Source organism: Rhinolophus sinicus, chromosome 17, assembly GCF_057876585.1.
Source record: "Rhinolophus sinicus isolate RSI-liver-muscle chromosome 17, RSI-T2T, whole genome shotgun sequence".
NCBI classification, from domain to species: domain Eukaryota; kingdom Metazoa; phylum Chordata; class Mammalia; order Chiroptera; family Rhinolophidae; genus Rhinolophus; species Rhinolophus sinicus.
The window spans coordinates 45374950-45519128 of NC_142517.1; the positions used below are offsets into that span (position 1 = coordinate 45374950).

At 35.4% G+C, this 144179-nt stretch overlaps 2 protein-coding genes across 2 annotated transcripts; one reads left to right on the forward strand and one right to left on the reverse strand.

Moving 5' to 3' along the window:
* The first annotated feature begins 69461 nt into the window (after positions 1-69461).
* Positions 69462-78711, forward strand: TTC14 (tetratricopeptide repeat domain 14). The gene is made up of 12 exons (XM_088794518.1): positions 69462-69774; positions 70268-70392; positions 70494-70693; positions 71640-71724; positions 71897-72026; positions 72336-72491; positions 72867-72938; positions 73325-73444; positions 73549-73671; positions 75720-75837; positions 76754-76863; positions 77642-78711. The coding sequence occupies exons 1-12, from the start codon at positions 69614-69616 to the stop codon at positions 78561-78563; spliced, it is 2322 nt and encodes a 773-aa protein (XP_088650644.1). The 5' UTR covers positions 69462-69613; the 3' UTR covers positions 78564-78711.
* Positions 78712-81364: 2653 nt separating this feature from the next.
* Positions 81365-120507, reverse strand: CCDC39 (coiled-coil domain 39 molecular ruler complex subunit). The gene is made up of 20 exons (XM_019737347.3): positions 120295-120507; positions 114680-114799; positions 113339-113485; positions 112074-112232; positions 111010-111102; positions 110787-110915; positions 104763-104954; positions 102062-102165; positions 101058-101190; positions 98372-98566; positions 97316-97480; positions 94281-94418; positions 92386-92594; positions 90743-90866; positions 86082-86241; positions 85558-85664; positions 84701-84841; positions 84405-84584; positions 84181-84266; positions 81365-82555 (listed from the first exon to the last, which is right to left on the reverse strand). The coding sequence occupies exons 1-20, from the start codon at positions 120382-120384 to the stop codon at positions 82399-82401; spliced, it is 2829 nt and encodes a 942-aa protein (XP_019592906.2). The 5' UTR covers positions 120385-120507; the 3' UTR covers positions 81365-82398.
* Positions 120508-144179: the final 23672 nt, after the last annotated feature.

Sequence of the window (144179 nt, forward strand, 5' to 3'; positions counted from 1 at the left end):
GTGTTTTATATATGTATATATATGCATGTATGTGTGTATATATATAAATATATAAAGACTTGGTTATGTTTTTTTAAATGTGTTATTTCTTTATAGTTAGACTTCTCTGGCCTCAATTCCCTTGTCTTTGTGAATAATAATGTCTCCCTATAGAGTTATGGAGAAAATTAGAGGTATTTATAAGAAAAGGTTTTTCTGATCAAAATTGAAAATGCTGCCCAAGTATAGATGTTAATTCTACTTTATAACTGTGGTACCTATGAGGTACAATATGAGGATCTTACAGAGAGCCAGCAAATTTATTAAATAATTTTCAAAAACGAGAAATGAAAAAAAGTTAGAGATTAGAATTATTTTTGCCTGATAAAGTACACTGTATACACAGATGAAGGATTTTTATGCATAATGTGTTGGAATAAGACTTTTAAGTGCCAACTGATAAGCCTCCTCTCTCCTCTACTCCCCTGTATGTGGCCCTGCCCATTCATGCAGAGATACACAATACCACAGGAATGATTTAGGATAAGGAATTTTCAGAAATCAGGTTGTTACTTCCAAAAACCCACAACAGAGCTAATAGGCTTGAAAGGCAAAGTTTTCCGTTGTAAGAGGTAGACTCTAAGGAGAAAGAAAAGTGTTTTGTGAGCACCGAAGGACAAATGCTTTGTGGTCTCTGCACATAGATTGTACACCACTAACCATAGAATGTGGAATGACGAATGATAATGTAGAAGCCTAGTTTTTATACACATGTGAAAACATGCTTTTTAAAAAAATACTTTGGACTAAAAAGAAAGGAAGCTACAAATAAAAAGAGAAGAAAAGAACCTGGACTCAGATGAGAGCACCATTTACATCACCCACTCAACCCTGGGCTGAACTTAAATTCCTTTATGAAAGAAGGAAAGAGAAAGGAAAAAGAAAAGACCCTTGTTTGACAATGTATTTATCCAAAAAAAAAAAAAAAATGTGTGAGACAAAATTCACAAGTGTCTATATTGACCTCTCAGTGACTAGATTCATTCTCCAACAATTGCAGGAATGCAGGCTCAAGAGTTAAATGTGATTATAAATACATAAATTTCCTTTTTGCACCAACTCTGTAACTATGAAATTTCTACCCACTACAATAACATGATGACCTTACTCTCCATCTCCACTGAGACAGAACAAGAAGAGAAAAATTTATGCTGAATTTCTAATTATTTCTTATTTTTAATTATCTATGCTCTTCTAATATAAAAACTTTTGAGTTGACTGTATTGACAATTTCTTTGCTATTTTATTTCATGAAAAATATTCGTATAGGCAGAATTTCCTGAAGACTGAAATATGTACAGCGGGAGATAAGCAAAAAAAAAAAAAAAAAAGTGGTACTTAAACGTACATTCTTATCTTAATATATAATGAAAAAAACATTACTTGGTTATACAATTTTAAAAAGAAGGAGAAAGCATGTTTCGGTAGAATAAAATTGAACTAGAATTTAAGAAGGCTAGATTACTGTGCCAACGCCACAACTGTGTGGTTGTAACATCTTGTGCAGGTCAGTCTTTCTGGTCTTCAGTTTATTCGTCTTTAACCAGGGAGATTGAATTATGTGATCCTTATACTTCTAATCCTAAAATTCTATTATTTGGATAATAGTCTTCAAAGCATTTTATAGGTATCAATTTATTTCAGTATTACCACACTCAAAAAAAGTATAGAATAAACATCTTCCATGTGCCAAACAATGATCTGGGTGCATCAATGAACAATACAAATGAAGATTCTTGTCTTCATGGGGCTTACACTTTAGCTCACATCCTGTGAGGTAAATATTATTTCCATTTTACATTGGAAGTTTAAGGTCAGATGTAGGCAATTGCCTACATACTTAGTAGGAAGCAGACTTAGGTTTCAGGCTCAAGGCTTCTGATTCACAGGTTGTGCTCTTTCCACACTATACCCATTGTAAGGGACATAAATCCACAAGGAAACAAGTTGGAGAAAAACAGAAGCAGTTGCTAGCTGAGATGGTTATTAGATATATAATGCTATCATATGCTCTTATTTGGGGTCTTTGATGATGCTAATCATTTTTTTAAAGAAATGAAAACCCTGATGGCACTAAATAAGGAATAGGTCTTATGAAACAGATGGCTTAGCAGATGGTAGATTGCTCCTTTTCTTCTTGGCACCTCCTGCTGAAAGAATGTTATACACAGAATAGTTAGGTATGTTTGACTTCTTGGGTCTTAACTAGAAGTTGAGATGGAACAGATGCTGCTTCCTTATCCTGAGCTCAACAAATTCACAAGTACAATCTGCAGCATTTCCTTTTCTGCCACTCTTCTCACATTGTGTCCAATTTAATGGACTCTAATTAAAATATTCTACATTGAAACATGGCCCAAAATGAGTCAGGTATTTCAGGGAAAGTAAACCACAGAAATTATTAGAAGCCCCCAATTTCTCCCATTAATATGCATGGCAATCATAACCTTTGGGCAAGTCAATATTGCATTAAATACATCTTCCAACCAACAAAATGTATTAGGCAACAACAATGTGCAGGCCATTGGGATAGGTTCTGTGGGAGATATAAGGATGATGAGATGTGATCTTGGTCTTCAAGAATTTCACAGTATAATGGGGGGCTTAAATACACGCACAAATAATTATAACGCAAGGCACAGTGTGGTAACTGGTATAACAGTGGGTCAAACTAAGAGTGGAAATTGAGAGGAAGGAGATCTCACTTTCTCTTGGCTGGATTGGGATGTGCTGGGCATGGTAGAGTTAGGATGAAAGCACTTGCTAAGGTCAGACTTTGCAGGATGATGAAGATTTCTGCAACCAGAAATAATAGGGAGGACTTTCCAGATCACGTGCTCAAATGTGGAGGTGGGAATGTTTACCGAAAAATTCCCACCTTCGACTAGAACATATAAAATACCAGAGGTGCCAAAAAATGTAAACACATTTTAAGCGATGTTATCTACGTATTATTATTCGAAGTTGAATTAAATTAGAGTAGCAATGTGCAGTATGACATTTGCTCAAAAGATGGCATTAATCAAATGAATGCTAGCATCACCCTGTGACAGACAAGATAGTCAAAGAAAGTGGCGGAACCATGGTTGTCACTTGAGGAGCGCAAGACCATTTTGAAGTGGTATTTGAAATTCGAGAACATTGTGTAAGTACAGCGACAATGGAGGTGTGAGTATGCAACAGAACCTGCAACACACCTAACAATTGCATGCATTCACGATAAGTTTGAGATACATGGTACTGTGGGAGGAGATTGAAACGGCATGCTCAGCAATACAAGTGGACACTTGGTGAGTGTTCCTGAAGCAGTAGTTTGCCGTCATCAGAAGTGTCTAGATGCTGACGGTAACCACTTTGAGTGCCTCTTGTAATTGCAGAAGTCAAACGTGACTTGTATTTATCTTTTGTTATCGGTATATATTGAGTATTACAAAATTTAACACAGATTTTTCCTTTCTTAAAATATGTATACATTTTTTTGGCATCCTCTGTATATGAAGAAACTGGATTGTAATGACCTTGCAAATCAAGGCAAGCTGTCTGAGCTCAGATCAGGTTGTAATAGGGAATTACTGAAGGATTTTGTCCGATAAGATGACATGATCCATGCTTTGTTTAAGCAAGATTAGTTTCTCGAGAGTTGGGTTGGATTACATGGGAGAAAAACAGAAGGCAGTGAGACCAATTAGAAGGTTCTTGTTATAGTCCAGGGAAGAGCTAATGAGAGCCTGAAGTAGATCTGGCACTTGTTAGAGAAAGAAGGCAATGAACAGGAGAGATGTTGAAGCGGCATTCACTATTATTTCCCCATTAGAGGGGAAAGCCTGTACCTTTTGTAATAACTGCAAACTAAGACTTGATCAAAGTTGCTAGGAACATTAAGTAACTAAATCACTAAGATAGGAGCCCTCTGGTTGATTTTTCTTTCCCTAATTTCATAAACTGTTAAATAATTTTATATTTATATAGAGAGGAACATCCTAAACCCTCTTTACATGATGAACCCAAATGATTTGAGGGTCTCTTGAGCACTGAATTATTGTTTAAGCAAAGCCTAAATGGTAAAAACCTAACATAGAATTCAAAATTAAGTTTCTTTAATATACATCATATTATGTATTGTCAGGTGCCCTCTGATTCTTCATTGTGATTATATATGAACATGCAGTGTCATAAAATGTAGGTGTTATTAAATATTAATTGACTTTCCTCTAACCAATCTTCTCTCTGATAGAATTAATACAAATATTTTTAAAACAAACTGAATTTTTTATGGTATGTGTCATCCAAGGGTTCTTTTAAAAGAAAATCTCTATCTTTTTAGAACTAAATAACTAAAATCAAATACATAAATAAAAATTGTGCATGGAATGATATGGAATGGAATTCAACATGGGAAATAATTCTTTCTTCTGGGTTCAGATACACCACCATGGAATCGATACAGGCTAAGCTTCCCTGGGCCAGACAGGGAGATGGGGAGTGGTCTGCCATTGCCTAGATCCTATGGAAGGGTTAAATCAGGCCCATGTACTACTAAGTCTTGCTTCAGTCCATCCCCAAAATTCCAGTCCACCACAAAGAAGAGACGACTTTTATAACCCTGAACTTCAACCACCAGAAATAATGTTATGTCATACCCCAGGTTTTAGACAAATACAATTATTCACTCTTCTTGGGACAACTCATAAACTCCCCACAAATCCTTCTTATATCTTCACTGATGCAAGTAATCTTTCCCAACTCTAAGCCCCTATGGCACTATATCTGAGCTATATTTTTAGGTTTCCATTTTGTAGCTTTTTAATATTATTTTAAGCATAGGTTATCTCCCCTAAAAAACCATAAGTTTCCTGAGGGCAAAGTCAAAGTCTTATTTTCACAGCCTCATAGATTTCTAGCACTGGGTCTTTTCCACAGAAATCACATAAGAGGAGCTGGGGAAGAAATGTCTAAGCCTTTACTTTGCAAAGAACACTTCATTGGTCCCCCAAAAAAAATAAATAAATAAAATAAAATAAAATAAAATAAAATAAAATAAAATAAAATAAAATAAAATAAAATAAATAAAAAATTAAGAAGGTTCTTTAACACATACCAACCTTATTATGTAAAACTGAATGAAATCTGCATCTCAGTGTCAATTACCATCACTCAGATCTATCTCAGGCTTTATCAACAATCTCAAATAAAATCAAAATTGGTATTAATGTTATTCTTCCTTACCTCATTTTTCCTCTCCCCTAGGCCTTGATTATAATTTTTAGAATGAATAACACAATACAATCTAAGTATTTTCTTTTTCTCAAATTGAAGTTTTGTTTTTAGATGATTTTGTTTTTCCTTTTATGGCTTGTCTTTCCCTGCCTTTATATAACCTTTCCTTTTTACAAAGATCTCTGCCCTCATGGGAAGTAATCATTATATTTTTAACCATAAATGGAAAATAAATGTTAGTGTATTACATTGTGGACCTTCTGCTCAAATTGCTATTTCTCAAGAATTGGATTCTCACTGTATTTTCATAGTGGCTGTTGTGGAAATCCCAGCACAATGCTATAGATGGCTTCCATCTAAACCATTTAAAATGTTTGTGTAACACTTTATAGTTAGGGTCTTGAGCCTAGAGTAGTTGCACTGAAATTGCCAGATGGCGTGAGTGATAGAGGCGCTACCACCATTTAGTTTCCTATAGACTCTGACCCATGGCCTTTCATTTGTTTGCCAGTTCCTCTCTGACTCTTGCCTTTGGCCACACTGGGGATTAATAACAAAGAACAGCCTAAACCCTCTTTATATTATAATTTAGTGTGCACAGGTGACATGTTGAAACAATAAACTGAACTTTAGAAATACAAAAAAAAATTGAGTCTGGCTAAGACAAGGGGTTACCCAATCCAGCATGTTTTTCTTCACTGCTCATTACATCACTGAGAAAATATTCAAAGTATTGGAAATATCTGTCAAAGCTTGAATTACTTGTAGTTTCCATCTTTCAACTCAAACAGCTATGGAGGCTTTATCCAGGTCCACTGGACCATTAGCTGAAGTTTCAAATTGTTGGTAGTATTCATACATGACCTTATAATTTCTATGGGACCATTCTCTACATTGATAGAATGTTTAAACTATGTATTCATTTGTTCCCAAAACATTCTCATGAAAGGCATCAGAGAAGGCATCGTTCTCATTTTAAAGTTAAAGAAATGAAGAAACAAAGCATTAAATAACTCACAACAGTTCCTACCATAGGTAAGTAACAACAGTGCTGAACAGGTAGGCAGGGCTATTCTCACTTACTGATTTACCTTTTTTTTAACTTGAATACATTAAGATGGTTTTACCTTCATTCGTGGTTCACACTTTTCACCACGCTAAAAAGTATAGTAGTGCATAATATGTATAATTATTAAGAACATAGTCTGCGAAACTAGACTACCTAAGTTCAAATCCTAGCCCTATTTACTGGCTCTCTGGGCTTAGACAACTGACTTACATTTCCATGCCTCAGGTGCCCTCCTGTCAAAGTCCCTAAACAATGTGTGACATATAGTATGCTTATTTTTCTCTAACAGAGCTAGCCTTATCATGAGGCAACTCAATTAAATATCAGTGACATTGTACGTTATGTAATTTGGTAACTTTCTGCTCCTTAAAGAATTTCTAGCCAATTGTCAGAAAATCGAATTTCCCATTATTGGGGAGGTGAAGAGGACTTATGTCTTTGATAATGTTAGCCATGGCTATGTAGCCCAGGTATCATCTGACTTCACACTGCCTTTGAGGGGTAAATAAAATTAGAAAGACTCCTTCACCCCAAGTTCTATGTGAAGTCCAATGATTTCTGCTAATTCTCACTGAAAACTCCAAATCTCTGATTTGTACGAGTATGTCTCAGTTCCTGCAGCTATTTTCTTCTTTCTCCTCTATACAAACCCAAATTTGGGACTCAGCCGAATTTCCTTGGTTACTCCTTCTCCAAACTACTCACTCAAGGTCTGTTTCTGTGGCCGTCCTGAATGAGGGTTTGGGTTTATAGTGGTGGGTTCAATATGTTACTGTGTTCAGTGCACCCAGTCCCCTGGTGGTGTGTACTAAGGGGATTTACATAGAGCAATACAAGCAATTTCAACTGGATTATGAGTCATGTATTCTTGGACATTCTTAACCACTCCAAAGCTGGGATTTCTCACTTCCTTCAGAGCCTGTGGCCTCCTGCCACGTGATTCTTCAGCCTTCTCCCCTAAAACAGACACCATTACCTGACTCCTCCTCTTCCTCTTTTTTTTTTTTCTCACCTACACCCAGCAATCCCTATCCACGTCTTACTCAGGCTTTTCCTGGGCTCATCACATTCCACCTAAAAAGATGTTTATAAAGGTATTTTTCTAAATAAAGCAGTTCTGTTCACAACAAGAATTCTGATATCAGTTAACAAAATATTATTTTCTCTCTGTTACGTTTATATGTTTTTATCACCACAAAAATGTAGATTCAAGTATATACTTAATTTAATCTGTTTCACAAATATTTATTGAGCTTGGGGAAGGGAATTTCAGAAAATTCAGAGGATTCAACTATGGATCCTGCCCTGAAGAGATTTAGCTCTTTTTAGCTACTACAAATAGAAGGTCAAAGGGATAAATGATGTAAGAAAACTCAAGATGAGGTGCTATGAGCATTTAGATTTAGATGAACCTTATTTGAAAAGGCCCAGGGAAATGTTTTCAAGAGTTGCTAATTCCATGTTCAATTTTGAAATGGCCAGTTAAGCAGACAGACTATCTAGCAATACAATGGAGAGTACTAAAGGTCTTTTTGAGAAATTTTACAAATTGTTATAACTTTGAACTTTACATTCAGAGTAATATCAGATGGTTTGTAAAGAATTGAAGTTTTTGGGAGAGATCCAAGATGGCGGAGTAAATAAACACTGTGCCAGCTTCCTTCCATGAGCACATTAAAATTACAACTAAATTATAGAACAATCAACCTGGAGGACCATCTGAAGTTTAGCTGAACACAAGTTTTTTAAGTAAAGATATAAAGAAGCCATGTTGAAACTGGTAGGAGGAGCACAGACACGAAATGGGCTAACCTCAAACCTCCACGTGATGGTTGTGAATCAGTAGGAATATCTCAGCTGTGGAGGTACCCCCTGGAGGTACCTGAAGTGCTGGTGCTGGGAAGAGGAGCCCCACAACATCTTGCTGTAAAAACAGTGGGGTTTCCAACCAGCCAGGTGAGACAGAAGGGTGGGGGAAATCCAGATATCCTCTTAAGAGGCCTGCACACAAACTCACTCACTTGCAGGCACTCACCCTGGGCTCCAACAGAGAGACAGTGATGCGGGGGCATCAGAGGCATATGGGAAACTGACTGAGGTATGTGGTTTTGAGGCTCAGCACTGGCACCAAACCAACATCTACATTAACCTGGGGAACACAACTCTTCACACTCTAGTAACTCCGTAAGCTCCTGCCTCATGCAACTTGCATACTGCACAAGGCTTTACCTGCAACTGAAACTTACAGAAGCCAGCAGGTGGCAGCAGGCCCGGGGGTATCCTGGATTTATGTGGAGCTACCCCAGGTCCAGTACTGGGGGCAGATGTCCTCAGTTTGCAGCGTGGCCTCTCCCCTGTGTCTCCAGGTTTAACACAGGCAGCAAACAACTGCAGATAGCTTTGTAGCTCCTACCAGGTAGACTCAAGCCAGTCACAGGTAATGGGTAGCCTAGGCTTGCACCAGAACTCCTCCCAAGGAGCCCTAGAGCCAACATAATTGTAGGTTGGCTTCAGATCACAGCACAGCACCGTTAATTAGCTCCTCAAGTGGCACAAACAATGGTTATAAGGATGCTCAAGGAACTTAGTGAGAATATCAACAGAGAGATAGCAAGCATTAAAAAAAACATAGAAACCATAAAAAAGAACCAGTCAGACATGAAGAATACAATAACTAAAATGCAGAATACACTAGAAGGAATCACCAGCAGACTAGATGAAGCAGAGGATCAAATCAGCAATTAGGAGCACAAGGTATCAGAAAACACCCAATAGGAACAGCAGAAAGAAAAAGAATCCCCCAAAATGAGGACAGTTTAAGAGACCTCTGGGAAAATATCAAGCAAACAATATTCACATCATAGGGGTACCAGAAGGAGAAAAGAGAAAGCAAGGGATTGAGAACTTATTTGAAGAAATGATGACTGAAAACTTTGCTAACTGGCAAAGGAAATCGACATACAAGTCCAAGAAAAGACAAAGTCCCAAACAAGATGAACCCAAATAGTCCCACACCAAGAAACATTATAATTAAAATAGCAAAGGTTAAAGACAAAGAGAGAATCCTAAAAGCAGCAAGAGAAAGGCAACTAATAACTTACAAGGGAGCTCCCATGAGATTATCAGCTGATATCTCAACAGAAACTTTGCAGGCCAGAGAGACTGGCGCAAAATATTCAACATGATGAAAAACAAGGACCTACAACCAAGACTATTCTACCCAGCAAGGCTATCATTTATAATCAAAGGACAGATAAAGAGCTTTCCCAACAAGCAAAAGCTAAAGAAGTTCATCAATGCCAAACTAGTATTACAAAGAATGTTACAGGGACTTCTTTAAGATGGAAAAAAAATCAAAATTATGAATAATAAAATGGCAATAACTACATATCTATCAACAATTACTTTCAATGTAAATGGATTAAATGCTGCAATCAAAAGACATAGGAGGGATGAATGGATAATAAAACAAAACCCTTACTTACATATGCTGCCTACAAGAAACTCACTTCAGATTGAAAGACACACACAGACACAAATAAAGGGATGGAAAAAGATATTTCATGAAAATGGAAATGAAACAAATAAAAAGCTGGGATTGCAATACTTATAGCAGACAAAATAGACATAAACCAAAGAAGACAAACAAGAGAAAAAGAAGGACCCAGTAATCCCACTTCTGGGTATTTATCCAAAGAAACCCAAAATGCTGCCTTGAAGGGATGTGTGCATCCATATGTTCACTACAGTATTATTTGCAATGGCCAAATATGAGGCAGCCTTAATGTCTGTCAGTGGAAGAATGGATAAAGAGGAGGTGGTACATACTTGTATATATACAATGGACTATTGCTTGGCCATGGAAGGGAATGGGCTCTTGTCATCTGTGGCAGCATGAATGGACCTGGAGGGTATTGTGCCGAGTGGAGTATGTCAGACAGAGAAAGACAGATGCAATATGATTTCGCTTATATGTGGAATCTAACAAACAAAATAAACAAACAAAACAGAGACAAACTCATAGATACAGAAAATATTTTGGTGGTTGCCAAGTGGAAGGGGATTGGAGGTATGGGTGAAAAAAGGGGAAGCGATTAAGACGTACAAATTTTTTATTACAAAGTAGTTATGGGGATGTAGGGTATAGCATAAGGAATTATAGTCAATAATATTGTAATAACTATGTATGGTATCAGATGGGTACTAGATTTGTTTCATGATAGATGGGAGACAGGATTGGGGGGCCGAGTGAAAAAGGTGAAGGGATTAAGAAGTGCAAAGTGGTAGTTACAAAATAGTCAAGGGGATGTAAAATAAAGCATAGGGAATATAGTCAATAATATGGTAATAACTATGCATAGTGCCAGGTGGGTACTAAATTAGTCAGGGGGATCATTTCTTAAATTATGTAAATGTCTAACCACTATGTTGTAGACCTGAAATTAATATAAAATAATATTGATTGCCAACTGTAATGGAAAATTTTAAAAAGGGGGGGGAGGAAGGTGAAGGGGAATAAGAGGTCCAAATTTCCAGGTATAAAACAAATAAGTCATGGAGATGTAATATACAGCATGGGTAATATAGTCAATAATATTGTGATAGTTGATAGTTTTATAGTATCAGATGGTTGCTGGACTTACCATGGTGATCACTTCTTTAGGCATATAAATTTTGAATAACTATAGTATAACCCTGAAAGTAATATAACATTGTATGTTAGCTATATTGTTAATTGAAAAAAATCTTTAAAAAGAACTGTTTTGCCCTCTACAAACTCCATGTAATTCCTGGTTCACTCTAAACATATAACTAAGGCAAAATAATGATGCCTATTTAGGCAAAATATGTATATTATCTAGAAAGACAAATATACATGCTAGAAAGTTGTTAACTTATAAAAGTTATTAAATACAAAAATATATGATTAAGTTTTATATTTGATTAGATAATTTTAATTTTTTTCATCATTTTGGTAGAAGGATGATCTAAATGAAATGAATGATTCTGCTAAATTTGGAGGATAGCAGCAGGAGAAAAATAACTCTCTCATAATCAACTTAAAGTAGAGAACAATGGCCTTGGATTATAGGGCAGAAAAGATGAAGCCATGTGAACCACTAGTAAAGCAAATTAGGTATTTATAATCTTCTGACTATTGAAGTAATAACATATCTAAATGGGTTACCTACCTAACTTGGTATCACTAATGGTAACAGTTCTATACAGATGTCAAAATGAAGATAATGGATTCATTTAGATATTAGATTCATTTTTTCCCATATTATTGGCTATTGGATTTTATATTCTTTTATATATAGAAAATTTCAAAAATAAAGATATTTTCAAGGTAAACTTTTCACTAATAAGAACCGGCATCTCTGCTACTATTACAATTCTATCTGGTGGTAAACTAGCACAAAAGCTTTCAACATTAAATAAACGTTTATTAAGTGCCCACTCTGTGGCCGCACTGTGCTAGGTGTTGGTTGGACTTTTAGGAACCAGATGATTCCCACCCTCTTCGAGCTCATTTTCCAGTAAACGAGAGACCTACTTTTATACTCAGCAATCCCATTTCTTTTCTTTTTTTTTAATGACTATAAATATTAGGAATTTTTTTTCTTTTATTGAACTAAAATCTGTCTCTTTAAAATTTTTATCCAAGTTCTGCCTTCTGGAATCATGAAAAATAAATTGAATCTGTCATAAACCTTATCTTACAGGCAGAAGAGGCCTTTGAAAGATTACTTCATCAAAGTCACTAAAAAGAAATGTTAATAGGACAGGACCAAATATAGGATCCTGCAGTCTACCATTAGTAAAACCTTCTTAGTTAACATCATTTTCCACAGACTGAAAAAATTTTTTACATAAACATGTTCAGCAGTAATTTAAAAATATATACTGAAAAATGTAACCGTAAAAAACAGGTTAAGAAAGATGGCATATTCATTTCACACAATATTATGAAAACATTGTATTTGTATTTAACTAATGTTTATACAAGAGTGTGTAAAAATATAGGGGCCTGCAAAGAGTAGAATATTAAGTGGGAGAAGAATTCTAGAGCAACCAAATAGCTGCATATTTAACACATGAGTTTATCTCCATTCCCTCACAAAATCCCACATCAATGCCAGTAATTTTTAGAATCCTAAAACCTAAAGGACAAAGAATATGAAAAATAAGAAGACAGCAGACAAGAGAATCAAAAATAAAATTTTGACTTCGAAAAATAACAAATTTAACAGAACAAATATATACATATATATACTCACATATGTATATATACGTATATACACATATACGTGTATATACGTTTATATACATATACATATATATGGCTGAATATGGTAAAGGAGCCAAAACATTAGTTGATTTATAATGTATACTTTCAGAAAGACTCAAACATTGGAAATAAGTACTAAAGTGGGACTAAAAACAGAAGGATTAGTTGGAATCTATACATATATGTGTACAAACATACTTACTTTTATTATCTTTTATTTAAAAAGAGGGAAACATAAGCCAAAAAAGATTAAAAAAAAAAAAAAAAAAAGACAGAGAGAGAGAAATATTCATCCCTTCAAAATTCTGAAGGAAAAGTATTCCCTACCTACATTTCTATGCCTGGAGACTATTAATCAAGAAAGAAGGTATATAATTTTCATTATAAGCCTTGAAGAACCATTTGACCAAATATTTTTAAAACAAATAATATTTGCATAATTTTTGGATTTAATAAAAACTAATAAATCAAAACTGACTTCTAAACACATTACATAGAAGTCTCAAAAATAATGGCAAGAAATATACACAAATGTCAGTGAAGTTTGTATTTAGATTATTTGTTTCGTTATACTTTTCTGGGTGATTCAGACTTTCTTTGATGAACATATACTACTAATATAATGAAAAAAATGTAAATAAAAAGGAACCAAGTTGAGCATAACTTGATCTTTGAGTCCCTGATGTTTCCTAATGTTTAACATGTTATTTCTATGTACACAAAAATCTACTCTTCAATTTCTCTCCCAGAATTCTTCTAGAAGTTGTTAAATTCATTATTCTATTAGAAGATGCATTCCACCCACCCATATCTAACACACACACCACACACGCCTCCTCACTCCCCCCCACACACACACCTTACATGATTGAAATGGATATTATCCATCTCTGCATCCTTTCCATCCCTATTCTGCAGGGCCCTTCAAAATCACCAATAATTGGCCTGTGACTACAACCACAGTTCTTTCTCACCCTGGGATTCAGTTTAAGACTAAACATTTGAACTTAAAACAACTCAATGCTCTCTTATTTATCTTTTCATAGCAGCCTGGAATTTACACTGTATTTTTCACTTGGAAGATTCACCTGTTTACTGGAAGAGGTAAAAAATAGATGGATACTCAAGTATTTTCATCATGATTATTTAAATTTCTGAGATTTGAATTTTTTGCTTCAAATTTAGTTTAGATTATTGGAAAAAAGTCTGTTTATGAAGAGGGAAATTATCATTTTAAAAATATTCATCTTACCAAAGATCTTAAAATATCAAATACATCTCTATACTCTCTTTCATATGTTCTCCATTATTTCTCCTTCTATCACTAGTGTCTGAACCCACTCTTATCAGCACTCCTCTGGATCACTGAAATGACATTGAAATTGGTCTCCTGGGTATCAAGAGTTCCCTCTCCAAACCATTGTCTGGATTTGGAACCATGCCCCAAATGGCTTTGTGCTTTCCTGCCTAATGTGTCTCCCTAATGATGCTCAAATTGTCCTGATGCTTGGAAACCTCTTCCCACTTCCATATCTGTTACTCAAAGTACTGGATCATTTCTCATGCTCCAGGTCAAATTCCAATTCCATGAACCATAACCAACTTAAACCACTTGGAATTAGTCTCACTCTTTAGCTATTTTCCCTATAAAACATCTTTGTACTCCTATTATTGCTCCTATCTCCATCTGTTTCAAGTTACAGATCATCATCGAGTCACCCAAAACATCTAATACAGGATTTTAGTCACAGTAGAGACACAATAAATGTTGAATTAAATTTTAGCTCAAGTCAAAGTTGGATCAAGTCAAAAGTATCTGATAATAACAAAAGTAAGACCTACATGAAGACTGCCTGCCTTGCAGCCATTGCAACTCCCATATTTTCATAACTTTTTAAAAAAAACTTATTTATCTCACAGGCATTTGGCAATTATTTACATTTCAAGATCCTACTTATTACCTTATCACTTAGTTTAGAGAGATGTTAGTTCATATGGATAATTTATCTTATTTTCTTTGGCTCATTTTAGCTTCATATGGCAAATCCATTTTTCTGATATCTAGATGAAAGAAAATTAGTCTGTCAACTGAGGTGAATAATGCCTTACATAAAGGACAAGTCAACGCCTGGATAGCTGTAAAATCCATTGTTGCCCTCCATTTCCTCACAGAACATTTCAGGGAAATGAATGGAAATTAGCTCAAAGGGCTCCAACACTTTAATCACATTTTTGACATTTAATAAAAACATGTAAATAGGGGAACAAGCCATACTTTGAATTTCAGAGTATTTCTGTAAAACTGACCAGGACTCTATACCAAAAATAGTGAACAAAAAACAAGTTTAGAACCAAGAATGCCGATATAAATTCCATAATCCAACTTTTTAAAGTTGGCCTTCCTAAACCTCCAGTGGAAAGGCCGTTTTCACTTTATGAATTGCTACAAAGATGCAATATTTAAATGTCACAGAATTAGCCTACTAAAAATTTTGCACGTAAGCATATAGTTTTACATAAAATTTTAATAAGAAGTTTTCTGTAAGTGTTTAATTCAACTTAGATGTAGCTAAACTACATTCTTTCACTTCATTAAATACGAAACTATAATGTTTATAGTATTCTCCAAATAATTGGGATAAAATATGTTCAGACTGTCCTCAATTCATTAATTAATATATTATGTATCAGTCAGTGTTCCCTAGAGAAACAGAATCAAGATTATACACACACACACACACAAACACACACACACAGTGGGATTTATTTTAAGGAATTGACCCATGATTGCGGGAATGGCAAGTCTGAAATCTATAGGGCAAGCTGGCCAGCTGGAGACTCAGAAAAAATTTCAAGTTACAGGATTGAGTCTGAAATTTGCAGGGCAGGCCAGCAGGCTAGAAACTCAAGCAGGATTTCTATCTTAAGTAGAATTCTTTCTTCAAAAAGCCTCTGATTTTGCTCTTAAGACCTTCAGCTGATTGAATGAACACTGCCATATTATGAAGCTAACCTGTTTTACAGAATCAATTGATTACAAACGTTAATCACATTACTAAATACCTTCACAGCATCATCTAGACTACTATTTGACCAACCCCTGGGGACCACAGCCTAGCCAAAGTTGACACATAAAGTTCACCACCACACATTCAGTCAGTAAATATTTACCGAACACTTCCTAGGGGCCTAGTACTACTCCAGACATAGACTTTCCCCTCAAGGCCATCACATTATCAGTGTAAGGCAAACAAGTAAATCAGCAATTCCATGCCTATGGGAAGTGCTATGCTAAGGAGTTAAGGAGGCTAGATCGAGGGCATCAAATTCAGCCAGTGATTTTGACAACCATTAGAAGAAAGGTAATGATTGGACCAAAATTTTGAAAGACGAGGAAGAGTTACTGAACTAGGCAGGAGAAAGAGGGGGGACAAAAATCATATGCAAAAGTAATCAGCATGACAAAAGGATGCTTGTGCATTTGTCTAGAGCAAAGGACGCATGTGCCACCGAGGCACAAAAAACTGAGCTGAATAAGTAGTCAGATGCCAGAACATAAGCCATGTTATCTGAACCGTATCCTGAAAGCTATGAGAAGTCATCAAAAAGGGGTTCTACAATCAAATCAGCTTGTCAGAAAGATAACCTTGACTGCAGGGCTAAGATGGGCCAATGTTGGGAGAGTGGGGGTAAAGAGGGGCTTAAAACACAAAGGCTAGTTTGGAAAGTAGAGACAAGTAGCTAAGAAATTGTGAAGATCTGTGGCAGTAGAATGAGAAGGAGCAGAGAGATTAGAAGATTTTAGGAAGTAGAATAAAAAAGATTTAGTAACTAACTGATACGGGCTGAGAGAGATGGAGTCATATGTGATGGCTTCAGGTTTGGGGTTTGGGTAAATGTGAGCGTGATGGTGCCATATCAAAACTCCTGGTTAAAGACGTAAACTATGACAAGAAGGTAGAATAAGGTAAAAGGAGAAAATAAAGTGAAGAATATTCCAACAGCTACTATCACCTCTTTCTACCTCAAGAGCAGATGGTGAAAATAATTTCATAGATTTCTCCCTAATCCTCTAAATTTCCTTCTACATGGCTAAACCATGCTTCGTGCAGAACAAATCAGTTGCTTAATAACTAAAGTAAAACTTTTGGGTGTGTTTGATATTTAAGAATTTACTTGCAAAAGAAATTACGCTGCTAAAATTATTTTTGCCTCCTCAGAAAAATGTACAAAACACTCCAAAATTCTGAATGGATTAGGTGATAAATAGGGCACTAGTTAGTTTCCTGTCCAAAACTTGGAAACAAAATTTCCCTCTGATAATTAAATAATAAAAATAACACATAGTGAAATACATCAGAAATATGTAGAATCTCTAAGAAACAGATTGCTAACTGTAATAGCAAATCTAAACAATGCATTCATTTAAAATTAGAGCAGAAATAAGTTACCATAGGTAGGGGCCATCTAAGCAGCTCTCAAGAAGGACTCCCAGTGAGTACTAACACCTAGGCTTCCTGGCATGTATGTTCCTGCTACTGAGATGCATAAATAAAGCTATTACAATTTGATGCAATTAAATTTCAAACTGAAACTCCTTGTCCTTTCATTACACACACTTATGCTAGGTCACATGCTTAAAATTTGGCTTCTGAAGTAGATATTTATTTTCAGTTTGTCCCATACCAATTTCTTCTGAACAGAACTCCACATTCCGTAAACTCTTCTTCTTCAGGGAACTTCTCCTTCTCTTATGTCAGCAATGTAACAAATACCTGCCATGTTCTCAAAAACTCAGCCCCTAGGTACAGTAGAAAGCAATGAAAGACAGAGCCAAGGAATGGACAGAAACATAGTCCTGATGACACCATTGAGCCCTCGGGCCAAACCATACCTGAAAGCCAGCCATGCTTTTCAGTTACATGAAGCATTAAATTCCATATTTTGCTTATGCCAGTCTGAGTTTCATTTCCTGGAACATGCAAGCTAAAGTTCTGATACTACGCATTATTACACAATGTATAGAGGCTACATCCCATCTCTATGTTACCCATGAACTTGAAGCTCTATTTACAGTGAGTTGGCTCTTGTCTTATAAAAAATTAACTGAAATACCAAAACCACAATACCTACATAGGACTCCAGTTATTGCTATAAAGTCTGACCTTCAAGTCCATTAAAGTCTATAAACAGCCAACTAAAAAGAACACATCTTCTTAAATTATAGTCTTTGTTTTTAAATTGCAAAGTAGAAAAAGAGTAAGTTTTTATCATTTTCATTTGCCAAGTTAGAGAAAATGAGGGTGACTTATTTTTTAATCTTAATTCCTATAGGACTACTGAAGTTTAGCTCACATAAAATATTGCTATTACAAATTCTTGAAGTTGACTATCAGCTTATCAATCTGAAACCAAGATGGCTGAAAAATCTCACTGTGCAATTATGCAGAGTAGCGAGGAGATCATAAATGTGGCCCTCAAAATACTTTTCAGGCAATTAGAAATGCAAACACTTCTGAAAGTCAAGAACACTGCAGCTCCCTCCATAGGAGATTCCTTTTTTTTTTTTTTTTTTTTTTAGTTTAAGAAAATACTCCAATGTCTCATTACTGAGTTACTAAAGTATTCATAAATGCAAGTCAGAGACAGGGTAGATGATCTCCGAAAGTGGAATAAAATAAACTTAATGAAATTTAGCTCAATTCTGCATTAAAATGTGCTTATGAAGGCACAGCTCAAAAATAAATTATGTATAAAATTGAGTCATGTTACTGCTTTGATGTCAAAACCAAGATGTCTCACAGGGTTCACATGTAGAGAATTGTTAGTAAATACAGTAAAAGAATATAAGCTTCATTATTTTTGACAATGATTACATTTTAAAGAATATCATAATTTTTATGAAAAGTTTTGTCCAATGGCAATGACTTGCTTTCCCTTTTCCTACTTTAGTTTGACAACTTAAATCAATGACTACATAAATTTGATTATTTGAGGTCACATGTCATGATTTCAAATCAATATTCTGTAAACCTTGGGAAAAAGAAAGCATCTACTTATACCCCTACACAATCGTGCACATAATAAAAAATTATAATAAATAATGAGGTCATCCTCAAATTTTACACTATGTCCTAGCCAACCTCATTAAAGTATGGGCAGAAGGAATTTGGAGAAGAGTCTCTAACAGAAATAATGTGCCTGTATAACTTTCCTTAGCCAAGGTGTCAGGGGACAGCATTTTAAGAGCATCATAACAGATCATCAAGCAAAGATGATGGAAAAGTGTATTCTACACAGCAAAGCCACATAAAGAAATAGTTAATAATAACCAGTTACCATTGATTAAAGATTTTCTCTACACTAAATACACTTTATCTGTATTAGGTTATTTATTCCTCAAAAATCCTGAATGGTCGTCTAAGCTTGCACACCAAGTGTCCCTCTTCTCCATAGAAACCATTGACTGCACAATTAAAACGTGTGCCTTGGAAAAATGACTATATATTACATGGCATCAACTTTTCAGGAGGCTCACAAGTAGTTAGACCATAAATGAATGCCAATGTTGATAATACTGATAACATCTCTCATCTCACAAACCACTTCCATCTGAAATGACACTAGTATTCCAATAGCTCATCATTTCTACAGGACTGCCTCAGTTCTCTTTCAATACGATGAGGAAGAGAAAGAAAAACGTGATAATTTTAGCTCTAAGTAGTGTCCTCTCTCTCTTACATAGGTGTACATATATGTATATAAATGTGTGTACAGCTACATATCACAGATAATATTCAATAATAACCAGTGCCAAATTAGCTAATTTGCTATGTTATCGGGGAAACACGACCAATGCCAATCAGGATAGCTCCCTCTTAAAGCAAGAATCCTTTTATTTTATGGTATCATTTTTCTTCATTGGCCTTGTAAATTAAAATGGTTTTGTCTCAAGAGCAGTGGGAGGGACCTTAAGTTTTTAGTCATCATTTAAGGAGGTAAACAATGAAATAGTAAAATAAGTATTATCAGTTGAACCCTTCTTTCCAAATAATCCTATGTAGAGACCTTGTTGATATGGGATTGGACCAGAACCCCATCCACCTGGCCTCCCTTCAATTCCTAGAGCAACTACTAGGGAAACTTCAGAGAGCTGCTAGAAATGAGTGATGAAGCCACACCAAACTGGGAGAGCAAAGCCCCGAGTCAGAGACTGTACAACTGCAGCCCTGTGGGCCATATCTGCCCTGCAAGTGTTTTATTTGACTCACACTGGGTTTTTGTTTTGTTTTGTTTTGTTTTCCTTTTTGTTTTTATTGCTATTGTCAGCACTTTAAAATTGAAATTTTTTACATAAAATTTCTGGATTCTCAACTTTTGTTTAAAAATCAGATGATCTGGCTATACTGAGGCTGCATTTCTACATGTGGATAACCAGCTAGATCTGTGTGGCAGTGACTCTTTCACCTATGTCGTTTGCCACATTTCCTATCACCCCCTTTCATGTTATAATTTATAACCCTAAATTATGATTCCTATCTGGCCCTTGTAAAAGTTGACTTTGTGACCACTGACGAAACAACTAATAAAAGTTAGGCTACCAACAAGCTGACTAATCTTAAACAAGTTGTTAAATTTCCTAGGGACTCACTGTCTCCACTTGACATTGAAAAGGGAGTATAAGGCGCACGGCATCTTTGTCTCTAAGAGCCCTCTAACAGCCTAACATTTAGAATGATCTCTTGTTAGAAAGGGACTGCCTACGATAGCTTCTATTATTAGTGTAATCTTGTCTTGATTGTCATTAAACTAAATTAAAAATAGTTTTCTTAGGACATTTACTCACAAAAAGAATCCACTAATTTAGGAGCAAAGAAATAGACTTCAATCTTAAAGCCCTTGGGAGGGCTTATCCATGTCAGGCTTGATCTGGAAAATTTTGACTGGCTGAGCAGTCTCTCTGAACACCTGGGGACTGCTGACTTCAATTAGATCACAGCCAGTATTGTCCATTGTCTGTTTTAAGCCTAATAAAGAAAAGGGAACAGTAGGGGTTTATTCCTTCTTCAATTAAATCTTCCACACATCTTCAATTAATCTTCCTGATTTAGAAAGTGATTTTATCCAGGATTTACCCAAACATTCTTTGCTATAATTACTCTACACTATCTAATGTGGATTTGTTTTCAATCTACTATTTCAAAAAAGTAAGTCACTTAAAAAGCACTTAGTAATTTTCTTGCTAGTATCGGGCACTTTAGATCACATTCTCAAAAGTATATTGTGTATTTGCTGGATTAGACTAGAACAAGTGTATACATAACCAATATCTTCTGGGATCATCAAACAAACAATGTAAGGTTTTCCAGGAAACCAAATACTGAATAAGCAAACTGATAAGAGTATTAATTGTTCTATGTTCACTTGTCATTATAGAAGGTCCTTTTTATTTCTACAAGTGAGAAGGGTTTAAGGCATTGCTACTCATAAAGTGTAGTTCACAGAACCAGCAGCATCAGCATTCCCTGGAAACTTTTTAGAAAAGCAGAATCTCGGGCGGGCGCCACCACAGCCCTGCTGCTTAGGACCCACAGTTTAGCAAGACCCTCAGGTAATTTACACATAGGTTACAGTTTGGAAAGTACTTGTCTGGGCACAATGGAAGAGTAATGGGTAGGCCTGGGTTCTAACACTGATTCTGCCACTTATTGGCCATACTTAACTTTTCTTCAGTTCCTTCATCTGTAAGGAGAGACTAAATATTAATTACCTCAAGGAATTTTCCTTTATTTTATTTACTTATTTCACCTGAAGATCCTGGCACAGAGTGAGTCCTCAATAAACATTTGCAAAATCTAGCTACTTGAAAAACAGGTAGAATTATTTTGTAACCCCCTATAAAAATTCTCACACCACTTTGAAGTTAAAACTCAAATGTATTTTTACAATTTTTTTTTTACCAGGAGCTGATTCTGTTCATTTTGATTAGATGTGGAATTACTTTCTTTGTTATGTCTTCTCAGAACCTCAAATGGAGATTAAAAGAGAACTGGTTTCCTTCCTCTTGCCTCTGTCTTCTCCCAACTCATCTTTCTCTAAACACAGATGAAGGGAAGAGCCCTAAAGAGAAAAAAACTGAAGGAACACTTTTTCAGGACCTCCAAATGAATGTAATGAAATTAAACCCCTGAAAGCCCACATTCAGCCCCAGAGGGACCATGTTATTAAATGGTTACATGACAAGATGGCAACAAGAAGCAAACTTAGCCACAGCACAGATGAAGTATAGGGGTAAAAGCCTTGATCTGTTCAGAGAGAGATGGTGACAAGATAACCAGGGAGCAGGAGTTTGCTAAACTAAATGAGGAAAATCAAAACAGACAACAGGAATAAATGTAACAATGATACCATAAAGGACACCTTTGAGCTAAAATATGGGATACGCGCGATCAACAGCCCCAGGCAGCACCTGACATGAGACCCTTTGACTAACCTGGGACTTCTTGAACTATGGACCAAACCTACCAACTGTAAAAGAGCTTATCATATTCGTACTAAGAAAGAAATTGCTCTTCTAATTTGGTTAAAAATAGGTTTTTCTACAAACTGTGAGCTTAACCTAATTGATAAGATTTAACATCTTATGTTATAAAATAGTTAAACTTAAATGACTCCCTAGTTACCATGTGCTTAATGCTTTTACCCAATGTCATTAGATTAACAGTCCCCACTTGCCAAATCACAGACCTTGCATCCTTTTCTGGTATCTTTTGGATATTTTAAAGCAGATGGGGAATATCTCACGTCGAATTTGCACAGCTTCCTATCTCTGCTGCCCTTATGCTCTCGTTCTTAACATTCCTCTTAGCTAATTCTGCTTGGCAAGGAATCCACACGGTGTAATAACTTGACATCCTTTGAGGTGTCTCTTTTCTCAACTTCTGGTGCCAGGCACACCGTCCTACCTGCCTCCAAGTTCCAGTCATAAACAACACCTGAAAGTCTATTCTAGTCACCAATACGTTATATTAAACCAATCTTGACCTCCAGTCCTCACCTAGATTGAAACGATTTCCACTTTTTCATGTCTTCACACATGAAGGCAGAGGGAATACCACAGCAGAAATGCATGGGCACATAGTGATAAAGTGCTTTCAACTTGACCATAGAGCCATCTCTTTTCCGGGGTCATAAGCACCCACAACAGTCTGGGCAGGAATAAATTTTAGTCTCACATCTGTATCCTACACTTCATTCTCCCTTCCCATTGTGGCAGATACCTTCACTTGTTGCGATGATTTTTTTTCTCTCAGGAGCCCTCTTATCTCTTCTCTCTCTGGTTTTGTTCAATAACTCCTTATAGCCACTTTCTAGTCTTCACACATGTCACAAATGTCAGTAAGAGTCTGACCCTGGGTCTCAGTCAAATTGGGTAAAGAGTTGGAAATACAGGGAAGAGTGAGAGGAAAAGGTTTCATATCTCCATGTACTCAGTCCTGATTTTACTAGCCCACATTTTAAAACTAATTAGTAGAAATATTAGAGATATAACTTTATATTAAAATCGTCCTGATCAGCATTTTATATGCAAATATTTCCTCAAATATTGAGAGCGCTTTTCTCAAAGTCTGAGATAAATCTCAATGTCATTTGGAAAAAAAAGTGAAGGTAGAATATGAGCCCAATAAACACAGTGTCAGGGCCCAGAGCAGGCTACCCCCAAATATCTCGTAATGGCATATTGATTATTTTGAATTGAAATTACTTAAGAAACTGCCAGTGCTAGAATACACTGACTTTTCTTCCTTTCTCTCTCTTTCTATCTCTAGCTCTATCTCTATATCGCTGTGCCTGTGTGTCCCCCTGAAAGCAGGGGATAAATCTCCCCTGCGAAAGGCACCCTCCCTGTATCTGGAGACACGGTTATCACTAGAGTTAAGAAATCCAGTGCCAAAGAGCCTGTATAAGCAAATCTTGTTGCCTCTTTATTAATTTACTACCCAAGCCCAAACTTTATTTAGATTCCTCACTAATGAATATCCAAACCTTGCTTGGATTCCTTGCTAATGAGCACTAACTTCTTTCTTGTCCTGTCAATTCTTCACAAATTTATTCTTTGTCTAGAAAGTATAAAACACTGGCTGGTTCATTTCTCTGAGCATCATTTATGATTCTCTTGTGAAGACATATTAAATTTTCTTTTCTCCTGTTAATCCGGTCTTAGGTTAATTTTATAACTTGTTCAGCCATAAGAATTTTAAAAGGGTGGAGGGGATTCTACCCCTTCCCAACAATAGACTTCAAAGTTCACACAGACCATTAAATATGCTTGCAAATTAACATGCTAAATTAAAAATACAATCATTAGTCTTTAATTTTCAATAGTATACACTTAAAAACTGAAAGAATCTTGGAATATACAAGGCCAAGTACTTCATTTTAGAAACAGGAACTCAGAGAGGTAAAATGAATTCAAAAGTCACCAGGCTTGCAGCCGCTATGGAAGGCAGTGTGGAGATTCCTCAAAAAATTACGAATAGAATTACCATATGACCCAGCAATCTGTCTCCTGAGTATCTACCCAAAAAATCTGAAAACATTTATCCATAAAGACAAGTGTGCTCCAATGTTTGTTGCAGCTTTCTTTATGGTGGCCAAGACATGGAAACAACCAAAATGTCCTTCGATAGATGAATGGATAAAGAAGTTGTGGTATATATACACAATGGAATACTATTCGGCGGTAAGAAAAGATGAAATAGGACCATTTGTGACAACATGGATGGATCTTGAGATTATAATGCTAAGCAAAATAAGTCAGACAAGAAAAGTAGAGAACCATATGATTTCACTGATATGTGGTATACAAACCAAAAACAACAAAAGAACAAGACAAGCAAATGAGAAACAAAAACTCATACAGACAATAGTTTAGTGGTTACCAGAGGGTAAGAGGAGAGGGGGGTGGGAGATGAGGGTAAAGAGGATCAAATATATGGTGATGGAAGGAGAACTGACTCAGCGTGATGAACACAATTTGATTTATAGAGGATGTAATACAGAACTGTATACCTGAAATTTATGTAACTTTACTAACAATTGTCAGCCCAATAAACTTTAATTTAAAAAAAAAAAAAGTCACCAGGCTTGACTCAAACTGAAACCTCCTGATTCTTAGTTTGGTTCTCTTTCCTTTATATCCATTACCTTGTAAGGCTAGCCTGTGGGGTTAAAGTATTTTGCCACAATAGCCTATTCATTCAGTCAGCAGGTATTTATTGAGCTTCTACTATGTTCTGGGTGATGTACAAAAAAGGATGAGTAGAAATCTAAGTTGAAGCCTCAGGTCTTCCAAAACCTGAGGTGTGTTCTTATGCAAGTGGTATGTATATATGCCTAAACCTCAGCAGCCTCATCCTAAAATGAGTGCAATAGTTAAATCATCTATAAGGTATCTTTCAGTTCTCAACTTCTGTAATTCAATTTTGCAGCTATACAAATGTTAAACAAAAACCCTCATGAATGAAGATTTAAAGTTTCATAGATACTTCATCTGAAACCAAATATAAGATATTCACTTGGCAGATTTAGGTCATTTGGTAATATCTGATGAGTATTTTTTTAAATAAAAGAAAAGACTATGATAAATTATCACCTGTCACTATGTCCAAACAAATCAAACTACTAATAACTTTAAAAAAATAGATTTAATGTATATCTTACATTTTCAATAGAATGTATTTTAGAATCTGTCAAGATAAAATGATTTCAGTCATGCCTCTCTTTTTAAAAAAGCTGTTTGATAGCTCTAAACATTTAGAATTAAGACCCTAAGTGCATTTTATGTAGAATTACTAATGAACATAATAAATTAAATTTGGCACCCAGCTGAATTAGATTGATTTAATAGATAATATCTAAGCCCAACCTAGGCTGGTGAGGGAGATAGATTTTGATGAGCATTTCAATATTTCAAGAAATGCCAGAGGTTTAGGTTTTTAAAATAATCCTAAATATGCTTTAATATCAATTCCTATAAACAAAATGACTGGCCATTTTATTTATTACAGTAAAGGAAGAGACTATGTTTAACTCTAGTTTTTTCTTATAAATCTACAATTATGGATCACTGTTAACCAAACCTTTTCTTGTTACAAATGAGAAAAACAAGTAGTAGGGAGGTGGATGTCTTTCAGAAATTCACACAGTAGAACCAGAGCTAACTCTGTGGCCGTCAATTCTATTCCACCACACTGTCATCCACTTCTAAGTTTTTTCTCTTTTTAACTTAATTGAAGAAAAATTGAAATGCAACACACCACTTAAAGCATATAATTTGATCAGTTTTGACAAATGTATATACTCATAAAACCATCACCACAAATGACATTGTCCATCATCCCAAAAGGTTTCCTCAACCCCTTTGTATCCCATCCCTCCCTCGACCTCCATCCCCAGATGATCACTCATTTGTTTTCAGTCACTGTAAATTAATTTGTTATCTTCCAGAATTTTGTATCAATGAAATCACACAGTATATGGTACTCTTTTGGACCTGGATTATCTCACTTGGCATAATTTTGAGATTGATCTATGTTATTGCACGTATCAATGTTCATTCCCATTTTATTGCCACACTGTATGGATATACCACATATTTATCCATTCACCCACTAATGAACATTTAGGTTATTTTCAGTTTGGGGCTATTACAAACAAATAAAGCTGCCATAAATATGTATACAAGTTTTCTTGCAAGCAAATGCTCTTGTTTCTTTTCAGTAAACTTCTACAGGCAGAATGGCTGGGTCATTCAGTAAGCATATGTTTAACTTGAGAAATATCTGTCAGTTTTCCAAAGTAGTGGGACCATTTCACATTCCCACCAGAATGACAGTTCTAGTTTCTCAATAAATTTGCCAACATTTGGTATGGTCAGTTTTTGTGTGTGTGTGTGTGTGTGTGTGTGTGTGTGTGTGTGTGTTTTGTTTGTCTATTTGTTTGTTATTGCTTTTGTTTAATTTTAACCACTCTAAGGTTATACCATCTCTATTGTTATTATTTTAACTCCTTGGATTTTCTTGACACAACTCGTGCTATTCTGCAAATTGGGGAAAAAGAATGACACACAAAATGACGTGATATGTGACTGAAAGACAAGGATAAAGGTATTTTTTTAAGTTATTTTAAAAATAATTTTTATTAAATTTATTAGGGTGACATTGGTTGGTAAAATTATATAAGTTTGAAGTATACAATTCTATAATACATCATCTATATATCACATTGTGTGCTCACCACCCAGGGTCAGTTCTCCTTTCATCACCATATATTTGACCCCCTTACACTCTTCTACCACCCCCTCCTTCCTTACCCTCTAGTAATCACTAAACTGTTGTTTGAGTCTATGAGTTTTTGTTTGTTTGTTTGTCTTGTTCATTTGTTGCTTTCAGTTTTATATCCCACATATGAGTGAAATCATATGGTTCTCGACTTTTTCTATCTGATTTATTTTGCTTAGCATGATAATCTCAAGATCCATACATGTTGTCGCAAATGGCAGCATTTCATCTTTTCTTATGGCGGAATAATATTCCATTGCATATGTATACCACATCTTCTTTATCCAATCATTTATCGAAGAAGAGGCAATACATCCTAACTTATTTTATGAGTTACCATGATACCAAAACCTGGTATGGATAACACAAAAAATGGAAACTACAAACCAAAATGTCTGATGAATACAGATTGGGAATGAAGAAGTCAAATTGTTGCTTTTTGTGGATTCTTTTATATAGAAAACTATTATTCTTTTATATAGATTCTTTTATGTAGAAAATAAAAACTATTCTTTTATATAGAAAACTATAAAGACTCCACACATACAAAAAAAACTATTAGAAATAATAAACAAATATAGTCAAGTTGTAGGATACAAAATCAATGTACAAAAATCCATTGTATTCCTACATACTAACAATGAAATTTCATAAAAAGAAATTATTTTTACTACAATGGTACATACCTAAAGTCGGTATTCATCAACAATTAAAAATTGACTTAACTGACAGAAAAAGCAGAGAACCATATGATTTCACTGATATGTGGTATGTAAAACTCAAAACAACAAAAGAACAAGACAAACAAATGAAAAAACAAAACCTCAGAGACATAGACACTAGTTTAGTGGATACCAAAGGGTTAGGGGGGAGGGAGGTGGTAGATGAGGGTAAGGGTGATCAAATATATGGTGATGGAAAGAGAATTGACTCTGGGTGGTGAACACACAATGTGATATATAGATGATATATTACAGAATTGTACACCTGAAATCTATATAACTTTACTAACAATCGTCACTCCAATAGACTTTAGTTAAAAAAAATTTAAAAAATTGACTTACAATATACACTACTTAAATATTCTGTCTTTTTAAAAGCATTATTTTTAAATTGACTTTTCTTTAACCTTTTTAACTTCTTTTCCTAAATAGAATCAAGTGGTTGAAAACGCAACCACCCAAGGGACAAGAGTAGATCATATAAAACAAAATAATTCAAGAAATAAAATAACAGCTATTTATTGTACACCAAATTGGCAAAAGTTTTTGAAATGAGAATGTCTAGGATTGGCAAGGGTGAGTGGGGTAAATCCAATTAGTCCTGGCACAGACTTTTTAGGAAATAATTTGGCCATTTACAGTAAGAGCCTTAAGTGTGTTCATACCATTTAACTTCTGGAAATTTTAAAACTCTAAATAAATAATCAGAGCTATGGACACATATTTATCTTCAAGGATTTCAGCATTATGCATGATTCTAGGAAATTGGAAATAACCTAATTATCCAAAAGTAGAGAAATGGCTAAATCAATTATGGTTCAGACATGTGACATTATGCTGCCAATAAAAACCATGGATTTGAAGATTAACCACATGAATAAGTGCTACTCATACAATGTTTAGAGGATGGGACAAAAAGATTGCCACAATTTTATAAAGAAAAACAATGTACATTAAAATGAAAGAAGGAAATATACCAAAAGTTTAATAGTGGTACCTGTCCTTGAAGAGTTCACACTTGAGTTGGTAGATATATTGAATTAGTAGTTGTGTTACTTAGATCTATTTAGGAAAATTCAAGTATGCAAGTAATATATGATATATGAGGTCTGACAATGAAGTTTGCAAATTTTGTTGCAACGATGTTGCTAATCTTTTTTGATATCAGAGGGATTATGCATTATGAATTTGTACCAACTGGACAAATAGTTAACCAAGTTTACTATTTGGAAGTGCTGAAAAGGCTGCATGAAAAAGTTAGATGACCAACAATTCATTGCTCTTGCATCACAACAATGCACCAGCTCATGCAGCACTGTCTGTGAGGGAGTTTTTAGCCAATAAATAAATAACTTTATTGGAACACCCTCACTCACCTGATCTGGCCCCAATGACTTCTTTACCTGAAGATAAAGGAAATATTGAAAGGACATTTTGATGACATTCAGGACATCAAGGGTAATACGACGACAGCTTTGATGGTCACTCCAGAAAAAGAGTCCTGAAATTTCTCTGAAGGGTGGACTAGGCGCTGGCATCAGTGCATAGCTTCCCAAGGGGAGTACTTCAAAGGTGACCATAGTGATATTCAGCAATGAGGGATGTAGCACTTTTTCTAGGATGAGTTCACAAACTTAATTGGCAGACCTCATACAAGTAATATATAGAAGCACGAAGGCTTGTAAACTATCTCCATAAGGGAATATCCTTTGAACTGAATCTGGAGGAATAAGTAGCTTTCTAGATGGGAAACTAGTAAAAAGGCATTCTTTGAGGGAGAAATAATGTATGCAAAGCCCCTGAGTTGTTTGTATCCCTGTTATCTAGTTCAAGGGTTAAATGTCAATTAATGTTTGTTGAATACATTAAAGAATGAATTATAGAAAAACAGTTTTGCTCTCTCTGACTGTTCTTTGTCTCTATATTTCAGTCATTAAAGTCTACTATTACAACATAATGATACATTACAAATTTCCAAAGTAATAAATTTCGTATCAGTTATGTACATCTTAGAATGTTTCTTGCTAAAATCATCTTGGAATTTCTTAATTTCATCAGTAATTGATCATAAATTTATTAAATTTTTACTGTAAAATGAGCTAATTCTGGAACACCAAAGGGCTAATCACCATCTCTTAAGAGTATTAATTCTTTTTCTTGCTGAGTATCTTAAGAAACAGCTGACATTTCGACCAATAGCCCTTTATCTATTCACCAACTATGAATCAAAAGAATGACTATGATTCATTTCAGACACCTTTTCTTATGTAAATAACTTGCTCAAGTTCATAACTGGCAGTGTTGGGGTTTGAACTTATATCTCGCTCTGTTTTCTTTCTATTACACCACAAGAACTACTTAAAAACATTTGAAGATTGAAGGGATATAAAAAACTTTAGAGTGCCTAACAATGCACAAATCAATACTAGGTTAAAGTAAATATGAATCTTTTTTTTTAAGTAATTGCAGTTTTTGCAAATTTTTTTTAACCTTTTAAACAGCAGTAACTTTTTTTTTTTTTAATTGGGGAAGGGGAACAGGACTTTATTGGGGGAACAGTGTGTACTTCCAGGACTTTTTTCCAAGTCAAGTTGTTGTCCTTTCAGTCTTAGTTGTGGAGGGTGCAGCTCAGCTCCAGGGCCAGTTGCCGTTGCTAGTTGCAGGGGGTACTTGCAGCCCACCATCCCTTGCAGGACTCGAGGGATTGAACTGGTAACCTTGTGGTTGAGAGCCTGCACTCCAACCAACTGAGGCATCTGGGAGGCAGCTCAGCTCAAGGTGCCGTGTTCAATCTTAGTTGCAGGGGGCGCTGCCCACCATCCCTTGCGGGACTCAAGGAGTTGAACTGGCAACCTTGTGGTTAAGAGCCCACTGGCCCATGTGGGAATCGAACCAGCAGCCTTCGGAGTTAGGAGCACGGAGCTCCAACCGCCTGAGCCACCGGGCCAGCCCCAATATGAATCATTTTTAAGTTAGCAACCTATATTTTATTTGGCGCCAAAAGCATAAATATGAAAGTACTTTTTCTGTTGACAGCAACATTTCCCAGTCTTATCTGCAGCACTTGCCAACAGCCGACATCGTGATGAATTTTACAGGGGTAACTGAAAAACTAACAATGTGTTGGCCAGTGTGGAAATTTCCCGCTGGATCTTCTGTGGAAGTGGAGTTACCCCTCAAATCTAAAAAGTGTAGAGTCTGAAGAATACCCAAGACTGGGCTCTTTCTTATGTGTTTGTCAAACCACGGCCAGGAGTTGCAGCTACTCAGTTCACTTTCTATTTTGACTTCCGTGGTAGTGAAATAGACCATGATCAATTCATAAAAACATTTGATTATTAATTTATTTACACAATAAACCCTTACTGAGTACCTATTAATGCAATCTATATGACAGGAACTTTTGTTCATTTATTTTAAAATAGTCCCATATAACCAAAGAAAATATTACCAATAATAGTTTGCATATATATCCTGAGCAAATATGGCATGTTTAGGTCAATTTCTATGACTCAGTTTGCATACGTTCTCTAAGGAAGACATATGAAAAGAATCTATAACTACTTCCCAGTCATGTAAAAACCCCAGACCTTATCAGGAGGGATACGTGCCTTTTTCACCATTTTTATCCCTAGCCTTACACATATGTTTGAATTGGTGTTAAAATAAGTTTGTTGAATAAATGAGCTCTATAACCTTTCAAATCTTTTGACATCATCCTTAAAAAAAAAGTAGGCTTTGTGTCAGAGACTCGGCTCCAGTCCTAACAATATGCCAAATCATCTGACTTCTTAAACAAACCACAGTAACTGACTGCTTCCATGAGTCAGTGAAACTGAACGGATGGCTAGGGTGTTAAGGGATGGTACCAGATGTTCCTCAGTGTAGCACTAGTGGCTTTCAGCTCATTTCTAAAAATAATTGCTTTAGAATGAGCCATGTGTGTAGACCAAGCCTTCCACCAGAGAGCTTATGCTGAACAAGCAGTCTTTTGAAGGTGACACTGGGAAGTACTTGCAAGTGGTCCAACCCCTAGGAACTATGAGACAGATGTGAAAAAACTCTGGGACCCTGCTCTCAGAATGCACGTATCAGTTCCAGCAGGAATGGCAAAGGACTAGATGGCCCCACCAAGTAAATCAACTGAGAAACAAAACTGACTCTGGGCAGTGAAGGAAAATACAATCATGAAGATGAACTGGGTATCCTGGGAAGCCAGACAGGTGGGCCAGATGGAAACCTCCAGAAGAAGTAACCAGTTAGGCCCCCCTTACAGGAGCAGTGAAGCATGCTTAGAGGGAGTCGTGGAAGTCTGCAGGCATATGAAGTCTGTAAGCTGGGTCTGGGAGAAGAACACCAGACTCTAGAGGCAGTAACTACAAATGGCACACAGGTTAGAGCAGAACACAGCATGGTTGGACTAATGTTGAATCTGATAGTCATGAAATTTCCCCAAAGAGCTGTTAAAATCACCCTGGTGTTCGCTCCTTATACCAGTCCTCAGATTCTGTGAAATTGATGACTGCTTTTTGCTCAGAGAAAATCCAATTATTTGATTCTATTTTTAACTTTACCCTCAACTCCTAAGCTATCTAGGGCCAGCTTTTTCAAATGGTTCTATGGGTGACTCCTTTGAATAATACTCAATGAACACAATAAAAAATAACTTAGATCCTACTTTAGTGGTCCAGTGATAAGCACAGATCCCAAGGTCATCTGGTCTCCTCCTTCCATTGAACATGCAAAGCACTCAGGTAGGGGCAGGGAGGTTGAATGACTTCTTTGATATAGCACCACTAGTCAGAGGTAGCATCAGGACGAGAATCCATGTCATGAACATGTCTAGTTCAATACTTTCTTTCCCTGCATAGTGCTGCTTCTACTATAATGTGAACATATTTAGCTTTCCTTAACTACCACTGCCTATCTTGCACAAGACTGCATGAAATTATATTCTTATCAGAGTACGTTTCCCAAATAGCTTACTTACTAAATTTCTCTTAAAGTGAGTATCTTATTTATTGGAGTTCCGAGTCTTGCCTTTCATTGATAAAAACAAAGCGAAAAGTACAATGCCCAATAGTTTTATACATCTCTAACCATATATGGCTCAAAGATGGTCAAATGCAATTTATGTATGGTAGTCACTGTGAATAGTCAATGACAAAATTACAAAAATCTTTTAAGTGGCTTTATGGATAAGGATATTAAATTTGATAGGATTGGAGAAATTAAGCAATTCACATTAAAATAAAGGCAGAGATGTAAAAATGCAATGAAAATTACGCAAGTAGGCATCCCACTTCAACTACTAAATAATTCTAAGACCTCGAACTCAAGCACGAGATGGCCCAGATTCTAGAATAACAAGAAGGAAGAGGAGGAGAAGGAGGAGGGAGAAATTGGAACTAAATAGCTTAACAGATTCCTATCTAAATGAAGCCTCCAGAGCTCCATGTAGATATACTCCAATTCTGGCAATAATAGGTCTAGGACATAAGCATGGCTTGTGGACATAAGTCTGTGTGATAATAATCACTAACTTAGGGAACAACAACCATATGACAGACATTTTTTCTAAGATATATATGTGTGTGTGTGTGTGTGTGTGTGTGTGTGTGTGTGTGTACTCATGGAACAATTGTCACAGAAACTTGGTAAGATAAGCAGCATTATTTTCATCTCCATTTTCTAGATGAGGAGACTGAGGCACAGAGATTAAGTAACTTGCTAACGTCACACACATAGTAAGGAGCAGAACCAGGGTTTGAATCCAGTCTGGCTCCAGAGCCATGGAATTAAAATACTGTTGTACTGCCCCTCTGATGATGGGTGACCTGGCAGGTTTGGGTGGCTGATAACGAGAGAGATTAAGAGATTTTGGATGGTCTTTTAAGGTAAAATGGACAACAACTGCTAATTGTAGCAGCCTTCCGGTGATCGTTTTCTTAAGACAATTTATAACAAGGAGGCACCAATATTCATCCAGTTGCTCAGGTTAAAAATCAAAGGATAATTCTTGATTTTTTCTTTTCCTTCTGCCTAAAACCCATTAGCAAGTCCTCTGAGGTCTACCAAACAAATCCAGAATCCAACTACTCTACTGTTATTACTCGGTGCGTCTTCTTCATCTTTACCTGAAATATTGTGATTATCTCCTCATCAGCCTCCTGGCTTTCACACTTACCTTTCTATAGTCGAATCTCCACACAGCATACGGAGTAATCATTTTTAAAACACAAAAAAGATCACATCATTCCCCTACTCAAAAATCCTCCTATGGCTGGCTTCCCGTCATATTTAGAATAAAATCCAAACTGCTTACTAAGACCTGACTCTACATGATGTGGCCCCACTACCTCTCCCATCACATCTTCACCCACCCTTCCTAACGTACTCCACTAACTTTCTGGTTGTTCCTCAAATACGCAAATGCATTCTCACATCAGGCCCTGATCACTGGCATTTCCTTTTGCCTGGAATGCTCTTCCCAGAAACATTTGTATGGTTGGCAGCTTCATATCTGTGAAGTGCCTGACTAAGTGGCAGTGCCTGACTAAATGTCTGTTCCACAACGAGCAATCCCTGGCCACCCAACCTAAAACAGCTCATCCCTTATTCACTAACCCTGACCTTGCTCTTCATTTCTCTTCAGAGTATTTGCCATTGCCCAAAATCACAGTCGTAATTTATTGGATGATAACCTTTCTGAGGGCAGAGACTTAGGGTGTCTTGTTAACTGCTTTATCTTTAGTGCCTAGACAGCACCAGCTATAATAGTAAATGTTCAATAAATATGAAACCAAGTGAATTAATTCCTCCAAGCGCCATCCTTTTGTGATGTTACAAGACTCACAGGATCAGTGGAGGAGGCTGATATGCTGACTGTCAGATTCTGAAGAGGCCGGTAACTGCACCACCTGTCCATCTTGGGGCAGACTGACTGCACCGGCGGCCCATGTAGCACCTTGCTTCCCACAAGCAGGTAGATGCTGCACACCCTTCTTTGGTGCTGCTCCTCTCCTGCATCCTCTTTCTCCAGTGACGGTCAGAGAAGGCTTTCACTGCTCTGTTCCCTTTGAGATGGACACACTCCCTCCCTTTTGGACCTACTATCCATTTTCTTTTTCTGGAACAGATTTTGCTATCTGACTAAAACTTCCTGAAGTCTTAAACTTCTGCTGCAATGTTCTGTGTTTTTTTCCTACCAAAATATAACTGCTATGTATTTTCTGGATGAGAGCTAACTCATTAGCATTAAACACCTAGATAATTACTGCATTAAAATCCCATGCCATGTGGAGATGTAGAAATTAAAGCTGCCCCCTGCTTCCTTCTCTCTTCACAGTCTCTGGAAACTTTCTAGACTGCCGTGAGAATTCTTTTTTTTTTTTTTTTTAAGTAACAAAGGCTACCTGCTCAGCTGTCTTTTATTCTCTAGGTATTATCTATTCATCGTTAGAAATGATAAATTGCTGGCTGAGACTGATGTTTGTCCGCTGAGATGGAAAGTTTGGAATAATTAATGATATCGTTTATTTTTAAAACTTGCAGCAAGTCAGGTGGCATGCATACATAATATATGGAAGGAAAAGCTGCTGCTTCCCAGAACCTGATTCCCACATCATGATGGAAGGTCAAGTAGGTCCAACATTCCTAGTACATGAAAGTTAAAAAAGAAGCCCTTGTTTCTAGTGGTAGATCAGGAAAGTCCCCTGGCAGAGTCTGTTCACATGTTCTAAATGCATTAATTCCTCACTTCAACATCTATGGAAGTAACCACTATCTAGTGATTTAAAAAACCATAAAACGGGTATAATCCATTTATTTTCATTAAATATCCCACTGCAACACCTAGGATTTGACCTCCATACGTACAGGCAACAATAAAACCAAAAGTTTCTAAACTGGCTGATTTCTCAGCTCAGCCATAGGAGTTGAAACAAGTTAGCTCTCAATTTCCAAAATAGTACTAAAAGCAACAGTCTTTTTTCTGTACTAACTGGGACTGTGAATCTAATTCTCTAAAATCAGATTTGAAGTTGTGCCCTCTGCTAACCTGCTGCTAAGATTAGATCTACACATTTTAAACTCTATTTAAAGGAGAGATTACAGTTTCTGTGAGCCTGTCATTAAAATAAACTACCCCAAAGTAAAATATAGTCACAATGAACCAAGGAATTAAGGTGAGATACTCACTAATTCATTCCAAGATCAAGTTAGCTTCCCTGCTGTTAGCTTCAAAGGTTGTAGATAATAAATTAAAAACTACAACCAAATTGAAACAAAGGGAAAGAACAATTTAACTCTTGACACTGATATAGGTCTTTTTATCATGTCTTTATATCGAAGATAAAATAAAGACAGAAGTGTTAATATCCTAATCAGGAGTGACATTAAAAATATTTTACAACCAATATGGTACCAGCACTGACCTAGCAGAATAGACTCAGTCTTCCAGAGTGAAGAAGTAGGGTATTGAAGGGCCACTTAGTTGCTGATATGGGGGAGGTCTAGTGGGTTCTAGGGGAAGATTTGGGGCCAAGGCAGTGGGGGATGAAGGTGGGGCCACTCAAAGAGCCTGGGATAGAAGCTCTTTACCAACCAGTAAAAAAGTATTTCAGTGTATTTAACTCCTAGAAGGACCATACAATGCATGGCGATTGAACACTACCCTTCACACTACCAGGAGCTTTGAGTAACTAAAGAAGGGAGAAAGGAAGGGAAAGGAGGAGCAATGAACATTCCTCCCTTTAAAATACTTTTTAACTTGCTATTTCTCTTCCCTTTGTGAGATGCTACTCATCCCTCAGAACTCAATTCAAATGTCACTTATGAAGTCAAATTCCTCACTCCCAACACAAATCCCCCACCCTCCATGTTCTCATTCTCCCGTCACTGTGATTATATATGTATGTGTATGGGTATTGGCTCAATGTCTCCTTCTCACATTAGACTCTAAGCCCCAAGGGGGTCTCAGGCTTTGTCTTTTGGCTCACCATTTTCTTCCCAGCAACTAGAAAAATACTTGATATACATTGAATAATTTTTGAATAAACAAAGAGATTAGTTCAATTTTCAAATGCTACATACTATATAAGACAAAATGAAAGAGCAATTAGTCATAGTCTACTCACAGTAAGGAAGGAAGTCGTGCAAGGGAAAAAAAAAGAGATAATGATAAAAATACCTAACACTGATTGTGTTCTTACTATAAGATATTCTCCGTGCTAAGTGTTAAAAATGCTACCTTAATTTTCCCAAAACCCTATGAAGTAAGCACTGCTTTTATTGTCCTCATTTTGTAAATGAGAAAACTAAGGCTTAAAGGAATAAAGTAAAATGCTAAAATTCCAGAGCTAGTAAATGGTAGCCCAGACACTTGAAGCCAGGCCTGTCAAACACCAGAGGCTTAATTCTTCTTCTTTACATGTTCTGCTTCTCCATGTTTAATCCATTTTACATATGCCCCCTTCCTTTGGGGTAGATGAGCTGGCAGATATTTTTTGCTTCTGTTCAAGATTGGATTAAGTATGCATAAAAACAAAAGTAATGCATTTTAAGAGGAGAGATAACTTGACAAGAAAACTGCTGCAGACATGTTCTGGTTATCTACTCGATGAGCAGATGGTGTACTTCTGAGAAATATCAGGATAGATGAGAGAAAACATTTAGGCAACTGATGTGTATGTGGGTGCACATTTCTGGCCACTGCAGATGTCTGTTGCTTCCTGACATCTGCCATATTCCACTCTAAGTACCAAAAAAAATACAGCTGACAACGTTATATAGATTGTGTCTTTGGATATCAGTAAACCGTACTTACCAGTCCTATGAGGCATCATCTAACCAAGGAACTCAAAAGCTGAAACTGATCTCTCAGGTACTGTGGCACAATAGAAAGAACGTAGACTTTGGAATCCAACACACCTGAGTTCATAATCCTGGGCCTCCCATTTGCATGCTGTCTGATCTTGAGTGATGTTTTTAACCTCACAGAGCTTAAGGATTTTTACTCAGTGAAATGATACAGTGACATACGCACACACATCCCATTTCTCTGACGAATCCTGACTAAATGTTCCTTAACTTTCTGATGAAACAGAACAAAATAATTTTAGATCTAGAGAGTTGGAGGGTAGGATTGGGCCTTTCAGGGGAGCAGGCTTGAAACTGAAGGATAAGTAGAGTAGGGCCTGAAATATCCACAGGGCTAAAGACACTCTCAGTTTGGAGCAATCACTTAAGAAAGGGCTCGGAAGAAGCAGACAAAAGTGTAGGAACTGGGGCTGCTGAGAGAGAACCTGAAAAGTAAATTCCAGAGACAGGCTTTGGGGCAAAGCTAATTATTATTGCTCCTTTTGTAGTAGAAGACTTCCAAGTCTCAATTTGTGGTGTTTAAGGCTCAAATGAGGAGGGGGATGCCCTGAGACAATGGCCCATGGAGTGGTAAGAACAAAGGGATACTCTAAAGCCAGGCTCTCTAGTTAGGGAAGATTGGAAGCCCCTTAAAGGTCAACTCTCAGAGGAAGCCTAGGAACTCAGACAGGTCCCCATTATACAAGCTCACAGAGCCAACGATCATAGGTATGAGGATGTTTACGAGAAGGCAGCAGCAGGTCCTAGGGTCGGTTAACTGAACAAAGCCTGAGGGTAGGTACAATCCATTTTCATCTTGTCTCCTTTGCTTCCGACAGAGAAACTCTATGGAAATTTAGATCACTGAGATAATGCCTCTGCCAAAATCTTTGCTTGGTTCATAAACATACTTGTATGTTTTTCCTGCAACTAACTGATTATACATCCATGCAGTCAATGAATGACCATTCATGAATCATCAGCACATCGATTCTTTTAAATCTTCCTTAATTACTTTGGCCCAATTGATAAGTATTGGCTTTACTGTATGCACCAGCTCATTACTAGGCAGTTATAAACAAGAATGTCTTAGTCAAGCAGGTGTTTCAGAGAAGTAGAACCGATAGTATGTGTGATGTGCGTAGAGAGAAAGAGAGATTAATTTACTGATTTATTATGAAGAATTGGCTCAAGGTTTACGGAGGCTGAAGTGCCATGACCTACCGTCTGCAAGCTGGAGATCTAAGAGAACTTGTGTAGTTCAGTCCCAGTCCAAAGGCCTAAGAACTAGGAGAACCCATGGTGGAAGTCTCAGTTGGAGGGCAGAAAAAAACTGATGTCCCAGCTCAGCAAGTCAGCAGAAACGGCAAGTTCTTCCTTCCTCTGTCTTTTTGTTTTATTCAGGCCCTCAGTGGATTGGAAGATACCAACCCATATTGGAAGTACAATCTGATTTACTCAGTCTACTGTTCAAATGCTAATCTCTTCTAGAAACATCCTCATGGACACACCCAGAAATAATGTTTAGTCAAATGCCTGGACACCCCATGATCCAGTCAAGTTGACACATAAAATTAACTATCACAAAGAGTTTTGGTCATTATTCTGAGGGTCTTATTTCTAAGACCTCTTAAGAAAAGTTATAACATTAAAAACTGGAAATGCTCCTAATAAGTCATTTAAATTGTGATAGCATAGGTCAGGGGTCAGCTAACTTTCTATAAAGATTTAGAGTGTAAGGCCTCTATTACAACTACTGAATTGTCTTTGTAGCACAAAAGCAGCCATACACAATACATAAATGAAAGAGTGCGGTTGTGTCCCAATTAACCTTAATTTATGGACACTGGAATTTGAATTTTATATAATTTTCATATATCACAAAAAATTATTTCTCTTTTTGTTTATTCTTCAACCATTTAAAAATGTTTTTAAAAATTCCTTAACTCACTAGCCATTAAAAAATGTCGGAATTTACTAATCCTTGGTCTAGGCTGATAATTCTTAAACTATGGTCTTTGGTACCTTGGAAACTGCAATGTAGCTCCTGATGATATCTGATTCAAAATTGTGAGTTCCTTCTTGGGTTGTATGGGCTGGATAAATGACATGAAATGCCATAGATTTATTGTTATGCACATGTGAGGTTACTTGCTAGTAACCTACTAAATGATATATTAAGCACTCCTTAAATGTAGTTATAAGAAGTAAAACTGGGGAGTGACCTCAGGGGCATAGTGGCATGAGAGGTCCCCCTGATCTCTTCCCTTGAAGTTACAACAAGTTGAACAGCTATAATTCAACAAAGGATTCCCTGCTCAACACACAAACATGTCTGAGAAATCTGAGAATCAAAACATCTGAAGGTGGGCAAATCCAAGTGAACATGGGAGGAGGGAAGGGAAAAGAGCAGAGACCAGTGATGCAGACTGAGCCCAGAATTCACTGTAGGTCCCAGGAGAGGGGAGGAATCAGGGTGCAGGGCCTCTCTGAGGCCCCGAGCATTCCTGCCCGAGTGATCTGCACATAGTGCAGCTGAACCCAGTGATAGGGCAGAGACAGAACACAGAAGTGCAGCAGCTGTGGCCTAGCAGCCAGCAATGCCAGGCAGAAAACAAAGCCACGGAGCCTGGTCTCCTCCTTCCACCCTCCCACAGCTAACCCCAGAAGATAACATAGCAGAGAGTGTTGGGATACACAGCAGAATAGCTATAGCCCTGAGAACTGGAGAAACAATTCCTGAGTGGTAGATGTACATGTTGGCTAATCCCAGTGACAGGGGTGGAGATACTGTGGTCTGGTAGTCACTATTATTGACAGAACAAAACCACAAACATACCAGCAGCCTTGACCAGATCCCAGTGAGGGCACCTGGGACACCTCGGGCACTGCCGCACTGTGTCTGTCTGCAGGGGTAGCACAGGGATTTCACAGGCTCAAAACCCTGACAGCCACCACATTCTCCCACAGGGGTGGTGCCCTAAGAATGAGGCAACCTGGTCAAAGAGGAGAGACCCATCTTCTCAGGGAATGCAAGCCATTTTCCACTACCTCCCTCTCCCTCCTTAGAGATACCAGAAGCAAGAGCAGTGCAAGAGAAAATAAAACGCTGGTATTCCAGCGCTACCTACTAGAAAAGGAAAGAAAGACCTCTCATCAACCTGTTAAAGAGGTCTTTTAAAAAGGGCAAAAAAGCAGAGTTCATTCCCATAAATGCCTAGGTAGAGAAATAATCCATTAAATACCACGAACAACCAAGGTAACAAGGCAGCTCAAAAAGAAAATTAAAAAATCTCCAGAAAGTAAACTTAAAAACATGGAAATACATGATTTAAATGACAGAGAATTCAAGATTGCAGTTCTGAAAAAATCAACATGATGCAAGAAAACTCATATAGGCAGTTTAATGAACTCAGAAATAAAATCAATAAACAAAAGAAATACTCTAATAAAAAGACTGAAACTTTAAAAGAAGAACCAAATAGAAATTTTAGAGCTGAAGAACTCAATAAAAGGGATGAAGAATGAAAATAGCAAGCTTAGGAAATAAAGCTGACAAAATGGAGGAAAGAATTAGTGATATTGAAGAGAGAAATCTGAAAATGATGTAGACGGGAGAAAGACTTGAGAGTAAAAGAAAAAATGAAAGAATTCTCCAAGAATTATATGACTCCATCAGAAAGAGAAATATAAGAATAATGGGTATACCAGAAGGAGAAGAGAGAGGGGAAACAGAGAGTCTATTCAAGCAAATAGTCAATGAGAACGTACCAAACTTATGAAAAGAATTGGATCCTCAAATCGGAGAAGCAACCAGAACACCTAATTACCTCAATCCAAAAAGGCTTTCTCCAAGGCATATTATATTAAAATGGTCAAAAATTAATGATAATGAAAAATTTCTGAAGGCAGCCAGGGAAAAAAATACAGTAACCTATAAAGGGAAGTCCATTAAATTATCATCAGATTTTTCAGCAGAAACTCTACAAGCTAGGAGTAGAATCAAATATTCAAATTATTAAAAGAGAGAAATTACCAGCCAAAAATAAGATATCCAGCAAAGTTATCCTTTAGGTATGAAGGAGAAATAAAGACCTTTCCAAGCATACAGAAGCTGAGGGAATTTTCTACTACAATGCCTGCATTACAGGAAACAATGAAAGGGCTTATTTTACCTGGAACAAAAAGACAAAAGGATACAAAACTATGAGTAAGATGACTAACAGAGAGATAGAAGCTGGAAATTGCAGCCCTTATTCAGAATAGGGTACTATACAATTAAAATGTAACATAAAGGTTAAAGGAAATAAAAATTGAGCTCCCTTGTATGTAGAATCTAAAGAACAAAATAAATAAACAAAATAGAAACATATTCATAGATACAGAGAAAAAAACTGATGGTTGCCAAAGAGGAGCAAGGTTGGGAAACTGGGTGCAAAGATGAAGGGATTAAAAATACAAATTGGTAGTTACAAAACAGTGATGGGGATGTAAAGTAGAGCATAGAGAAAATACCCAATAATGTTGCAACGACTATGTATAGTGCCAAATGAGTACTAGACTAATGGGAGAATCATGAAATTATATAAAGGTCTAAATACTATGTGGTACACCTAAAACTAATATAAAATAATATTGAATGTCAACTGTAACTAAAAAAGAAATCTTTTTTTTTTTAATTAGAGCAGAATTAAGTGAAATAGAGAACAAAAAGACAATAGAAAAAACTAAACACAACAAAGAGCTCATTCTTTGAAAAGATTAATAAATTGGCAAACCCCTGGTTAGACTCACTAACGAAAAAAAAAGAGAAAAGGCACAAATAAACAGACAAACAAACAAAAGTTACTATGGAGACCACAGAAAAAAAAAAAGGATCATACAAAAATACCATAAGAGATGATATGCCACCAAATTCAACAATCTAGAAAAAACAGACAAGTTCTTAGAAATTGCCTAGGCTGCCTAGACTGAATCACAAAGAACCGGAAAATCTAAATAGACTGGTCAACAGCCATCAAAATCCTCCCAAAAGCAAAAATCAAGGGCCAGATGGCTTCACCAGAATATTCCATCAAACATTCAAAGATGATTTAATACCTGTGCTTCTCAAACTCTTCCAAAGAACTGAAGAAGAGGCAATATATCCTAACTCATTTTATGAGGCCAACATTACCCTGATACCAAAACCTGATATGGATAACACAAAAGAATAAAATTACAGACCAATATTTCTGATGAATACAGATGCAAAAATCCTACACAGAATACTAGCAAATCATATACAACAATACATTAAAAAGATTATACATCATGATCAAGTGGAATTCATTCCAGGGTCACAAAGATGGTTCAACATATGCAAATCAATCAATGTGATACACCACATAAACAAAATAAAGGATAAAAATCACACGATAATATCAATAGATGCAAGAAAAAAGCATACAACAAGATACAAAAGCCATTTGATTAAAACACTTAATAAAATGGATATAGAAGAAAAGTACCTCAACATAATAAAGGCAATATATGACAAACCCTCAGCTAATACAATACTCAATGGTGAAAAACTGAAAGTTTTCCCTCTGTGATAAGGAACAAGACAGGGATGTCCCCTCTAAATACAGTTATTCAACATAATAATGGAAGTCCTAGCCAGAGCAATCAGACAAAAGAAAGAAATAAAAGACATCAAAATTGGTAATGAAGAAGTCAAATCATCATTTTTTGCAGATAATATGATTGTTTATATAGAAAGCCCTATAGACTCCCCAGCCCCCCCCCAAAAAAAAATCCCTATCAGAAACAATAAACAAATACAGTAAAGCTGTGTGATACAAAATCCATGTACAAAAATCCATTGTGTTCCTATTTACTAGCAATAAAATTTCAGAAAAAGAAATTTTTAAAAATCACTTTGCAATTGCAACTAAAAGAATGAAATACCTAGGAATAAACTTAACAAAGATGTGAAGGAACTATACACTAAAAACTATAAGACATCATTAAAAGAAATTGAAGAAGACACAAAGAAATGGAATGATATTCCATGTTCATGGATTGGAAGACTCAACATAGTTAAAATGGCTGTATTACCCAAAGCAATATACAGATTTACTGCAATACCCATAAAAATCTCAATGGCACTTTTTCAAGAAATAGAACAAAAAAAATAAAAACTCATCAGATTTGTATGGAATCACAAAAGACCGTGAGTAGCAAAACAATCCTGAGAAAAAAGAACAAGGCCAGAGGTACCATACTCACTGACTTTAAATTACACTACAAAGTGACAATAATCAAAACAGCATGGTATTAGCAAAAAAACAGACACAAATCAGTGAAGCAGAATTGAGAACCCAGAAGTAAACTCATATTTATGGGACAAATAATTTTCGACTAAGGAGCCAAAAACATACACTGGAGAAAAGAAAACCTCTTCAATAAATGTTTCTGGGAAAATTGGAAAGCCACGTGCAAAAGATGGAAACTAGGCTGCTACTTGTCACCATACACCAAAATGAACTCAAAATGGATCAAAGATCTAAACATAAGACCTGACACAATAAAATGCATAGTATAAACTTGTGGTCTTAAGAGGATTTTATGAATTTGACTTCAAAGGCAAGGGAAGTAAAAGCAAAAATAAGTGAGTAGGACTATATCAAACTAAAAAGCTCTACACAGCAAAAGAAACCATCAGCAAAACAAAGGGGCAACGAACTGTTTTGGAGAAGGTATTTGCCAACAACACCTCCTATAAGGAGCTAATATCCAAAAGTATATAAATAACTCATACAACTCAACAACAAAGAAAACCAACAATCCAAATAAAAACTGGGCAGAGGACCTGAACAGACACTTCTCCCAAGACGACATATAAACACTAACATATATATATATATATATATATATATATATATATATATATATATATATATATATATATATATATATATATGAAAAGATGCCCAAGGTTACTAGCTACCTGGGAGATGCAAATCAAAACCACAATGAGATACCATCTAACACCTTTTAGAATGGCTTTTATCAACAAGACAAGTAATAACAAGTGTTGGAGAGTCTGTGGGGAGAAAAGAACCCTCATACACTGCTGATGGAAACAGTATGCAGACTCCTCAAAAAATTAAGAATAGAATTACCATGTGACCCAGAAATCCCTCTTTTGGTTATTTCCCAAACAAATCTGAAAACATTTATCCATAAGGATATATGCACCCCTCCTGTTCACTGCAGTATTATTCACAGTGGCCAAGATGTGGAAACCAATGAAGTGTCCTTCGATAGATCACTGTGGTACATATATACTCAGCCATAGAAAAGATGCAATACTGCCATTTGCAACAACATGGATGCATCTTGAGATTATTATGCTAAGCGAAATAAGCCAGACAGAAAAAGTCGACAACCATATGATTTCACTCATATGTAGGATATAAAACTGAAAACTACAAAGGAACAAGACAAACAAACACAAACTCATAGACACAGACAAGTTTAGCAGTTACCAGAGTGAAAGGGGGCAGAGAGTGTAGAAAAGGATAAAGGGGATCAAATATATGATGACAGGAGATTTGACTCTGACTAGTAAACACATAATGCAATATGCAGATAATGTATTATAGAATTGTACACTTGAAATCTATACAATTTTATTTACCAATGTCACCCCAATAAATTTTTTAAAAATGCTCATGCAAAGAAACCAAAAAACTGATCCAAACAATACTAGAACTTTTCCCCACCTCTTAGCCTTTTCAGTTTTTGCAAAGATTACATGTTGTATCCCCAAATTACTTCACGGACATTATACATCATAACAACACACTGTACTTTTATTCCATACCACTTTCCATAATTATAATTAACGTCTGTCACTCCCACTAGATTATAAACTCTGTAAGGTCAGTGGTCATGTCTGTTTTTTCACCACTACGTACCTAGCCCATAGCAAATCTGAAACATTGTAGGTGTGCAATATACATTTTGGAGCTGAAAAAAATGAATGAATTGCTTCTGGTTATTGATTGCTTCAATTCTTGTTTTTTAATCATAAAGAGTGTTTCTCTTAACTTCAACATGATCAATCCGGTTGTTGATGGGTGTTTGATATCCTATTGTTTGTAATGATGTTATGTTTGTACCTTCAGTGTTTGGGGTCTACAATTTTGCACTGACAGGTCTTTAAGACAAGCATGAACTGTGATTCTAATATGAGTCACTCACACGTGTACTGTAAAACAGTTATATGAAATTCACTCCTTGGGCGAGGAACAGAAGATAGAGGGGTAGCTTAACAGGGACACTTTATTATTACCTCTAAGTTCTTATTTCACTGGAAAATGGTCAAAAAGTTGAGAGCAATTGTATTTGTAATGTGCTTTGGGGATGACAGGGACATATCTCTTTTTGTTTAGGACACCCTCTGGTTCAGAGGTTATGAACATTTGTATTCTAGAAATTCTTGCTTCTTAACTCTACTTACAAGTCTAGACTTTCAGAACATTTCTGTTAAGCCTCACTTCAGCACCAATTGGGGTGATGCAATTTATACTGTTTCTAAGGCAAGATGTAAACAGAAAGAAGTCCTCCCAACTCAAGATAATAATTCCAAATCATTAGCCCCCTTTATGTATTGTTTTTACAAACATGCAAGTACAAAATGGAGCTCTGGGGATTATGGAGTGGACCTCCATGTCTTAAAATCCAGGCCTCATATGAAACATGAGAAAGACTTCTTTGGAAAACATCAGGACCACTGATCTGTACTCAATAGCCTCAAACACAGTTTTGGTCTAATTAACCTCAGTATTTCTAGCACTTAGTCAAGCAAGATGCAATTCCAGCTACTCTTATTTTAAACTATTTCACTAAGGGTAGCATTAAGGTAATTTAGGTAAAAACAAAATTTAAACAAAATAAGAAAAAGCAATGTTAATTACTTCAGGGAAATGTGTATACTCCCTCTTCATTGAACGCTCAATGGTTATTTGTTCTAATAGCTCTTTAGTGAGTATTTATTGTGCACATTCACAAGCTGCTCATCAGAATTGCTGATTCAAAGATAAGAGAAAATCTGCAAAACTGCCAGTAAGTTCCCCAGATATAAAGAATCCTGAAGTCTCATGTTCTTAACTCCTTTGGCAACCTTCGCACAAAGTTATCAATGAATCTAAAAGACCTAGTTCTGCCAAACTTCAACTGAAACTGATATGTACTCAGAATTTAACCTGCAAGTTTTACACGATTGACCCAATTTGCAAAGTTGTAAGAGGTGGCTAAATTGTTCCTGACACTATATATAACAAGTCCTTGAAAAGAGATAATCTTGTCAAACTGTGATGTCTAACTATCTCAAAAAAAAAAAAAAAACTTAAGGAAAGGAAGCTTTTTTAATGTGGAAGTGTTTATAACGGGAAGAACTGCTTGGATTAAAACTGCCAGAACATTCTAGTATTCTAATACTGGGGGAAAAAATCTGCCCAAGATTTGCCTTCCATCTTTGGACTAACACATACAAATGAACATCTTTCAGAAAGACCCTCTTCTATCCATATCCAACCTGTTCTCCTGTTCTTTCAATTCTAACTAAACCCTCCCCGTTCCAACTTCTTCCTGAGTCATCTTCTAAATGCATCAGCCATATAGATTTCCTTTTTCTCTAAAGCATCATTTTCTCTGCTGCTCATTATAGCACTTTATTTCTTGGTTGCTTTGCTTTTGTTGAACTGTACTTTTCTCTATAACCAGAGCATAAATTCCAGCGGGGTTAGGATAATGCATTATTTCCTTTTAAACTAGGAGAGTGGTGTTATGAAGAGCTCCTCATAGGGTGCTGTGAGAGCACCAACACAGACAGGGGGATTCAGGCTGCCCAGAGGAGATATCCCAAAGCAACCTTCTCTCACTCCTAGGTCTCCACTTAACCCAGTGATCCAGCAAAGGCCCTGGTTCTCTTTGTCTTCCTACTTTCTATACTTACCTCTTTTTGAAACATATCCACCTATACTCAATACGTCTGGTTCTGCATCACTGATAAGACTTCCTTCATTTCTGTCTTGTAAGGATAGAAAAAGCTGAGCTAGAAACTAGTCTGCTAAAGGTTTAATGGGTTTTCCGATGTATTTTCATTTTTTCAAATACTTCTGTATTATGTATGCTGTGGTGCTACTGCAAATGGATCGGTTCCAGGTCACTGGTTGACAACCCTGTACTCCAGTTCCAGAGTGGTATTTCAATTGCAGACTTCACTGTCTGTTGAACAAGTATGTCATTTGTGTCAGAACAGAACATAAATAAATAATAATGCAGAAGACCTTCCACCAAGGGATTTTTGTGTTCTGCAAACAAATGGTAGCATTATACCCACTTTATGAGTAGGTGGCTCAGGATAGAGAAACTTTATGTATCTAAAAAGCGTAGAAATGAACTTCCATGATTTTCTTTTCCTAAATTAGGAGAGGCTTTCTCATTTGAACAGATATTTGTACACCCATGTTTATAGCACCATTATTTACAGAAGTCAAAAGTTGGATACAACCCAAGTATCCATCGATGAATGAATGGATAAACAAAATGTGACATATACATACAATGGGTTATTATTCAGACTTAAAAAAAAAAGGAAATTCTGACATGCTACAACATGGATGAATTTTGAAGACATTTTACTGAGTGAAATAAGGCAGTTGCAAAAGGACAAATATCGTATGAGCCCACTTATATGAGGCACCTAAGGTAGTCAGTCAAATTCATAGAGACAGAAAGTAGAATAATGATTGCCAGGGGCTGGGAGAAGGGAGGAATAGAGAGTTAGTGTTTAACAAGTGCACGGTTTCAGTTGGAGAAAATGAAAAATTTCTGAAGATGAATGGTGGTGATGCTTACACAACAATATAAACGTACCTAACACCACTGAACTGTACACTTAAAAATGGTTAAAATAGTAAATTTTATGTTATGCATATTTTACTATGATAAAAAGGGGAGGCTTTCTTGATCAATCTCAGTAATACTTCTTTCTTCCTCAAAAGTAACAAAAAGATGAGAGACTGAAAATGGGATCCTGCCCATCTCTTCACTTGGCTAACCTCAGCCTAGCTGTTCCACTGCTGAGTTATACAAATGAGATTGAGCCTTCATTGTTTTCTATTTAAGGTGTTAAAAAAATAAACTGACTAGAGAAAACACATATTTTAATACCACTTAAAAACTTTTCTTTAAGTCGCTATAACCTTCACACACCAAGTAGATTTTCATTTACTCTGCCCCTAAATATCTGAAATTCCATGGGACATACAACTTAAATTCCACAATAGAAAATAGGAATTAATATGCATATATAACTTAGGAAAAAGAACACACTTCCTTAAATTCACTAAGCCAGTGTTGTTCACAGTATACTCTAACGACATCATGCATCTCAGTTCTAGAAACCTATTAAAATTCTTATCCTAGACCGACTGAATCAGCATCTTTGGGACTGGTAACTTATAACCTGCATTTTAAATTAGCTCCTCGAAGTTACATTAATGCACACTAAAGTTTCAGAATCAGTAAACTAAAACAGAAAGGATACCAGTATCAGAAATATCTCTCCTTAGAACAGCAGGATAAGATGATCAGATCGGAATCCAATCAGAGGACAGTAACATGAGACTGAGTACACCAAAATCAAATTATAACCTGTCTGCCACGCCTAACCCTGTACTCACTGATCCTTTAACTAAGATAGACAACACTATAATGATGTCACAGATTTTAGTAACGAAATGACAAAGAAGCAAAAGCTCTCACGGGGAGATGCTCTGAAAGGAACAATCTGTCTTTATTACTAGTTTGGTAGAACTTGAAGGAAAAATCTAGTGTGTCATGTGTCAATGACAGGAATGGGAACAGGGCACAGTCCCTTGATATTTTCGTCTTCGATCAATCAGCCCAAACTCACCTTTGACTTTGTATTGTATAGTGATTATATTTTATTTGAAATGCCTAAGTAACTTCTCTGCAGGGCCACCCAAAGATCTTTATGCTTTACTTCCTTGCAGTTTTCTGTCTCACATCTTCAAAAATTGTAGAGTGTGTTCCTGTAGCCAAAAAATATCAAGTAGAAGGTGTCAAAGCAATTAAAAGAATACATAAAGTGGTTTTGTCTCTCTATGAACTTCTTTTCTATCCAAAAAAAAAAAAAAGGAGGGGAGGAAAGAGGGCTTAAAATCCAAAGAAACAAAACATTAGTTAAAAATATTGTCAGTTATGCAAAAGCCTGAGTGTTCACACAGCCTTGTTCACAGTCCCAATATGCATCTATAAAGAGAATCTAAGAACACTATGACTTCAATATATTTCAGAGTCAATGTGGTTTGAGTGATAAGGCTCACTTCTCTTCAGCTCTTTTTTTTTAATTAAAGTTATAGGGGTGACAACTGTTAGTAAAATTACATAGATTTCAGGTGTACAATTCTGTATTACATCATCTATATATCACATGTGTGTTCACGACCCAGAGTCAGTTCTCCTTCCATCTTCTAATGCCCATACTGTGCTTTCATTCTGTCTTTTCTGCCTGTATGTCTACATTTAACTCTTTACCTCCAAATAAAGAATGCTCCCTCAGACCGTGACCTTATAAGAACAGTTCCTCTTTTTTATCCTAGTTTCATTCATGAGGTAAAAGTGTTATCAGTTAGCAAATTTAAAAAAAAGTAATGTGAATAAATCACTTTGGAGCATTTATCTAGTAGAAGGCCATCATCACTCCCCACCCCATCCCTTGGTGTTTCATATCCATGCCATACTCCCACATACTCTGGGTTCAGAAAGAAGCAGCTGTCTGAGTAGCATGTGAGGACATCCATCTCTGGTACCAGAGAGAAGGAAGGGACATTAAGAAGGAAGAGCCTTAAGGTCTTCCTGACTGAATGAATGGGAGAGAGGAAAGAATTCAGCTTATTTCAGAGGTTTCAAGCTGGGTAATAAAGCGCACGATGACACCACCAGCAGAAATAGAAAAGAGAAGAACTGGTTTTGAGAGCAAAAGGGTGTGTTTCACTTTAGATATGAAATTTTCAAACCGATTACAGGATGCTCAAATAGAAACGTCTGACCGATAACTGCAGATACAATAACAATAGGGGACAGGCCTGGAGATGGTGATTTGAGCATTTTCAGTTATGCAATGGTTATGTCATTATAATGGATGAAACATCTGAAGAGAAAGTGAAAAAAGGCAAGCACAGCATGTGGCTGGACCTTTAAAGTATGACAAAGAAGAGAAGTCATTGAAAGGGAGAGGAGAACAGTAATCAGAGAAATTGGACCAGAACTGTAGTGACTCAGAGTTAACAGAGGCCAAGAGAGGAAGATAACCAAGAAAGTGGGGATTTCACTTTCATGAAGCATAAGAAAAAAGACCAATGAAAATCGGGACCAAGGAAAAATATTAGGTCTAGAAATTAGGAGGCTATTAATGTTTCAAATGAGCTAGATTGATGGTAACGAGGTAGTGGAAAAGATGGGTGACACCACCCATCTTTTGTCACATATTACATATGTGATACCACATATGTAATTTCAAATTTTCTAGTAACCACATTAAAAAAGAAACAGATGAATTTCATTTTAATAATATATTTTGTTTAACCCAAAATTTCAATTTGCAATTAATATAAAAATTGAGAATTTTACAATTTTTTCATCTGTCATCTTCAAAATTTAGTATGCATTTTACACTTATAGCACATCTTAATTTGTTTGCTACATTTCAAGTGCTTAATAGTCACATGTGAAAGTAGCTTCTTTATTGGATATCTCAGAGTCAGAGAATGTAAACACGCCCCATGCGACATGATGAAGACAGGAATGGGTCATGAAAGCCATGACCAATGTTGGAAGTGGGAATAGGGAGCCTAAATGGATTATCCGAACCTCAGATGAGAAGTGGAATGACAGTGGCAGAAAACAGCCCTAGAAATGACATTAGGGAACAAGAGCAGACCTCTGTAGGCAGTTCAATTTACTAGAAGGAGAAGGAGAAATGAGGAGGAGGCCACAGTAAGAGGGTTAAGGAGGAGGTTATCCTGTTTGGAAAGAGTTATATTTTAGTTATGTTAAAAAAAATTTTTGATTATGAATAAAAGCAGTGTGGAAATAAATGAAAACCAACCAAATTAAAACAAGCAGAGGCCATATATTCACAGCTTGCTAGAGCAAAAGAGTTAGCTGTCACTTGCATTTTGGCAGAGACTCAGATTAGGAAAGCTTTGTAGGAGAAAACAGGGAAGGCTTCAAGTATGCTTTGAATGGAGGCTACTGGAATGGGGAAGCCATAGGCTAACTTACTAGAAGTGGGGCATGCTATGTGATTGGTTAGGGTATATATTTGGCTTTCTCTGTTTAATCCTAAATTGGAAGCACAGGCAAAAAGTAGGGAAGTGGTTAGTTATTAATCAAGTCCCAGCCATTTGGGGCAGATTATAACAAGTGTTATTGTTTGGTCTCCTTCATTGTTACTAGAGATAGCAGTCTGACTTCCTAAAAGTCTGATTTATAGGAAGCTGGCTGCCTGAGCTACTTATTGTAAATAATGGATTAATGTCCTGGGAACGTTGCTACAGATGATGGTTCAGAGTTCCATCTGTATATATGGTCTGGCCATTGTCCATTTGTATATTCTGTCTCTCAGTAGCCTTGCTCTGTTATCCAATGGAAGACAGTCCTTTTGAATTTTGTGTAGCTCAGGAAGATCCCATATTGGTAGTCAAAAGACCTGGGTTATAATCTCCATTCTTTCATTAATTAGTCGCGTAAACCAAAAGTTATCATTAAACTTCTCTATATTTCAAATTTTCTCATCCAAAAATAAAGAGAAATAAAAAGTTTTCAGCTGCAGAAAATACAAAAGGAAGACAGAAAGGCAGAAAGAAAGAAAGAAAGAAAGAAAGAAAGAAAGAAAGAAAGAAAGAAAGAAAGAAAGAAGGAAGGAAGGAAGGAAGGAAGGAAGGAAGGAAGGAAGGAAGGAAGGAAGGAAAGAAAAAAGGTGTCAATTACAAAGCAGAGAAAACAACACTTCAATATAGATTAAATATACTTAAACAAGAAATTGTAGACATAAAATTTTTAAAACTCAGTGTAGAAATGAACAATCAGATGTGAAGATGTAATTAACCAAATGGGGAAAATTGGGGGGAGAAGACAAACTTACATAAAGAATTAACACTAAATCACAAGCTACCTATGTACCTTCCAACGTAGGCCTTAGGTGAGAATCAAAGGATATCATGTGAAACTCATGAACTAAACAGAAGCCTAAGTAAGGAAAAGTGGCACAAAGGGCATTATTTTTTTTTTTTTAATGGTAGAATTACTATAAAGGTAATTTATACAAAAAAATGCAAACCTTCCTAAATACCAAAAACAATATTTAAAAAAAGACAAAGGAAACATGATACAACTGTAAATAACAGAAACCAGAACTATCAATGATATTAATGAATTCAAATGGACTTACCTCATATATTAAAAGAAAAAGTTACTTTAGCATAAATTTTTTGGGTTTAGCATAGAGAAAAACCCAACTCTATGCTATATAAGAGAAACCCCTAAAACAAAGTAATTCAGAAAGTTTAAATACAAAGAGATAGGCAAAGGTATATCAAAAAAATGCAAATGAAAAGAAGGACGGAGTTCTGATCTTAGTATCTTACAAGTTAGAAATCAGTACCTGAAGCATTAAAGAGGATAATAAAAGATAAGTCATTATGCAAAAGACCATGAATCACAATGGAAATATAAAAGATTTGAATATTTGTGTACCAAATTTCATAGCAATCACTTTATAAAGCAGAAACTATTGGAGATGCAAGAAGAAATAACCAGAATCACATGGTAGTACATGATAGTACAATTGTAACATACCACTGTCAGTACAAAATACGTCAAGTATGCAAAAATAAAGATACAGAGCCCTAAACAGCATAACCAATAAAGTAAATTCATGAATATATTTCAGACTTTGCATCCAAAAATAGAAAATGTATCTTCTTTCTAATAGTACATAAACATTGATGAAGATAGACCATATATTATGGTCCAAAGAAAATGTCAAAGAGCTTCATAAAGTAGAAATGATAAGAAGATCATTCTAGCATATTAAAAATATAGAAATTAATAACAAAATCAAAACATAAATAGGCCTTTCTAAAGTTAAATAACTCTCTATTAGACAACTTGAATCAAAGGGGAACTGAAATTTCAGATTTATAAAAATAATGGTAATAAAAACAATATATAACAAAATCAATGAAATACAATTAAAGCAAAGATTAGAGAAAAAAATCACAGCCATAAATAGTTACAAAAAAATTAAAAATTAAAATAAATATCCACTTGAATTAATAGAAATATATCCCTTGTTTTTGAATAGGATTTATTTACTATCACATAGATATCAATTTTTCATGAGAAATATACCATTTAACTTGGGAGCAGTTAAAAATAAACAGAACACAGAAAGAAGAAAACATTAAAATAATTGCTAAAAATCAGTTATAAACAGAAAAACGTAGAATTAATAAATGAATAATTGCTGGAAAAATTAACAAAATACAGAATTCATGGCTAATTAATCAAACATACAAGAAAAAAGCACAAATACGCAAAATAAGAAATGACAATAACCACAAAAACGAGAAATTTTTAAAAATCATAACAGATTGCCCAGTACTCTGTAAATAAAATGAAAATCTTAGGTGAATATATACATTCCAAAAATTGACCCTAGTAAATATAAAATGTTGAACAAACTAATTTCCATCAAAGAAATAAAGATAGTTTATCAAAACACAAGCCACAAACCCAAAATGGTTTCACAGGAAATTTTAGCAAATCTCCAAAGATCACATTCCAATACTTCTTTGTTCCAAACCAAATGTGCCTACCTTCCTCTTAAATACATACCCCTTTAACCTAGCCCTACCCTACATGCCCACTATCGTTTTCTGAGCTCAGATCCTCATAAACTTTGCCTGGATTTTCCATTCCTTCTTCCTCTTATTTTACCCGCGGCTGATACTCAGGTGTTATTTTTTTGCAAATGAAAACATGACCATGTATTTTTTACTTTCCTAATTTTACACTGGTAATTATAGGTGTGAAAATTATAATTGGAAAAACTCTCTGCTACCATCTTAAACATACTCTGATTGTCTAATAAATCGAATTATCTGCTTTCTGAAGCAGTTCTGGAAGTCCTCTTTCATGAGAGTCTTTAGTTGCGCGTCGTGGCTGCCTCCATGCCCTGAATCGATTCAAAACGTTTTCCTTTCATGGTCATTTTGACTTTGAGGAAGAGCCAGAAGTCACGTGGTGCCAGATCCGGTGAATAAGGTGGATGAGGACACACCGTAATTTTTTTAGTTGACAGAAACTGCCATATACCAGAAATGATGTGTGACACAGAGCATTGTCATGATAGAGGATGAAGTAAAGACACCAACAAAAGAGGACTTCCAGAACTGCTTCAGAAAGTGGCAAGAATGATGGGATAAGTGTATGTGAAGTGAGGAGGAGTATTTTGAGGGGATCCATGGCAATGTGTCTTTTACTGTAATAATTTTTTTTTTTTAATTTTAAACATTCACTGTATTTTTCAATCACACCTCACAAATGGGACAAGAGAAAATTTTGAGTAAGTAATCATGGGATATAAATTTATTGAGCAAAGGAATGCTTTACTTGAATATAGATTGCTGTCATTTAATTTGCACACATTTCTAGATTATTTATTTATTCATTTATTCACAGAAATTCAAGTAGTCCTCTTTTAGGACCTCGAGAAGGGAAATGTAAATTTATGAGAACACTGTGATACTGACACAGAGCAAGGAAGGATTCCACCACGGTTACATTAAAAGGTAGTTTCTGGGAGTGATAAACTGGAAAGGAATCCAAAATCTTGAAATAAGTCCCAGCTCCATATACTTGACCCCCTTTAACCTCTTCTACCTTCCCCTTCCCCCCTTACCCTCTGGTAATCACTAAACTGTCATCTGTGTCTATGACTTTTTCTTTGTCTTGTTCCTTTGTTGCTTTCAGTTTTATATCCTACATGGAAGTGAAATCATATGATTCTCAACTTTTTCTGTCTGACTTATTTTGCTTAGCATAATAATCAAGGTCCATCCATGTTGTCGCAAGGGCTATATTTCATCTTTTCTTATGGCAGAGTGGTATTCCATTGTGTGTATATACCACGTCTTCTTTATCCAATCACCTATGGAAGGACACTTTGGTTGTTTTCATGTCTTGGTCACTGTAAATAATGGAAGGAGAACTGACTCTGGGTGGTGAGCACACAACGTGATATATACATTCTGTATTATAGAATTGTACACTTGAAACCTGTGTAACTTTACTAACCATTGTCACCACAATAAATTTAATTTAAAAAAGAAAATAAGTCCCAGCTCATATAGATGCCAACAGCGCTTAGTTCCCTTCACCAAAGGCTTACTAAAATTCCATGCATTGCAAAAAATCTAAAGTCCTGCCTTGATATTCAATTAGCATTCAGTACCAAGCAATTAATTATTCAAATGGAAAATCTGATTATCTTTTAAAACGACTGCATTTTCCACTTATTTTGAAGACCAAAATGAATGGAGTATGTATCACACAGGTCCTGGTAGAAAGAGATGGCTCGCTCAAACTAGGTAATTGAGAATTTAACAACGAGACTACAAAAGTGTGGAAAGGATTCCAGGAAATCAATTAAGAATAATGCTTTACCCCAGGGCTAGCAATTGTAAGGAGGTATTACTCCCCTACATCTGATGGCATAAGCCATTGCAAGAATGGCTACTCAAACCTGGAGAAGGGAACCTGGCAGGATCTATAGCTTCTGGGTGAAACTGGGACCAGCCAACCTACTATTATCTACCAGGTAGAACCCCCAAAGGACAAATGTCCTGACTTCACTTTCCATTGGCTGAACACAACCAGATGCCAGAGGGCAAAAGAACTCTGATGTAGTCCAGATAGGTCAGTCTCCTAGGGCACAGAAAGGGTAGAGAAGAATAAGGAGTGAATTTGGAGAGCAAATGGAAAATGTCCAATATAGTACTCCTTTGAGGCAGTTAACAGAAAATCTAACTCAAGCTTGTCTAAGCAAACAAGGGAATTTATTGAGTTACGTATCTGAAAACTATAGGAGTACCTCTATCTTCAGGCCCAGCTTCACCAAGCATCTCAAAGGATGTCATTGAGACTCAGTATCTTTCCATCTCTCATCTCTACACTCTTCCATGCAGACTTTATTCAACGTGGAAAGATATCTAACAGCAGTTTCAGGTTGAAATCCAGAAGAAAAAAAAACACAATAAAAGAATAATAAAACAAGTAAGGTAAAAAATACAAGGTTCTTTCAACAGTTTAATCAGTTCCTGGGTTTGATTCTCACTGGCTTAAATCAAGTCACCTGCTCAATCCTAAACCAACAAATTTAGTCAAAGAAACAAAATATTATGATTGGCCTGTACTGAATCACATGCCTCTCCTTAGACTCAATAGTTTAGGCCACGCAAAGCCCAAGGACAGACGTGGGGAAAAGGTGGGCACTGTTACAATTAGGAAAAATGAATGGTAGGCAGCCAAAAGACCACAAATGACTGCTAAGGCTATTTGATAATCCAGTTCTCTTCTCAACTCTAATTATCATGATGTTCAGGAATATATGAATCTACCAGTTTGGGCTGACCAAGTAACAGTAGAGAAATATAGTTACAACTTCCACCTTTCTTTTAATTTCCACGTTTTATGCCAAAAGGCCATGACACATTTATTTATATGTATATACTGATATCTGTGTAACTATTTATATAAAACTTCTCATTATGCAGTAATTTGATTTGTTGTGCTATTAAACATTTATATTAGCTTTCTGGATCTATAAGCACTATGCACACCATAAGCATTCTTTTGAGGTTGCTAATTCCTGAAAAAGAGAAGCCATTTCTCTTTTGTTAGTTTAATTTTCTTCCCAAACTATTGGTACAGGAGGATGAATTAATGAGTCCCTTTAGTGTTAATGAGAAAATTATACTTTGGGGTATTTTTGTCTAAAAATGAAGTATTTTTTTCCCAACAAAAATGGTTTTCAAACCAAAATATCACACTGTCACAGAAATTTAAAGCTGAAAAGATATGGATCTTTTTAGCAACTGAGAATCAACAAAGTTCAAGTGACCTAAAAATAGGTAGCATTTTAAACTCCAATATTGAAGAAATGAAAGTCTATGTCCCAGAGAAATTATGGTATCATAAGGTAATACGAGTAGATGTGCTCTCTTTTAACTTGCAATCCATAGTGAATTTTATCACTTGAGTGGCAAGGGACTCTTAAGGCTGTGCCTAGGTGTGTATTCCCCTTAAGTCATCCTGTTTAGGGTAGACATAGGATTCAGTTCTCTCAGATCACATTGATAGGGTAAATGGAGTTTTTTATTACATCTGTGTATTTGCTGATAAGACAAAATTAAGAATGCACATATTTAATCATCATATCTTCTCTAAAATGATACAGAAAAACATTTATTTTTAGCGATCTACTGTACATTTTTACCCTTCGTCTCAATTATGAACCTATATATTAGTTTTTAAATTGCTTACCTACACAAAGTACATTGCCTTCATGTTTATTCCTTTACAGAAATGAGCACGTCTCTAAAATTATCCAGTAACAAATCTAACGCTAGATGCTTAGCAAAGCAAGTGGGGAACAGGAAATCATTTTTTCAGCCGGTTTAACAAGAAATAAACTGAGATGTACCTAAATGGAAACTCAGTACTATTTAAGATCGCTTTCCCTTTGTCTTCTTCCTCCTCCCTGGTTGTTACTGAGCTGGGGGACTTACATAATGATATTACGACATCCAGATAGAAGGGTTGTCCACTTTGGATTTTAAATGGTCTCATTTTTGAAAGCTGATATCCTTGGAGGTCATGTTTCCCCACTGTGCTGATAATTCACTGAGATGTGGAAGCATCCTCTCTTCTGATCTTGCACCATCTTACTTAGTGGTGTTCTCATCCCACTGAGAGACTCATAAACTTCCTGCAACTCTGCTGAGTCTTTCTTTCTCACCTATATGCAGTGCCCTTTTGTTCTTGTGGACACAGAGAAATGGTGACTGCTTTTTTTATATACATCTTGCACCACAAAGGTCTTAGGGTTGTCAGCAAGCACTTGCTATGCCCTACCAGACCCCTAGCATTCTCTGCTCCTTTACTCCCCAGTTGCTATGATGTGGTAAAGCTCAGTAAATCTCCCAAAATCCCAGAGAGAAAGGGTGGCTCATAGAGAGGCAACCCATCAGAGGAAGAGGGAGAGAAGGGATTCACCACCACTCTGTCCTCTCCCAGTACTTGCCCCAGAATTCATTCCAAGGGAGAAATACTCATAGAAAATGCCAAAGCTTTCTTGCCTTACCTATATTTCTATTCCCACTATAAATCTTTATACATATTTATAATAGCTGCTTTAAAAGTCCTTCTCTGCTAATTCCATCATCTCTGCATTTCTAGGTCTGTTTCTATTGATGGATTTTTCACCTGGCTATGAGTCACATTTTCATGCTTCTTTGTATGCCTAGTAAGTTTTAATGGATATTGACTGATTTATGTTTCATTAAAAGGAGTTGAGTTTTGTTATGGCAGTCAACTAATTCACTCAGAGATTAACTTGATCATTTTGAAGTTCCTTTTTCAACTTTGTTAAGGCAGGTCTATAACAGACTTTACTCTAGGGCTAGTTTTTCTTGCCCCTAATTTTTTATGAGTAAAATTTGGGGGATTCTCTATTGAATTCCCTGAGTGTCAAAAGGCCTCTCCACCCTAGATGGTCAGAACTCAAGCATCTACGAACCCTGTAAAACTCTGATGGTTTTCAGCTTACAGGTTCCCTGTACTTGTTCTTTCCCTGGTATTTGTTCTTGGTCTAGCCTTGTAGAGTCTCACTCTATATATATGTACACCTTAGTATTCAATCAAATACTCAAAGGGATATCTCTGCAAATTTATAGAGTTTTTGCCTGCTTAGCTCCCTCCTTTTTGGTCCTCTGCCCCACAAATTCCAGTTGCTTAATCCTTCCTGAACTCTCATATCTGTCTTCTCAGCTCAGCAAGACTGCCACACTCTGTGTTCCCCCTCTGTGCCTCACCATCCAGAAGTGCCTCCAGCCAGATAAACTAAGAAATTGTAGGACACAACTTAATTCCCTTCTTCAGACACTGCAGCCCTGCATTGCCTGTTGTACAATCTCTGAAAACATTTATTTCATGTATTTTGTCCAGTTTTTTGGGGCGAGGGGCTGTTTATTATGGAAGGGTTAGTCTGGCACCAATTAATCAGTCATAGCTGCAATTAAATATCAAACTTTTTGATTTTCTCCATTTATACTATTATCAAAAATCCTTAAAATAATGAATATCTGTCTATGAATGTGCCCAACTGAGAAGAGAATCACCATTTAATTACTTGAATCAGAGAAAAAGACAATAATTCATAAATCATACTGTCATACCTTATCCCCAATTTCCATAGATACATATATAGATTGCATAGTCAAATTTTATTACTACTGTAATGACTATAATCCAGATATGTGATTGAGAAAGATGTGACTAGAAGATTGATTCACAAAATAAGACAAAAGAGAAGTTACTGGGAGAGAGGAAGAAGATGGGAAGTAAAAATGGCTTCCTGGAGAACAAAGGAAAAGTAACTTTCTGGAGAACAAAGAAGGGATTAACTTCTCCTCTTTTCTAATAAAATTGAAGAGTTTCAGACTTTAATAATATAGGAGATTTCAGTCAATGACAGGATAGGGAGCTGGGAGTTGCTCACTGCATGGCCTTGGGAAAATAAACAATAATGCACTAGAAGAGAGCAAATAGAGCTCAAGTGAGAAAGATCTAAGAGGATTTTCATTTCCCGCTAGAACTTGAGATGTGATGTGATAAGGCTAGCCTTAGGAAAAAAGTATGTCACATGCCCCAGGTGAACATAGGTCTTACATTAATTTTAGAAGAAACTGAAATGAACACTTAAGATAGAGTTTCAGGAAATTTTGGAGGGTGTACAAACTAAATGGATAAGGAAGTCAAAAAGTCTCATATATGAGTTCTGAGATGAAGTAAGGCCTCAGTGTTTGAAAAGGACAAATAGGTTTGTAAATACGAGATTGCCCACAAAATTTCAGCAGCTATTTCATTTCAAATATATTTCATTCAATATGCTAACATTCTACTTAGTATTTCTTATATAAAACGTATTTTTGTTGAATCTTCTTAATAGAATCTATCATAAGAAACTTGCTCACAATTCCATTCTCTCTCTCCATAAACACTGGGATAGGGAATTATGTGAACTCAGAATATTCCAAAAAAACTAGTTTCCTAGTAAATGATATAAAGATTTCATTGACTCTATGCCACTAATTCTGAGAGTCCTACAGACATTCTTTTGTTACATAGTTATCCTTAATGAGTTATCCTTAATATGGCCAGAAATAAAAGCCAATGGAAAAGCATGGAAATATTTTATTATACAGAGATAACCAATGTGATGGTTATTGTTATTACTTGTTATTGTAAAATTATACTGTATTATTGTGAATTTTATTTTTCTCCAAATCTTTGCATTTTAACAAGAGTATTAGTTCTTTTATCTGTGAAACTGATAAAAGCTATAAAAAGAATTCACTTTTCCTTCATATCTAAATCCACAGGTATAGAATTAAGGAAGATTCAACAGGATAAAAGTAAAACATCACTAATAACCATTCATGCAATCTTTTTCCAATTAGGATGTGTCTATGACTTGTTCATCACTGAATTCCCAGCACCTAGATGTGCCTGGCACAGTAGATATTCAATAGAGATTAGGTGAATAAATGAGTTACAGTTCTCATATTCATGCTAGTCACCATGATGACAATGTAAATGAAAACAATAAATTCTGGATTATCGACTAATTAAAGGCCTGTCACAGAAAAATAGCAAGAACAACAACAAAAAAAACCGTTCCTAACATGATGGTGTTTGGTTTTGTTTGAGATTGTTGGGGAAGGGGTTGAAAGTGGCCACAGAAATGGACATGAAATGGTTACCAGCAAAACCCTAGGCTACAAGGGTCATATAGCTCAAAGGGAAGTCACCTAGAGTCAATGACTCATGCAAAATTGGAGATAATTTTTTACTCAATGCTCAACATGGAAGTTATTTTGCAGAAATAACTGTGGTAGATAAGAACTATCCATAAGTTCTAGATCTTGAAAATAGCAAAATAAAAGCTTCCGTTGATGACTGAAATTAAGGCAATTTCATGTGTGAAATGTGTACAATTCACATTATAACATGATTTAAGTAAGAAGTGATGATTCAACTCAGAAAGACACTGGCTGTGGACCAGGGTGGAACCCAGTAAACGATGAAGAATTTCTAAACATTCCTAGTCCCTTGAGCTGTTCTTCATATAACATGGTCTCCAGATGCTTTGCCATCATGGGTTGTACTACTCCAAATGAGCTTCATTATCTTAAATGTGCCACTGAAGTACAACACAATTGTGATGGTTAATTTCATGTGTCAACTTGGCTCAGCAATGGTGTCCAGATATGTGGTCAAACATTATTCTGGATGTTTCTGTGAGGGATTTTAGGATGAGATTAATATTTAAATTGGTGGCTTTTGAGTAAAGCAGAATGCCCTCCATAATGTGGGTGGGTTTCATTCAATCAGTTGAAGGCCTGAACAGAAAAACAGACCGATCTCCCTGGAGCAAGAGGGAATTCTGCCAGCAGATGACCTTCAGATTTGAACTGCAAAATCAGCTCTTCCTCGGTCTCCAGGCTGATGGCCTTTAGACTTGAACTGGAGCATCAGCTCTTCCTGGGTTTCCAGCCTGCCAGCCCACCCTGCAGATTTTGGATTTGCCAGCTTCCATAATCACATGAACCAATTCCCTAAATCTCTCCATGCACACACACACAAACACACAGACATACACACGCATCCTATTGGTTATGTTCCTCTGGAGAACACAGATTAATATAACAAGTATGTACATATTTGTTCTACATGCACAGAACATCACAGAAAGATTGTTCCAGTCACAGGTACAATGAAATCAACAATTAACACAAGATAAAAGACAAAAAACAAATGTAAATCTGGGAGAAGAAAAATAAAGAGAAGACAGAAAATTACATTTACTTTTTTAGCTGTCACATGGTTTAACTCACATTTGAGCTCAAAGGAAAAAAAATATCTTTAAGGTTAAAAAAAAAACAAAAACATTTGCTTCTGAAGTATCCAATTACCATGATCCATGCACCTGTCCAGAAAGCACTTCTATTCCAAGTTGAACCAACAATACGGCCTACTTTTTTGGAATACTATCTTTTGTCTGTTGCTATAACTTCCAAATGACATGGGTTTTTTTTTTCCATAACTATTTCCCAATCCAAAATGTGGTCCCATTGCCCAGAACTAGAATTTACTTCCAGGTCCTTCCATACAACCTGGTTAATTAAGCTTTGCTCAGCTATATGTGACATATGTGTCATCCCTTACTTTGAGTGAGTGTGATATCTACATGTAAATATTTGTACATTGTCATTCATCCACTCAAACATGTTTACTTAGTACCTGTATGTATTGTTATGTACCTGCCGATACTGAGCTAGTTATTGAGCACAGAGTCATGAACAAGACAGATATGGCCCTGCCTTCACGGATCTTATATTTAGTGGAAGACAGATAATAAGGAAATAAATTATAACTGTTATGATGGAAATAAATGGAAAGCTGTGAAATAGAAGAGGTCACCTTTAAGCTGAGACCTGAAGATAAAAAGAAAAGAAAATTGAGAGACGAGCATACCAGAAAACAACAAGTATAAAAGCTCTGAAGTGGGGAAAACTTGGAGTACTTAGAAAGTATCAGAAAATCTATTTAGTTAAATCTTGATGACTGATGTTAAAAATGCAGTAAGATACATACATACCAGATCATAAAGGGGTTTATGGTGAATTTACTAGGAAGGATCAAAGCATAATGCACAAGAATTACCATGGTGCAAGTGGCTACAAGCAGAAGAGAATGTGTGTGTGTGTGACTGGAGAGTTTGGAAAACATACAATTCCAGAGTGAATACAGTACAGACATAGAGAAGAATGGTTAGAGTATGATTATAACATAAGCTGAAACATAATCAATGATATTGAAACCTGCCTGAAGAAGTAATCTGTTAACAAGTCTAAAATATTCTTTAAAGGTACCTCTCCAGCCATCTATTAGCATGTGTATGGCAGGGTGGGAGGGGTGGGGAATTAATACATTGAGTTCTCACTATCTTCCTGTCACTGCTTCAACAATGGTAGCTTGTATATTGGGCTTCCATTTTAAAAATTTTCTGAAAGCTTCAAAAAGAGCAATTGTATATATATATATATATATATATATATATATATATATATATATATATATATGATGTGGAGAATACATATATATATGATGTGGAGAATACATATAAAATCCTGAAGCAACTCCCGTTCCACTAAGAGTAAAAACCTCCAAGAGCCTACAAACCCTGTACTTCCATGCTTACTCTGTCCTGCCACACTGTCTTCCTTGCTGCTCCCTAATACACCAAGTTCCTTTGTGCTGGCTGTTACCTATGCCTGGAACTCTTTCCTCTCAAATAGGCTGAATCCTTCATCTCCTTCAAGTCTTTGCTCAAATGCCATCTTGTCAATGAGACCTTCTTTGACCATATTATTTTGAAACTACTACACTCATCCCTCAGCACTAATGCCTCTTACCCTGATTTACTTCTTTTTCCATAGGATTTGTCACCTTCTAATATACTATTTCATTTACTTGTTATGTTTATTGTTCATTGCCTGTCTCCCTCCACCAGAATGAAAGATCCCGAAGGCAGGAATCTTGGTGTAATTTTTTGCTATTTCTTCTGAAACAGTGTCTAACCCTCAAAAAATATTTGCTCAATTAATTCATTCATAAATTAATTTGCATTTGGAAAGCTGACCACTCTCTGTCTACCAATAATCAAACGTCATATCTAAAGTGAGTAGGATCAAAGTTAAATCTTTACCCAAATATGCTGGGTCTTCCAATGGATTTCATTAAGGAGGGCAATACACTAAATCAATTATATATTTCTAGAATCTGAAATTCTCCTTTGGTGCTGCCATCAACAAAATAAAAAGGAGTTACTATTTAATAATTAAAAGATGATCAATCAGTCTTTTTCAAAAAAAAAAGTCCAAATTGCACTAAAAATGGGTATCAGACCAATCCAGAATGCAATAATAAGGAATACTATTTATTTAGTATCAATTAAACTGTCAATGTTTCTTGGTTATAATCATGACATGTTCCCTGGCATCATATTCTGAGACACTGCCACAAACTGAGAATCTAGGAAGTGTGTATGTTTGCATCTTTGTAGCAGTCATGACAAAACACCTGACGATAAGTACACTGAGCTATTCCATGTCAGCATCTTTAAACTGTATTGTTTTTCAAAAATCGTGATAGATTTCTTCCAAAATATCCTCATTCTATTTCCAAGTCCTTTATATAAACAAAGAAAAACATGGGGAAAAATGGCTGGCTGAGAATAGCACTGCAGATGCCCACTGTGTGTGGCCAAGCATTGCACATCTCGGGAACTGCCTCATCTCTGGAAGTACATCACACATGGGTTATATGTAAGTGCACCAACAACACCACCCTTGCCCTGCCCTACAGTTGGGTCTGTTCAGAACTAACTGGCTTAGATTAGAACTGAAATCAGTGATCTTTCCTCTTGAGAAAAGTAACTCAAAATTACTGAGCTAATCAATCCTAGACTATGAAATATGAACTGATTTACATTAAAACAATATCCTCAAAACATTTACAAGTAACTGAAAAATGGAGGTGTTAAAAACACAACTATCTTAAAATGACTCTGTATGACAGGTTGCAATTCCCATCCTTGAATCCTTGTTTAGTTGGCCGTAGGTTTTCTGGTAAAGGGCAGACAATGATCTTATAGCTCCCTCAAGTGGAAAAATATGAAATTGACAATGCGTTTCTTCCTAAGGTGTTGGTCTGTGATATGAAAAATAAAGACTATTGGATAAATAAAGATGTACCAATCCTTATCAGAAGAGCTCACAGTTTGAATTATTTATTTAATAATGAGGATAGATTTTTGGCTGATCCAGCCATACTTTCCATTTGGTATTCCTATTCTTCTCTGAGTCAATTCAGGTGAGTCTGAGTAGAACTTTGAACAGAATAAGGCTAACTACCTTATTTGTTAGCAAATCTGTAATCTAAACCTCTTGCACCATGTGTTTATGAATGAAATTAAGTGATCTGATTTTAGGAAAAATGGTTCAAGGCTATCTTTAGATGTTAGCATAATAATAAATATTTTTAAAATAAGTTCCATACATATATACTTACAAACGATATCCTTAAAGAGCATGGTTTCAGCTGACCCTCTAAACCATATGGCATGGTAGAAAGAGTACTACATGTACAGTAAGATAATGTGGATTCCAAAGTTCCTTTTTGAACAAGTTATTAACCTCCCCATATTTGTTTCTTCATTTTTTAAATGGCAGAGCAGAAAGAGCAGAGGCACTAGTTGGTGGCTTCTTAGTGCAATAGTCAAGATTTTTTTGGTTCCAAACCATAAATTTACTCAAGCTAGCTTAAGCAACAAAAAGGGATTTTTTTTAAGAAAAAAAGGGGGAGGAAAAAAAATGCTGAAAAATTAAAGGGAGGAGTATTAACATACCCTTGGGGTTTTAATCAGTTCTAATCCACCCCTTCCTGATACACACATCCCATCCTTAAACCCCATATGAGGATGAGGCTTTGTTGAAATTGTTCACATTAGAGTCAAGAACCAGAAAGATCCTGTCTACAAATATTTTTTATATAGTCATAGATTATTTGTGTAAATCCTTCCCAAGTGGTAACACACACGTTTCTGAGCTCCAGATAGACTGTCTTTTGCATATAGTGTCATTAGCAGCTGTACATGTTATTTTGGGAAACTTGGGAAATCCAAGAAAAGCTATTTTGAGATATGCTGGTTCTGCCCCTGCTTTACATGGCTACCTTGATTCAGCTAAGTGTCTGTGTTCTTTGCTAAATAAATCAGGCATTTAATCTGTGTGTGTGTGTGTGTGTGTGTGTGTGTGTGTGTGTGTGTGTGTGTTCACACAGAGGAGATGGGGGGGGTCTTTTCTCACCGATCTATAACTTACTTGAAATGACATGCTTACATAACTTGTATGTCCATAACTAAAATGCTTCTACCTACCTCACTGTTACACTTGCAATCTCCAGAATCCTTTTACTTTTTCATCTCTCTCTCCTTTAATTATATTGCTCCCTCCTCTTGAAATACAAACTCATCTCCACCTCTCCTCTCTTATCCCCATCAATTCCCACTACCTCATCCCCCATAAAAAAAGGGGTCTAAGCAGACACTTAGTAGGTGTCTACAATAATAGTACTTATCACTGTGCCATGTGTGTTTCTCCTTATGTCTGCTCCTCTACTGGACTTGTGCCGCTCAAGAATCAGGTGTTTTTCTCTTCTTTACATTTCCAGAGCCTAGAAAAGATGTACATTTATTTAGAAATGGAATTTGACAGTACAATAAAATATTCCCAGGATCCAGGCACCACTTCTTGTGTGCTTTGTCTCTCTTCCTTCCCATATATTCACTTAATTTTTCATGCTGCTTAATTTGGAAAAGTTATTTAGAAAAGACGTTTATAAAAGTCAAACAAGTAAACAAAAAATTACAGCAAGTGAAAAAAAAGGTGTCTTCTTTCTATGTCCACTTTGAGCAGCCCCATATGTGGGACTAGTTTCTCAAACATGAGAAGCAAAACTAGTTTCCTCACTTTTTTTCCTCACCCCTTTTGTCCTACCTCAAAGATTGGGTTCTCTGTCCCCCTCAAAGTCCAAGGGCATTTGGGAAGTAAAGAACAAGGTTGCCTCTGGGACTTAAATACCGTGACTACCTCAGTTTAGGGCCTTCACTAACCACAGATTTTAAAAAATATCCCAGCCTGAGTTTTGATTACACCTGCTTGAAGTTTATTTTTTTCTGTTACTACTGTGTATACAACATATAACAAATGTCACTCAATGAATGCTGCTTACCCTATAAAAGCAGCTACTTTCTTTTATTGTCATGGCCATACCACGGCAATTTTAGATGTGGGGTGGTTGGAGGTTACCCTGGTGTTAGAATTAGGAAGAAGCGTACACATGTCCCGTAGTGATGAAGGCATATGCTACTTAAGAATGGCTTCACAGGGTAGCATTCTCAGGGCACGTAAGTGCCACTGTCCAGCATCTGGTTCTCAGACACTGAGCTTCTTAGTCCCTCCAGAGATAATCAGATCCTTCATAGCAGATCAACTGTAAGTAAAATTATATATTTTATGTACCAGAATGTCTATATAGTTCATTTTTAGTAGTCTGCTTTTCTTTTCAGTGACAGCACTCTCTTTCCTAATAAAAGCTATTCTCTATGGTTATAGTTTAACACAAATCAATTGGTACCATTGATTAAACCTTCCTGATGTGGCTTGAAATTTATCTTTTAAACTTACATTCTTCTTTGCTGCATTTTCTCAAGTCTCAGTAAACTGTTCACCTATTTGCCAGGATTTTTCACAAAATAGTGAGGCAGCATACACTATATTTTGGGCTGGGTCTTCTATCCAGGTGCTGAAACAGTGAAGGGCAAATTGATCTCCCCAAAGACACATCACTGGAGAAGGAGCAGAATAACTACTACCACTTATTTTTGTTCAAGAAGACTATACTAAACTGCATAGTTAAGTGGTACAGATTTTCATATTTTGAAATAAAACAAATTTATATTGAAATAAAACTTACTCTCAGAACCAGAGTTAGTCCTTCAATATAATAAAAATACTCTCTCCAGCGACTCTGCCTGCGAAGATCTATTAAGACCAAATGGGAACCCTAACTCTAGCTTTCACCAGCTAGAAAACATGGAGCAATTTATTGAGACTCTCTGGGCCTGTTTCCTCAGTCTCTAAAACGAGAGTATATGAGATACAGCGGTTAGGTTTTCGAGTCAATAATTAACGGGATTGCGGGGGGCGTGGAGCCTAAGTCACAATTACCTTTGAAAATAACTTGAATTACCCATAAATACAGTGTATTGACTTTACTGTACACATCATAGAGTAAATCTTATGGGCACTAAATTTTGAGAAACCACTTAAACTAAAATATTAAAAAGAAAGTATATATGCATGCGTTTAGGCATTAAAGCCATTCTGGTTTTAAGTTAACCCTAAAATAACCGTGAATGGGTTATGGATAGAGAACACAATTCCAGTGCTTAATAAATGTTGCTGTCCTTTCTTTCTTTTGCCCTTTATCCTACCAGGAAATCTCCCAAAGCAGTCGTTTTAGTGCGGTTATCTCTGAGACATAGGTGGTGATTTATCCAGCGAGTACTTTGAGTGAAGAACCGTTGTAACTCTTTTATAGAGTTCTCACCTGTTTGGGGCACTAGCATTTACTCGCGTCTCACCAAACTGAAGGATGAATTGTTTACCCTAGATTAGTGCTCGGGCCACTGCAATGTAATAATAACACATTTTTTTAAAGTAAACTTCTCACACACATCACTAGCCCAGAACGGTAGCCAACCCTTAGCTCAGGAAAGCTTAGCCCACCCCTTCCGGCTTCCGTAGTCTCGCTCAATTTCGCGAGACCTAGGCAGAGTTCCGCCGCGCCGCCGCCGGGCCACCCCGGAACACTTCCGGGAGGCCACTCCGAGGGACTGTGATGTGTGCTTCCGGCGGCTCCCAGGCTGCTTGGCAGCCTTCGCGACCACCAGTCTAAAGTAGTGGGTACGGAACCGGGGGACTGGGAGCCCACTGGTCTTTGAGCCCTGCAATCTCTAGCCATGGACCGGGACCTTCTGCGGCAGTCACTGAATTACCATGGGCCGTCATTGCTCTCCATGCTCCGGAGTGAACAGCAGGACAATCTACACTTCCGGAGCCTCCTAGGGTCGGCGGCCGAACCTGCCCGGGCCCCGCCGCCCCAGCAACAGTTACAGGGCAGGTAATTGGACCGCGGCGCGGCTGCAAGACGGGGGAGGGAATGCAGCTCCGGCTCCGCTACTGCAGCGGGTGGTGAGTCCGTAAGGAGCCGAGCCGTGGCCGCGAGCACGTGACGACTGCGGCGCTGGTACGGAGGGTTGGATGGAAGAGGGTCCGCGCTCCTAGTGTGACGGCAATGCGGGATGCGGGCTGAATTTTCTATCTGGTAATTGCCTGGAAGAGGCGCGGATTCTTTAACTAAAATCCCTTGCGCTTTCGTATCTGGGGCTGCAGGCGTCACTCTTCAAGTTCCCCCGCCCTCCACGTACGGGCTGGCGAGTTAGGGAATCCCTGGTTAAAACTTTTTCTTCGAGTATGTACGGGCAGGAGCTTAGGATGAACCCGATTGGGCGATGAAAGCTTTGAGCAGAAACTTGAACATACTAAAAGATTTTGCAAATAAACCAGTTTTCATAAATTTCATAAGTTTTCATAAAATTGGTCTCTTTTTTAAGGAAAGAGAAGAGAGTTGACAACGTTGAAATACAAAACTTCATTTCCAAAAAAGCGGATCTGCTTTTTGCACTTTCCTGGAAATCAGATGCACCTACAACTTCTGAAGTTAATGAAGACAGTGAAGGTGAGTTGTGTCTGAAAATCGTTTGATTGCGCTTGGTTTAACAGTACTTCACATACAGCCGAACACAAAACTATTGTAATTTTGTTAATTACTTTTTTCAGATCATTATGCAATCATGCCACCTTTAGAGCAATTCATGGAAATACCTAGTATGGATCAGAGAGAACTGTTTTTCCGAGATATTGAGCGTGGCGATATAGTGATTGGAAGAATTAGCTCCATTCGGGAATTTGGGTTTTTCATGGTGTTGATTTGTTTAGGAAGTGGCATCATGAGAGATATAGCCCACTTAGAAATCACAGTAAGTTGCTCATTTTTCAGTTATTTGATTGCTTCTGTTTTTGATAGTCATCTCAATGCAAGAATTATGTCTTTGCATCCAATTCTGCTTAAGTGTACACTGCTGACAATTTTGAGAATTAAATAAGTATTAATTGGAAAAAGATAAAGTACCTTTTCCTTTTTAAAAAAATTATTAACAGTGATAGAGTTGCTCCTCCACTTCTGTTTTTGGAGGGTTTTTTGGTTCCATTGGTTGGGGGGGTGGGGTCCTTTTTCAAACGTTCAAAGAGATATCAGTGGGTATGTTGAGATTGATTTGTATTCCAGGCTTATTTTTTCTGGCCGAACATGTTCTTATTTATTTAGTGTTTGACAATAGATATTTCAGTGTGTATAATTTAGAAGTATATTCCTGACCTATTTATATATTTACCATAATTAAATGTGATTTGTACATTATAGTGAGATACTATGCCCAAGATGAATCGTCCTGAATTTGCAATGATGTGTCACTTCAAAAGGTTTGATATTTGCTGTCAAACAAGGCAGATAGAAATCAAAGAAAAGCTGAAGGTATCACAGACTAGATAACAGACAAACTTTGGAAAATTCACATTTCATTTTCATTTTAATTCTCATACTTACTGGACAAATTTTAGTTTTATTTTTAACAAGTGCAAAATATCTTTTGTTTCATAATCCATACTGATATTTGGTTCCTAAAACTAAATGCAAATTTCATGAGATTTAATTTTTGAACTGAACCAGAAAACTTGTTTTATTGTTTGGGTACAGAAATTACTTAAGTTGAAATCCTTATTTAAATTTAGACTTTAGGGTGCTGGTTGATTTTTTTTAAAGTTTATGTCAACTATTAGTTACTTATACTGAACAACGAGGATAAAAGAAGACCCTTATCACCAAAGAATGGAACGGCTGTTGTTTTAAAATACTTCTCATTGCAGGCTCTTTGCCCATTAAGAGATGTGCCTTCTCACAGTAACCATGGGGATCCTTTATCGTATTACCAAACTGGTGATATCATTCGAGGTGATCAATTTCATCATATTAGTAAAAAAGTAACAGTTGTCAGGTTTTTGTTTTTATTAATTTTGAAAATATAGTTTAATGAGAATAATGTTTTGAAAAGGTTTTGTTTGTTTGGGGGGAGGGGTTGTTTGCATTTTCTGGTTAGTCAGCTTGGTTTTCTTATTTTTTTAAGCTGGAATCAAAGATATTGACAGATACCATGAAAAGCTTGCAGTATCTCTATATGGCTCATCTCTTCCACCACACCTATCTGGTATTAAATTAGGTGTAATTAGTTCTGAAGAGCTTCCTTTGTATTACAGGTAAATTATCCACATTATGTCAATAGCAGTTAATTGCAAAATAGTTTAACTAAAAAATACCAAATTTTGTCTATCTTCTGACAAAATAGAATTTTAAATTATTTCGAAAGTATGCTCATTGTATTTTTATAACTCTTAAATTTCTTCAAACTTGATAAAAGGAACTAAGTCATGATATTGCCACACTTTCACGTACAAAAATGGTATGAGTATTTAAACCCCATGTGATAATGTTATTTTTAATAGAAGTGGGACATGCTAATTATGTTCATCATTTTATATTTTTGTTGTACTTTTTTTTTTTTTAAGGAGGAGTAATGAACTAAATAGCAATTCTTTGGAATCCTATGAAAATATCATGCAGAGTTCTTTGGGATTTGTTAATCCAGGAGTAGTTGAATTCCTTCTAGGAAAACTAGGAATAGATGAATCTAATCCACCATCTTTAATGAGAGGCCTACAAAGGTACAGTAAATCAGTATTATTCTTTTAATTGGTGAGGTGATGGTGCTGAGCTCAAAGCTGCATAACAGGGACATATTTGACTATCCTAAGCCTGGTGGATATGAGCTAGGTGATCCCATTTCCTTCTTGAATTGAGTTTCTTATCAGGAATTCATGTGACCAAGTAGAGAAATATTCAGAAAATTTGTAAGAATTTTGTGTATATGCTGAAGAAAAATGTTTAAAAATAGTCATTCCTTAGAGTTCAAGAATTTTTCTTTGTAAATGGAATACAAATTTCTTGCTTGGGATTCACTCTTTCAGTGTTGAGTTTTTATCTGTCAGGCAGAAGAAACTATAGTTACCAAAAAAAATAACTTTTGTTTTCTTTAATAGCAAAAATTTCTCTGAAGATGACTTTGCTTCTGCATTAAGAAAGAAGCAGTCTGCATCTTGGGCTTTAAAATGGTATGAAGACTTTGTCTTTCAACAATTGCATTATCTAGTCCAAAAGGTTGGGGTAAGGGAAAGCATTCTTATGTCATCAAGACCAAATTTATTTATAAATGAATTAAAATGCTTTTTTGACAATTAGCTTTCTTATAGGTGTAAATGGTGTTATGTTGTAAACAGACTTAAGTTTTAGCCAACATTTTAAATTCTTTTCAAAAGGGATACCTGCATTTCATAAATATTTATTAAACTATCCAAAGGCAGAATGCTTCTTTGGTATATGGAGAGTACTGTAGACTAAATACTAGCCAAATTTGATTTTGCTTTAAAATTCATCCATGCTAACATTTTGTTTGGATAGTCTGTGAAATGTTTGTGATGCGTTACAAATGTCTTTTTAGTGTGAAGATTGGAGTTGATTATTTTAAGGTTGGACGCCATGTGGATGCTATGAATGAGTACAATAAGGCTCTGGAAATAGACAAACAAAATGTGGAAGCTTTGGTAGCTCGTGGAGCATTGTAAGTAGATCATAGGTTTTATGGAATATTTACAAGGTAAATGTGTACAAGATTTACAAATAGCTCACAAAATAAATCCCTCTAATTTTGTTTCATATCTCTAGATACGCAACAAAAGGAAGTCTGAACAAAGCAATAGAAGATTTTGAGCTTGCATTAGAAAACTGTCCAACTCACAGGAATGCAAGAAAATACCTCTGCCAGACACTTGTAGAAAGAGGAGGGCAGTAAGTGTCAAGTTTTGTTTAATAGTGGAGATCTAGTATTCAACCAACTCTATAAAATTTTGAACTTAACGTAAGGAAATAGTATCTTTGACTCTCTTAATTCAGAGTACTCTTAGTTTCAATTTTGGTTGAAAATGTTTTTTAAATATAGCCCTCTTTAAATTTTCTAGTCACATTTTCTTTCCATATTGCTGAGGTTCTTTATAATCGGAGATATTTTAGTGTCTTGAGTTCGTTGTTCTGACTATCTATTCTCATTACATAAATATATACATGTAAAGGTACAAGAAATTAGGTGAGTATCCTTTTCCTGGACACACATCAGAAGTTTCTGTTTTAATAGAGAGGAATTTAATTTCTAATTTATTTCATCATTTTAGTATAATGCCAGATATATGCATTGAGAGTTCCTGTTCTTAATTATGAATAAGATTTCACTGTTACAGTGTTTATTGCTCTACTCTGTCCAGTAAAATCCACAAACTCAGATTAAACGGAAGAGCAAACCATTAAGAACAAACCCTGTAAATTATGTTACTCTCCTGAGATGCTGGTATGATACTTATAAATATTTAATGACTAATACACTAGTCTAATTTGTAAAATATTTTGAAGAAACATACTTTAAATATAATTTGGTAACAGCCTGCTTTGATAATAAAAAACAGTTTATAATAGCATCTTTTCTGCTATTATAATAGCATCTTTTTGCTAAGTTTAAAAATAAAATGTATCTCTTTCCTGTTTCATGAATTTGCCTGATCATTCTCCAGTTTGTATGATTATATCAGAATTTCAAATTAGTAAGATTTTGTAATATCTCTTTTTAAGTCATATGAACTTCTGCTTCAATCCAAGTCGGATAGAGCATCTTTTTACTTTCTCACGAGGTAGATAGCTAGTACCTATTTAGATGTGGTTGTCTTATTACCCATGTATGATGTGTTTTTACTAAGTTAATGACAACACCATCTATCCAGTCCCCCAAACTAGAAATGTTTATCGTCTTTGACTGGTTCCTTCCTCCCCACACCCAATTTGACACCGAGTTATCCCATTGAAGCCATTGTTTGTTTTTTATTTGTTTTACAGTAGTTATTTTTTCCTACTTTCTAAAAACTGAAAATATTTTGCAAAATCCTTTCATTTTTCTATACCCAAACTTTCTAATTCTGATTTTTCATAGCATAGACTTCTGAGCGTCATCTGATAATTATATCTACAGGCTAGTTGTGATGTACATGTATGTGTTGGTATTTCCAACTTTAACAATGAGTATTTTGGGAAAATATTTCTATAGAAAGGAAAATTCTTCATAAACAAGGAAAAACCAGCCTATCTAATTCTATGCTAAATCTCAAGATTATACTATATTTACAGAGGATATCAGTTGATCCTGTGTTTTCATGTATTATACTAAAATACCAATGCTGGACTTGCAGTATGGTTTTAGTTACCAGTAGTGGATTCCTGTTCGATTTTGGATTTGGGATGTTTTGTGTGTGTTTTTTTAATTGAGACAATTGACATACAACATTATATTAGTTGCAGGTGCACAACATAATGGTTTAACATGGATAGCAAAGTGATTACCACAATAAGTCTGGTTAACATCCATCACCCCACAAATTGTGTTTTTTTTATGGTGGTGAGAACTATTAAGATCTCTCTTAGCAGCTTTCTAATATACAACATAGTATTATTACCTACAGTCACGATGCTCTACATTACATCCCCAGGATCTATTTATTCTTCTAACTGAAAGTTTAACCCTTTTGACCACCTTCACCCCTTTTACCCACCCACTGTGCCCGCCTCTGGCAACCACCAGTCTATTTCCTGTATCTGTTTTTTTGTTCCATTTTGTGTAGCTTATTTACTGAAGAAATAGTAGTAAAAATCATATGATTAAGTGTTGTTTAAACTGGAAAATAATTTGCAGAGCATGGTTTTTTCCTGATAAGTTTCTCATATAAGCGTCTGACCTATATGCATATTTGAGGACTTTCTATTTTTACAAAAAAGCTAAATCTTCCTCTCAAATTTAGGTTAGAAGAAGAAGAAAAGCTTTTGAATGCTGAAAGTTACTATAAGAAAGCTTTGGATTTGGATCAGACTTTTAAAGATGCAGAGGATGCTCTGCAGAAGCTTCATAAATATATGCAGGTGATTCTTTATTTCCTCTTAGAAATTTAGTGTTATTTGAAATTAATGCCAAACTTAACTTTGTTCCACGGAAAATGATTCTAGATTACTTAAGGCATGAAAAAGTTCTTTCTAGATAACAGCTTTTCCTAATTGGGTTTGACAATGCTTCATAGTGTCTGGTTTTCATTAGTACTCAAAAGTACAAATAGCCCTATGAGAAAATTCTGATTGCCTACATTTGGTATGTGGTTTTGAGTACTGTCCTCGTAGTAAGCTTTCCTAGTGGTTACAAAATTCAGTGATGTTACTGTAATTCAGCTAATTCTAAAGATATTTTTGAGAGATATTTTAAACTGTCTCTTCCTGTAATACTGATGATGATGTTTTCTCATGCATTTTCTTCTGAATTGGACCACTGCTGCTGTGTCTGTGACATCTGGTGCTGCTCATCCCCATCCTCAAACTGGAAAATGATTTCTTATGTAATCATGCGTCCAACTGGGCTGTGCTATTTTTTAAATGGTTTGTATTTGAACATGGTGATTCCCTCCTCAATTCACCTTAACGGAATTTCTTTATTTGAATTTTATTTATAAAATCTACATCCTGTTTAAATTTTTGGATTTTTAAAAATCTTAATTTATTTTTTCCCTTTCTTGCACTCTGGGTCATGGGTATCAATGCAATGGCTTCCCCTCTTTTTCATGGAATACCAACTGCAATATGGTCCTCAATACTGTTCTGGCTGTTCCATGATTAATGCCAAACACCTGTATGATTAATTTTTATACATTAAAAATACTTGTTTAATGCTGGATATATGGTGATTTGGATATACCTCCTTTGGTTTCTGGCCGGGGTGGGGTGAAAACTGGGTTTTATATATTCTGCTATTTTTAACGTGTGGTTTTTTCCGATATCTGGGTTCTAAAAGAAATCTTTGGAATTAAGAGAAAAACAAGCTGAAAAGGAAGAAAAGCAGAAAACAAAGAAAATAGAAACAAGTGCAGAAAAGTTGCGTAAGCTCTTAAAAGAGGAGAAAAGGTAAACTATAATATTCAGTATTTTTGACTTAAAGCAACTACTGAGTTGAACCAAAGCTCCATATGGAGGTAAAGTAAGTAAAAATATAAAAGTATTTCAAGTCATCAGGAACTGTTCTTAGCAATTATGTATACCACAGTTTTTTCTGCAAGAGATTAAAGAACATGGAAATCTAAGGCTGAAAATGTAAAAAAAACAAATACCTTAAAATTAAGATATATAATGTTATTTTAATTTTCTGTGTTTTAGGGAGAAAATGTTTTAGAAATAGAGCAGTGGGTCTCCACTGGGGGCGTTTTTATGCCCCAGGGACATTTTCCATTGTCACACTGGTGGAGTGCTACTGGCACCTAGTGGGCAGAGGTCAGGGGTGCTGCTAAACATCCTACGGTGATATTGTAGGACCCCCTCCACTCCCACACTGCCACCTACCCTCCCAGCAAAATTCCAGTAGTGCTGAGGTGGAGAAACTATGCAAGAGAGGTAGCCAGATATAAAACTTCAGTTCTTTCCTTTATGTGTTCAGGTTGTCTTGTTTTTAAGGTAATGTTGGAAATGTCACTGTCTTTCAGAAATGGACTTGCTTACAGTGATACCTGTCATGTACACAAGTATTTTTTCCCAGAAGTAGTGCTTGATGGTAAAATTGGATCTTACAGTAACTAAAATTATAATTGCTTATCTAAGTCACAACTTTTATGAAATCTTTAAAGAAAACAAAATAGAACTAAAATCTTTATGGATAATTAAACACTGATGAGTTAACTTACCTCTTTAGGCTAAAGAAGAAAAGAAGAAAATCAACTTCTTCCTCTTCAAGTGTTTCTTCTGCTGATGAATCAGTTTCTTCTTCATCATCCTCTTCCTCTTCTGGTCACAAAAGGCATAAGAAACATAAGAGAAATCGTTCGGAGTCTTCTCGAAGTTCCAAAAGGCATTCAGCTAAGACATCCTCAGATCAGATAGATCAGAATAGGAAAGATGACTGGTTCCCAGTTCCAGCCAATACATCAGCATCTTTTCTTAACCAAAGACACGAAGTGGAAAAACTACTGGAAAAGCAGGATAGGGTACCGCATCAAAAGAAACAGGTAAAAGAGAAAGATAGATGCCCTCTCTCTTCATCTTCAGTTGAAATTCCGGATGATTTTGGAGGTAGGTCTGAAGAGCCAAGAGACTTTTATAATAGTTATAAAACTCAGGCAAGTAGTAGCAAAACAGAAAAGCCATATAAAGCAGAAAGACATGTTTCCAGTAAAAGAGATTCCTCAGATTCCTTCTCTAGGAATTCAGAGGACAAGATTAAAATGTGTGGTTATAGAAAAGTCGAAAAAGACATGGAGGGAAGAAAAGAGCACTACAGGAGGTGGGAGCCAGGCTGCGGGAGGTATTCCACTTCCCCAGCAAGCTCTGACTATTCTTCGAAGTCAGTAGAAAGATATAAAAAATATACTTATTCTGGATCACGTGATTCCAGTAGACATGAGCAAAGATATCAGTTAAGTAAAAATCAAGGAGCATATGAAAGAGAGAGTAATTATGAGGAGGATGTTAAAACAGAGGTTCCAGAAGATGATGGACTAAATAGCAAAGGCCATTCAGAAAGTGAAGTTAAAAAAAATTTACCTCAAAATTTACTCAATATATTTAATCAGATAGCTGCATTTGAGAAAGAAAAAGGAAATAAGCAAAAAAATTAAAGGGATTCAGCACCATTATACTAAAGGCTCTTAAAAGTTTGGGGCCTTTTAGTCATAACAGTCCAACGCAGAAATCTCTGCTCCTAAAGTTATTTTATCTGTACAGATTGCAGAAAGCAAATGCTTTTTAGCTATTCTCAAAGTTTATTTGTTCAGGTGTAGGTCCCCTTTCACAGCTTGATTTTTACGCTTTTCATATATATACGTGTATATACGTGTATATATATGTGCATATATATATATATATATATATATATATGCACATATATATATGTTTATGTACAATATTTCTTTGATGATTTAAACTTCACTTAAAGATAATTCTGAAAGTATTGTTTCTTCATTGTGTTATGGTGTATGAGAATTCCTTGGATCTATCTTATCCTTCTGCTTGAAAAATATTAAATTTGTGATCTGAACACTTGGGTCATTTTCCTCAAAAATTATTTCATTCTCTTCTGTTAAAAGTTCTCAGCTTTTGAACGAAATACATTTGAATGTTACTCAAGCACCATTTTATAGTCATCATTTGTTTAAATATTAAGTTTTTTACAAAACTTTTATTTTAAAATGGTAGACAGATTATCTTTCTGATCTAATTGGCCTCTAAAGCCTGATTCAATTAAAAATGGTTTGTGTACCAGCTTAACAAGTACCTTAGGAGTAAAGCCATGAAAAATGACTAGGGGCCCATTTTTCATTTCTATTTATTTATTATTTTTACCTTATCACTAGCAGTATAGTCCTAAGAAAATTTTTAACTTTAATATTGGCAAGAGATAAACTATATTCCAGGCAAGAATAGATCAGTATAGAAAATCCTTTTAGCAGAAACAGCAGTGGCAAGGACAGCACTATAAATCTGGTTTTCTCTAATGGAAAGAAAATTAGGAAACTGTCCTAGTATTGCAAATGTCCAGTTGGGAACACACTGGGCATGTGTTAAATAGTCTAGGGCTGTCCTGGGTTTCTGTTTTTGTTCCTTGACACTTCCTCTTCCCTTGATGCTTCCCCTGATGCCTCCTTTCTCAGGATCTGAATAAATGACCAGGCCAACAGAACCTGCTTTTACTCAAGAGTAAATTCCAGCAACTAGAGCTGAAAAAGGAAGGGGCTTGGATTGTAAGGATCCTTCCCAAATTATTGAAAACAGTATAGTATATTATTTGGGAGACAGAGATAAAGAGTCATAGGTGCTGACTTTATAATGGTCTTTAGATACTCTTTTCAGTTTAAGATTCTAGACACTGTAAATGACAATTGGCATTTAGTACGATCATTCATGGTGACACTGGATGAATGGATTGGGGAACGGGAGTATCCATCTACAGAGGTCTAAGAGAATGATAAAGGAAGACACTTTCAGTCCTTGTTCTGTCTCACTATTCTTGCCAACAGTAAAATATCAAAACTTTAATTACAACTGGGTGTATACTACTTGTGACCATCAGACTTTAGTGAGGGAGCCTTATGATATAGCTAAAATTTGTTTTGCAATGGAGCAGAGAAAGAAACTGGTCCAAAACAAAAGGTAATAGGAGGAATTGGTCAGTCACTCGAGCACTGGTCTTTCCACCAAGAAACCCAGGAGTCCCCAGTTCTTTCTGTGTATTAGTAGCTCTGGTGTCATCTCTACATAATCCTACATAGTGGTGTATTTAAGGAGTGAAAACTCACTTGGCAAAGCCCTTGCTTGACCTTTGGGAATTCCTTGTACAGCTTCAGAATTTTATACCATTTTTGTTTAATAAAATCTCTGAGCATTGCTATCAGCCAGCACTGATTTCCCAGATATCTTTGTGGCTTACTGTTATATTTAGGTACCCAAAAAAGGCAGGATAGTACCTTATACAACAGCCTGCCCGGATTTAGAAAGTCCATCTTCCCCAGCGCTCTTTCCTGGGACATAAATTTAATCAGCGTACACAAGCCAATCTCTAAGGATGTGTTCAGGAAACCTATCACAGCAAACAAATATACTAGGGATATACTTGTCAAGAATCCCTAGTGATACCTTCAGCATTTTTTTCCCTTAAAATCATTATGTCTGTAGTTTATACATACCCAGGCTGTGTCTTGGTTTCCTTAAGTAGATGACTTTCTAACAGGTGGGTGTTACTGTAACTCCCAATTGAGATGATGGGATTACTCCCTTGTCTGACCATTTAGCATTATTATACTGAAGTTGGAACTGTTAACTTTATTTAAGAGTTAATCATAGACTAGTATGCTGACTGGAGAACCTAACTATTCCATAAATACTGCGTTAGGCTTGGTCGGTGACTCAGTAATAGGCAGAAGTTATTGTGCAGTTCCTATGTGTCAGGCCATGTGCAATTTATATGTATTACCTGATTATTTCAGTAAACTTGCAGGTAACTTACTGTCTGTTACAGATGAGGAAAAAAGCATAGAGAAGTAACTCCCAAGGTCACAGCTACCCTGTCTTCATGGAACAGTATGTAATATTTCAAGTTCCAAGTAATTTACAAAGTAATAGGCAGAAAATAAGAATTTTGGTGAAGTATAAGATTAATAACAATCAGTTTTTAGAGCTGATAAATCTCACATATTAGATGTTTCAGCCAAAAAATTGCTTTCCAGCTTTTTTACCCATTTTATTCATCGGACTTGGCTATGCCTTTTGCTGATTGTTTCTAAATACAGTAATACTTTAAAATAATCAGAAAAACACATTACTACAGTTACTGCCTTTTAGAAGGAACTGCAAATGACAGTTCTAAACAATGACAATTATATTTTTTTCCAGGGTTTGAAAGAGACAATAATCATTTAAGTACTTAGATTCTAATACATTTATTTGAAAACTAGTTTAATAACATTATACTCATATTCCACACTCTTCCAAGAGTTAAAAGTATTGGGCACGTTATGATGAAATATTAACTAGAACAACTAATTCACCTCCATTATAAATTATGGTCCACCTCCATTATAAATGTATGGAATTCCTATTATAAATCAAATCACACCTAACTTCCTTTAAATTGTTAAATCAAGAAAGTTTTGAAAATACATTCTTTATGCTTGGTTGTATCTTGAGAGCAGAATCTTTAACGTGTTTGACTTGTTGAAGATCAGAGTAGACTAATTCCTAAAAATTTTAAGCTGCATTTTTATTGATTTAGTGTTTCTCTTTCCTATCACTTGTTTTTTTGATGAGGGGTGAGGGTAATGCTATATTTTAGTTAAAAATTTTTTAATTATACCAAAAGAAGAAACTAACAGATTTCTCCCCCAAAAGTCTGGGAAATATGTTTCAGTAAAGAAAACCTAATTTCAGGATCTTCTAGGGTAAATGAGGATTGGAATACTGTTGTAAAGTATAGTACAATGAATCTGTAGAAATTTCTTCCTTAAAGATTCTGTGATATCTTTCAGGAAAAAAAAGAATGAGTAGTTTCAAAAGTGTATAGTTTCATAGCTAGTGTGAAATAATGAAGCAAACTATTTTCTGATACAACAAACATCAAAATTGACAGTGGAAAACATTTTCCCTATGCTTATGTAACCTGTAGCCTTGTTAAAATCTGCTATCACTGCTTTCCCTCTATGTGAAGAAGATAGTAGGAAAACAGATAAAATAATTAAACATTTCTTTGGCTTATCTGGACCCAAATTGCTTGACGTTTTTTTAACTATCAGTTTTCACATTTTTCCACTGGATAAAATTTTTGATCATTTCATTTTGTAACACTGTTTCAGTAGTACTGTATATCATTTACAGCATCCAAGAGCATAGAGTGGAATTTACTATTTTAAAACTGAAATTTTTGTTTTTGTGTGTATAACTTGTTCAAAAGAGATAAAATGTTTACTTGCTGGTTTTTTTGCTTTTACCATTACTGGAGCTACTGCTACCACTAGTTGACCTCGAGGAGCTGCCAGTTGATAACGAGTCTGGGAAGGTCATCTCTAACACTTTAATTGAAGTCTGAGAAGGTGAAGTACTTGTGGTACTCCTAGATGACCTAGAAGAAAAAGCAGAATTATTGTAAATTCACTTTAAAATCTATATTTTAATAGAGACCCCATAAAAATTAATGGCAAAAGATAACATAATCCCACAAGTAATTAAAGAGATCACAAAGTACATAATTTTAATAATTAATTATAAAAGTATGACAATAAGAAGTAATTAGTATTTTTAAAAGGAAAAGTTAATGAATATAAGAGTTTCAAATCAGTAAAATGTTCAACAAATGTTTTTGTATGAGAAAAACGTTTTCAACTAATAAATTTAGAGATGGAATCATTAAGCATTAAAGACCCACAAAAGTTAAGCATAAAGGTAACACAAATGAGGGATATGGGAATTCGGGTGCTGGCAAAATAATTAATAGATTTTACATGAGAAGAAAGTGACAGACTTGTTGACAGGAAAAAATGATGGGATCATTTGAAAAATCATAACTAGCCATACCATTTTGAAATACTAAGTTTTAAAAATATATGTTTTATGAAAGTACAAGGATGTTCAAGTAGGGTTTCCAGGCAGGAATTCCCACCTGTTCTCAGGAATTTTTTTCACTTTCCTGTTCCCAAATTCCGAGAAAAGTTGGTCAGGAAATCAGGGAAAATCGGCTCCTTGAACCCATTAATACCCACAATGGGAAATCAACATACTACTCACAATGTATCTTCTAGACATTTTTCCTATTTATTATTAGGGTTTCCAGGCGGGAATTACCGCCCATTCTTGGGGCCTTTTTTTGCTTTTCTGTTCCTAAATCCCAAAAAAATTTGGTCAGAAAATCGGTTCCTTGAACTCAGGTGGTTGGTAGTATCAGCCATCACTTTGTGAAAACGATTCATCGTGGAGAACAGAAAACAGTTTATATCTTGGGATTCACGAACAGGAAAGCAAAAAAAATTCCTGAGAATGGGCGGGAATTTCTGCCTGGAAACCCTATGTTCAAGTGGTTGCCTACCATGTTTATGTAGAAAGTTTTAACTTAAACCCTGTGTTTTAGGACATCCCTTTTTCTTTGTGAAATCTACATGGACTAATGAAAAATAAGTGGCTACTGAATATAGGAAATTGGAAATTTAAAATTAAGATTATAATAATTTTTATTTTGTCAGCAAAGCACAAGAGTTTTAACATCCCTGATGATAGAATTCTGTATAACACTAAACTACAGGAGTAAAGAATAATTTCCTTTTCAGCAAATTAAAACAGCATAAATAAAATCAGATCCTATTTAAAATGTTATAGTGTGGTTTTAATCATAAAAATCATACTCCACGTCTCTCTGCATGTAAGTTGTTGCCCTTTTACGGTTAAAAAATTCTCCCCCTACTCAGGGTTGACCATGCTGGATGTAACCTCCAAAATTTCACTCTGCTTCATCCTATTGAAATAGCTGGTAGTCACAAAACACTCATGCCATTATGGAAATGGTGACACCAGACAGGTTTGAAAGGAAGGTGCTCTGCTGTCTGCATCTGACACTGATACGGGGTAGGAAGGATGAGGAGAGCTACAGCAGTGTATTGGCAGATCCAACAGGTGTGGCGATGGGGAAGTGGCTGGGTTCACTTAGTGTAGCAGCTGTGATAGTTAAGGACATGATTTTTCTAACCTTCCACTTACCTTGCTGATAATAGTGAAGTCTGTGAAGGAGATTTAGAACTCTGACGACTGCCTTTAATACCAGCTGTAGGTAGTTCTAAACCATTCTGGAAGAATAATCAGTAGCAATCATTAGTACCACTGCATTTTAGAAGAATATTTTTCGATTTCACTTTATGATGAATGCCAAAAATTACTTTCATGAAGTATTTGAGAAATATTTAACTAGAAAGTAGTGTTACTACCTGTTGGAAGCATGTTTGAAGGATGATGCGGATCTCAGCATTTTCTTCTGTGACATCAACTAACATTCCATCAATGATCTTGTGAAACTGTTTCAATTCACGAAGTTTGATGTCTTGTTCTTCCAGTGTTTCATCTTTTGTGTTTTTCAAAAGACGGATTTCCTTGGTGAGTTTTGCACACTGTTGGACAACAGTAGTCAATTATATAACTATTTTCCAGAACTTAATATTTTTTAATGATGAAGGAGGATTTGGTTTTACCATTTGGAACTTCAAAAAATGTAAATAATCAATACCTGTTTAGTTACTCTCTCTAACTTGGGTTTTTGCTCCTCTGTTTCTTTACTTAGTTGAAGCGAATAAGCCTGCTTCTGTAGTAATGTTTCTTTGACGTTATTTGTAAAATGTTCTATAACTTTTGAAGTATTTTCCATGCTCTACAGAAAATAAAATGTTAACATATTAGAATCAAAAATGACTTTTATAACTTGCCATTTGTCAAATATTCATTTAATTTCAATTCATTTATTTTTGTATATTTACATTCTACTGGAAGATAAATATAATGCTTTTATGGATTAAGTTATATATAATTCCACTGGAAAGTATTTTTATGGTATTTGGGGGAAAAATAAACCAATAATTATTAAAAGCATGCAATTTTTCAGAGATTCACAATTCATATCATCTGTTCCTTCAACTTTTATTAGGAAAAAAGAAATCTAAATTTGATGTGAGCCTGCTTGTTTTCTCTTTCGGTGATGTGCTGCTTTAGTAACTTTCTACTAGATTATTTTTATCTTTCAAATTTTTTTTGTTGTTCTAAGGAGCAATCTTTAAGGTGATCTTTAAGGAATTAAGTGAAATAAAAGTACATTAAATAAAGGTTAGTGGATAGATCATAGATCATAATTAAGTAGCCATGATTGATCCACTAACGAGTGATGATCAGAAGTCCATCCTGTGCTTCACACTGGGATTTTAACTAATTTAATGCTTTGGTCACTTATTTTTTTCTCGTTTAAACATGAGACTTTTATTATCTACGTACTTCTCTAAAAAATTGTCGTCTTTGTACACAGTAAACAAGAAAGATATAATAATGATAGTTAACTTCTACTGAAGGCCTAGTACTAAAGCCTGTAGAATTTACCTTGATATCTTCCTGTAGCTCTCTGATTTGTCTTTGTTTGTATCTGTATTTTTCATCAATAGCTCTTTTTTGTTCTTCTAGTTGGATTTTTAGTACATACTCATCACCTACAATTTAGAGAATTTTTAGTTAAAATTTTTAACATACTGTGTAGAAAGCAATCTTAAAGTCTTACATATATTTAAAGTTGTAATTTTTCTTACGAAAGGTTAAAATCCGTATGTCTACTTACTGAAAAACAGTATGGGCATATGTAGTAGCTATGTCAACAGAAAACAACCAATAATAGTGCTGGTTTCTGCAGATTTGAAATTAATCCCCTAGAGAAGTGATATGCCATATCACTAGAACTAATAATGGAAATAACGCCTTAGCACTTATTTTAAGGGGAAGGAGGAGTAGTGTTTCTTAATCAAACATGGTACGTTTTTTGTTTTCCATGTCTCACAGTGTCCCCTTTTAAAAAATAAATGACTACAGCTTTCATTGCATGTATTCATAAAAAAATGTTAACTCCTACATACTAGACGGAGTCACTATTTTAAAAGATTGTTTATAATTGTTGTTGCAGCTGTTCAGCACTTGCAAGGTGTTTTCTAGAGCGTAGATTTCTTTTTCAGCTTTGTTGATCTTAGCATCCAAACAGTCACCTTCCCTTTGAAGTTCTTCTTTTTCTTGAGCAGCCTATAAATTACAGAATAGAACTGATTAAATAAAAGTAATGGTATTAGTTGCACAACAGTATGAATATACTTAATACTACTGAACTGTACACTTAAAAATTGTTAAAATGGCAAATGTTATATATATTTTACCACATTTCTTTTTTTTCTTTTTTTAATTAGAGAAAGATAATAGTGGAAATGTGGCTAGAAAAAATGAAGTCTATAAATTGCTGCAAACCAAAAATTCCTGAGTGGACATACTCAGTGACTTCCGTCTTACCTGTCATTGAGCTATGCTCTCTAGAATTGTACCCAAAAGTTCCAAAGAACTTCTCCAATTAAGGATTAACAGGGATCATCATAAAGTGAAATGCATATGTATTTAAAAGTGCCCCAAACCCATTTTTAGTCAAACACCTAATAATTTCATTTGTTAATGTATTCTTTCCCTAGGTGTGTGTATTTAAACCAGAATGTGGTCATTGGAAGTTTTCTTGGTGATGTTTCAATTCTTAATATTTTCACTGTTTTATTATGCTTCAAAATATGTTACACATATCTTTGTAGCAAACAGTACATAATAAAACTAAAGCTTCGCAAAAAAGTAAAGTTTTTAGATAAATTATACCTAATTCCTTTGAGTCTAGAATTAGCAGTGATTTCATTTAAAATATGGTATAGTGAGAGAGCTAGAATAAATCAAACCACTAGATTTTAGTTGCAGATTTCCTACTAGTGAGTTGAGTAACATTAAATCACTTCCCTTTTCTGAGTTCAGTTTCTTTATTTGTCAAATGAAGGGGTTGAATTTGCTCATTTATACAAATTTCTGATCTAATTCCACATAAACACCTCAAACTTCTAAAACTTTGATCCCATTTGCTTCTAAATCAGACCTTAAATAATATATACTTTTTATCCTGGATTAGAAAAAGCTGGTATTTGGAAGAAATTTTTATGTATACATTTATATCAATATTTTAAAACATTTTCTAGTAATTTCACTGGAAAGTTTCATTAAATTATCAAAATTGAACTGTTTTCCTTACAAAGTCTAAGAGGAACCTGGAAACAAGATTTGAAAGATGCCAGTTCTTCATTGGTTACTGATCATATTTTTCAGTCTGGCTCTTAACAGTCAAATAGTAGACTATATAAATGTCTAACCGCTATGCTGTACACCTGAAACTAATATAATATTGAGTGTCAACTGTAAAATAAAATAATTTTTTGAAAGACGTCAAATATTAAAAAGTACTAGGGTGGATAAAAGGAAAAACCAAACCATGTGTGTCCATAGACAAGACCAAAAACAAGTTATGGATTGAATGATTTCCCCCAAAAAAGATGTTAAAGTCCTAACCCCCAGTACCTCAGAATGTGACCTGTTTTAGAAATAGGGTCTTTGCAAATGTAGTCAAGTTACCATGAGGTCATTAGGGTGTGCTCTAATATCGTCTGATGTGTCCTTATAACAAATGGGAAATTGGGACACACACAGACATTCACAGGGGGAAGACTGAAGAGACACAGGAGGGCGCCATGTGAAAATTAAGGCAGAGACCATGGTAATGCTTCCATAAACCAAGGAACACCAAAGACTACCAGCAAGCCACCAGAAGCTAGAAGTGTAGAACAGATTCTCCCTCACAGCCCTCGGAACCAACCCTGCCAACACGTGCATCTCTGACTTTAGCCTCTGGAACTGTCACACAATAAACTTCTGTAAGTTAAACTGCCTAGCTTGTAAGTACATTGTTACAGCAGCTCTATCAAATACAAGGAGCCAGCAAACTATTTAAAGAGCAAGATAGTACATATTTTAGGCTTTATGGGCCATTCCATCTCTGTCAAAACTACTCATACTTAATACCACTGCTATTGTAGCATGAAAGCAGCCATAGACTACGTAAATGAATGAGGTGATGTATTGTGTGTTCCCGTGCTTATTGATAACTAGCGCTGGGCAGCATTTGGCCCAGGGTCTGTAGTTTGCATACCCCTGAAAAAAACACAGGAAACAGAACAGTAGTTGGCACTGTAACCAAATTCCTCTTCTCCAATGCTATAAACATGTGCCCATCAGGAAAGGTCACCTTGAAGGGAATGTAAAGAATATATAAGGAGGGGAAAGAATCTTGAACTGACTAAATTTACATCCTAAATCTACCTACCACATTCAAAAACAAAAGTGACTGTTAACTTCTAGTTGGCAAGTTTACATCTTTTCCAGCAGTGCAACTGCTAAAGTATTTTCAAAAAGTTAAAAATTGTTCTCAAATATAAAATGAACATGTGTCAAAGATTTTACTCAACTCATTAATGAAGGAATTAGTAAAATGTTTAGACAAGTTCAAAAGGAGAATTGGAATTAGTTTAATATACAGTCAAATGCTAAAATAAATTTGCTTACAGATAGGAAACTTGAATATCTTTTAGGAAATATAATGCTTGGGTTGTCTTTCCTACAGAGTATAAGTCAGCTGTATTTCTACTAGCCAAAATTCATTTGCATTGTTATGGACAAGAATCATATGCTTTTTACAATCAAGTTTTCTGTAAGTTAACAATGTATCCTTACAGAGTTATAAAATAGACTAGTCAGTAGAAAATCAGCCAAAGCTGTACACTACTACCAAATCAGGTAACCCCTGGAGGGCCCACCAGAAAATGCTGTGTGGTGTCACCATGCAGTGGCATCATTGCACACCCACTGATTGCTTTTGCCCATTTTTAGGCACTGGATAGTTGTTCACAACATAAGACACAATGAGTTTAGTTTTAAAGAAATAAAGTGTCATTTTTGCACATCTGGCACGTGAAGTGTTATGAGTAAAATGTTTATGCCACACAACAAAACATGGGAATATTAACTGGTAAGCTGTAGACCCTGGAGAAGGTGAAAAATGAACTATGGCATCAGGAAATTGAGAAAATAAGATAGCCTTGATTCATTTAACACATACTGGCATTTATTCAGCACCCTCACTGTGAATAGAAGGAATACTCTTACTTTTCCTCATAAAATTTGCCGTTTTCCTGAGAAGTGGATGATGATGATACTATTTTATTATAAGAGCAATGACGATAGCTAACATTTATAGAGGGCTCATTTTGTTCCAGGCACTGTCTTAGGGCTTTACATACATTTTCTCACTTCTCACAACAAAAGTAATAGTATTATCCTCGCTTTGCAAGTGAGGAAACTAAGGCCCCAAGCGGTTACCTAACATTCGAGGTCACTTACCTAGTCAGTGATAGAACCAAGATATGGTCAAAGGGATGCTAACACCAGTGCTTTTAGGTAAATCATCACAGCCCTTGTTGCTACAGAAACTTAACTACAATTGCAACATCTACCTTCTTCCAGCACTTAACAGACTAGAATCCACCTCTCACCCCTTGGAAACCTTCAAAACCTGAGAGGAGGAAAGTCCCATTAATATTGCGCAGAAGAAGCCTGAGGCGTTATTAAAAAGGTTTTGAGAGCCAAAACTCGTTTCTCATATAGATTGGGTAGACTTTTCCTGAGACAAAGTGGTAGGCATATCACACTAGTGTATGTGTGAGGGGCAACCTCAAAGGACTACAGCAGAAAACTTGGAAGATTAAGGAGAAGTCTAGGGGAGGGAGCATCCACGGGGCCATTCTCTAACGGTGTGACTTGGGAGATCTCCTTCCCACTCCTATCCGTGTATGATACAGGAAAAATGAGTTAAAGTTACAATTTCCATTCCTTCTTTTGGTTCTTTGAGGAACTTCCTAGACCTCTCCGTAAAAGAAATCACACCTGTTCAGGGTATTTTCTACATGGGGAAGTGGAATATAGTAGTGCTCAGGAAGGGAATTACATCCAGTTCCTGAGCGTTTCTGGATTTTCCATTGTAAAGATAACCATGATGGCAGACAACTCTGAAACATCAGAAAGAACAGAGCAGATTCACCTGATCAGTTTGTCTCCCATCTAATACGAAGGCAAAGGGACAGCTGTCTTCCTCTGGATAGCTGCCCTACAGGGACTACCGTGGTAAGTTGGACTGTAAGGTTTCAGAAGCAGTATAGCAGCTGGTGATAAGGTCGAGGGGGCTGGCCATATGCGTGAGTGGCTGTGGTGAAGTAAAGCTTTGAGCCTGAGGTGTTGTACAGGTTGTCACAGGCATACTAAAGGCATCCAGAGTGACAGTAGGTCTTAGGGTAAAAGAGATTATAAATCTTGAATACATGAGGGAAAATGACATGACACAAAGATGGCAAAAAAAAGAAAATGTCAAAGAGTAGTCCAGACCTCTCTTTGTCCTCAGGACTGGAGGTGTGTAAAACTAACAGAGCTTCAGAACCTCCATTAGCAACTCATGTTTTATGGCCCTAATTAAGTGCAATAGTTACCTAGAGTGCTGTGAAATTTCAAGTTTCACAGCAAAAAAAAAAAAAAATTTTGCTATTTGGCCATTTTGGCTGTTAAAGAGCTAACAAAGAAAGGATATTTCATCCTATAACAACTGTATATCGATTAAGATTACCTTTATTACATAATAGGTCTGTGTTTTCTCCTCTTCTCCTTCAGGAGGCATCATAACAACAGTAAGAATTTCATATCTGTTCTTCAGCTTATCGATTTTACTTAGCCTCTCATGAAGCTCAGCACTAATAAGGAAAGAAAAAGAAAAACACTGAAAAACAAATAGTTTTTAAAAGAACTATAGTGTACTTATAGAAGACATTTGTATATTTGTTACTACTGAACTCAAACAGATTAAATATGTTCTTACTTTTCAATTTTATAATTCACTGTGAAGGTTCTCAAATTTCACCCTATTTGATAGGTGACTAGTTAGCCTGCCACAGAAGACACAAGATTCCTGAGTTATAGAAAAAGCACTTTATCACTTATGGCATGAGCTTCCTGTTTGCACTGGGGTCCCCTTGCTCCTGAAGTACCATGTGGGTGAGGAGGGCTCAAATGAATGCTGCACACAGTAGGTTTACATCACAGATGAAGAACCTCAAGCTTAATCTAAATATTTTATAATAGGAAATAAGCAAACATGCCTAACCTTTGCTCCAGAGGGAGATACCACCTCTAGCTTTCTGAGGCTGTTCACTATCCAAACATCTTTTAAAAGATAGTCTAATGTTAGTCAAAACCACAATGAGATATCCCCTCAATCTATTACGATGGCTACTATAAAAAAAAACAAAAAAAGTATTGGCAAGGATGTGGAGAAATTGGAACACCTATGCAATGCTGGTGGGACTGCAAAATGGTGCAATTGCTACAGAAAACAATATGGCTTTCTCAAAAAATTAAAAATAGAACTAGGATATGAGCCAGCAATTGCACTTCTGGGTATAAAGTCAAAAGAATTGAAAGCAGATTCTCAAAGAGATATCTGAATACCAATGTTCATAGCAGCATTATTTACAACAGGTGGAAGCAATCCAAAGTCTATGGACAGATGAATGGATAAACAAAATGTTATATATACACAAATGGAACATTATTCGTCCTTAAAAAGGAAATTGTCACATGCTACATGAATGAACCTTAATTCTGTCACATGTTAAATAAAATAAATAAAATATGGCCTGCAAAACGCATAATATTTAGTATCTGGCCTTATAGAAAATTGTGTGGGATATAGCCCTGAAAGCTGAAAATTAATTACTAAGCAAGGTTGCTGAATACTTAATATACAGAAATCAACTATTTCTATATACCAGCAACAAACTAGGAATTAAACGTTTTAAAAGGAACTAACATTGAAAGTAACATTTAAAAAAATAACATGTAGCCAGGAATAAATCTTATAAAAGATATGCAAAATCTCTAGGGGAAAATTGCTTCAATAAATGCAGTTATTAGATATCCATAAGGGAAAACATGTTAATGAATCCTTACACAAACCATACAAAAATCAATTCCAAGGGAATCGACAATCTTAATGTAAAAGGGAGAATCTAAAGAATGATGAGTAAGCCAAAGGAAAGAGAGAGGAAAACATAGATTTATGGCTAAAATATGTCCCATATATTATATTAAAAGGCTTTTCAAACGAACAAGAAAGAGATGGGCATCTAGGATGATAGAAGGAGCAGTCAGTTCTTCTGACATCACCTTTATGTTTTCAAAATTCTTTAGCAGCATTTTAAAACTAATTGTTACCTTATGTTTTGCCGTTCTTGATCAACATATCTTATTTGTGATGCAAGCATTGTTTTGTGAACCTTAATTTCTTCAGTTCGTTCTTCCATAGCTGTGTGTAACTGCTGTTTTCTTTTTTCCAGAGAAAGAACTTCTTCTGCTTTGCTGTGAAGCATGTCTCGAGTACGTTTAACTTCAAGTTTTAAAAGATTGTCTTCTATCATCAAATCCTATCAACATAACAAAATTATCTACTGTTGAAGTAATTATTTTTATACCAAAACCAAAATATTTTTCTTTCTTATTGCTACAAAAGTCAAACTTGAAAATATGATGTTTTCTATTTTGACCATTGACCAAGATATTATCTAGGGTTAAATTTAGGTATCTCCGAATCATGACTGGTTTTTCTTTTCTTTTTTTAAGAAAACAGTTTATGGCTATTCCAAATCTTTTCAATTCAATTTTAAATTTAAAATTTTACTATAAAAAAGTTATTCCTAAAATTGAAAGTTAGAATAGCCAGAAAATATATAAAGTCCTATGGATGAGCATTTTTGTATTCTAATCTAAATCTCACAAAATAATGTGTAAATAAATTTTTATTTTAAAACAATTCAGTCATGAGTAGAGTACTGTACAAGAGTACACAAATAGATCAATTTTCAAAATAGAAAGCCCAGAAACAAACACTTCAAAACATAAGATTTTGAAACAAGATTTCAAAATACAGCTTTTCAGTTGGAGAAAAGATTAGATCCCTACATCTCCTTTGTACCAAAACAAATTCCAGATGAATAAAAGAATGTAAGAGATAACACTACTATAATCCAGCTACTGGAAATAGTAAACATTTATTTGATTTTTAGTGTGACAAAGACATTTCTAAGCATGAAAATTATACAGGGAAAAATACTTAAATATATGATGTTAAAAAAAGTTTTTATGTCAAAAACTGAATAAACATGTAAAGACAAATGGGAAAAATATTAGCAATATTTATGACAGAGTCAATATTTTTACATATGAAGATCTTTTGCAAAGCAATTAAAAAACTGGAAATATGAGCCAAGAAAATAAAGTAGGAATCCAAAAAGAAAAATTAGAGGATATATTATAAATGTTTTAAACATTTTTATTTAAACATAAATATTTTAAATTTTATGGTTAAACATAAAACATTTCAAGTGTCACCAATTTAAAAGATGCAGGCTAAAAACAATGAAGTACCATGTTTACCCATCAAATTGACAACAATTTTATAACCTATATACAGTTTTGATGGTGGTGAGTAAAACAGAATGCTTCCACACTGCTGCTGGGAGTATTAACTGAACCCTCTAGATAGTAATTTTGCTTAAAAATAGTTGCAAGACACCAAAAATATTCATTCTTTTTGAATCTTCATTACACAGTTAGAAATTTATCCTAAGGAACTATCTTGTTGTACATTGTACAACAATTGTACAACGATATATCTGCAAAGAACATAATACTATTTAGAATAGCCCAACATTGGGAAAAAAAAACAAAAACCAAAAAATAGGATATGGTAACTTCATGCAATGGACGTAGGAAGACTTTTAAAATATTTTTTAAAGAATATTTAATGTTTTTGCAACATGTACAATATATTTTAAAAATTTAAATACAGTATATACAGCTAATTTTCTTCAAAAGACTAGGAGGAAATATTAGGTTGGTGCAAAAGTAATTGTGGTTTAAAAGGTTAAAAGTAACTGCAAAAACCACAATTACTTTTCCACCAACCTAATAATATACTTTAACACTGTTCATCTTATGTACAGTGATTATAATGACTTATTGTCTTCTTTATAATTTGCTATATTTAAATTTTCTATAACTAGCATGAAAACGTGAGTTTTAATATTATATACACATATGATTTTATGTACCTGTTTAAAAGCTTTAACTTTATTAAGTTCTTTCTCTGCTCTGTCAGTGAAAAGGTTTAGTTCATTTATTTTGGTCATGAGGGACTGTTTTTCATCACAGTTTTTCCTGTTTGACTTCTTGATAAAGTAAAGATCATTCTGTAAAAAGGAAAAAAAGGTACATAAATATACTGTTAAATAACAATATTAAATACATACTATTAAACATATCTTACATTAAATTATGCACTCCATGAAATATTTATAATATTCAGATTTTTAAAAATCTTACTCTTCATTCTCTGACATCTCTAGTACAATATATGTGGGTATTCACATTAAACATTTTTCATTTTTCTCATCTATTGATGTTTTGGGTCTAGTTTCAGTATGTATGGTTACAATCCAACCTGAATTATTAAGTGATCACCATTTAGGGGAAGAAATGGAAGGAGGGAGCCCTAGCTTTGATTCAATACATAGTTTACCTTCTGGAGTTCATTATTTGATTCAACCCAAGTCCCAGAAGGTGAAAACATTAACAGTGTGAGAAAGCATAGGGGCTTGGCTAACAGTACAAGCTCTGGAAATAAATGGTTGTAATTACATATTAGTCATCTGACCCCGGTAGGCAACCAACTCTTCCTGAGTTTCCTCATTTCTAAAAGGGAGATAATAACAATACCTACCTCCCTGGATTGCTGTGAGGATTAAAGATGTTACTGGCAAAGAGTATGTACGACAGTGTTTAATACATAGATGTGTCTGTTATTATGGTTGTTGTTATTCTTATTATTACATATATAATCAATTATCACTAGAGAGAAAAATGCTAGATAAGATCTAACTCCATTGGATGCATAAACGGGTTGTGCATACACAGATACCAGTTTTCCAGCTTTATACCAGTTTGTATCCCTCCTTGCACCCTGAACCCAGAACAAGGTCTGTGCTCTTAGTCCCTTCGGGGTATGTACCTAAAGCAAAAACATTCTAGTTCCAAGATCTATCTGTCTTCCTCTCTCCATGTCCTTTTCTCTCTCTCCTTCTCTCTACACACCTCCCTCCTTCTTCTGCCTTTCTCATTGCCTGTATTTCTCTGAAGTATCAGGACCTAAGATTGCAGCAAGATAATAAGAAGAGATTTTTTTTTTTTTTTTTTGCATAAAGCTGTGATTTCATAAAATTAACTTTTAGAATGAAAAGATAAAATTTAAGGCTATTTTTAATCAGGAGAAATTAGTTTCTATTATGCAAAATCAGAGATGGGAGAGGGAACGCAGAATGACTTTACAAACTGATGCTACTATTGAGAGAGAATAAACCTTCATAAGGAGGTTATTTAATTTTAATATCTTTAAAAATTCACTTGCATTTCTATAAATGTATTTATCTCTCTGTTAAAACCAGAGTCAGGATAGGCATAAGTACTAGCCAACTGCATAACGGGCAGAGCCCCAGAGTAGTTTCAAAAAGGAACACTAGAATCATCCTTCTACAGCAAAACAGACAATTCAGGCCACAGTCAAGAAACATGTTCAGATACACAGGTCACCTTCCTATTTTTCTGTAGCATTAACATTCTCATATTATATATAATTAAAACAATACCATTTATTACTGAGTTTCCCCAAATATAAGACCTAGCCGGACTATATTATATTATGTTAGATAAGACCCAGTCTTATATTATAGTAAAATAAGACCGGTCTTACATTAATTTTTGCTCCAAAAGACGCGTTAGAGCTGATGGTCCAGGTAAGTCTTATTTTGGGGGAAACACGGTAAGTACCTACTAAAAGCACTGTGTTAAGATATGCGTTGTTTCTAATTCTTCCAAATGCCCTAAATTAATATTAATTTATTTTCCATTTCATAGATGAGTAAACTAGAGTTCAAAAAAGTTAAAATAGCAATAGTGGTATAACCTTGACGTTCAAAACCAGTTCTTTCTGATTCCAAAACATGTACTGTCTTCCATTTCATCAGGCTACGAACTACTCCAAACCAAAATTTTATCGTAAAATACACACACACACACACACACACACACACACACACACACACAAGATGCCAAAAAAAAATGTATACACATTTTAAGAAAGCAAAAAAACTGTATTAAAATTGTAATAATATATATCCATAACAAAGGATGAATATAAGTCACATTTGACTTCTGCAAATACAAGAGGTGCTCAAAGTGGTTATCATAGCGTAATTTTAACGCAGTTTTTTCCTTTCTTAAAATGTGTATACTTTTTTTGGCACCTTCTGTATATATTAATTTTAAAAAGTTAATCGCTCCCTTTCTCCTTTGTAGCCTTAGAGGAATTCAGAGCAATTCTTCTTACAACCACTGGAGGACACTCGGCACTCGGCCTTTCCAGCTCTCCTTCACTCTCACACTCCAATTAAAGCTTAACACAGATTTTATATTACACAGTTTCCCCTAACATAGATTTCATATTATCATAAATATATTAAAATACCTAATGCTTAAGAACATTTTCATCTTAACAAAACTGAGTTATTTGAAATATTACAACTAAGTAAATAATTGAATAACAACAATAGATGACCCATAAAAGAGTACCTTCTTTTAGAGGTTAGTTCATACATGAAGGGCAATCAAGTTATTATGGCACATACAAAAGATAAAACTGGAATTTATCAATGTTTTAAATCATGTACTATTTAAGAGTATTTTGCAGTCACATGGATGAGGGATCAAATCCTAGCTTTCCATGTACTAGCTGTACAATTGTGGACAAGTTACTTAATCTGTAAAACAAGTAATATCTTCCTCACAAGACCTTTATAAGGATTAATTGAAATAAATTACTAGAGGCAGGTAATGTATTTAGCATACAGTAAATACATAATGGTAATGTTACATTTTCATAGTATAGAAACATGAGCATCAGTTCATACATTTGTTATATATGTTGGTAGCTGGGCCATCTGCCTAAAGTCAAGTCTTAGGAACATGTTGACTTAAAACAGAATGACCAATGACTAGAATATCTGAAGCATAAAATATATTTTGGATAAGTTACATTAAGCTTCTTGATCTCTGTTTCCAAAATGACAAGTGTAGATTTTTTCTCTTCCAATGTCTTTTTAAGTTCAACAACTTTTGCTTCAAGAGCTTGTCTTTCTTCTGAATTAATTTCTCCCTTTAACCGTGACATTCGGCGTTCCATTTGTTGAATGCAAAAATCCTGTTACAGTTTTTAAAAATAAGTTAGTAAGGAGAAACAAACAGTTAAAATCATTTCTATAAATTTAAAGACACAGTGACAACATTCTTATGAGTTGGGCTGGGTGTCATCATCTACTGGAGTCACTTTAACCCTTCAGTAATTGATAGGATAAAATCTTTTTTACCCTAAGGGGAGAAACAGCAACCTATCCTTCAACAACCAGGGAACATGATAGTGATACAGAAGTAAACTTCTGAAAATATAACAAAGTCATATAGGGAGATATTTATCATAGTACCATGACGGAACCTGAGTAAATCCACTGGATCTACACAGACATGAATTTTCAAGAGTACATTTTCTAAGGGACGCCAAAATTTGATACAGTCATAAACTGTTAGCCATGAAAGGCTCAAAACTTCTAATGAATTATTTTTTAAAATGATACTCCAGCATTTGTAATTTTGAGAAACTAAGAATATATTAGATGGGGAAATTAAGATGTAGAGAGGGAGGACATTAAGAAATTAACATGACGACAGAATATGTAAGTAGAACAAATAAGGAAAAACTGAAAAAATACTTTTAACTGATTGGTCTATGGGTTGGGGTGGGAAAGCCTATGTCTGCATAACTAAGAATTAACATGGTTTTTCTAGATTGCAGATATCCAACTCCTTGTTTTGTTTTACTCCAGGTCCAATTGCCCAGGTTCCTTTAAAGTATGGTTCTCTCTCACTAGAGTTGTCTATCCATTTACCTGTTTACTTCATATCAGGAAAAAATAGTGACCCAACATGGTATCCTATCTTCAGTATCTGTGCTTTGTTTTCTTAGAACACTTTGGTATCTTGACCATCACAACTATAATAAATCAATGTGGCAGATATTCATAAGAGTAATATTTACCTGATTGTACATAATTTCTTGCTGTTTCAAGGTTTCAAAATCCAGTTTGTGTAATTGATGGTTGAGGTGCTTTAGAGAGGAACGAGTTCCTTCAATTTCTGATATAATAGCTTTTTCTTTCATTGTCTCAGTCTGTAATTCCTGAACTTTCTTAAATAGCACATCTTTCACTATGTTCAATTGAACTTCCACTTCCTGATGATGATGATAATAATAATAGTGATTAATGAAATTATAATATCTTAAGATGTATTATTATTATATGAATGTTATAATTTAGGGACTCATAAATGACCACGCTAACATTTTAGCCCTTGAGAATATAAAGCCCTTCCCACAATTTCAACAAATCCCCAGCATTTCTTGTAGTCTATTCTAGTAAACTAGAATAGTAGTTTTCTATTCCTGTATCATATGTCTCAATATGTCATCTTCTATCCTTCCCACCCTGGCTGTAGAACTTGACCATTCTACTAGTTTCCTTATAAAATAAAATATACAGCTTCTAAGTTCATAAAGTTTACTAAAGTCTTGAGGATGTTACAGGAAAGAAATCACATCACACATTCCCACATCTTCTTTGGGGCATTAATCAGTGCCCCAAATATTTAACCACCAGCTTTCCAGTGGACAAGAGGTTAGGGAGAAGTGGCTGACTTCCATGGTGTAAATACTCCCACTATGGTCAATTACAAGCTACTAACATGATTGCACTAAATGCAGAGTTGGGAAGAGATACACAGTAGTAGACCATTATGCAGTATTTCCAATATACAGATATAATAGATGGAAGCGATCTTAAGTAACCTTAAAAGCACAGATAACAGTAAAATCATTTGGAAGTGATGAGTATTTGTTACATTTGTTTTTAATATTATTTATTTAATTGTAAGTCTATTAATTTAATTTTAATAGTAGCTATGTTTAGCAGCCAACTTTCAAAATTCTGGGAAATTTAACTGACAGCTCCTGTGAGCTGGTAGGGCTGGCCCCATCACACTAATGGCACTATCCCTTACTCACACTTTGTTTCCAGTTGGCCTCCCTATATATGCAGCCCCCTAGGAAATAAAAAACAATCCCCCACTCCCACTGCTCCTTTCTCAGGAGGCAGATCTGTCTTGACCTCAAAGCTTCACGCCCAATGTATTCTAGGCTTCAAACAGATCTACCATGCCAAGAGCTATTGAAAGTCATCATTTTAAAATGTTGAAATAATTTCCCTCTGTGTCCTTATATCCAGATGAGCATATTTCCCTTTGGCAACCAATGAACTTCAATATAAAACCAAAGATGTCTGTAATTTAAATTTTCTGTAATTTAAATTTAAATTTTCACAAATCAAGAAATATAATCTGATATAAACATATAAAATGCATTATTTTTCATATAATAGACAATTTTCATTGGGTTTAATACATTCTCAAAGATTGCCTAGCAGAGTTCTAAAGTCAGTGTTTGGCGTTAAATAACATAGTATACCTCCAAAACATACAGGGATATTTCCAAACAAACAAACAAAATCGAACCGCTACAAAAACCAAGATTACGAACACAACCCTGCTCAAGCACAATCACCACACATGCTACAATCTTATTTTTTTTCTAACTCAGCTAATTTCTTCAAAAATGTCACGAGTTTTTCATTCTGTCACCAAAAGTTCTATTTCACATGAATTTCACAGTTTTTACAGATTTCTGATAACGTCAAATACTATCCCGTCTCATGTGCTACGGAATCATGCTCTTAAGGGAAAAAAGTAACTTTCAAAGAAAATAATGTTGTACAATTTGGACTTAAATGCCACTCAAGTCAAGATTACTGCATAACTTCATTACTCAAGAATTTTAAACATACAACAGCACACCAGGGAAGCAAATATAAATGAAACATACTTCATAGAAGCCTCAGCAAATGAGGGGTTTTTGCCACCATCTTCAGTTGCCCTTGTTCTTCCCCCCTCAAAAAGTTAAAAGCAAGAAGTAGTGCCTACAGTGTCAGGTCACACAAGTCACTTTGAAGTTTTCAAATAGGAAATGATGAACCAGCCTTTTCCAGTTCCTCAAAAATTGGCTTTAATGCTACCCACATACCAAAGAAATTAAGAAAGAAGTGTGGATGCCAGTAGAGTTAGTAAAATAATACCATTCAAGTGCCTGTCGTTTACCAATAGATGATGCCAGACTATAAGAGATTAAAGAAATAGCAGTAGTATGAAGAAATACAGGTAATGAATGTAGACCACTGGGGGGAATTGGATCACAAACAAACAAAAAGGATGATAATCATGTGGAAATCAATTGTAAAACAAGGGCTCTTTTCAAGGTACCTTTGTAATATAAGAACATATATATTGATGACAAGCTAGTACATGGACACAGTAGGAATTGGTAAGGCATGGGATCTAAGGTAGAAGATTTCCCCTTTAAAAGGAGACATCAAAGTTAAATGAGTTCAATGCTAGAAGTGGAGCAAATGCAGAATAAGAGCTTAAGAAGACAGCAGGTCACAAACATCCTCAGAGGCAATAAAAAAAAGGCCCAACAACTCTAATTACAAATGTGATCATACTGGAAAGCAGAGCCTCTTAAAAGACCGTCTGCTCCTCCAATCTCAAAAGTCTAATTAATGCATTATTGCTAAATTTGTTGCGATTTTTTTTTTTTAATTGAAACTAATCTTTACCTTTACACCCCTTTCCTCCTCCCGTAGCATATCTTCCAAATTGGTAGCTTTCTCTTCAACAGACATGGTTTTCTCAGTAACCTGCTTTAATTTTGTTCTTGCAATCTGATTATGATTTTTAATTTTGTCTAACCTAGAGAGAGTTTATGAGGAAACAACAGAAAACATGTCTAAAAATTATTTAATGCAACAAACAAGGAATAATTTATCCTAAGATTTCTTTATATGTCTTGAAGGTTTTTTCGTCATAAACCTTTTTCTTACCAATATACACAAGGTCTGACAATTAAGTTTGTGAACTTGTTGCAACGATGTTGCTAACCTTTTTTTGATATCAGAGGAATGATTCATTATGAATTTGTACCAACTGGACAGTTAACCAAGTTTACTATTTGGAAATGCATGAAAAAGTTAAACGACCTGAACTTTTCGCCAACAATTCATGGCTCTTGCATCACGACAATGCAACAGCTCACAAGGCACCTTCTGTGAAGGAGTTTTTAGCCAGTAAACAAATAACTATATTGGAACACCCTGCCTACTCACCTGATCTGGCCCCCAATGACTTCTTTCTTTACCTGAAGATAAAGGAAATATTGAAAGGAAGACATTTTGATGACATTCAGGACATCAGGGTAATACAATGGATGACAGCTCTGATGGCCATTCCAGGAAAAGAGTTCCAACATTTCTTTGAAGGGTGGACTAGGCACTGGTGTGGGTGCATAGGCTCCCAAGGGGAGTACTTTGAAGATGACCATAGTGATATTCAGCAATGAGGGATGTAGCACTTTTTCTGGGATGAGTTCGCAAACTTAATTGTCAGGCCTCATATTTACTAAGCCATAAAAATATTGCTCCTTAGCCTTTGTGATGAAAATCCCAGGAAAGTTTCTTTTAATTTAATAATATAGTAGCTATATTTTATAGTTATTTATCAAAAAAATTAATTTTTCTATAAGTAGTAAAAAATTATAAAAATATTTAAGTATCTTTTTTCTTACCTTGTTGTTTCTGCATGAATATCCTTCTTTATTTTGGAAATATTTTTCCTCAGAGCTTCTAAATCACTGGAACTTCTATTCACGGTGGCTTTTAAAGAGTCCAACTATTTATTAAGTAACAAACAGAAATTATATATTTACTGTATATTTTATAAATTAATTTCATTTCTAAGAAGTTTTATTCTGAACACTTTAATCTCTAACCTACATCACACCCATAAACACAGTAACCATGTTGCTGTAATACATATTAACAGTTTTCTTTTTCAATGGGCCAAAAGACTTGAACAGACATTAAATTTTAATGACTTGTACTATTAATACTGGCAAATAATAAAGACCTACATATATGTGTTAAAAGTACATTAGAGCAAAGCTTCAGAACATTGCATTTGGCAATGAGTTCTTGGATATGACACCAAAGGCACAGGGAACAAAAGAAAACATAGGCAAATTAGACTTCAACAAAATTAAAAGCTTTTGCATATCAAAAGACAGTATCAACAGAGTAAAAGGGCAACCCACAGAATAGGAGAAAATATCTGCAAATCATATATGTTATTAAGGGATTAATATCCACAATATATGTAGAGAATTTATAAAACTTAACAAAAAATTTTTTTTCAATGGGCAAAAGACTTGAACAGACATTTCTCCAAAGAAAATATACAAATGGCCAATAAGCACATGGAAAGATACTAACATCGTTAATCATTAGGAAAATGCAAATCAAAACTACAATAAAATACCACCTTACACCCATTAGGATGGCTACCATCAGGGGGGAAAAAATATATACATATATATAAAATAAAAGTCTTGACAAGGATATGGAAAAACTTGAACTCTTGTGTACTGTTAGTGGGAATATGAAATGGTACAGCCACTGTGCAAAACAGTATGGCAGTTCCTCAAAATATTATAAATAGAATTACCATATGATCTAGCAATTCTTGAGATTATATACCAATATTCATAGCAGTATTATTCACGATAGCTTAGAACATGGAAGCAACCCAAGTATCCATCAACAGATGACTGGATTAGCAAAATGTGGTACTGTGTTTCCCTGAAAATAAGATCTAGCCAAGGTAATCATCTCTAATGAGTCTTTTGGAGCAAAAATTAATATAAGACCCAGTCTTATTTTACTATAATATAAAACCTCGTCTTATATTAATTTTTGCTCCAAAAGATGCATTATAGCTGATTGTCCAGCTAGGTCTTATTTTCAGGGAAACACGGTACATACATACAAGAGAGTAGTATTCACCCCTATAAAGGAAGGAATTTCTGACAAATGCTACAACATGCATACACCTTGAGGACATTATACTAAGTGAATAAGCCACATACAAAAAGACAAATGCCATATGATTCTACTTATATGAGGTACTTAGAGTAGTCAGAATCATAGAGACAAAGTAGAATGGTAGTTGCCAAGGGCTTGGAAGAGGGAGGAATGAGGAGCTATTGTTTAATGAGTAAGGAATTTCAGTTTTACAAGAAAAGAGTTATGGAAATGGACTGTGGTGATGGTTAAACATCATTATGTATTTAATACCACTGAACTTTAATACCACTGAAGTGTATGTACACTTAAAAATGGTTAAGATAGGGACTGGGGGGAAGGAGGTAAAGGAAAGTGATTGCTAATAGGTATGGAGTTTCTTTTTAAAATGACAAAAATATTCAGTTAGATAGTGGTGATGGTTGCACAATTCTGTAAACCATTGAATTATACACTTTAAAAGAGTGAATTATGGCATGTGAATTATATCTCAATAAACAATTTATGAATGAATAAATAAATTCCTGCATTCTTTTCTGCAATTGATTTAAACTGTAAAATATTTAAGAATGAGCTATTAAGCAGTGACATTTAACTTAGGCAAGAAATTCATTTATTTTACTTTTTCAGGATCTTTGTATTTATTCTCTTTGGGCAGAAAAAAAATCTTTCCTTTTTTATCAGAAATAAAAATTATAACTTATAGAATAAAAAGTTCTACATTATTCCAATTTCCCAACTAAACAGTGGTAATTTCAGATAATATGGTCTCAAGGCACAAATTTCTTAAAGATCCTTTTACTGCTAACTAAGGGGATCACTTCCTCTCTCTGGAATAATCTAGTGGGCGTGTATTCCTGCAAAAGCAGAAAAGAACAAAGCAGAAGTTTTGTCCTCTCAGTCTGTTTCAAGGGATTTTACCACTACTTTGTCCCACTACCAGACTGAAATTTGTCCTTTAACAAGGTGAGAAACTGAACTTAAACAGGTAGTTCCACCTAGAATTTGAGAGTTAAAACTACCATACACATGTAACACCAGAAAGATGCTCTTAGTTAATACTAATGTCAGTATTCACCTTCACATTTGCCCATTTGCAGGTTATAATTTCCAGTCTAGACCCTTCAAAGCCTTTTGCCTTGGGTCACTTACAAAATACCAAGCATGACAGGCAACTTGGGCACCGTGTAACTCCATGAGAGGCCCTTCAAATCATCTGTGATGTGCATGGCACCCCACAAACACACACCTTGCTACCTTCACCAATCAGAGGCTCAATCAAAGAATCCTAAAAGTTCCGTAACAAGGAGAGACAAAACAAAAAGAACCAGAAGGCAATTTCTGAAAGACATGCTTATTTTTATAGTAATCTGTCATAAACACACAAACCAGTCTTTTTAGTTGACGTACCTCATCCTTCAGCTGATTCCTATTAGTTTCATGTTGCTGATATTCTGTTCTACATTTTAAAACTTTACGATCAGCAACTGAAATTCTTTTCTCATACTCTGCATTATTTCCAATCTCACTTTCCAAAAACTTGATCTTCTCCTTAACCAAACTTTCTTTTTCTCTCATTTCCTGCTTTGTCCTTGCTAATGCCTAGGATTAAAAAAAAAAGAAAGAAAGAAAATGTTAAATATATGTTTAATATAATGGACAAAACTAAAACTAAAAAGAATTGGTTTTCTTTTTTGATTATATTTTATTAGTTTCAGGCATACAGAACAGCATAGTGATTAGACATTTACATAACTCAGAGTGATGACCCCAACAAGTCCATGACCCACCCGACACTGTACATAGTTATTAGAACATTACTGACTATATTCCTCATGTTGCACTACACATCCCTGGGACTAGTGTTTTTAATTATAACTGACATTCAATATTATTTTATATTAGTTTCAGGTGTACAGCATAGTAGCCAGACATCTACACAATTTATGAGGTGATCCCCTCAATAAGTCCACCACATATCTGACACCACACACAGCTCCTACCATACCACTGATTACACTCCCCATACTGCACTCCACAGCCCCGTGACTCTCCCGCAACTATCAATTTGTACTTCTTAATCCCTTCACCTTCTCACCCAGCCTACAACCCTCCTCCCCTCCAGCAACCATCACTTTGTCTCTGTATCTAAGTGTCTGTTTCTGTTCTGTCTGCTCATCCATTTTGTTCTTTAGATTCCACATATAACCGAAATCAGACTTATTTCACTTAACATAATACCCTCTAGGTCCATCCATGTTGTCGCAAATGGTAATATTTCATTCTTTTTTTATGGCAGAGCAATATCCATTGTATAAATGTACCACAATTTCTTTGTCCAATTTTCTGTTGATGGACATTTCAGTTGTTTGCACATCTTGGCTATCGTAAATAGCACTGCAGTGAACGTAGGGTTGTACATATTTTTTCGAATTAGTGTTTTCGAATTATTTGAATATATATCCAGAAGTGGAATTACTGGGTCATAAGGTAGCTCTACTTTTTTTATTTTTTGAGGAAACTCTATACTGTTTTCCACAGTGGCTGCACCAATTTGCAGTCCCACCAACAAAGCATGAGCGTTCCCTTTTCTCCACATCCTCGCCAACACTTGTTGTTTGTTGATTTATTGATGATGGCCATTCTGACAGGTGTGAGGTAATATCTCATTGTGGTTTTAATTTGCATTTCCCTGATCATTAGTGATGCTGAGCATTTTCTCGTATGTCTATTGGTCATCTGTATATCCTCTTTGGAAAAATGTCTATTCAGGTTCCCTGCCCATTTTTTAATTGGATTGTTTGTTTTTTCTTGGTGTTATGCTGTATTATAAATTTTGCATATTAACCCCTTCTCAGATGCATCACTAGCAAATATCTTCTCCCATTCAACAGGATGTCTTTTCATTTTGTTGTTGGTTTCATTTGATGTGCAAAACTTTTTTGTTTGATGTCATCCCATTTATTTTTTCTTTTCGTTTCTCTTGCCCAAGGAGATATATCAGTAAAAATATTACTAAGGTAATGTCTGAAGGTTTACTGCCTATGTTTTCTTATAGGAGTGTCATGGTTTTTTATCTTACATTTAAGTCATTAATCTATTTTGAGTTTATTCTTGTATATGGAGTAAGAAGATGGTCCAGTTTCATTTTTTTGCATGTATCTGTCCAGTTTTCCCAGAACCATTTATTGAATAAATTGTCTTTACCCCAATATATATTCTTGTTTCCTTTGTCATAGATTAAGTGACCATATAGGCATGGCTTTATTTTTGGGCTCTCTAGCCTGTTCCATTGATCTATGTATGTTTTTATGCTAATACCATGCTGTTTTGATTACTATAGCTTGTAGTATAATTTGATATGAGGTGGCATGATACTTCCAATATTGCCATGGTATTCAGGGTTTTTTATGTTTAAGATTCTTTGTTCTAGTTCTGTGTAAAATGTGTTTGGTATTTTGATAGGGATTGCACTGAATCTATAGATTGCTTTGGGTAGTATGGACATTTTAACTATATTAATTCTTCCTATCAATAAGCATAGTATATGCTTCCATTTAATGTATCTTCTTTAATTTCTTTCCATGTCTTATAATTTTTTGAGTACAGGTCTTTTACTTCCTTGGTTAAATTTATTCCTAGGTTTTTGGGGTTTTTTTTGATACAATTGTAAATGGGATTGTCTATATATATAGCATCATGTCATCTGCAAATAATAACAGTTTTACTTTTCCAATTTGGATGGCTTTTTTCTTTTCCTTGCCTGATAGCTGTGGCTAGGACTTCCACTATGTTGAATGAAAGTGGTGAAAGTGGGCATCCTTGTCTTATTTCTGTTGTTAAGTGGGAATGATTTCAGCTTTTCTCTATTGAGTATGATGTTAGCTGTGGGTTTGTCACATACGGTCTTTATTATATTGAAGTGTTCCCTCTATTCCCACTCTGCTGAGGTGTTTAATCATAAATGGATGCTAGATTTTGTCAAGTTTTTTCTGCACTAATTGATATGATCATATAATTTTTATTTTTTATTTTGTTTATGTGGTGTATCATGTTAATTGATTTGCAGATACTGAACCAACTTTGCACACCAGGAATAAATCCCACTTGATCGTGGTGTATGCTTTTTTTTAATTCATGGCTGAAATTCAGTTTGCTAATATTTTATTGAGGATTTTTGCATCTATGTTCATCAGAGATATCAGCCTGTAATTTTCTTTTTTTGTAATGTTTTTGTCTGGTTTTGGAATTAGTGTAATGCTGGCCTCACAGAATGAGCTTGGGAGCCACCCCTCCTCTTGAATTTTTTGGAACAGCTTGTGAAGAATAGGTGTTAATTCTTTTTTGAACATTTGGTAGAATTCACCTGTGAAGCCATCTGGTTCAGGACTTTTGTTGGTTGAGAGCTTGTTGATTACTGATTCGATTTCATTAGTAGTAATCAGTCAGTTCAGATTTTCTGTTTCTTCCTGATCCAGCCTTGGAAGATTGTGTGCGTCTAGTAATTTATTCATTTCTTCCAGATTGTCCAATTTGTTGGCATATAATTGCATGTTGTATTTTCTTAAAATTTTTTGTATTTCTGTGGTGTCTATTTTTCCATTATTATATTCAGTATTTACGTTATCAAAAGTTCCTAACAGAATGTTTTAAGAGATATTTTTATATGAATAAAACAAATTATTAATATGCTACACACCAAAAATAATCTTATATTTTTAAAGGTCTCTGTATTTTCTTTCATCTACTTGGTACTTTGCTAAAGAGATGAGGAAAATGTCAATCTTTTATAAATGAAAGATGACATCTAAAAAATATAACAGTGTTAAATATTATTCACATAGAAAGTTGGATTGCAATAAAATTTTCCAAATATTTCACAGGACCAGTTTTTGGGGTTTTTTTTTTTTTTTTTTTCATTTTTTGAGAAATAGAATTTTAGTTATTTGCTTCAATAGGAATGCCTTCACTCAAGCTTTTTGCTGGTCATGGAGATACAAATTAATAGAATATACAAAGTACTATAGAAACAAAGAGATGATGAAGCCTACCCAAGAGGAATCATTAAAAGGCTTTACCTAAGAGGCTTCATTTGAAACAGGGCTAAAAAGATACATGGCGATGCATAAAAATTCCATCTATCTAAAAAGATACATGGCGATGCATAAAATTTCCATGGTCAAGGTGCAGGGTGGGAAGGCAGGGATGGAATGGGGATAGATTAAGAAGGGGTAGGTACAGATGAAAGAAATAAGGCTGGAAAGGTAGAGGTTAGGGTTGAACTGTGAAGAAATTCAATTTTTCAATTGTCTCCTTAAAGAGAGTCAACTTTTAAGCAATGTGGAACAAAAAAGATTTTAGAGCTAGGGAATAAAAAGATCCTAGCTTTGAAAGTGAATGTTGTGATAATATGTTAGATGGTTTTTACAAATGATTGTTATGGTAAAATGTTGGGTTGGAGGGAGAAAAAAAATTACCCTAAAATACATTTCTTTCAAGTTTTCCAAAATAGGGTCCCACAAACAACTAATGCCAGGAAATGGTTGGGGGAGGTATGTGTTCTGATATCAGTAAGTTTTAGAAATGTTGCATGTAATATTGTACATATGAGCATATTAAATATATATCTGAGATGCACTGCATTTAAAAAAACATTTTTAATTTGCTTAATCTAGTATTCCTATATGTTCTCTATAACAATTAACATTCTATAATTGTAGCATTCTATATATTTACTGTGTTCATTCAACCAAAGGACAAAACTTCGTAGGTTTATATGTCAAATGATCATTCTAGAATTTCCTGCCTTATATTGATTTTTCTACCACTTAATCAGATACTTTAATATCTACTTCAATGTTCACATTTTTTAACAGAGCTATCTATTCAGTTAAGTTTTCATATAGATGATGCTTATAAGTAATGTCCCAAAATTTTTACACTGGAATAAAAGCATAATAGAAAAACATTTTTTCTCTTCTAAATAATGTATACGTTTCTTTAAAGAAGTCAATTACATGATCATATGGTCAGACTCCTGTCAAGAAGACACTGAGAAGGAACAACAGGGTCCAATCTAAGATTTCATTTTCTAGTGATGTGAATTGGCTCACCAGAACTCACACATTTCTTCTCAATTCTGTGTTCCATGGAGTCCTGTTAGTATGGAAGTAGTTTCATCACAGAAATCAGAATTGCTACAAATTGGGAGTCAGTTGTTGAACACTTAGAAGAATACCTCTACCTAGGGAGCCACTTCTTAGCACCGTTCCTAGTCTCTTACAATACAGAGAGCCAGGAGATGTCAACCTATAAATAAGGAACCACTGTGAATATGACCAAGGAGCTACAAGTTGTGTATTCTGCCAAATCAGCAGGCTGAGTCAATTCAGCTATGGGCTTGCATAAGAATGCAATTGTTGATCTGCAATCTTGTACTGGGCACATTTGATTTACACAGAGGAAGCAGTTAGGAATTGATGTTGGAAAGCAGTAAGGAAGTCAAGAAAGAGAAACCAACATCAGCATTAAGAATTAAGAGGAACTCATAGTTAAGATGGGTTCTCTCTGTCCCACCTAGGGAGGAATAGGCCATTTTGTTGATAAAATGTTGGTCACGTACAGAAATTTAAAATAAAAGAATAACATATTTGCATATAACAAGTAAACCACATCCAGATATCAGAATTCCAAACTCCCAGTGACCTGAGCTGCTTGCCCAATGCCTTTCCGTGGAGTAGATTCAGAACGGAAGTTGTATCTTCTCATGTGTCTTCTTATCTCCTTAATTCCTTCTCCTTCCCAATATTCCCTATCTTCCCATTTTTACTCACCACTATTGTACCCCTTAATGATTTAAAAAAAAAAAATTCTTCTAAATTACCTCAGAAAGTAGTAATAGATAACAGTAGGCCTGGTGTTCCTCCCCTTCTGAACTTCTACCCCATTATTGGTGCCTCAGCTTTGAAAGTAAAACTTTATTGCAATCTAAGTTTCTTTCCTGAATCTCATTCCTGTCTCTTGGCTGTCCACGAGGGTTATTTCCCTACACCTGTGATTACTATGTGGACAGATAGCACACATGTTAAATCCAAGACACCCTGAACAATCGTGTGTAAGTAGGCATTAGGTTCACTTCAATAACATTATCTGTTGACTTTCACTTCAATAACATTATCTGTTGACTTTCTCTTATTCTACATGTCAGAGATGGCAGGATCCAGTCTTCCAAATAATACCATAAATAAATAATTTTCATAAAATCACTTTTCTAAGTTGATATACAGTCAGCTCTGAAAAACATTTAACAAAACGATTGAATCTCCTACAGAAGTGACTTTCAAATAACAATGTGATTTATATTTGAAATGAATGAGTTAAATACTGAAGAGATAAGTATAGCTGAACATTGCAAGGAGGGAACAACTACTTTACCAAGGCACAGTTATCAATGTCTCGATCTCTCTTCTGCATCTGTTCTATTGTATTCTCCCACTGTTTAATGAGTTCTTGTCTTTCATTATGAATCTTACGAAAATCTTGTGCCGCTTTATCCAATTCTAACTGTCAGATAGAGAGAAAATAACATTTCTGTGAATTTAAGTGCTTTTGCAAACATCACTGACAATGAACAAATAAAAATCTTCACTAAACGAACCTGCGCACTTAGAGTCTCCATAAGTTCATTGTCAAGTACCTTTCTTCTCCGATTACATTCCAAAGTCAGTTTTTCTAATTGCAGGGTCAGCGCCTATGAAGTATTAACACACAAAAATATTCATGATTATCATTTTATTAACTTAAAAGCTGTTAGCATATTTCACATTAAGTATTATTGTTATAAATGTACATTTATTTGATATCTAAAATAACTACAAAAGAATAAAGATACATATTTTAACCCCAAAGGGCTGCAATGAAAATTCAATTGTTTTTTAAAAGACTTTAATACTTTTTAAAGTATGTTTGATTTCAAGTGTACAATTCTATAATACATCATCTGTATATTGTATTGTGTGTTCACCACCCAAACTCAGATTTTCTGTCACCATATATTTGACCCCCTTTACCCTCTTCTACCTCCCCCTTACCCTCTGATAATCTAACCAATGTCACCTCAATAAATTTAATTTAAAAAACATCAACAACAAAATAATTTTAGAGTGAAAAAAATAAAGTATGTTAGAAAAAAGATTAAACAATTTTCCATTTAAATAATGCATTTGGTATTAAGCCTATTATAAAATATCATGTTTCATAATACTAAAGTACCACCAGATTTCATTACAAGTAGATTTTAAGTAATGGTTATAATAATATATTAAATAATCAATAGCACTATACTCTCAAATCAGCAAAAACTATATGTAACATTCAAATTATTATTTAGACAAAAGAAGTTAAAATACGTACATATAGTTCTAGTACAAAACTTTTCTGAAATACTGTTGAGAACCCTTCTCATTCAGGATTCTTAACTTGAAGTCTAAGAATCCCTAAATGGTCAAAGGGCTTCAGAGGATCTGTAAAATTTTCAGCAAAATTTTGTGGGTATTTGAGTATAGTCATGTTTCTAGAGTGAGAATACTTGGCTTTATTAGATTCTCAAGGTAAGCTCTGACCCAAAACTGCTGCTTTAAAATTCTAAGGCCAATTGAGAGAAAAAGGTTGACACACTACAGATTCAGAAAAATACTAACATTACAATTTCTAATTTCTCACCCTAATTTTATTATCATCTTGCTGTGCATACTTCTGAAGAGTGAAGGCATCACTGTCTTTATGAGCTGATTCTTCTAACCAGGCCTCCAATGCTTGCTGGTCCCAGTTCATTTGACATTTCAGACCATCCAGTTTTTGAGTAAATTTAAATATGCTATTCTAGTATCCAAAGACAGAGGACAGGGAGAGATTATAAAACATTATCTACTATACCAACTAAAGTAAAACGTAACATTACATACTACAGAACATATTAAAAAGGAAAAAAGAAATCCTGTCCCTGACCTCCAGATTGTGTATAACATACCATATTTAATTATATGACTATCATACTTGTATTTTAAATCTTTAGTTGTAAAATAGAGGGGAAATAATTATACAAAGTTGAGAACAGTAGTTGAACCAAACGTTGCTTAAAAAGGATTTAGGGTAGTTGCCCCAGAGCAATCTCATTAGTCACTCCACCAAAACCAACCCAAGTAAATGTGCAATCTTGGTGAATATGATGTGTTTGATATGCTAAGTCAAACCCAAGACAAGTCCCTGTCAGCGCCACTGCCAATCAGGTTGCTGCCTCTAAGAGGCTTCTTATAAAGAAATTATGGAAGCACTTCTAATTGAAATAAAGGTAGCAGTTAAGGAGTTAAAAACATTTCATTTAACAAATCTAGAGTCATAAAAGAAAACAGATGAATATATAAATACAAATATAATAAACTATGTACATGTATGTATGTGTACACATACATACATGTACATTTCTATCTGTATATGCATATGTGAAAAGAAGAATCAAATTTGGAAAGAGCTCCCACATCATATGACTAAAAACTAAGGAAAAAAGCAAAATGAGTACAGTAGTTTTAATATTAGTCACAAGCTGATAAATTAATACAAAAGGCAAAAATTTTGAATATAAAATGAAATTCAAAATTAAAAGTGTTTCTTTTAATGTGGCTTTTAAAAATGTAGCACTCATGAATAAATTATTCCCAGTGTCATATAATAGGCAACTAGCATGATACTTTGCACACAGTAAGGGTCAATGAGTATTTGGTAAATGAATATTGGGAAAATAAATGTAACATTGTACCATTGTTTCATTCAAATCACAGTTCCATGTGCCTTTCATTGTCCAAAAAAAATCTAAGTACATGTTATGAAACTAATGAGCACCTTTCCCATACAGAAAAAATATCATTATTTGTTTGGTGAGGGAAGAAGGAACAATAGCACAAAATTTTAAATAACATTTCAACACATACTTCCTTTTCACTTTTCTTTTCCCGTATTGAAGCCATCTCATTTTCCAGTCGTTGGATTTCATCCTTCACTCGTGCCAGCTCTCTTTCAGCAATAATCTTAAAATGTTCTTCGCTTTCAATCTCATGCTCCCTGGCTTTGCAAAGAGACTAGAGAATAATATACAAGATAGAAGGACTTTTTGAATTTAATATTAAAAAGTATGTATAATAATCTGTTAGACAAAACATAACAAAATTCCCACAAAACGCTTAGATTAAGTATTATTAATTCCACTTCTCTTAAATTTACAACACATTAGACTTTGTGATTCAGTGTAGTCGGTATTGCTTACTAATTGTAAGAAAGTCAGTTCATGGAATGTGCTAGGAGAAAATATTGTTGTCAGCAGTTTTCAGATATTATGTTGGTCTAGGGAAATTGAAGAAAACCAAAGTTTATATGGTGAGACTTAAAAAGATATTACTTACCTAAAAATAAGAAATAAAATTGGCTAAAAAATACTTAGGAAATGAGTTATATGTATTGATCACATATTCTAATTAACTGAGATAATTTTAAAATACTTACGTAAACGCTGATGGTTATAAATATTTCCTAGAATATATTAATATATAATCATGCCTTTGTGTTATGCTTTACTAATAAAATAGTATTTGCTGACTACTACTCTTATAGTGCTTTAAAGTTATCACCATCAGTATTATTTTTACACTATTAAAGCTGTTAGTATTGTAGGAAGTTTACTGCCTTTTGTCTCTATTATCTTACTTAGTTGAGGTTTGACTATAATTAAATATACCCACAGAGAGTCTCTCTCAAATCCCCAACTCAGTGGGGACTTCCTCAAGTTTAATAACTTGAGGAAAAGTTGTTGTTCCAAACAGTTTATTAATTACTCAACAATAAATACTCAAAAAATCTTGAGTATTGTCTTTAAAAGTTCATTAAATTTTTAACTTTCTAATAAGACTTGTCAAACCATGAAATAGTTATTTATCTATATTAATTATAAATTGGTTTTAAAAATATGACTTTCTTCATTTTTAAGAATTATATACTTTTCAAAGAAAGATAAATAAATTTTTAAAAAAAATAGTGTGGGGTGGAAGTTAATAAACTCTCCAACACTGATTGGCTGAGATGTCTGCTTTGCTGGGCATCATCAGGGAATGAGGTTTTACACATGAATAGATTGCCCATAAAACAGATTTTTATTTAATTAATCACCATAGGTTTTAATTTTTATTATTTGTAGTAATATTTCTAAAGTGTATTATACTTTTCACGAAATCTTCCATGACTACACATGATATAATCAATTGAATTTCAACATTATATACCTGTGTAAATAAGAGTTCTTGTTTAACATTTTTGAAGTGAGAAGTCATAGCATTAATTCGACCTTCATAGTCACGTAGCTGATCTTGCAAGCTTGACCTTTCATTCTGCAGCTTTGACAACTGTAAATAAGTACTATGATTAGTCCTTAGTTTTTACCATATTAAAAGATGTAAAATCAAAAGAAAATTAAATCTTCATTTACTTTGCTTCTTTAAATATCCATTTGAACTTTTAAAATCTACTGTCCTTTCAAATATTATAAAATACTGTTGCGATTTAGAGATTACTGTGGGGAAATAGAACAGAAATCTCTCTCAGATTTGCAGCATTGGCAGGGTCCACAGCTAAAATACATTTTAAAGGGAAAAATTAAATGACAAGATCTCTAAAACAAACAAGAGTATAGTAACAAGGCCTAACAAATACATAGATCATGAACCATAAATTTGAAAAGTAGCTGGCATAATAGCTTCCCCCTGAATTCCTATTCAAAACCAACAGATTTAGGCTAAGGTTAACAGAACAGAACTCACTCTCACATCCTTAGAACCTGTTTCTTAACGCATTTTGTGTCTTTGTATTAGAACAAAACCAAACAATATAAATGCATAACAAATATACAACAATAACAACAAAACCTTTAGGAAATACATTTAGGAAATTACAAGATAGATTCTCAAAATCATTAGAAATCCCTTAAAGCAATATAAAAGTTCAACAAAACAAAAATATGCTTCCTTTTAATCTTGAGCTGCAGTCCCCAAAGTTGGGCTACAACCCAGGAGGTGCACAACACAATTCACTGAGGTACAGAAGAGAATATTTGAATTGTGAATTATGGAAGAAAGAAAAAAAATACTCATTTACTCATTTGTTATGTCCTACATTTTATTAAACTTACTAATAGTAAATATGTATTTCTTGCTTATTTCATTAATTTCAGTTTTTAATTCCCTCTTTTGTTTACTTTATTGTTGTTTTTTGTAATTTATGAAAAGTTCTTAATTTCTTTACTTTTTGTCTGATAGTTATGGACTGAATGTCTGTGTCACCCCAAATTCATATGTTGAAGCCCTAATTAATCCCCAATGTGATGGCAAATGGAGGTGGGGCCTTTGGGAGTTAAGGTTTAAATTAGGACATGAGGGTAGGACCCTCACGATGAGATTAGGGTCCTTATAATAAGAAGAGAAACCAGAGCACGCTCTCTCTCTGCCACATGAGAACACAGCAAGAAGGTAGCAATCTACAAGCCACGAAGAGAACTCTCACCAGAACCCAACCATGCTGACACCCTGATCTCGACTTGCAGCCTTCAGAACTGAGAGAAATAAATATGTTTTTAAATCACTCAGTCTATGGTATTTTGTTATAGCAACCCAAGCTGACTAAGACACTGATTTAAAAATGAAGGCATTTAAGGCTAAAAGTTTTCACTAAGTAAGATTTTTGCTGTTTCCCATGGATGTGGGTATAAAGCAGTCTCATTTTATTGTTTTCTAATAGTGACTTTTCCCTTTCAATTCCTCTCTGCTATAAGTGCAACGCAGGAATATATTTCTGAGAAACTTGCCTAAGTATTTAAGATGGATTCCTTAGCTCAGGTTGCCAAAGCAAACTACCAGAGACTCATTGGCTTAAACAACAGAAATTTATTTCTCACAGTTCTGGAGACTGGGAAATCCAAGATCGAGGGGCCAGCCACTCCGGTTCTAGTGAAACCTCTCTTCCTAACTTGCAGACAGCCACCTTCTCTGTCTGTACTCACACCCAGGAGAGAGTTGTTCTCTCTTCCTAGACACTAATCCCATCATGAGCCCCAATCTCATGACCTTATCTAAACCTAATTACCTCCCAAAGGCACTGCCTGCAAATACCATCATATTGAAATTTAGTGCTTTAACATAAATGAGAGCTGGGAAGGACACAAATATTCAGTCTGTAACAATGGAGGGTAATTTTTTAAATTATTGTAAATTCTATTGGCTTATGATCAGAGATGTGACCTATAAAATGTCTATCATTCATTGTTTTAATTGTGGTAAAATATACATAATATAAAATACACCAGTTTAACCATTTTTCGAAGAACATTAAGTAGTGGCATTAAATACATTCACATTGTTGTGCAACCATGACCACCATCCATCCCCAGAAAATTTTCATTTTCCCAAGCTGAAAGTCCATACTATTAAACAGGAACTCCCCATTCCCCTGCCTTCCAGCCCCTGGAATTCACCATTCTATTTTGCGTCTCTATGAATTTGATAATTCTAAGTATCTCATATAAATGGAATGATACACTAGTTATCCTTTTGTGTCTAGTTTATTTAGCTTAGCATACCGTCTTTAAGGTTTACCGTTCACTTTTAATGCATTAATATCTTCCTTTTGGTCTAGCACATGAACTATCTTTGTAAATATTTTATGGACACATTTTTTAATGTATATATTCTCTATTTAAGGGATATGCTCTCTCTGTTCTTATTTTTTCTTGTAGTATTTATATCCTTTATATCCTTGTTTTTGTCTATTAGAATTACCTAATTCTGAGGTCAATATTGAAGTATCTTACCATAACTGTATTTTTGTCAAGGTCTACTTGAGTTTATAACAGCTTTTACTTTGATGTACTTTGCTGTCATGTTGTTTGGTGTATACAGGTTAATGGCTTTTATTTTCTTCATCAATTATGACTTTAATCTTTGCATAATGAACCCAAAATAAAAGTATCTGTTTTTAAATGAAAGCATAATAATTAACTCTCCATAAGACGGTAATTCCTTCCCCGTAGAGTTCGATTACCTCTTTCTTAAATATAAAAGTACATGCAAGGACCACCAGCTATTTATCGAAAACTTACATAATGTGAGGGATATCAAGATAAACAAACAAAAAGATACCAGAGGAAAGAGATAATTCAGGACATAAAAGATAAGAATTAAACACACACACACACACACACACTCAGAGAGATTGGAAATTATATTTTACTCCTAAAACAAGATCATGTGCTACAAAAAAAGCAACAAGAAAATAACCTGAAAATTAAAAATATGATTGATATATTTGCCAAATAAAAATGTAAAGATGAAATGAAACCCTAAAAGCTTCCAGAGATTAAAACAGTAACCTACAAAGAAATAGAAATCATTCTAATATTAGCTTACACACCAAAAACAGTGCTGTAAGATAACAGGGTGATATTTTCCAAATTCTGTGGATAAATTATTTTTAACCTAGAATGTTCTAACCAGTCAAATTACAATCAAATGTGAGAGCAAATTAAAACATTTTCTGATTCAGAATGTTTACATCCCATATACCCTTAGAGAAACTCAGAAAGTATTACATCAAAAAACAAAAGGGCGGGGGGGGGGGGTTAATAATCCAAGAAAAAAGAAAATATGTGATCTAGAAAATAGAGAACCCATTAAGCAAAAAAAAAAGTTAACACTTAGGAAATAGGCATATGGAAAAATGTCCATATTGGAAAACAGAACTCCAAAAGGAAGGAGTGGAGGAGAAAGTATCTTGAAAATCTGATACTATGATTTAAGAAATATAAACTTAAAGCAGACAATGCAAGGAATCACACTGGCAACTTAGGATGCAAGGAATTAAAAGCACAGCACGATGGGTCTACCCTCTTTTGAGGGTAGAACCCAACCAGTCAAAAGATGAATCCAAATGAAAAATTCAAGAAAAGATACCTTGAGTATAAGTGACTATATTAAGGATCATTAAATCATTTCAAGTATGAAACTAAGACTAAACACTTGTAGTAAATTAAGGGCATTGAATAAATAAAACTTGATAATAGAAAAATAATAAAACCACTATTTAAATGGGATAAAAGAATGTGGAAAGAAGAGTAAAACAGCTAATTTCTTCATTTAAAAGATGAAAAAGCAGGGAGTCAACCCATACTGTCTACAATTAAAACAAAGATTTTTTTAAAAAGCAATAATTTAACCATTTCTTTTTTTCTTATGTCATTTTTCTTAATGTTAAAGGAAGTTTTTAGCAATCACTATCTCTTGTAATCAAGTAATACGTACCTGAAATTCAATAATTCCTTTCTTTTTCTTCTCTTAAATACAAGTAAAATTAAATTTAAATTTTTATGTTAAAAACAGCACATATAGTAGGATTCCATTTTTATAATACTTCTGTTGGTCTTTTCTATCTATGTATCTGTAGACTGTGATGTCTGGAATATTTGTTTATGCCATGATAGTCACTTCTATGGTCAACAGTGGGTACTTGTGGGAGGGAATCTTATATTTCTTATTTTACACCCTTCTTTTCTGTTTGAATATCTTAAATTTACAAGAGATGCTTTTTTAATGTCAGAGTTTATTCAGGTGAAGTGATGATGGTCCTCATCATTCTTCTTTTAATTGCTCTGTAATATTTTTAAAATAGCTAATATAAGTAATATGTATATAACATCCTATAAGAGAAATATTATGGCACAAACTAACATTTGAAGGGAACTTTAACCTATATTAATGTCCTTAGAGATGTATAACAACCCTGTGAGATCATTTTTATCATAATCTCCAGTTTACAGAAGAAAGAGGCTCAGTGCTGCAGGTAAGTAGGATCTGAATTCAGGGCTGGATACCTCTTATTATTCCTCAGTACTTAGTGCTAGATTTCTTATATTCTGTAATGTTGCCCTTCATTGAAAACAAAAACTGCAGCCATCTAAATTAGGAATGAGTAAATAGGTCAGAATATTTTGGGGAAAAAAATATTTTCAAAAACAAAAAAGAGTAAAGGATTTTCATTTTCAGAGGAAAACCTTCTCTTCCATTCTATAAAGTAGTGTAAACATCATCTGTTCTTTTTGGGCCCTCTTCCACACACCACATTGCCATGTGATGGAACTTTAGACTGCTAAAGGTTTTTTACAGCTTCCTCAGCTGGTTGCAATTTTATTTTTAACAACTACTATGCTTTGGTTGCAAGCTAGTGTAAAATATCCCTTATAAGGTAAAATATTTTATAATATTCTGTGACAACTTAATCCTGGCTTTGAAAAGCTGTAAATTGCACACTTCTCATTCTTACTAGAATGTCCCTCTTGAAAACATTTCTTCGAGTCACTTTCAACTTTGAATATCATAGGCAAAACTCAAAGAAAAATGTCAACCAAAACCTCTTTTGTTTATAAACATCAGCAAATAACTGTTGTTACACAAACCTCAGAAGCCCCTTTGCAAAACGCACTTACGCGTAATTCTAAGGAAGGAAAAACTGGGCATGGAAACCAACCTTTCCACTCCCGCCCAGGAGTCTGGATATCAGTACATAGAGTGGGAGGGGCGCAGGGAGTAAAGATTCCGGCTTTATAGTCCTAAATATCAATGATCACTTCTATATATCTATACATATTTTTATTTTATTTTATTATATTTTAATGCTTAGCAAGTACCGAAAAGGGCGGGCAGGTAAGGGAGAAATGAGATGGTGCGGAGGAGCGTTAGACAACAGATGGGATTAGGGAAGGAAAGGGAGAAATAAAAGTATTGGAGTATTCCTGCGAACCACAAAAAGTGCCTTCACCGACCCCCTTCTTCCCCCGCCTTTTTCACCTGACCCTCACCTGATCTTCCAGTATCTTGTTCTCCTCGTTTGCCACCGGAATGGCGAACCCATTTTCCCAATGCAGCTCCGCCAGAAATTGGCTACTCATGATGGCAAACGGGACCTCAGAGATCAGAGAAAATAGGTGCCTTTCGGTCTAGCTCCTGAGCAGCATCCGAGGCAACCCGGGGCACTCCCAAAGTCCAGGGTAGTTTCCTCTGGTGCCCTAGTAACCGTCCCGCGCCCTTAGTTACCAAACAGGAAGAGTTCAGGCCAAGAGGCGAAACTTCCGGTTGGGAACTGGCTCCCAGGATTCGGAGCAAACTTTTTCCTCGTGAGCGCCCCGGGGAGCGAAGCAACTTGCTCCTCCAGAGGTTCGCTGGTCAGGCCCCGGCAGGATTGTCCCTCAAAGTGCGGCTCGGGTCGTCCCCCAGGCGCCCCGGGAAAGTGTAAAATCGTTGGCGCCTGCATCGCCAGGGACCACCACAGGGTACGGGAATGGCTTTGCCCTACGCTACTGCCACGGGGTCGCCTGCGGAAGATGAGAGCTAACGAAAATAATAACTCGAGCTTTCTTTGCAAGTGATGTTTGAGTTTCATCCGTAGATGAACTGTCTTAGGCTGAAGTAGACTTGTATTTTGAAGCAGAATTCACTCCCTAGAATCACTGCTGGCTGTTTTGGTCGTGGTCGGTTTTAATCTTCCGATCTTCCTCGCAATGTTCGTGGCCCCCTTTGTAGAGTCCTAGCTGCAGACGCGGACTGCGCAGAGATGGCAAACTCGCAGCGCAGTGGGGTGGTCCCTCCCGCGCCACTCCTTCACCTTTGTTTACATTTTCATTTAACATTTACAAATCTTTAATTTCACGTAAAGATCTGTATTTCTTTCTAACTTCGAAAAAGCGTAGGAAACACTGAGCCCACATTCTGTTGTATAGTATCTCAGAACTGAAAAGACAAAACAATCAACTAACATAATCCTTTCATTTTCTAAATAAACTAAGGTGAAGAGATTAGAGCAGGCAGGACCTAAATTAGGATACAGTACAGGTCTCCAAATCCCAACTATGCTCTCTGCAATGAGGGGTGTTCTTGGCTGGAATACCTTCTACTACTTTATCGTGTGAATCAATTTTGCTTATCCAATAAAATATCTGTAGTTTTTTTGCTTCTCTTTAATTTTATTTTACCTGTACCGGGTTAAACTTTTTATAATGAAATGTTTACATATAAGAATAAAAAACAGTGTATAATGAACCACCATATACTCATCACCTTGATTTAACATTCATATTTTGCCACATTAGCTTTATCTGTATCTTTTGCTGAAGCGTTTTAATCACAGATATCATGAAATCTCACCCTAACTACTTGGGCATACATCACTAATGTTTAACATTTAATTTTTTTAACATAAACACAATATCATTATCATACCTAACAAAATTAACAGTATCAAAACTCTTCAGTATCATCTAATAACCATATTTATATATCCTTCATTTCCTGAAAATGTCTTTTTACCATTGGTTTGTTACTATTCTTGTAGTAGCTTTGTCTCTGTGTTTATGTGGTTTTCTATCTGTTTAATCTTCTGGACTTAGAAATAGTGTCTTCAAAGACTAGAGTTAGTAAGGCATTTTATTCCCCACTTCTACAATGCCTAAATTCCCAAGGTGAGAAAGGGAGAAAGACTTGGTTCATAGAGGAAATTTTGACATATATAGAATAATGGAATTTTAGAGCTTCAATAACTGCATAGATCATCTTTTATTTTATAATAGTTTAGTCATTCCTACTAATGAAAATGTTACTTTACCAGAGGGTAAGGAGGGAGGGGGGATAGTAGAAGAGGGTAAAAGGGGTCAAATATATGGTGATGTAAGAACTGACTCTGGGTGATGAACACAATGTGATATATAGATGATGTATTACAGAACTGTACACTTCAAACCTATGTAATTTTACTATCCATTGTCACCCCGATAAATTTTAATAAAATTAAAAAAAGAAAATGTCAGTACCCAGCATCTATTAAGATGGCAAGTAGTTATTTATATTTGAGATTTGTTATAGCAATGCTGCTTTTTAAAATTATTAGAGTTGTTACTATCCATGTGTCTTAAACATGCCCTTTCTAATTTCTCATCCCAGTTCCTAATGTGGATATTGAGGCAGCTACCTTGGCCTGTGCCAGTCTGTTGATCCACCCCTCTCAGTATCAGCTGTAGCTGCCAAATGCATGACAGCAGCTGTCTTTTTTGAGTACTTCCCTAGATCCCAAGGACATAAGAAATCTGGCAGCCAAATATCTACAAAGAGTCACATTTCCCATATATCAAGGATTCTAGTTCCTGAATTTCAGGATAACAATTATACAATGTTGAATTTTGGGCAAAATGTCCATACATTTCCAAATTCTACATTTCTGCCTTAAAACAATATTCCTGCGTCTCCACCTCATCACCACAGTATTCCATATCATCTAGTTCCCATTTTTATAATTCTACAACTTCTGGATCATAACTTTATTTCAATTCATTCAGATAGATTTGGAAAGAAAACCCAAAGTTTTACAAGTCTTGTTGCTGACCATGAGATATTCAATTTAATCCCAAGATGCTAAGGTAGATATTACCTTTATACTATCTCATTACTCATATACTACTATCACAAGTAGACAAATTTATCCAAAGCAGGTTGTTCAGGCTCCAATGTAAAGAGATTTTTTTGTTCTGTTTTTCTGTTCAAAGAAAAACAACATCATCTTTGCAATAAAATAGAAAAATACACATATGTGTAATACAAAAGGAAAACATATCCTTTACCCCCAGGCCAATCTTATTCCCAAGGGATTGCCACTGTTTGAAGTTTATCCTACCAGCATTTTTTTAAATGAAGCTGTAAATATACTTTTTTTCCTATAGAAGTAAGATCATATTAAAAATACTATTTTGCAAATTCATTTTTCACTTAACAATTATGGCCATGTTTCCATATCAGTACATTAGATCTCTGGTCTTTTAATGGCAGCTTAAAATTCACTATTAGCAATCAATTTTAACTTTTTAAACAATGATACAATGAACATCTTTATAATACTGTATTCTATCATTTCTAGGGTATACCTATTTTCACATTTTATTATCTCTGAAATTGGGATTCATTTTTCAATCAGTGGTGTCTTGGAACTGGTGAATAAGATATCATCTTGCACACCTTTCTGTTTCTGCAAGACATGCTTAGAAGTAAAATTAATGGAAAACAGGTATAAGCAAATTTATTTTTATAGATTACACTAAATTATCTTTTAAAACATTTTTATATACCAGCAGAGTATGACATTGTCCTTGCATACTCCGGACATTATGAAGTATTAAATATTTTACAACCTAAAAACCAAAATATGGTATCTTATTTTTGTTTATTAACAATAACAATTATGAGTGAGGCTGAGCATCACATTTCTTCTGCTAAGAATTTCTTCATCATATCCTTTGGCAATATTTTCCTATTAGGTCATCTTTTCTTATTTAATTATAGTGCTTGGTATGATACAGATAGTATTCTTAGTGCGCATGTGTGTGTCTCTGTGTGTGTGTGTGTGTGTGTGTGTGTAATACTTTTCTCCAAAATCTGGGTTTTTTTTATTTTGTTTGTAGTACATTTTGCCATACACACTTCAGGAACTGTGTTTGCTGATATTAGTATGCTCCATATTCCGATGGATACATTCATCATCAACTTATCCAGTCTATGGGCTGCATTCAGCTCAGCTATTGCTTCCCTATTAAAATATTTTCTTCTCTTGCCTTTTATGACTCTTTTTCTGTCAGTTTCTGTGGGGATAGAGCCAGGAGTGCAGTTTCCAGGCCCTCGGCCTCTCGTGGAAAGGTGCTGGCTCAGGTAGTAAATGGCCATCAACTGTGATTGGATGGCCATCAGCTGTGGCTAGTTGGCCGTCAGCTGTAACCAACAAGCCATTGGCCACTAATATAACTGCTGTGGCTACACTAACAAAAAAAATGGGGTGCTAGCAAGAAGATGGTGGCTGAGCTGGCAAGCGCGGATTGCAGATAGGCGGATGCCGCCAGTGAGAATATAGCAAGCAGAGTACCCCACATGACAGTTTCCTTTTAACATTCTAAATCTCCTTTGCTGCTTTAGCTTGTCCTGTTTGGCCTCTTAATATTGGTATTGCTGAACACCCAAAGCTGGTCCGTCTACTTTTGTTACACTTACTTCCTAGGTGAACATATCCATTTTCATGGCTTTAAATACTGTGGCTGGTATTTTTTTAAGGACTCCCATTAATATTTCTCTAGCCCAATCTCTCTTAGGCACTCTAAACATACCCAACTGCCCACCTCAGAGTTCCATTTAGATGTCTCCTAAAGAGCTCAAATTTGATACACAGGTTCAAGACAGAATTCTTGATTTCATCCCACGCATATTCCAAATCTCTTTCTAAGTCTGCTCAACCACAGTAGAACTACTATCCAGCAATACAAAATTAAATCCTGGGAGCTTCCAGTCAAGATGGCAGAATAGGTAAATGCTGTCCTCACCTCCTCCCACAATCCCCTCAAAATTACAACTAAACTACAGACTCATTGAGAATCACCTAAAGTCTAGCTGAACAGAAGTCCTATAACTAAGGATATACCGAAAAAAGCCACCTCAAAACTGGTAGGAGGGGCAGAGACGCAGAACATGCTGGTCCCACACACAAATGTGGCCATTAAAAATTGGGAGGGATGTCTTGGCTGTGGAGTTTCCCACTGAGGAGCAAAGGGTCCAAGGCCCACCCCAGGCTCCCCAGACCCAGGTCCCAGTGCCAGGGAGAGAAGTCCCCATAACTTCTAGCTGTGAAAATCAGTGGAAAGAGTGGCTGAGTGAGACAGAGGGCAGTCAGAGTCCCAGGCATTCCTCTGAAAGGGCCCACCCATGGACTTACCTCAAAAGGCAACAGCGACATACAGGGAGGAAGTGAATTGTCTGGCTTCAGGATGAGGGCTGAAGGAGCAGCTTTCTCGCAGACAGAAGTGATGGAAGGTGCTATTGTTCCCTTGTTGAGATCTCCCACCACCAAGCCTTTACATGCAGGTGGACACCAGATCTGAATCTCCATCAACCTAGTTAACACCATTCACCCCACCCTGCTGGTTCCCTAAGATTTGCCCTACCCAACTTTCAGGTCCACCCAAACCACTTCTAGTGGCTTTTCCATACAAACAGCCTGTCTTGGCTAATGCTGCAGACTTTCCTGAAATCTCTCAAAGGTTCACAAACCCCAAACAAGCAGCATCTGATTGTGGCATGCCCCATACCTATTGCTAAGCAGCCCCAAGCCCAGCATTAGCAGCAGCTGGCCTCAGTTCTCAGCTTAGCCTCTCCCAGGTATCTCCAAGCCCAGCACAAGTGGAAACCCTCTGCAGATCACTTTGTAGACCATAGCAAGTGGTCTCAGGAAGAGCACAGGCAGAGGTTGACCTTGCCCTGCGCCAGAGCACCCCAAGAGGCCCCAGAACCAACACACCCAGTGGCCAGCATCAGACCACACCAGAGGACCATGCAACCACCTTCACAAATGACACACCCAAAGTGTAGTCTTGGCATGCATGAGAGACCCACTAACGCAAATCCTATTTGGTATGGTCAGCTCCTGCACAACAGCTCCTTCACTGTAGTCACGGCCAGTCCTCACAACCAATCAGCCTGCAGGTTAGTCCCTCCCATTGATGTGCCAACAGCAATGAAGTCTCAACTACAACAGGGCACACACACCCGCACAAGGGACACACCTGAAGCACCCAGCTCAAGTAACCAGAGAGCCTGTGCCACTGGGCTCCAGAGGACACCTACTACATAATGCCATTCTACGAAGACCTGGCAACATAGCAGCTTCTAATATATAAAAACAAACACAGGGAGGCAGCCAAAATGAAGAGACAAAGAAACATATCCCAAATGAAAGAACAGAACAAAGCTCCAGAAAAAAATCTAAACCAAATAGAAATAAGCAATCTACCAAATGCAGAGTTCAAAACACTGGTTATAAGTATGCTCAATGATCTCAGTGAGAACTTTAACAAAGAGATAGGAAACATAAAAATGGAGATTAAAAAAAAAACTTAAAAAAAAACCAATCAGACATAAAGACTACAATAACTGAAATAAAGAATACGAATACGTTAGAGGGCATCAACAGCAGATTGGAGGAAGCAGAGAAACCAATCAACATTTTGGAAGATAAGGTAACAGAAAACACCAAATCAGAACAGAAAAAAAAGAGAAAAGAATCCAATGAGGATGGTTTAACTCACCACAATTAGTACTTACATTTTTGTTGGCTTATTTATTTATTTATTTTCTCTTTGCCACTAGACTATAATATGCATGACAGTAGAAACTATATGCATTTTGTTCACCCTATATTCAGAAACTAGAACAATACCTGTACATGGTAGTGTTAAGAAAAAATCTGCTGAGAGAATAATATATACAAATGAAAAGAGGAGTTTAAATTTTTTATGTAGTTAAACCTGTTAGTCTTTTCCTTGATAACTTTGTTTCGCACCACACTAGGGCAAGCCTTTCCCAGAAGACTATTAAAATGCTCTTCAATATTTTTCTAGCACTTTTATAATTTTATATTCTACATTAAAATTTTAATGTACATAAAATTTATGTGTGTGAGAGAAAGTAGACTCAGTTCTTTTTCAAATCAAATAGTAATTTTCCAGCACCACTTATTAGGTAGTCTATCTTGCTACTTTGATTTGAAATCTGTCCTTTTTGTACTAAATTCTCATATACACAAACATATATTTCTGTATATCTCGTATTTCATTGACTTATTTATCCATCTCTACAAAAGTACCATTCTGTTTTGAGTAGCATAGCTACTTAATATTTTATGTTCAAACATACTATCTATCATCACCATCACAACCATTCTTGTCTATTCTCAAACACTTCCTTGAAATCAAGTTGTCAAGTTCAAAAAAAAACCAAAAAACAAAACAAACAAAAAAAACCAGGGTGTTAAAGATTTTTATTGAAATTTCCTTGAATATACATAATAATTTAAGAAGAACTGAAACTTTGTATTGTATTGTCTTTTGACCCAGCAATATGGTAAAAGTCTCCATTTTATCAGATTTTCTTTTATGCAATTCGTTCTTGATAAGGTTGCTTATGACTAGATTCAGAGCATTTATATAACCTCAGAATTAGAAGAAACTCCCAAGATTGCCCCTGGCTGTAACATGAACTTCAGCAACATGCAATGATTTTACACTTCTACTGCTTGTGTATCCATTCCCTCCTGAGGAAATGCATTTTATTACAAATAGATAATAACTTAGATAATGATACAGCATTCTTTTTGGAAGACTGTCAAAGGGGTCTCATAACTGTCCTGTTGTACAATTTTCTTACCTATACAAAACATGTTTTTAGTGGTGAATATCTTGACTAGTATCTATAACATTTTGCAAACTTTCACAAGGCTATATCAGATATTTGGTTGCTCTGTTGGGCCCTGTTAGTGAAAGAAATGGATATGTCTTTACAAAGGAACATGTACTTCACAATCAAATATTGTGCGATATATCTGAAATCACAGTTCCTTTTCTTTAATGTTTTTATCATTGTTGCTGAAACATAGTAATCCCTTGATTAATACTTGCTGGACTAATGAATGGATTATTCCTAAGGATTTATTTCTCCTGATAACAGGGGACCATAACTATATTTAAAGAAAACATTTTCTACTGCAGAGAAACAGTAAAGACCTCCATAATTATAGACTTTCTAATATCCTTCTGGGAAATACACATTCACAAAATTTATTTGCCCATGGCAACCACTACCTTGTAAAAAATATTACATAATTGAATTGGGTACAGTGGAATGTGCGTGTGTGTGTGTGTGTGTGTGTGTGTGTTTGTGTGTTTGTGTGTCTGTATGTGTGTATAAAATCAATTACAGTAGACGGGCAACTTTAACAAACAGCTAACAATTTTCTGTGACTTATTTCCTAGATGCAAGGACAACAAGAACAAGAAGATTCTTTATATCAAAGTATTCTCATCTATCAGTAGAACAAACCTCAAAATCAAAATATTTAGCTAAATGAATACTATAAGATTTGATATTCCTATTTTCATACTTTGGAAAGTGGACACATATAGTTAGTTTGCAGATTTTATTAGTTTATTCTAATCCAGTAGATGGTGCTACATGTCTGTATATGTAAAGTACCACAATGCCTTTTTTTTTTTTTTTTTTTAATCTTTTCTTTCTTTTTTAGCCAGAACTCTCATCAAGGTCTACTATTATAATGAAGCTCATTATTTCCGATATCTGAGCCAAATCTCTGGGTGCAGCATTAAAGATGTACTTAAGGAGAAAACCCCCCAGAAATAATTGTGGACCAAATATCAACCTAACAATCTATTAACAGTTATTTTTTTTCCTCAGCCCATTCTCACTCTAAAATGACAAAATCTTTGGTGTCGCACAGAACTCTGTGTCAGTCCATTAAAAACATCCAGATGCAAAATCATAGTCCCTCTTATTCTTCTAAGCACTGTTAGTTGCTATTATTGTGTTTCAACCATAACAATGATAATAATTAACAATAAAGTTTAAATTTAGGATTGCAATGGATAGATCAACATATAAATCAACCATTTAAGAAGATAACATATGCTAAAAATCTTAGGTACGTGAAATTTTATTAACCAAGTTTGTTGTTGAATCAGTGATTAAGATAGCCATACAAATGAATGTATATTTGTGAATCATCAAGGACTGAAAGCTTTAGAAAAGTAGGAACTCTATTTAGGTATCAGCATAAATAATCCGTATCACCCAGCAGTTTACAAACAATTAATTTATGTTACTTATTTATTATTTACACAACTAAACTTGACATATAATCTGAATCAGAAGTTACCTATTTTTTGTCTCCTTTTATCTTGCAGATTTGTGATATGTTATTAGCTCACAAATTCAAAATGCTTGGAAAGTGTCATTGTATTATAAATCAAAGATAAAGGGACATCAACTAGTATTAATAATATAAAAATCAGAACATTTTTATTACTGTACTAGTTCATTGTGTCAAATTTTGATTTAAATTTTGATGCAATTTCATAAAGTCCTTTCACATTCTTTGAAAATTCTTTTACTCTTTTTACTGTATCAAAAGAAAAATGAGAGCTGTAGTCACTAATTTTAGATGAGTTCTCTACATAATATAGGTATTAATAATCTGCTGACCAAAGACTTAATAAAATGGCTTTATTCAGTGAATTATATCACTTTAAGAACTAGGTTCTAGTACAAAAACAGGAAGTCAGAAGTAACCTTTCAGAAAACTGTTTTGTCATTTATGCTTTTCTTCATTTGTATCTTCATTAACTCACCAGTCCTTGAACAAACTCTAGGAGGCAGAATTGAACTGGTTGTTCCTAAGTAGGTTACACAACATGGAAAAGCCATCATCTTAAATCAGGAATGGCATCGTGATGAAAAGGACATATATATATATACAATTCAAATGGTCAGTTGTAATACTGGCAAGGTAAGGTAATATAAATCATTTACTTATCTGTTGGCGATCAAGGTCAGGGTGCTGCCCAATCTCCTTTATGTAAGTAGCTAACCTGGAGGCCATAACACTTTATCCATGGACTAGATAAGCCACAAGGTATTCAACTCCTTAAAGGAAGTGGCTTTTTTATTTGTTGTTTGACTAAGATAATTGACATGTAGAACTACTCTTCGTTCAACGTTGCATTTGATAAAACATCCACCTAAGCCCTTAAGTTACAAAATTTAAAAAGTGATTATCCTTTCCCTCAAGAAGTTTACTGTCAAGTGGAGCAACTGAGCGCAGAAGCTGCCTCCTAACTGATAACTGCCTCCATAATTGGCCTCTCTAATATCATCTCCACACCGCAGCCAAAATGATTTTTCTAAGCCACAAATCTCAACCACCACATTATCCCTTCCCATTAAAAACCTCGTTCCAGCTCCTGGAGGCCTCCCTCGCGTGGTTTATACCTAACGCTTCATGGACTGGCCCTGCTGCTGTGTCATCTCTCTGTCCTTCACCTTGAACCGGGAATTCTAACCCAAATGAATTTTTCTTTTCCTCAAGTTCTCTTTCACTTCAAGCCTTAGGACATCTTTTCCCTCCGCTTGGGTACTTCTGCCATATTTCCCAAGCTAGTGTCAACCTTCCCTGACCCATATGTGCTACCCCTAGCATCATATGTTTACTGTCGTGGCTTTTACACATTTTACTTCTCTGAGTCCCCTATTACACCGTAAGCAACATCAGCCGGTGTCTAGCTTATGTGACACTAGCTCCCCAGCACTGGGTACACAGTAGACATTCATTCATTCATTCATTCATTCATTCCACAATTGTTGAGCACTTAATGTGTGACATGCTCTCTACAGTAAGTGATAGGGACATGTATCAGTGAACAAAACAGACTAGGATACGGCCCTCTAGCACTGTTGTTAAATTAACTAAAGCAGAGCCAGTGCACACAGTATGGCAAAGATATCGGAAATCATCAGGGAAAGCACGTCTGTCTCCAGGTGGGAGGGAATAAGGAGCAGAGGAGTCACCCCATTAAAATAGGGTCTTACCTGAAACTTCAAAGATGAGGATACAAAGGCGTCTGGTGAAAAGTTGAGGCACAAGTGCATTCCAGGAAGAGGAAACAACAATCAAAGGGCAATAATATAGAAAATGTTGAGCCTAGGATGTGGAGGGAAGTGGAGAATTGCATGATTCAACACTACTGAATGGGCAATGGGGTGACTTTTGTAGTGTAGCATTTGCCTAGGAGAGTAACGTGAGATGAGGCAGGGAGAGTTGAGAAGCACCAGGTTACAAATATTTTCTTATAAACAATAGGATACATTGGGTTAGTTTAAATGGGGTAGGTGAATGCAAAAAAGATTAGTAATAAGGATTTGAAATAGGAAAAGAGGCAGAAGGTAAGATTTGTGACTGTTTAGAAGTGGGGCCAACGAAGAGAACGGTCTTCTTATGCTGTGGGAAGTATCAGGGATCAGTGTGGCCTTGGGATGAAAAAAGCTAGCTCCAAAATCTGCTAGCAATATTGTGCCACAAATAGCAAAATTTTTAAAACCTCCTTAAGATTATCTTGTCAAAGTGTAAGTGTGTTTTTACCTAGCTTTTCAAACCTTATTTATTTTCCCATATGCTCACTCTTTAAGTCATCAGAGTATGTAGTAACACCTACGAGTACCTGAATGTTTGTATCTGTCATAGTATTCTTATGCTCCAGGGTCTTTTGTAAACACAGAAAAAGAAGAAAACAGGCAGGAAATATATATCCTGTTTTATGTTGTCCTAGCAGTTAGAAAGATTAGTAATGGCCTTCTTTGCTTTCAGTATTGCTCTTCAAAATAATACAAAGTTTTTTTCATTTCCTTCTTTTTTCTTTTCTGAACTTTTTTCCATATTCTTCATGAATTATTTTTATAATCTGAAGAAAAGTATCTTTTAAGAACAATAATACCCCCAAAAAAAATCAGTGGCGGCAAATGGGAAGTAGTAAAAACAAAACCATACCCACCAAATAACTATTATATTAAAAAATGTAGGGTAAAGATACGAGAAAACGTGTTTGTCATGATACTGTACACACCATCCATATGAGCCCAGCATAAAAACCATGCCTAGTATGGGGCTACAGCTTGAACATTCCATGCTACTGAACGGAAAAAGCACCACTCCACTAGGGTAAGAAACGTGGCTTTTTTTTTTTTTTTTTACAATTAAGACTTTAAGAGACACTGCAGAGAGGTGGCCTGCTTTTATTCTATGAGCTACAGCTCTCTACATAATACATAGGTAAGTTTACTCAAAGCACTTTATCAGCTGTCAATCTGTTTCTTAGTCTGCATTTGGCTACATTTCAGGTAGCAAAGGAGAAAGCAGGGATTATTGCATGGTTTTTGCCCTGGCTGCGGGGTGGGGGGCTAATTGTTGCCTATTACTTTAGTGAATTGTGTGTGGAAGTAATTGTTGTTCCGCTATGTTCTGTAGTGTTATTCACGTAACTCCTGTATAAAGCTAGATCTATATACGTACAGTCTACTCAGTTTAGTCAAAAGTGGATGGTGTATGTATGCAAGTACCTGGATAGCTAGAAGTGGTTGTTTGAAAAACTGACAGATGTCATCCATGCTGAGACATCCATGAAGGTATGTTGAGTTTTTCCTTTTGGAGCCTGTCCACTGTATCTGTTCATATTCTACTGTGAACTAAGAATTTTATGCTATGCATTGCTTTTCTTCTCTATACGTTGAATGCTAATTTCTTATTATTCCCATATCAGTATCTTACTCCAAACTCCTTTATGAATGAGTTTCTTAAATTTCAGTGAGGATTTCCAAAAACAAAAACTATTCTACTCGCTTTCTTATCTTCTTTTAACTCTGTCACTGAGGTTATTGTAAGGGTGGCCCATAATGGTGGTAGTGGTGGGGGGCGGGGGGGGGAGGAGATACACGCATTAACCAACAGTTTTCTTTTATGAACAAGAAAATTGGCCGTTTTCTTATTAGCATATGAGGAATCTAAGAATGTCCCTTGTTGTCAAGGCAACAGCTGTTCCTTAGGTAGCTGCAATAGAAAAGAAGCCAGAAGCAATCTTTATAGGATCAAGTCTTTTTTATCATCAAATCATAGAAAGGAATCTTGAGAGTCTACCCAGCCTATTCTCCTGCCTTTAGTTAAGACCCACTAAAATAATTTGGAACCAATCCAAAAAAGTCCTGTTTTAAGTAATTCTGAAGAGAGATCACATAAGCTTTCCTTGGTAATTATTTGTACTGTTTTACAGTTCACACTAGTAATAGTTGTTGTTTTTTTCCAATCATTCTAACTTAAATCTTTCAAGCTGTAGTTTGAAATTCACTTCCTATAGTTGTATTCTCAGTGGAAATAAATGATTGTACACTTTCTTCTCAAGAGAATCTTACCCATACTTAAAAAAATAAAAACATCACAAAACTGTCTGACTTAAACTCCTCAAAGTGAATGCTGCTAAGTCCTTTAATCCTTCCAGCCATTGGTATTGCAGGTCTCCTCTGATGACATCCTATATTCTGCAAGGCAATTAGGAAGCCAGTCCTGCCTTGTTATTTATATAGAAAGCTGACCATTGGTGCCCCCAAAAGAGCAGGACACCATCCAGTTCTCAGTCTACTCAAGTCTCCTAGGTTAATTTAATCTGCAGAATTACATTCATAGTAAGTTTTTTTGCACAAATTGGCTAATACTGTGTTTCCCCGAAAATAAGACCTTACCGGACCATCAGCTCTAATGTGTCTTCTGGAGCAAAAATTAATATAACACCCGGTCTTATTTTACTATAATGTAAGACTGGGTCTTATATAAAATAGTATAATATAATATAATGTAAAGTAATATAATACTGGATCTTATATTACTTTTTGCTCCAAAAGACACATTCGAGCTGATGATCCAGCTAGGTCTTATTTTCAAGGAAACACGGTACAACTTTTGCTGCCTGATTTGAACATAATCACTCATTCCCTACCTGGTACTTGGGCAACTGATTTTTCTCTTTAAATAGACAACTATCCCTTTTCCTTGAGAATTGTATATTCTTGGTTCTTTCTTTCAAGATGAAGTGCACTCACTTCCTCCCTCGCACTGGCAGATTTAATGAGCATACTTCCTATCCCACTGTTCATGTCCCTAATTAATATATGCTGAGCACTAGCCACAGGAAGGTACCTGGAAATATTTTTAAAAGATACCCATATTGATCAGCCAGGCACAAAAAATGTATCACCTAAGACTAGACATTTCCTTTTTCTTACTGAACTTCCTGTGTCATTTTGACTTATAACCTCAATGCTTCAGCCATGTATGCTGTACTTTGTGCACCTAATTTTTTTTATCTTTAAAATGAAGGGACTACAAACAGACTAACAGTTAGCATTTATTGATCTGTTTTTCAATGCTAGGCCTTAAACTAAGCACTCTATTGCTATCATTTCAGCTTCACAGCAATCCTGTGAAGTAGATATTTATTGTCATTCCCCTTTTACAGAAAAGGAAAGGAAAGTTTAGCATGGTCAAGGTCACCTTATCTGGCTCCATTACCCAATAGTGATGTTATTTTCGGAAAGTTACTTGATCATGTTAAGCTTCACTTTTTTTTTTTCTTGAATATATCTCTATTTTTCTTTCTTTTTTTAAATGAAGCTATATTTCTTTAGTAAATAGAAATTATTGATTTAAAAGAAACATAAAGAGATTGTAATAGAGTGTCTCTGGGGTCTTTTTGACAGTGGGTGGTGTTTACATTTCATAAGTTTCTACTTGGTACGAATTTTAACTGGAAATCTGGTCTCCCTGGTTCATACTTTATTGAGATCAGGCTAGCAAAAAAGGAGGATAATTTAATTTGCCTTAATGAAGATTTTATATGTTCTAGTGAACAATCCCCAATTTATGCATTTGGAAAACCTTGCCCTAGATCCATCAATATGAAAAGACTTTAACTCCTTTTGCTACATCTCTGTGTTATGTTGTAGGTGTTTGTTATTCCAGGATAGAGCCAAATCCCAGGGATCAGGACTCTATAAATTGCATTTCCTTATTCTAGCTGTGTGACCTGGAAATCTCTAAGCGTCATTTCCCTCATCAGTAAAATGGGGATATTAATAGCACTAAGTATACAGTACTTTTGAAAGAATTGTTCTAAATAATGTGTGTAAAACACCACTGTGTCAGATATGTAGTAGTTACTCAGTAAATGGCAGCTGTTTTTATGATTACTATTTATTAGTTTAATATTCATTTAAAAAGTACATTTGAGGTTCACTAGTAAAAGTTGCCGTATACTTCCTAAGTGGTATTCTCACCTGAGGAATTTAAAATTTTCTTTCATAGGAAGATGAGAAAAAGCAGGGCATCACCTAGGATCAGCTCTATTTAAACTGGTTAAACTGTATTAATATTTTAAATGATTTCTGTGGTTTTCTAAGGCCAGTTTTCATAATCATTGTGATTACTATACCTATACTAATTAATAATAATTTTATGAACTATTATCCATAACTAGAATCCACAGTCACTCTGTATACTGATTGTTTGACTATGCCATAAACTATTTGCTTTTGCATACAGCTGCAGTTTCAAATCAAGATATGGACCTTCATACACCCTCATCCACATATGACACCCATGCTATATTGTTTAACTACTACTGGTTTCCTTGGGAAAGAAATATCAGGTCAAATTCTGTGTATAATGGACAAGAAAAATATCAGTGAAATCACTTTATCCCATAGCACTCTATGACTCTTTCCAAGAGAGGCTTCTTCCATGTTTCCATAGCAGTATAGGGAGCAATAAATGATTGCACACACATGTGCATACACACACACGCTTAAATCTTTTCCAAGAAAAGCAGTTATGAGAATGGTATTCACATCCTTCTAACACTGTCTCCTCTGAATTCAAAAGAAACAGTTTTGGGAAAACTCTTGCTGTCTTTTGCCAATAGAGCTGTTAAACCAAAATCTGAACGGGCTTTTCAAGTAGATTTGGTCATGTGAGTCAAAGCAGAGCTTGTGTTGTTGTTTGTCTCCCTGCCTCTCCCTGGATTCCTCACATTAGTTGAGCCTCACTGCTCTTCACCATAATCCTCTCAACCCCACTCTGCACGTTGGTTGAGCCTCACTGCTCCAACAAGGAATGCACTTCTGACACAATGGGGACAGCAAGGGCAGTGTGGGGAAAATCAGATAATGCAGATACAAGCTTGACAGACCTGGTGTCTTTCCAGTGCCACATTATGAACTGGCCAAGTGAGACATGAAGGCATTATCCTGTCTTATCTGGTGGTTGAAAGGGGTGCAGCCTCCTTTAATGGTAAGGTTTTTGGCTTGTTGCCAAAAGATTTTCCTTTTAGCTGTTTCACATATTCACCCAGAGGCTGGGCTGTCTCTTCACCTCTGTTAGCTGTTTTGACTCAAACCTACTTCAGGATGAGAGACGAGAATTTATCAGGACCAGGGGATGTCTCTGCCAAATGGATTATATAAAGAGCAGGTCAATTCTGAAGCCAGTTTAGAAATGTGTGCAACTGTAGAGTGAGTTTAGGGACTTCGGTTGCCTTGAAGAGAACCTAGATTTCATAGGGTTTCTCACAATCATGCACCTCCACAGGACTGGCTTTAGTCTTCTCCCAGGGAAACCTGTCGTTCTTGGATCATTATCTTCCTATCTCAGAGACGAGAGTGTAAACACCCCCCCCCCCCACACACACACACACACACGTCCTTCAGATTCAGAGTCTACATGAAATAGTTCTAGGGTTGACTTTTTCAACAAACTTCACAAGTGAATCTGATGCCTAATCTGTAGTTTGAGAATGACTTCCCACAGATTTCCTGTAGTCACATCTAGAGACAAACTCAAGGGCTAACTATTTAAATTTATGAGCCACTCTGATAGAGCAAAAACACTCTGAAGTTGAAAGTTTCCCCTATTGCTGACAATAGTTAATAAAAAGAAAACATATAGCACTACTTTTGAAAAGATAACCAAAATGGTGCCTCGTTTTTATTAAATGATTTAAGTAAATGGCTTAGTTTACCAGAACCAAAAGCATAGTCTTTTTACATCATAATTCTACAAAGATCAGCACACAGACCATCATCCAGCTATTGTTTGTGTGACCTTGAAGAAAATTGCTTAAGGTATCTGAGGTTCAGTTTCATTATGGATAAAATGTGTTCTGTCTATCTCATAAAAATTTTCTAAGGATTAAACATAAAGAGCCTGGCCCAACATCCAATTGGTGAGTATTAGGCTTTCTTCCCTTCCCTATTTCTGTGCCTCCTTTATACACAACTAGACTTTGCATTCCACTGGACCAAAGACCTTGAGTTACTTATTTGTTCATGATGCTAAATAACCACTTTATTTAAGGGCTCAGGAAAGTAATCCTAGGAATTCAAAGGTGTTTACAGGTAATATTTCATTAAACCACATAAAAGTCCAATGTTGAAAAAGGCAAAGATTCTCATGTTCATTTCACAGGCACTTGAATTTCTTGAGGTTGTGTGTTTCCAAGAAAACAACCAATCTGTGACCAAGATGTAATTAAGACCCACAATTTCTAATTCCCAGGCTTTGGCTCCAACCTCTGAAAATGCTTCAATTCAATAAACCTAATGGCACTTTGGTCTCTGGAATTAGATCCTGTTATCAATGACTTCCACATGGACAGATCATTCCAAAATGTGTAATTAACCAAGAAAATGCAAATAAACCAATTTGTACCTGCTATTTAGAGGTAGGACGTAGAAATGGCTTGAGTTCATTATTTGAAAATGTAACCTTTTTGTGTTTTGAATGTAGCTCATGTTCTCCTGTTGTCCACGTATTCTTTTTTCCAAAAATTACATTTTCAGTGAAATATTTTAGATTATTTGTAATTCGATTACCAGGGCAGAGCTTGGAATGGAGAGAGAAATGCATGTCATCAGGCACAATGGATAGAAAACTCTTCTTCCAGTGACCTTTGGCAATTCAATTTAAACATTATTTGAAGCTCTACTGTGTACCCGGCCCTGTGCTGAATGGGGTAGGAGTGAAGCTCATAGTCTAGCACACTCAGGAGCACAGTAAAACGTGGCCAGTGTTACAAATGAATGAACCTAGTGAAGTAGGTAAATATTTAACTACACCTTCTAAAACGTAGATAGTAATCATATAGTACCATTAGAAAGTAATAGTCTCGTTGAGAAATAATAAAAGCCTGAACTAAGGCAGTAGCAGTGAGGGTAGGAGGAAAAGACAGATGCAAGAGATATTTAAGACAGAGAGACAATAGTTCCCAATATTTTTTCAAAGAATTTTAAATGTGGAAGAATAGTAAGACCTCTAAGAAGATTCTGAGATCAAGTTGATCTAAGTATATAGAGGAGAAAAACCTGGCTAGAAGGGAACAGCTTATGTTTTATGTAAAGTGGTTATTGGCCTGAAACTAACATAATATTGTATGTCAGCTGTAACTGAAAAATAAAGTTAGAATTAAAAAAATAAATAAAGTACGTGTTGAATATTCCAGTGGAGTCACCCAGTGAGTTGAGAATACAGTTCTGGTGATCCATAGAAAGGTCACAATAGATATATAGGCTTGAGGCTACTATGTCTATACCAGTGTTTATGCCTTTGGAGTGAATGAGATTGTTCAAAAACAGTCCATAAAGTGAGGAATAAAAGATGGCAGAATATGAACCCTTTAGATTTGAAAACATCAACATTTAAAGAGTAGGCCTTTGTCGATGCTCCCTCCCTCCAGACTGCTCTTTTTCCTTTGTCTTCCTTATGAATGAATATCTATCTGTAATGACATGACACAATCATAACGTCTCTCTGAGGTTTTGTTGGATTTTCCATTCTTCAACCTCTAATAGAACTAAATACTTCAACCTTTGTGCCAGGCCCCTGGAAATTTGTATAATTTTATTATTATTATTATTATTATTATTATTATTTATAGTTCTAATAATAGAAAAAGTGCTACATACCTCACTGCTGAATATCACAATGGTCACCTTTGAAGCACTCCCCTTGGGAAGCAATGCACCAATGCCAGCACCTAGTCCACCCTTCAAGCAATTTTGGAACTCTTTTTCTGGAATGGCCATCAGAGTTGTCATCGTATTAGCCTTGATGTCCTGAATGTCATCAAAATGTCTTCCTTTCAGTATTTCCTTTGTCTTTGGGCAAAGAAAGAAGTCATTGGGAGCCAGATCAGGTGAGTAGGGAGGGTGTTCCAATACTGTTACTTGTTTACTGGCTAAAAACTCCCTCACAGACAGTGCCGTGTGAGCTGGGGCATTGTCGTGATGCAAGAGCCATGAATTGTTGGCGGAAAATTCAGGTCGTCTAACTTTTTCACGCAGCCTTTTCAGCACTTCCAAATAGTAAACTTGGTTAACTGTCCTGTTGATGCAAATTTATAATGAATAATCCTTCTGATATCAAAGTTAGCAACATCATTGCAACAAGTTTGGGAACTTCATTTGTTCCCACACCTCCTATTTGTGTTGTATAGCACTGGGCACAAGAACACAGACTTCAAATTTAGACAAACCTGGGTTGAATTTCTACTCTATGATCCACTAGTTGTGTGGCCTTTGGCAAATCATCTAACCTCTTTTGAGTCATGATTGTATCCTATGTAAAAAAAATGGAAGGAAATTACCTCCCTTACAAGGTTGTTTTGAGAATAAAGGAGAGATTTCTAAGGTTCTTGCTAGTATATAGAAAACACTAGATTCATAGTAAATATTATTTGTTTGTAGATCTATTTCTACTTCCCAGACTTCTTACTCATCTTTTTATCTCTGTTCTCTGACAAAGTATCAGGCATCAGACAGCCTCAGGAAATATACGCTGAGTTTAGGTTGATGCAAAAGTAATTGCGGTTTAAAAGGTTAAAAATAATTGCAAATCAGTTTTGCACCAAACTAATAAAAAGGCAGAGAAGTAATAGAATAATCTCACTCACCTCTGGGGCTTTGTACATTCTAGTCCCTATGTCTAGAATGTTTTTCCTTTCTCCCTTTCCCATTATGCCTAACAATAGTTGACATCTAGCGCTCCTGCAGGTCTTAGCTGAGACTGCCATTTCTGCAGGAGGTTTGCCTTGAACTCTTCTTGGTCTGTGTAATATACCCTTCCACTTGCTTCCATGGCATCCTATCATAAGCATTTATTGTATATTATGGAATCAGAAAGTATGCTAATACAGTGTACTATGTTTTTTCATAAGTACCTATTTGGTTCTTTGTGTTTGTTTACTTGTTTAGATTTATTTATTGTTTGTTTGGTTGGTTTGTTGGTTCACCCTAACTGTAAGCTCCTTGAAGACAAGTGCTCTATCTTATTTACTTGTATAGTCTCAATGCTTATCACAGTGCCCGATATATAGTAGGGGCTCAGTCATATCATAAAATGAGTAAATGGACAAATGAATGAAAGCACGTCAAAGTCAAATCAAACTGCCTCTTGGGTTACCCACCAGACCTGGGCTAGCACAGGTGGAGAGCAGCCGTTATTCCACGATCAGCAAGGACGATTGAGCACACTATTTTATATAAAACTGTTTAAGAAAAGAAATAAATGAATGTTAACTAATAAAAACGTGTCTGGCTATCTTTAAAAATATCACTCATTGTCTTTCATTAAACTAAATACCTTTCTCTTCTCTTTACAAGATTTTGAAGTCATTCATATTTTCTTTCTTGTGATTTCTTTAGATTTGTTCATTGTCTTTTCATTGCAGAGGCGATGTAGTACTTTATTACTGCAATCCCCAAAAAGATTTTCTACACACTCAGTGACCCTTGGTATGTACTGTGGATAAAACGGGTCTGGGCCAAGTAACTTTGCAAAATGCTGCTTATTATTATTCCCTGCCCTTAAAAAGGCACAACACCGATGCACATAGTAAAGGATGAGGAAAATTTGTTAGGTTAACTTTTTTTGAAGCCTGAATTATCAAACCAGCTTGAGTTTAGAGCACAAGTAAAACAATTTAGAAAATACTGATATATGGGTGGAAGACTGGATTCAAGGTCAGGAGACCAAGGTCCTATCCTGTCTGTACCTTGTAAGTCACTTCAGTTCCAAAGCCTCGGTTTCCTGATTTGTAAAATGAGGAAATTACACTAGATAGTGTTGAAGATCCCTTTCAGACTGAAAATTCTGTTTTGATCATGTCAAATAATTTGTTGATATGCTTTGCATGAGATACTTTAAAAATATATGTAGAAGATTATTTAATGTAATCTTAGAGAACTGAATTTTATTATACTTACATTCTGCTTTTTAATTTTACATCATTATCAAGATCTCTTGATGGACATTTAGATAACTAAAAGCTATTTGATCCTCATTCATGAAAATAAAATATAGTTAATTTGGTCCTCTATGCAATGGTACTCTTAAATACATAGTGCCATTTTCTTCTTTTCCCGTCTGATAAGTAACTGAAATAAAACTAATGGATATACAAGTACAAAGATATCATAAGGTTGGGACCTCTGAGTCTGTCAAACAAAAAGCCGATTCTACGTCTGCAGCTTGCTGTAGACACATCTGGCTTACTTTAGCTCACAATGGAGTAATATGAATTGTGCTAAAAAGCACTATTTGTGAAAATGCAAATAATATTCCATCTGCTCAGGATTTTTTTTTCTTATATAGCTTTTGTTCCAGTGTGGTAAAAGCCTGTTTCTTTCCCCTGAAGTGCTCCTGCTGATGAAGAGTGAAGTACATGACAATGAACTAAAATCCATTATCAAACAAATACAGTGAGCTTTGCAGCAAGTCATCACAGGGAATGTTGCCTTTTTCTCTGGCATTAAGTTGAAAGCGATTTGTGCTCATGCAAATAAGACAAAATGGGGGGGTTAAAAATTGAACACACACACACACACACACACACACACACACACACTCTCCATACATTGTAGTTTGCTTTGTAAATCTTCCATTTTTATCTGTCTCTTGGTGGGGGAGGGCAGCAGAGAAGCATTTTGGTCTCCTTCTTTAGATTTCCTTATGGTTTGAGTAGTGGTTAAGTTCTCAAAGAAGAATTTGGGCTCTGCCTTATGCCATCTTGAATAAATTACTTGGGAATTTGGGAGAACTGATTTCCCATTCCTGAGAAGAGCCCAGGGCAAGTTGGAAGGAAACTTAACCCCTGTGCTGCTGAAACCAAACATAGTAAGTTTCAAGAGATCCAACTTCAGGATTCGCTGATGGTGACAATCAAAGGTAAATCATCCAAGTTCAATCTTCCACATTTCTGAGTGCTCATACATTCCTTTCAGTGCCCTGGGCCTTAATCTGAAGGTTTTGTAAAAGTTATACTCTTGCTGAAATTAATAGCCATTTCTCTATTTTCAGGAAGAATACAGATACGAGTGACAATTATACTACGAACTACTATGCAAGGCATTGATAAGCCAACTCCAGAGAACAGTTGGATTTGGGAAAATGTATTCAGCCTTCTTTTCCGTCCACTTGGCCCTTAGCTTTGCCCTTTGTTTCACCTTCTTGTCCCTTCTCTTAAGATCTGTGATTTCCATTTCGACAAAACAGAGAAAAAAGCAAAAGAACTTGATCCTTTCTTACTAAGATCAGAGAAGTGGAGCAGAAGAAGATTATAAGTTGGTATGAACATAAAAACACTTTCATTTTACACAAAAATTGAAGGCTTAGTTTATAGCATTTCTAGTTGCTTTATTTATGCCTGATGATTTTATGCAATATTAGCTGGGTTGTAAATAATCCAACTAAAATTTTCTCTTTGAAATTTGAAGAATATTCTTTTACGGAACAGAATTTTTGTAGGTTTGCTTTTTTTTTTATAATTTTTATAGTTTATAGTTTCAGATTATGCCTTTCTCTTTTAGATTTAAGTTTTATAATGCTATTTTTCAATCAACATTGATTTCTGAGCTTGAAGCACATAGAGTGGTGTTAAGATATAATGAAATAATAGATATAAAAGCATTTGAATTATTAGAGAAAAAGTTGCTGTAGACATCTAAATTGTTAATACTATAAATGCATATAATTTTTAATTCTGAGAAAAAAAATAATTGCCAGAAAATGAACAGTATTTTTTTTCTGGAGTACATTGTAAACATCAATAGATAAATATTTCCTTATAGCTTACTTTCTATATGTGTACTAAACTACTTTTTACAGCCCAAGTAAAACCTGAAATGAAGCACTGGAAAACACAATTGTGTTATACCAATGGTCTACCTGCAGATATTTACATTACCCCAAAGAGTTCAATTTAATAGCTAAAAATGTGATCTGAAATGAATTAGTATTTTAGAACCAAAAGCTACTCAAATACAGCAGTTATCTTGGTACAGTGTCTATAATTATATTTACAATCTTGTGGTGTATTTTAGAGCTCCTGAGAATTGTAAAGAGATAAAGTAATATTTGCCCTAATAAGGCCACTTTTATCAAAGGTGATTTCCTTTTATGTTAATGCAAGATAACTTTTCACTCTTCCTGACTTCAAAGGAAAACGCATTATTCCAAATATGTTTTAAACTTTTAACATAAAATCCTTACACATTAAACCATTAATATACGGTTGGTCAGGAAAATGTCTCATTCCACTCTCAATAATGTCTTAGTTTAATTAGATCCTGAAAAGTAAAGGATTTAAATTCAAATCCTGGCCAGCATTAATTATAGAATTCTTAATATTGTAGCATGTCCTTTACTAAGTTCCTAGGATATGTCCCGTGCAAAATAAAAAAGGAAATTAGCTTCTGTGGACAAAGGACTGGTTATTGTAAAATATTGTATATATTGATATGTGGTACATTATCCTAAAGTCCTCTCCCCAAATTCAACGAAACAGAACTTCGAAGTCCTGGACTTTTAAAGAACTGGAACTTTGTTTTGGTGTTCTTTTTCCACATGGGCAGGGAGCCAAAGACCTGCTGTTTCTAACAGCCTTGAATCTTGAATCTTTTTTTTTTCAGCCTAGTTAGTAGGGAGATGACTCCCTTTGTCACTCTTCTGTGGTCCCCCTTAATTCTAGTTAAATGGAGAGTTGGTCCACATATAGCAGCTACCGCCACTGCCAGGGAAGAAGCATTCCTGAGCCATTTCCTGGGCAGTAGGGACAGGGCCTACCAGTGAGGGAGAAGGAAAATGCATAGGTACATGCCAGGTCCTCTCCAGGCCTATTCTGAGATCCTTGACAACTTCTTCTCACTTCAGTTATAGATGACCTGCTTCCTT

Coding starts and splice junctions, on each gene's coding strand:
- TTC14 (XM_088794518.1), top strand. CDS start 69,614: ATGGACCGGGACCTTCTGCGGCAGTCACTGAATTACCATGGGCCGTCA. Junction 70,393..70,493: donor AGTTAATGAAGACAGTGAAG/GTGAGTTGTGTC, acceptor TACTTTTTTCAG/ATCATTATGCAATCATGCCA. Junction 75,838..76,753: donor AGCTTCATAAATATATGCAG/GTGATTCTTTAT, acceptor GGGTTCTAAAAG/AAATCTTTGGAATTAAGAGA.
- CCDC39 (XM_019737347.3), bottom strand. CDS start 120,384: ATGAGTAGCCAATTTCTGGCGGAGCTGCATTGGGAAAATGGGTTCGCC. Junction 114,800..120,294: donor ACAAGATACTGGAAGATCAG/GTGAGGGTCAGG, acceptor ACTTATTTACAG/TTGTCAAAGCTGCAGAATGA. Junction 104,955..110,786: donor ACATTGATAACTGTGCCTTG/GTAAAGTAGTTG, acceptor TTTTAATCCTAG/GCATTAGCAAGGACAAAGCA.